Source organism: Bos javanicus, chromosome 7, assembly GCF_032452875.1.
Source record: "Bos javanicus breed banteng chromosome 7, ARS-OSU_banteng_1.0, whole genome shotgun sequence".
In the NCBI taxonomy this organism is placed as follows: domain Eukaryota; kingdom Metazoa; phylum Chordata; class Mammalia; order Artiodactyla; family Bovidae; genus Bos; species Bos javanicus.
Genome location: NC_083874.1, coordinates 25414363 through 25558541, shown reverse-complemented (window position 1 = coordinate 25558541; position 144179 = coordinate 25414363). Strand labels below are relative to the sequence as shown.

General features: G+C 37.4%; 1 protein-coding gene across 2 annotated transcripts; it reads left to right on the top strand.

The window, feature by feature from the left end:
* The first annotated feature begins 49343 nt into the window (after positions 1-49343).
* Positions 49344-143060, top strand: SLC12A2 (solute carrier family 12 member 2). Of its 2 annotated transcripts, XM_061422900.1 has the most exons (27): positions 49344-50259; positions 74987-75106; positions 76360-76435; positions 76788-76883; positions 88990-89129; positions 91000-91110; positions 91681-91789; positions 94675-94802; positions 94899-94983; positions 96870-97021; positions 101269-101376; positions 102411-102534; positions 103510-103611; positions 104942-105097; positions 106403-106502; positions 110999-111110; positions 112622-112762; positions 123615-123721; positions 127228-127307; positions 129534-129659; positions 132336-132383; positions 133806-133928; positions 135411-135522; positions 136730-136816; positions 137141-137276; positions 137581-137648; positions 140208-143060. In XM_061422900.1, the coding sequence occupies exons 1-27, from the start codon at positions 49528-49530 to the stop codon at positions 140341-140343; spliced, it is 3615 nt and encodes a 1204-aa protein (XP_061278884.1). In that variant the 5' UTR covers positions 49344-49527; the 3' UTR covers positions 140344-143060. The 2 variants fall into 2 exon arrangements, with proteins under 2 accessions (XP_061278884.1, XP_061278886.1); XM_061422902.1 differs by lacking the exon at positions 132336-132383 and having other exon boundaries at positions 49345-50259.
* The last annotated feature ends 1119 nt before the right edge of the window (positions 143061-144179 follow it).

Sequence of the window (144179 nt, the reverse complement as noted above, 5' to 3'; positions counted from 1 at the left end):
CAAGGCAAAAAGTCCCAATTCAACTAACATTCTGTAAAATCCAAGGATTTAAGCAACCAGTCAGCTACTCCTTCAAGTGATGTCTAGAACACAGTTTTCGTTATTACTTGAGATTTTTGATGTTTCAGATATCACTTGAAATGAACCTTGTCTGTTGCCTGTAAAATTCCTCAGTTAAATTGGAATAAACCCACTTAGCAATAGAATGAACATTTAGCACATTAATCCCAAATAATGAATTGACTAAAGAATTTGGTGGCAAGTTATTAAATAATTTGTATTCACTGCAGCACTGTGGCTAAAATCTATCTGACTCAAAATAGAGGCATTTACTAACAAAGAGAATGTAATTTAAAAGCAAGACTTGGAATTAGCAGGTTAACACCACATCTTTTCAACATTTTAAATTCTCTTCTTTAAGGATGGATTCAATACCATTTTTAAGAAAAGCCCTCAAAATTTGACTTCTCTTTGGCTTCCTCGCAAAGAACCAATGAGTAACTCTTGACAATATTTCTAACTATGAATGAATGTTACACACAAAATATGGCATTAGCAATGGAAAATATATACTTTTCAGGTACATCTGGGAATTATATAAACAGAAAAAAGCTAGTCAGTGTTGGTTCAGAAGGCATGCTTTTGAGTAATGTTTTGTCTACACTTTCGGCTTTCCTGCTTACCTAACTTTCTTTTCTTGTCTTCATTTCTCAACATCATCAAGATTTTTAGTCTATCCTAGAGTATTCATCATTGCCCAACTTATAATTTCAAGCTAAGCATGACTCAGAACGCCCTTGATTTTTAACATTCCACCTTCTTTGGTTACCAAAAGGTTACCATTTTTCGATGTCCTTATCAGTCAGCTAACATCAGGAAACTGATTCTACATTTTGATAATTTTCTCAGAAAAGAGAAGACAGCTGTTAGACAATCAATCTAAAACACTTCTATTTTGAATATAAACCAGGTGTGTCTTAAATTTCAGTTCTTTCTTATCTGTATTCACTCAGTGGCTGATAACAGTGCTTTCACTTCCAAATTATTTGGCATTTTCTCCACTGCATTGTCAAGTCAATATAAATCAGCTGAGAATTTTTAAAAGTGGCGATGAAATGCTGAGGTAAACTCAGTGAATTATAAGCTTTCTCAGGCATAATTCTTATTTAGGTTTGCTTTTAGACAACTGCTCTTATTTCAAGGTCAAGGAGGAACTGACACTTCCCTTCAGGTGAAATCTGTACTAATTTGAAACTGCAGGTGTTAACCACATTCATTATACAACATAAACAAACATTGACACCTTCCAAAGACAAAGAATGATACTCTGTGGCTAAAACCAACCAAGAGAGACTGCACTGATCCCATGAGCCCCAGGGATTATGCATTCCCTTGAGATGTGTCTGAGCCTGATCCACAGATGCTGGAGGAAAGGTCAAAGTGAGCAGCACCAGTGATCGATAGTATGGAGGCAGAGTAGGTGGCTGAGGAGGGAAGGGGGAAGAAGAGATTTAATAGTGGGAACAAGAGGAGTGGGTACTGAGAATGTAACTCAACAGGTTCAGGATGAGAACACTTGGGACTATAGGAATGGCTGATCTACAAACTTGGAGTTATGATGACATCTGGCTCATCCTTGGAATGGTTTTATTTCTGTAGTTTCTGATAATCTGAATAAAGATTCCTATAATTGCGAATTTCCTCTTCAAAATTTTAAGCATCAGTCAATTCAGAAAATATACATTTAGAGCTTAAAGAAAGAAAATTAAAAAATATGATTTTAGTAATAAATTTGCAGACTCATTATGTAATTTACTCCAAGTATAACTTGTAATTGGAGGTTCTATATTTAAATTCTCATGAAGTATAAAATAATTTTAAATGACCCACTCATTTCAGAGAGAAAACATGGATAGTATTTCTTAAAACAGCAATAAAGATCTACTTTAAATTCCTACTGAAACTGCCCCACAAGTGCAATTATTGCTAAGGTTTATAGTTTTTAAAGCAAGAGCCAGGGAAGTTTACATAAGTTGCGTATACCAAGTAAATGAATAAGTATTTTTAAACATTTGTTCAAATTATGACTTTAGCATATTATAATTTTATATTATAATTATAGCATATTATAATTCAGAGAAAAAACTTAGGGACATTTTAGTCTAATTCCTTTCAGGGTAGAGGTGAAGTAATGATGCCCACGAACACCCTGGGTACTCAAGTTCACACTTGGTACTTCAAGATCCAAGGCAAAAAGTCAATCTAGTTCTAATTCCTAGTCTACCGTCCTTTCCCTTGTATCACACTTTACCAGAAGAAGTAATTTTAAAAAATGAATAAATGTCATAACGCTAAGGTGTTGGCAAAAATACTCCATTGATCATGTTATGTTTCATCTTGGTCATAGTTCAAGATTATAGTCTGCTTATATGCAGACCATCATCAAAGTTAGAAGACAGGAAAGAGGAAGCATATACTGGTATGGTTACCATATCTTGGCAATGTATTTGTAAAACAGAGGAAAATTGTAGATTTAGCTCCCCATAAATCAGCTGTATTTAAAGAAATATGGCTATTCTGAGAGACTTTTTCAAGCAACAACAGAAAAATTAGGATCAAATTTGCTGTTATTGTAAGAGAAGTAGCATAAATTCATTACTTTTTTTTTTTTTTAGGTTAAAAAGATGACCAACAGCCAAGAATTTGCATCAGCATAAGGAAGCACAGATTTTCTCACATTTGTTTCTTTACTCACATCCCAGAGAATGGAGAATTTGTCTAGGCGTATTTGTCCCCCGGGTGTATATGACAGCTAATACAGTGATATTTGCCCTGTGGCTTTCAGACTTGACTGAAATGACTGGTAGAATAAGTGTGTGTTATGGTTGACAGCCTTCTAAATTTAATAAAGAAAACTATAATTATAGCCAATCTTACCTGCTCTAAACAAAATAACAGTACGCAATGAGAACATCTCTGTCCTATTCATGACCTGTAAAATGGCTTAGAAATGATAGTGTAACTGGATGCTTTGATAATTAAATATATATTTACCTGACTACCTAAGATATCCACGACAAAAACAAAAATGTAAGCTAGTAGGTTTTTGTTTGTTTTAGTTTCTCTAAAATTATTCACATCTGTAGTCAAATATAGTTTTTTCACATGATGCCTACTAGACAGAGAAAAAGAATAAAAGATACTATACTTTTTTCTGTAAAGGGCTTCTATAACTTTATTTAGATGAAGTAGAACTCCCTTGGTGGTCCAGTGGTTAAGAATCCATGCTGCCATTACAGAGGTCACAGATTCAATCCCTGGTAGGGGAACTAAGATTCCCACATGCCACATTATGCGGCAAAAGAAAAAAAAGTCAATGCAATATTTAGGGGAACCATATAAGTCTATAGCAGAAAGAGACTAGAAAACAAAATAAAACTGTTTATCCTATTTCAAATATGAACAGAATTAAGATCTTTTACTTGGATTTTTTTTTTCACTCTTTAAGTTCTTCCTTAAAATTTTTTATAGTGTAAATCTCTCTTTCTATGACTTGAGCCCAATTTTCATTTTCCACCTTCAACAGAGGTAGAACTATTTGTGAGGACTATAATACTTGATAATCTCCACTAGAAAGGTAATTACCAGCACAAACAAATGTTTTGTACTGTCAAGGATGGCTTATAAAGACATTGTTTCTGTTGCAGTTGTATGCTGGTGAAGGCTCCAGACTGTTCTTCTGATTACAGACGGAAGCATAGCTCCTTCTTAGGGACTTCCCATGTGGCACTAGTGGTAAAGAACCTGCCTGTCAATGCAGGAGATATGAGCCATGGGTTTGATCCCTGGGTCAGGAAGATCCCCTGTGGGAGGGCAACCCACTCTGGTATTCTTGCTTGAAGAATTCCATGAACAGAGGAGCCTGGCAGGCTGCAATCCATAGGGTCGCACAGAGTTGGACACAACTGAAGTGACTTAGCACAAGGTACTTTTATATCTAATGACAAAGAACTGTCTTAACTGTCACCTCCCACTATCTTTTTATCCAATGAGCGCAAGTGGTGGTAGGATAGGGTAATAGTGGTCTATTCCTCGCTCACATGAAAGTCCATTAGTAGCCACACATAACGGCCTCTTAGGTCTTGTTGTTCGGAACTAGATTCCATGGCCATATCCAGCTGCAAAGGGAGGGTAAGAAATGCAGCCTTGATTTGGGGCAGTCATGTGCCCTAATGGCACATAACCAGAGGCTTTATTAATAGGGAATAAATGAAAAATGGACTTAGGGGAATAACAAATAGTCTCTTTCACACTCCACACCACACATTTTAACTTTGAGTTGTACCTAGTTTCTGTCATAGGAATTTCTTTAATATCAATTGGACTTTCAACCAAACTAACATTATTCATAGTTTTCAAACTCTTCAAGTGTAATTCTGCAGAACAAATTAAAATTGCAATCAAGGATAATAGAGAAGAAAAAAAATCTCTAAACATCATGTTACCTAGAATTTACAATGACATGCTAATTTGTATTTTAGGAGTGAAGAAAATAATTACTTAGTTTTCACTCTAAAGAAATTTCATATAAATCGATTTATTTTATTTAGTAAGAGCTTAGCTCTGATCTTGTGTCTTGCTGCAATTTCTCAAAATAATTTGAAGTATTACTTTAAAGGGACAGGACTCTGTCATAAAATTTAGCTTTGGGAATTCTAAAACACAGCCAGGTCATTGTCATGCCAGAACACTTCAAGGTGCTTCACAAAAGATGTACAATTACTTACAAACTGTAATGCAATCTGTGGTCTCAAGATAAGGGTTGAAAACAGAAGGAAACAAGTGAGTCATTACAACTATTAGCTTCTATTTTTGATAAGATTATAAAAGAGTTGGTTGCTTTCAGTCTTAGCTGCTTCCTATGTGAATATGCACGAAGAATGTAGGTGTGGTAAATAAAACAGAAGCTATTTTCATACATTTTCATAACATCTTACACATACTTTTAAACTGAGTTCATTGCTTGCAATCTAATCTTCAAAAAATTATGTTACACTAAAAATTAAAAGAAAAATAAAGAAATAAAAATTAAAAGAGAAAAACAGCTCTTCCTATTTTTACTGAAATAAGGTTTGGATTTGATGTCTCCTACATTCCTATATACTTGCGCTGTACATAGTATGATTTATATTATCTATATTAAATCTTTCAATATTTAAATGTTTTTCTTTTCCTTTTTGCCTGGGCTATTAGATAGATGAGCACTAACACTTCTAGATTTCTGGGCTCTATGTATGTATTGAGGGAAAATTAGATGAAGATTACTTTTTTTTCTTCAAAACTACTACTTGCTTTTCTGACTTACTATAGCCTCAATCAGAGTCATTGGTGCCCATCCTTCTGATGGGTTCAGAGTTTCATCACTGACATTTTGACCTTTGATTCTGTTAAGTCAAAGAGTTTTGACTTAACTCTCTGTATCTTTGATAAGCAAACACAAAAACCAGAAAGACAGGCTTGAAAAGATGACTGATCATCAGAATGGTAAACACAAATCTGGAATTTCCAGTGAGGATGCCCTGTGATGAATATAAGTTAATTTCAAACTAGGCATCTCTAACAGCACCTAACAAATGCACCTGACACAGAGGGTTAATAGCAATTGCAAGTGCTATACTGCTGAATTTTTATCCTCAATGTTCAATACTTTTTCTTTAGTAGTAATAACAGTGTCAATAGCTAGCATTTATTAAGCATTTACTATGTGTGGACACTGTTGTATGTACAGTATACATTCTCTAATTAAGTTCTTATCATAATTTATAAGGCAGGAACATTTTCTTTCCAGTATAACTTTTAAGATAACTGGATCACAAGAAGGTTAAGAATTTGCCCAATATCGCACAGCCAGGATATGGCAGATGGGAAATATCTACCCAGGCAATCTTACTCTAGAACCCATGCTCTTGATCTCCAAACAAACCTGTCTACCTGTCTTCCTCCTTTGTTCATGACATAAGTCATACCTGCAAAAAGATATTTCTCTTAAAAATAAAACTGAAGACGTATTTGGACCATTTATGTTTTGTGGCTCATTTAAATAATATTTAGGTTGCTGCTTTCTTATATGATAACTACTATCTACTTCCATCCATATGGCCATAGTGGAAGCATCAACTGACTCTGTCTTCTAAACTAAAATTTACTGAACAGTGAGTGAAACCTGACTCAAGATGAGCCACTGTGATCTTTTCCAGGATGTATAGCGTTGATTGAGGTTCCAGTTTTAGCCTGGTTATCTTCTTGAACAGTGAACACAAAACAAGGAAGGTGGTAACAACAGTCATCTACCATATGGACCAGGTAAGAGAAAAAACTGATATGGGAATGAAAAATAAAGTAAACCTTCACAGAAAAGCAGAGATGATTTCCTGGGGTTACTATAGTGGGCTGATTACAAAACCAACTCCAATTCTTACCTCTCCTTCCTGTACGCCACTCCCTTCCCAGTTATGACTTTACAGCTCTTCCCATCAAAAGGCAGAGCCTATTATCTCATCTCTTGAATCTGGGCTGGCCTTGTGACTTGGAGAAAGTAACAGAGTGCTAGTTTCAAGCCTAGATTACAAGAAGCCTTTCATATTTACACTTTTTCTCTTTGATCCATCCACTCCCTGAGAACATGCTTGGCTAGCTTGCTGGAAGGATAAGGAGCCCAGCCATGGTATCCCATCCAAGGTCATTTTAAGAAGCCAGTCCCTATGGGATGCACAAACTGACCAAACAGACATGAAGAAACCCAGCTGGGAGTGTGCAAGCCCAGCCTAAATGAACAGAACAACCCAACCAACCCACAGACTTCAAGAAAAATAAGAAATGAGCATCAGAAACCACTAAGTCTTTGCTTGCTGTGCAACATTAGCTGACTGATAGTTACCTACAATGCTTCCATCCATGGTTTTGGAGGCATAGACACATCTCGGCACTAAGATTCCATGGCTCACATTTACAATAAAATTTCCAATTAATCTTTTTTCCTCAGTGGAGCTCCTGTCATTTACAACCCAGGGAATTTTAAATAACTGGGGTTCGATAGGATCTGAGACTAGCAGGGACAACATCTTACTCTTGCCCAGAGTCCCACAAGAGGTAGCCATACCATGCAATAGGGTGGCTCAAGGATACTCGGTAGGGGAAAGACGGGGCTTCTTAAGAAAATAAAACCCAAGTTAGCTATTCCAGTTAGAGGCAATTTAATCCAATTGGTTATAAAATTAATAAAAGAGAGAAAATAGGGAAGGAGGGAGCTGGAGGATTATGAGCAAGAAGGGTGGTACCCAAAGACTAGCAACTGCCAGCACTCCTGGGTTGGGGCTCAAAGCCTGTACCTGTTGCCATGCTGATAGAGACTGTTGCAGTCAGCTCTGGATCTGCTGCTGACGTGCCACCCCAACCAGGAATGGAAATTTGGCAACACTGTCACTGCTTTAATTGCCATCATCACTGCCTGAGACTCTGTCAGAAACTGGAAATCACAAAATGATTTCCTTTTCCTCACTTTCTGAATCCCAGTATCCTGTCAGTGCCTCCCAATGGCAACCCTGGTCAGAAGACTACTGGCAAGGGACCCTGAGAAGTGTAACCTGCAGACTTTCAGCTCTCTAAAATATTAAAAGAGCAAAGCATAGCAGCAGGAACAGAGCTGATAGCAGACAAGTGACCGGTATACGAGAGACTGTCATAGGAGAGGTGGCAATACATTTTAAGAGAACTATCTCAGAGGGTTGCTAAAGGATCCTTATGGTCAAACTAGGTTAAAAGAAGCTGAGGTGCCTTTTATTCTAGACTTCGTGGAATTGGACAATAAGCATGTTCAAGTGCTTGGTGTCGATGACCAAGGGTTTACCACTAGATGTATGGACTGCACAGTGTTCATGGGACTCAGGCAGAATCCTATAGAAGGGGAAAGGAAATCTAAAAAAAAGAAAAATTGACTTTGAACTTTTCCCTCAACATAGTAAAAGAGAAATCAAAAAGATTAAATTTATTTGGAGAAAGAAAAAAAAGTGACATTTCTTATAACCAGAGCATTTAGGTGTCCTACATGCTCTAGAATGGTGGCGTTCCAGGAGATGTGAGCATTCCATATAACACAGGATGGATAGGAAACCAGGGGATTGAGTGATATGCTCTAGGATCACAGAGGTGTTCAGACTCCTGAGCTAGTCTTTCTGTTGGACCATGCTGCCATTGGATCAACAACAAATGCTGCCGCCATGATTGCATAACAGTGCACTCGAAACAGACACACCATGAGCTCCACTGTGAATTCTTCAATGTATTTGTGGCCAGGTTTCTACTTTGTTAGTGGTGATATTGGCAGTATTTCTTCTAAATTATGTAACCAATATGCTAATATATTCTCATCGCAACAATTTAAAAGTATGCATATGATATGCTCAACGCATGAAAATAACCCCACCACTGCCACCCACACACAGACACCCACCCTCCTCAGAGGAACTGTCATAGGAGCTGAGATCGCTAATCAAGGAACAAGAACCTTGAACTCATGCCTTTATGAAATCTGGCCAACTGAAACCTGGGTGGAGATGAAAACCTTATAAAACTATCAATGAGGTGAGCTGGGTTTTATCACCTGTTTGTTTTACAGTACTGAATCTACTTTTAGGGCAGACTGTTTCTTTGATCTGATAATCCTAAATAGGCCATTTAGCTATGTAAGTGTTAAACTGATCCCACATCAGCATAGGTGTTTGAGACCGTGAGCCCCTCAAGCTTGAATGGTTTGGTCCATAGAGGTTCACACAGGAGGCTGCCTACACAGGAAAGCTAAGTATTAGCTTACATGCTTACAGTGCTAAGTGTATAACAGGTATTACTCTGTTTGAGAGAACTGTTTTATCTATTTGGCTTGAGATCTCATTGTCCTAAAAATGTCACTTGTTCTTACAGATGAGGATAAGTATGTGTAATTGTTTGCAGTCTTGCTGACAGGAGCTTTGGAGCTGAGCTCTGAGAAGCTGAAGGGGCTGTTTCCTCTAGAGTCATGGTGCATGTTAGTGCTGCTTTGAGGTCCATGAGACAGTTGGCAGCCTTCTAAGCACTGTGAGATGGAAGGTTCCTTCACAGAGGCAAGGGTACCATTAGCAATGGTGATGGTGAGGCTCCTTCAGGGCCATTATAGTCAGTGAACATGGACTCAGGGGCGCCAGAGCAGGGCAGGAAAACAGTGGTGGGTTCCTCCTGGAGATCAGAGCAGGCCAAGTGCACAACTACTCGAAATAATCAGAGTATTAGATATTAATTCAAGCCCAGATTGTTAAAGCTGGCAGTTAAAATTCACATAAATATATGTGCCCTAAAATATGTTGTTTTGAAAGAATATACAGCAAAGCAGCACAGGCTATCTCTGGATAATAGCATTAAGGGTGTTTACAAATTCTTTTTGTAAAAAAAAAAAAAAATTCTTTTTGTGCTTTTGCTTATGAGTATTTTCTCTTTTTTTCAGTAACGTACATGTACAAGTTGTAAAATTGTTTTAATAATTATTATTAATTATTAATTTAATAAAGTTATTAAATATAATATAATAATTTAATATAAATTATTAATTTAATAAAAATTATTCCAGAGGAGGGAAACAAAAGATGATATGCTACATTTCAGTTCAGATCAAGACCTACATTGTCTTGTGCTTATGTGACAGTTTTTGAAGAGCATGTGAAAACTTGTCTTACTTTTTGAAATATCATTAGTTAGGACATAATTTCCATTCATTAAGATCAGGTTATCTGGAGCAGTGGCATTTGGGTGTGTGCTGATAATCTGGTAAGCATAGTCTTTTATAGTTACTTGGGACTTGGTTTGTTTACCTGTTCTTCTGCTGAAATGATAGAGCTGCGATTGGAGGCCTTGTCCTGGTAAACAGGTCTTCGGGCCACTGAGGTCACTTGTTTGGTCCTGTTCGCTGCACAGTTAACACCCCTCCACATCTCCAGAGTTCTACAGCACAGTCACAGGAAGAATACATAAGACCTCTGTTCTAACTGTTTGCTCTAGTAGAAGATCATGTGTCCACAGAGTCTTACAGGTGGACCTTCTTGTTTAAGTATGTAGATGGTAGCCAAATATCTTAGACTGCCCAATTTTAGATACTGTCAAGCCATTTGTTCTAAAAAATATAAGTATGTAGATGTTGGCCAAATATCTTAGACTGCCCAAATAGATATTGTCAAGCCACTTGTTCTAAAAAGTATGGTTTAGAAGTAGGGGACTTTGGGGGGTTCCTTGGCGGTCCAGTGGTTAGGACTCTGAGCCCCCACTGCCCCAGGCTTGGGTTCAATCCCTGGTGTGGGAACTACAATCTTGCAAGCTGCTCTGCCAAAAAAAAAAAAAAAAGTAGAGGACTTTATGTTTTAATTGAGTGAATTGGATGATATGTGAAATACATCTCAATAAACTGTTTTAAAAGAGGAAGCAAGAACATAGGGTGACAGAATAATAATAAACTCCAGTGCTCTGACTTCAATAATTATTTGTTGAATTAATAGTCTAATAAATAGCTATTAGAATAATAGCCTAAATAGAGACATTTAATCAACCTGTTTTTTAAAATAAGTATAATATGCATAATTCAGAATTTATATCATTGGTAAAAATGTAAGAAACCAAAGCTCTAAGCTTTAGGACTATTTGAAGAAAGTCTCCATGTACAAACCATAAAATTACAACTAATCAATTTATTTGTACCACTATTGTGAGTACCAAGAAAAAACAGAGGGGAATCAGATCTAGAAATGTAAATATAAGTCAATTTATGAGGGCAGTTTTAAAGATCTGAGAATGGTGTATGTGACAGGCAGCCTACAAGATGATCCTCAGTGATCCCCACTTCCTGGTACTCATATAATCCCACCCCTCCCCCATATTACATTAGAATTGTTCTATATGACCAATAGCATATGGCAGAAGTGATGGTTTGTCATTTCCAAGGCTAAGTCACAAAAGACAGTGTAGCTTCTACGTCTCCCTCCCTACCAATGCTCTTGCTCTCAGGTAATTTGCTTTGAGAACATGAACTGCTGTGTCATGAGCATTCCTTACAGAGAGGGCCTTGTAGTGAGGAAATGAGGCCTTCTGCTAATGGCCACATGAGTGAACTTAGAAGCAGATCCCCCTGTTAAGCCAAGCCTTCAGAAGACTGCAGCCTCTGCTGACAGCTCAACTGCAGCTTTACAAGGGACCCTGAGCCAGAACCACCCAGCTAAGCTCCCCCTAGATTCCTGACTGTCAGGAACTGGATGGGATAATAAGTGCTTGCTGTTTTCAGCCACTAAGCTTTGGGAGTAACGTGTTACTCAGCCATAGATAGAGACTAAAACAACTGACAAAATGTAGAGATCCAAGACATATATATTATTATAGGCCTTTCTAGAAAACATACAACTGGTAAAATTCTGTTTGCCCGGGTCCTTCTATCCTATCATTTCCTTCCTCCCCAAAAGATTTCAATGTGCTCAACTGGAAGATTTCACTCTCCCATGGAAACATGTTTTCTAATTGTATAATGAAAGTCCATAGAAAATTTACATTTACTTTAAGTTGGTCATGGTTTTTCTCTTCAAATTTTAATGTTCTATTCTTAAATACTAGATGTACTTTTCTTATAATATCCACAAAATTCATTATGTAAGAAGCATGATTTAACATTCAGACCTAAAAGAGTTGACAAATTTTAAGAATTTGTTTCCATTGTAGAATTTTTTGATCTTTTTTAAAAAAAATCGAAGTATAGTTGGTTTATAATGTTATGTTAGTCTCAGGTGCACAGCAAAGTGATCCAGTTATCCATATACTACTGAATATACATGTGTGTGCAGCTTATTGGAAGATACTGAATATAGTTCCCTATACTACACAGTAGATCCTTGTTGTTTATCTATTTTATATATAGCAGCATGTATCTATTAATCCCAAACTAGAATTTTCTTATTCTTATTACGATTTTGACAATAGGTAATTTTGCATTTGAGTCAAGCTAGAACGCAGAGGACGCTATCCCTTTTGTAGATGTATAGCTGAAAAGCATGTGGAGGTGTTGCTGTCCAGCGTCAGATAAAATGAGCTCAGACTTAGAGAAAGATATTCTTATTAAAGAAAGAAAAAGAGAATTTACTTTCTTCTCCTGGTCTAACAATGCCACTTTATTACCATGAATATCTCCGAATAAAAAAGTGAGTATGATGAGTGATGAGAATGTGATGGTAATATAGATTGTCTCCCCAGCCCCACTTTTCCTCCCCACTGTTTATATGGCTGTTGGGTGACTCCTGGCAACTGTGTTCAACAAAATACATCCTTTGACCCGAGCTGATAGTGCCGAGGTGAACATCTGCTTATCCTGGAAATCTGGAATGGTGAATAAGGTGGGGAGAATGAGAAAGGGATGGGGTTGATTTAGTTTTATTGAGAATGGCTGAATCTGTGACACATAACCTCGCTGCTGTCTGTGTCGTGTTTTTATCCATGTAGCATGAAGCAGAGGAAGACTGCTGGCTGAGAGGGAGGTAATGAATCTGAAATACAGAGACAAGTATACATAGGAGCCCAGAGAACGTTCCCAATTCTGTTTCCTTGTGCCTAGTTCCTCAAGATACCCCTGATATTCTTCTAATACATTCCTCTTTTTTGTTCAAATGAGGTGGGTTTCCATTACTTGAAAATAAGAGGTCTAATATGGAAATATTGTAGTGATATATTCTAAGGATTAATTAAGGAAATCGGGAAAGATTTAACCTCACAGCTGTTTATCACAGCATAGAAAACGTTAAATATTTAACAGAAGCAGATTAGTACCTCTTGATTAAAGTGAAAGAGGAGAGTGAAAAAGTTGGCTTAAAGCTCAACACTCAGAAAACGAACATCATGGCATCCGGTCCCATCACTTCATGGCAAATAGATGGGGAAACAGTGGAAACAGTGTCAGACTTTATTTTTGGGGGGCTCCAAAATCACTGCACATGGTGACTGCAGCCATGAAATTAAAAGACGCTTACTCCTTGGAAGGAAAGTTATGACCAACATAGACAGCATATTAAAAAGCAGAGACATTACTTTGCCAACAAAGGTTCATCTAGTCAAGGCTATGGTTTTTCCAGTGGTCATGTATGCATGTGAGAGTTGGACTGTGAAGAAAGCTGAGCCCCAAAGAACTGATGCTTTTGAACTGTGGTGTTGAAGAAGACTTTTGAGAGTCCCTTGGACTGCAAGGAGATCCAACCAGTCCATTCTAAAGGAGATCAGTCCTGGGTGTTCACTGGAAGGACTGATGCTAAAGCTGAAACTCCAATACTTTGGCCACCTCATGCGAAGAGTTGACTCATTGGAAAAGACTCTGATGCTGGGAGGGATTGGGGGCAGGAGGAGAAGGGGACGACAGAGGATGAGATGGCTAGATGGCATCACCGACTCAATGGAAATGAGTTTGAGTGAACTCTGGGAGTTGGTGATGGACAGGAAAGCCTGGCGTGCTACAATTCATGGGGTCAAAAGAGTTGGACACGACTGAGTGACTGAACAGAACAGAATGTACCCAATATATAGAAATCATATTTTAGGGTAATATTAAGATAAAATTATGTGTTTATGATACATGCTAATGAAAAATGTAAGTTTGAGGGGGTTATGTCCTAATTAGTCACATTTTTTTATTTATTCATATATAGGCATACAAGAAATTATGGCATTGTATAAACTGTCAGTAGTGGTTCTCTATGGTAGAATTGCAAAATTTTTATCTCCCCTCCTTTTTAAAAATCTCATTATTGGTAAGGAACTTGCATTTCTTGTGCATTAAGAACAAAGAAAATTTTATACCAAAAGAAGAATTAAAATAATACGTGGGAAGTTTGTCAGTCCACAAGTAAAACTAAAAGCTATAAAAGTTTAAAAAGAGTGAGAGCTCAGGAATAGGTTAATATCGGAAATGAGATAACACTATGATCATGAGAATGTGAAACAAGAGAAAAAAAAAAAAGCCTCCTCCAAGTACATTACAGCTTGATTGCTATAATTATAGTGTAAAGATAAGCAAGAGGTTTATAACAACTAGTTGGATAAGCAATATGTGGTTTGTAAGGCTCAGTCATTCTCTGCAGGCAACTAGCCACTGTCTCTAATCTCACCCATACAGTAATAACTTAATTCAGAGTATAAATCCAACAGATACTAAACATACCCTAGAGGGATGAAGTATGCAAAAATCTAAGCATACAGTGATAAACTGTCATTTATATTTAAAGCAGATGGTAGAAAAGGACCAAAAAGAAAAAATTCAGTGGAAAAGGAGAAAATGATCAAATTGCGTATTAAACATATTTTTGCAGAAACAGATTAAACTAAACCATGATTTATTCAAATACAAAACATCACAATCAAACTCTCTCTAAATACCTGCATGGCATCTCACCCTTTCTAACCTGTTTTATACCAAAGAACTTCAATCACAAGACGTGGTTGGCAGTATTTCAGAAATGCTATTCAACAGTACAAAATCCTTTTTTTGGAAACTAGGATTAGCTTAACACAAATATGGGTATGTAAAAGTAGGCAGTGAGTTATGCAATATTTATTCAAGTGGAATTCTTCCAATATTTTCTGGAAGAGAGGTACTTTTCAATAATGCCATTCTGTAGACCAACATCTTAGAGAGAGTGCTTATGAATATGCTTCTTTTCCTCAAATGAGTGTTTCTTAAGACTGAAAAGGCACAAAAGTGTGAGAGCAAGATAAATCTCAGATTTTAATGTAATTAGTGACTAATTTCAATAAAGTTTATATAGAAATAAAATAAGCTCAGATTTTGTATAAGTTCTCTCTACTACCTTTTATCCATTTATTAAATTCTGGAAAAAAATTTACTTGGATCTGCAAGATTCTAGTATTGCTCCTTCAGTTTACCCATAGCAGGCTTGCTGCATATCAGGAATGAACTATCTCTACCTATATTGTCTGTGCAGTAAGCCATGTCCATCACTGTCTCCCTCTCTTAACTGTATGTTACTTATTTTCTTCTTGAGCATCTTCAGTCTGGTCCCTGATCTGATGGTAGAATTGAACTCCATGTTCTCTCCCATCATTTATAACCCTAAACATTGATGTTCCTATGTTTCTATTTTTCATTAATTTTTTCTTTTTCCTCTTGACCCCTGAAATCTGATCATTATCTGAAATTCAGTCTATAGCCATTGGTCATCTCTCCACAGTCTTTTTTTAGAGCATTCTTTCACTCTCAATGGAGAAGGAAATGGCAATCCACTCCAGTGCTATTGCCTGGAAAATCCCATGGACAGAGGAGCTTGGTAGGCTACAGTCCATGGGGTCGCAAAGAGTCGGACATGACTGAGCGACTTCACTTTCACTCTCAAGATTTCAGTTTCTCAATTTTAGTCCCTGCTGCCAGCTGGGTGTTACTATTATGTTATGGCCTCGTCTAGAATAGAACTCATCATCTTGCTGTCTAAGCTGACTATTCTCATTCTTCATTATTTCATTACCGAGATCTAACAGTTCTTTCACAGAGTCTCTGAAATCCATCTCTCCATTTCACTTTGCAGTTACCTTTCTTAGGCTATAGCCTTATGACATTGGTTTCTCCCTACTTGGTATCTCTCAGAAGAAGAGCTAAGATAGGCTTGCATATTGGTAGCTTACATGGGCAGTGATACCAAGAAGCATGATTTAGAGGCTGACGGAGTGGGACAGTAAAGGAGGGAAGGCCGGTTCAAAGATTCCTTACTGAATTGGCCACCACTCTGGGTAACTGATGTCAGGTCTCACCAAGATCTTCTAATGAGCCTTATGAATTGCATCTCTGAAAATCCACCTGGAAGATGAAAGGAAGAAATATTTACTTATAAGATCCTGTCCCCCATTGATTAAAGCTGGCTTTACTGGCAATGCCTCCTCTGCACTTCCTGATTGCATGTGCATGAGACTGCACTTCTACTGGCCTTTGAGAAGCTCTGGGCAGGAAGCAATAAATAAATGTTTTTAGCTTACATGCGTTTTGTCCAGTTGCACCTATAAGACGTGGCACAAAGGGGACTGAGTGGCTTATAAAAGGCATATGATGTATCTTATCATTTAATTTGCTGTGTGTATCACTTGTCTCTTCAACAGAACTCTGTCTCAATGGCATATATCCATTTACCAACAACTACTACCACTCCATCCAGGCTTTAGCCCCAGTATTGATGCCAAAGCACTTTCACACACACATAACACCTGTTTTTAAAGTTAGTATTTTGAATTGTTTTTTTAACAATGTTACTATGTTCCTATTATCTGGTTTTCTTAAGATCATTGCACATTTACGTAGGAAGTCTGGCTAGTTTAGCAATATAGCCACTGGCTAAAGAAGGCTATCTAAAGTTGAAACACTGGACTCATTAACCCTCACAGTCCAGCCAACTAACCTAGTAATTTAAGGTTAGTTTTTGTAACATCTTATTTTTACATCCTACAGCTTAGAGAGAGATTTTTTGCATTCTCTAATCTATTCCATCAAGATGAGTTGGAAGACTTCGGCAGTGGTGTATAAGACCAAGTTATAATAATCTCGAACTATGCCTATTCCCACACATCAATACTGTTGATTCATAAAATGTTCCAGTGAGAAAACAAATTCACCTTCTTTATCCTCTGAGTATAATATAACATCCACAGCATTTATCAATGTCTTTATTTACTTGGTTTTCAAATGTTGAAGATAAAAGTTAGCAGAATACCTCTCCTAGAGGAAGTCTGGGGAGTTCTTTGGACCTGAAATAAAATCCTTAACGTTTTTAAGGGAGAAAAGTTCAAGAATTTGAAAAAGGCATACATTCACTTAACAATATTCACTGAGCACGCTATTGTAAAAAAGCACTACAGCAGTCCCCCTCTTATCCACCACTTTGCTTCTCACAGTTCCAGTGACCTGCAGGCAACCATCGCCTGAAAATAATAAATGGAAAATTCCAGAAATAAATAATGTATACATTTTAAATCATATGCCATTCCAAGCGGCATGATGAAATCTCAAGCTATCCTTCTTCACTGCATCTGGGATGTGGATCATCCCTTTGTGTAGCACATCCCACTCTAAGTGTAGTCACTTACAGACCTTCTGGGTAGCAGTCTCACAGCGTTTGTGTTCTAGTAACTCTCATTTTGGACTTCCCTGGTGGCTCAGACAGTTGTCTGTCTACAATGTGGGAGACCCGGGTTCGATCCCTGGGTCGGGAAGTTCCCTGGAGAAGGAAATGGCAATCCACTCCAGTACTATTGCCTGGAAAATCCCATGGACAGAGGAGCCTGGTAGGCTACAGTCCATGGGGTCGCAAAGAGTCGGACACGACTGAGCGATCTTCACCCTTCACCCTAACTCTCCTTTTACTTAATGATGGTCCCCAAAGAGCAAGACAATGCTGACAATTCAGATACTCTCTCACTTTGCTTAATTTATAAATTAAAGTTTATCACAGGTATGTATGTATAGAAAAGTAGCCTGGTATCTTCCACAGGGGGTCTTGGAACATATTGGCCATGCCTCCCATGGATAAGGGGGAATATTATATAACATCATGTTCATCACTTCAAAAACTAGTGTTTACTGCTCTACTTATAAAAAATTACATATACTCTCTGCAAAATAAACAAACAAAAAACACAGAAACAGTACAGTACCTATAATCATACCACTCAAAGATAAACACTGCTAACCTGTTACGGATATCTCTAGTGCTTCCATGTTAGAGTCCTGTTTAAAATGCTCTCATGGGAACAAAGTGAAGGTTAAAAAAATGCAAATGCAAGAATCTCTGTTCAAGTAGACTCCATGTTTTCTAGTCACCAGGATTATGTCCTACTCTCCATGGTATCTACCCCAAGGGCTGACACATACTATGCACTAATAAAATTGTTTAGGGGGCAGTTCCTGAATCTCATTAAAAACTAAACCAAAACATATTAATAAGCTCATTTCCCCAGAGTGTCTGCTGTTAAGTGAGACATTTAGAAGGCTGAGTCACATTAACTCCTTCTGATCATAAAGGGATATTCAGGAACTTTAAACAGAGTTTCTCTATATTCATGAAAAGATGGTAAGTTTTGGATTTTAATTAGGAATGGAATTTGGCGGCACAGGCAAGAAAAATCTACACTTAGCTAGTTGTTGAAAATCGGAAGAGTGGTATCTATTGAAGAACATGTGGGGATGGTGTCATTGTCTCAACACTCCTTCATATCACCTCAACAGGAGGAATAAGACAAAGATTGATTTATCATATCAGGGACTCATTTTCACATAGGATAAAAGGTGAATATACTGGTAAAATTATCATTTTAATATTTATGCAAGAAGATTGAAAACAAAGCCTATTATTTTCCTTTTGTTTGGGAATTACATAGTACTTGACTTCAGAAAAATTTGCTTTCCAGCAGTTATTCGTAGGCTGGATATGAACAATTAGTCTTTTTTTATATGGAATATTTTCTCTTGTACTCTAGTATTAAAAGGAAGATTCTGATCCATCTATGGAGAAAAGAAATCATCTTTATACCCTCAGGAGAGAAAATAAGTATTTCCAGTCTCTTCCAAAAGGTGGAGATGAGGGACTTGCCTGGTAGTCCAGCGACTGAGAATCTGCCTTGCAGTGCAGGGGGTGCAGATTTGACCCCTGATTGGGGAACTAAGATCCCACAGGCTGCAGAGCAACTAAGCCTGTGCCACAACTACTGAGCTGAGTGCTGTAACGCAGGATCCCTCATGACTTAACAAAGATCCTGTGTGCTGAGGCTAAGACCAGACACAGCCAAATAAATACATAAGTATTTAAAAAATACATATTTTTTAGATAAGCTTTTTTTTTTAAGTGACGATGAATCCCATGTTTGTAAAACCAAATTCTTTTTGACCTTGAGGAAATGAAACTAGCTTGTTTTCTGATAATAGTTTTTCTATACTTTTGCTGAGGTTATTGATATTAGTTTTACTATGCAGTCAAGATTTTGTATGAAAGGATAGAGGATATCCTTTGAGTTGAGACTTCAAAAAAAAAAGTAATAGGTCTGACACAGGAGGCCAGGAGGGGAAGGATAATGGTACCATTAGAATTAGTTCTGTGTGACTCCCTGATGCTTGTGATAACAGAATTCAACATTGGTCCTATGTCCCTGGCACTGGTTTGTTTAGCTGAGATTCTGCCTTGGTCCTGGTTCTCATTCTGCTCCAATACCCCCAAGAGAAATAAGAATCGTGTCCAGCCTGTGCCAGGCGCCTTTACTGAGGTTTGGTACCACCTCTTCCCGTAAAAATGGCAGGTCAAAAAGGAAGCCCATTATTTAGGGACAAACCATGCAGATGGTATTTCTGGTTTGTCTCCCAAGGTCAGCTGGCCGCTTTACCTAGAATCCACGTTGAACAGTTTTTACATCAAATCCTCTGTACCAAGATGGCGGATCATCAGTCACTGGGAAGTCAGGCCTCTTCCTAACTTCTCTGCCTTCTGAATAATCTGTTTTATCCCAGTCCTGAGAGGGCCAAATTGTTCAGTTAACAGGACAGGTTTTCAGACTACCCATTGGTTAGCTGGAGAAAATAATACGATATGGGATGAATGGTCAATAGCATAATATAAGAAACTAAGAGTAATCAATATCTTTAAGATCCCATCAAGAAGGAAAATTATATGCAAAATAGCTCAATCACTAATTAGTAGTTGTTCTCAATTAGAGGCACCTCTGTTTTATGTTGACTTTTTCAAAATATCTTAAAATTAGGGAGTTAGAGTTACCAAGTTATTTGAATTGTATTGTAAATCACTGGGAAAATTCAGTCTAATTCATGTAAAACTCCTCAATTATCTTGGAAATTTAGAAAAATTAGTGCTTCCTATCCTGATTTACCCAAATAAGTATGGTTATTGACCTGAACTATTGTCTTTTTATTGTAAGTAGCATTCTGGTTTGGATTGGCAGTTTTTTAAGTGACATTTTAAGGCTTAACCTCTTTATTAGGAGAAAGAAAACTTAAGAAAGAGAACTTTTTAAATTCCTTGCTTTGTAACAGTTGCTAATAAATGAAAAAAAAAAAAAAAATTCCACAACCACAAAGACTGAGTCTAAAGTTGAGTTTATTCTGACATTTCATAGACAAAATTCTAATTTTCTAGTATCAAAAGATATAATCAAATGCAAACATAGTTGATTTTAAAAGAATTTTAATGATTTATTTAAGTGAAAAGGCCAAAATTATTTGTTTATAATCAAATTTCCCAGCACTGCCAAATTAGCTTTTTACTTACGAATTTTGTCAGGCTGTTTAGTCAACTAAATGGATGTAGGGCTTTCCAGGTAGCACTAGTGGTAAAGAACTTGCCCACCAATGCAGGAAATATAAGAAACACAGGTTTGATCCCTGGGTCAGGAAGATCCCCTAGAGGAGGAAATGGCAACCCAATCCAGTCTTCTTGCCTGGAGAATCCCACACACAGAGGAGCCTGGCAGGTTCAGTGCACAGGGTGCAAAGAGTTGGGCGCGACTGGGTGACTGAGCACACACGCGTAGACTCACTGAGGGGCTCTTAACTCTAGAATTCACTCCCCCTGGTGGTCCAACAAATATTAAACTTACTAGCCTTCAGGGAATGGCATTAAATACTTTCTCCTCGACAACCACGAACACAAAACTAAATAATACTTTCATGTCAAATGACCAACTATAGTTAATTTAAATGTATTTTCATAAATAAGAGACAATATTTATTTTTAGAAACTAGTAAATAATTCTAATTAATATACTTATGAAGTGAAATGAAGTGAAATTTGCTTACTTGTGTCCGACTCTTTGCGATCCCATAGACTATACAGTCCATGGAATTCTCCAGGCCAGAATACTGGAGTGGGTAGCCTATCCCTTCTCCAGGGGATCTTCCCAACCCAGAGATCAAACCCAGGTCTCCCACATTACAGGCAGATTCTTTACCAGCTAAGCCAAAAGGGATTTGTGTATATTCACAAGGGAATTGTGAGCCACAAGGGAATTGTGGTATACTTACACCAACTGTTTAATATAATAATAAATAAAACTTTTATTGACAAATAAAATAGCAATTATCAATTTATAAGTAAGTTAATAAGCCTGTTTATACTTTATTGCATTTGTATAGAGAACACCTAACATATTTCTATAGTCATAATGCTTTCCCAAGCAAAGTGAACCAAATATTTATTTGGTGAATTTAGGTAGCAGAAGAGAACATTTGCAATTTATATGTTTCAAGCCAATTTGAGGAGATATTACATACCTCCTTCAAGCAATACAACCTAATATCCAAATCTTCTAACCTATCCTAAATTTAATGAGAATCTTTGTTCCAGAGACCTTGTGTGAAAGTTCATAACATTATCAAATGGCAAAGAGATGATTCTATACTATGCATTCTAAGATGCATTTTTTCCAGCTAACTCATGGGGAGTTATAAATGCTAAGCATTTATAAACAATCGATGACATTAGAAGATTACAAAAACAAAGATAACATTTTTCTGTTTCTCCTCTGAGGGCCAAAAAGCCAAATGAAATGAGAAAGATAAAGGTCAAAAACAAAACCCTCAAAAAACTCCACCTTGAGTGACATCCCAGAACATTCATGGGAAACCAGGTAGAAGGTAGGAAAGATAGGGACAGATTTTAGCAGATGTTTTTGAATTATCCAATTATTTAGGACAACTGCAATTAATTCCAAGGCAAGTTTAACACTCAAAAAGAAACTGATTTGGAAAAGGTAGGTTGCGAGTTTAATTGAATACAAGCACAAATGAATGAATCCGTAACTAAACATCTATATAAGAAATACTTATACAGGAAGTAAGCAAACTATCTGAGACCTATTCAATGGTTCTGTCTTCCCATAATTTCTCATCTGCTGCTGTCATCAAGACAGAAAGACTAATTTTCAAATGTCAATAGTAACAGCAAATATTTTTGGAGTGCTATGCAAAGAGCTTCAGCAGATTAACCTCAGTTATCCTCACAGCAACCTATTGAGACCTATTCAGACCCCTGGAGTTGGTAAGATGATAATTTTAAACTAAAGACATTTGAGATTTAACAGATACAGAAAGAAGCCTGTTCAGAGCTTCTCTTATTGAAATAAAGGCAGAAGTTTCTGGAAGAGAGGTAGCCATAAATCCCCTGTCCATGGGGAGCTTTACTGCCCAGAAAAAAGATGGCGAAGACCACCTGCACCCACATCAGCAAACTTTATCACAAATTTCCTTACTTTCCATTTGTCCCCCTAAAAGCCCATTTGTTCTTCCCATAAAGCCTCTTCTCCCCCTCCCCATCCTTATTAACTGTTGGGAAAATCTCATTTTTCCTTATGCTCCCATGTACATAGCTGATTAAAAGCTGTCTTTTCCCTTGGTAATCTGACTTTTGTCACTCTAATTCACATGTCCCTAATTATCAAACCCAGGAGGGTAGAGGAAACATTTTCCTCTGACAAATCCTGCAATGTAAGTAATTTCATCCTCACTGTAGACATCAGAAAACTTAAGGCTCAGGGAAATTAGGAAACTTGTTGAAGTTCACTGAACTAAAGGAATCATGATTTTAAATACAAGATTATTGCTTCAGAGAACATATGCTAGTTATCATTTCATTTAATTATTCATATTGGGTCCAAAGCCTCTACCAGCCTAAACAAACTGTCAAAACTTAAAAACAATTCTTCCAAGACCCTACCACTGATGTCTTAATTCTGAATGTTTCAGTATTTACCAGGAGGGACATTATTTGGATGACTGCAAATGTACTCAAATTGTGTGGTAAAAACAAAGTACATAAAGCAATTATCTTAATTTTACTTCCTTCACAAGTTTCTAAAATTGGTATGCTTAATTCACGGGAAGAAATTCCTTACATACAATTGGAAAACTGACTCAAGGTGAAAAAATCTAGCAAGAGCAAGACTCCATTGGTCATACGTTACAAGGAGGGAGTTGAATGGACAATACACAGGACCTAGAGCAGTCAGAGAACAATGTCTGTGAGCCCCTAGACATGCCCCAACTTTGCAAAGATGAGGAATCTGCCCCAGGGTAGTCATTACTAACAGCCACAAAGAAAGGCAGCTAGCCTGATCACAGAGATTAAACAGTGGCTCAGAGAATGAAGATTAAAGGAGGATGTCCTGGGGATGTCCCTGGGTTGGGAAGATCCCCTGGAAAAGGAAATGGCAAGCCACTGCAGTATATTCTTGCCTGGAAAAACCCACACAGAGAGAAACCTGGCAGGCTATAGTCCACAGGGTTGCAAATACTTAGTGACTAAACAATAACAAACCTGGGGATGGGAGTCAAAAGGAAGTAGGAAGCCCTGCATCATACAGCAAATTCCCCTTATCTATTTATTTTACATATGGTAATGTATATGTTTCAATGCTATTATCTCAGAGGTGCAAAGGCAGAAAGTTCCTGCGATGGACACAGATAAGCAAGTAGCCTGCAAAACACTGAAGCAGGTAGCACCACAGAGCTAACTATGTTACAACAAGCCAGAATAAATATTACTGCCTTCCTCCAGTGAAAACAATTGGGATGAACATGGATAGAGTTCCAGGATATTTTTAAGAAAAAAAAATCAAGTAACAAAATACTATGTACAATATAACACTGTTTCTGTTTTTAAAAATCCATAAAGCATCCAAAGAAGACATATAGATGGCCAATAGACACATGAAAAGATGCTCAACAACACTAGTTAGTAGAGAAATGCAAATCAAAACTGCAACTGTACCACCTTGCTGCTGCTGCTGCTAAGTCGCTTCAGTCGTGTCCGACTCTTTGTGACCCCATAGACGGCAGCCCACCAGGCTCCCCCGTCCCTGGGATTCTCCAGGCAAGAACACTGGAGTGGGTTGCCATTTCCTTCTCCAATGCATGAAAGTGAAAAGGGAAAGTGAAAAGGGAAAGTGAAGTCGCTCAGTTGTGTCCGACTCTTCGAGACTCCATGGACTGCAGCCTACCAGGCTCCTCCATCCATGGGATTTTCCAGGCAAGAGTACTGGAGTGGGGTGCCACTGCCTTCTCTGGTACCACCTTACACCAGTCAAAATGTCTTAAAATAGCAAATGTTAAAGATGTGGAGAAAAGGGAACCCTCCTACACTGTTGATTGGAATGTAAGTTGGTGCAGCCACTATGGAAAACAGTATGGGGTTCCTCAGAAAACTAAAAATAGAATTACCATATGATCCAGCAATCCCACTCCTGGGCATGTATCCAGACAAAACTTAAACTTGAAAACACATGCATTCCTATTTTCACAGCAGTGCTATTCACAATAGCCAAAACATGGAAAACTAAAAGCCCATCAACAGATGAATGGATAATGAAAACGTGGCACATACATACAATGGAATATTATTCAGCCATAAAAAGAACAAAATAATGCATGTTCAGCAACATGGATGCAGTTAGAGATTATCATACCAAGTAAAGTAAGTCAGAAAGAGAAAGACAAATGCCATTTGACATCACTTACACGTGGAATCTAAAATATGGTACAATCGAACCTGTCTACAAAACACACTCACAGACACAGAGATCAGACTTGTGGTTGCCAAGCGGGTTGGGAGGAGAGGGAGGGATGGACTGGCAGTTTGGGGTTGGTAGATGCAAACTGTTACATTTAGAATGGATAAACAACAAGGTCCTACTCTTTAACACAGACAACTATATCCAATCTCCTGGGATAAACCATAATGGAAAAGGAATTAAAAAAAATATATATATATATATATATACACATACATATATATATATGTAAATATGTGTGTGTGGGTGTGTGTATAACTGAGTCACTTTGCTGTATGACAGAGATTGACACAATATTGTAAATGAACCATAGTTCAATTTTAAAAATCTATAAAGTGGTATATATTTCCCAAGGATACATATGAATATCCATCTGTAAAGGCATAATAAAAAGACTGGAAAACTACTGTGGAAATAAACAAATGAGAGTAATCTAAGGATATTTATGCAGGGCTTGCTATATTGAGGGAGTCAGGCACCAACACTAATGTTTGGCAGAGGCTGAAAGACAGGCAGGGGAGTGGTAAAAAGAAGTGCTATAATGGGAAACAGGAAGGCTTTGGGTATTCTGTGATTGGAAATTGTTGGCATGGCAAGCTAGAGACTGGCTACCTAGAAGCAGGGGTATCTTAAGTGATTGGTTTAGGGAGCATGTTTTACTCTCTCTGGTTGGTCCTGAGTTGGAAACTGGCAGTCATTGACCAAACTTGCTGAGCTTGTGGTTTGATTTACCAGCCTGGGTGCTAGAGAGAGTGTGTGTCAGTGTTCTGTTGATATACATGGTCTGGCTCTTGTTCATTCGTATATTCAGTCCCTCATTATGCACTAAACTGGTATTTCCGGTGACCATTAGCAAGGTGGGAAGGGGTATGGTCATCAAAGACTAAACTCCTTATCTGTAATTTTTACTTTTTTATTTAAAAAATTACTTATTTTTATCTGTATAATTTTTTAAAATCCTGAAGCAAAATGGAAGAAGGACGTAGTTGTCATTTCTAATGTTTACAACAGCATGGAAGGATTGATGCTTTTGAACTGTGGTGTTGGAGAAGACTCTTGAGAGTCCCTTGGTCTGCAAGGAGATCAAACCAGTCACTACTAAAGGAAATCAGTCCTGAATATTCATTGGAACGACTGATGCTGAAGCTGAAGCTCCAATACTTTGGCCACCTGATGCGAAGAACTGACTTATTGGAAAAGACTGATGCTGGGAAAGATTGAGGGCAAGAGGAGGAAGGGGCAATAGAGGATGAGATGGTTGGATGGCATCACCAACTCAGTGGACATGAACAAACTCCAGGAGATAGTAAAGGACAGAGAATCCTGGCGTGCTGCCATCCACAGGGTCACAAAGAGTCAGAGACTACTGAGAGACTGAACAACAACAGGGCGAGATGGAGCCTATTGTTACTGTACTACTGAGAATACTAAGGCACTAGGAAGTTAACTCGGAGAAGGCAATGGCACCCCACTCCAGTACTCTTGCCTGGAAAATCCCATGGATGGAGGAGCCTGGTAGGCTGCAGTTCATGGGGTCGCTGAGAGTCGGACACGACTGAGTGACTTCACTTTCACTTTTCACTTTCATGCATTGGAGAAGGAAATGGCAACCCACTCCAGTGTTCTTGCCTGGAGAATCCCAGGGACAGGGGAGCCTGGTGGGCTTCCGTCTATGGGGTCGCACAGAGTCAGACACAACTGAAGCGACTTAGCAGCAGCAGCAGCAGCAGCAGGAAGTTAACTTGCCCAAGATCATACAGTTGATAAATAGCAGAATTTAATTCCACATATATCTGATCCTAAAAGCTACTTTCCAATATGCCATGCTGCTGCTTATGATTATGAAAGTATAGTTATTCTATCATTAAAAGAGAGGATGGTTATTTATACTAGCTAGAAAGGGTAAGCGTAAGACATGTTGGATTAACACAATATTAGCATCTATGAGTATATTAGACTCTGTCTACCAATATGGTATTAGAACTCAGAAATTATTGCTATTCTTTTTAAATTGAATTTATAAGCCTATCATATAACAGTCCTGAATGAATTAATACAAGTCTGATCCTTTGTATATCCAGAAAGCTAGCTTTGGCTTTTGAACGAGATAGCATCGAACCAGATGGGATAGTATGGAACCTTTTATATCTTCAGAGAATTCCATTCAGAGCAAAACTTATCACCTCTATTGCTGATAAAATGGCATGAGCCAATTCCTCCTCTAGGAGATGCTAATGATTCTACTTCCTGTAGGTGTAAAGCAGAATGTGAACCAGTTGACTGTTTTTCAGTGCTAATGTAGCTAACCTAACCTCATCAAGTTGATTTAGAGCTTATACTTATAAATGTCTTATATTTACCTCTGGCTGAAGGAGTGCCAAGGGCTTCTTCGGTGGTTCAGCAGGTAAAGAGTCTGCGTGCAGTGCCGGAGACAAAGGAGATGCAGGTTCATTCCCTAGGTTGGGAAGATCCCCTGGAGGAGGAAACAGCAGCACGCTCCAGTGTTCTTTTATGCGACTGGGCACACAAGGAGTGCGAACTAAACTGAACTCTTCTTTCTCTTTAAATCTTATTGGGATCACAGGTTATATAACCTATGAGTTTTTAAAGTAATTTCTATATCAAGTAACTATAGTACTCACATGAGACTACAGATGTGTAAGTATTTTTGTTATTTTTCTGCCTTGAATGTTACCTCAATGACTTACACAATAATCTAGTAGCTTTACACTGAAAAGCACATTACAGTCATCTGAAGAGCTTAAAAAACATCACTGCCTCGCTCCTCTCCATCACCACCTCTTACCCAAGAAATTCTGATTGAATTGGTAGCCTAGCTGGCTACAGTCCTTGGGATCGCAAAGAGTTGGACATGACTGAGCAACTAACACTTCACTTCAGAGTATCTGCATAGCTATTTTTAAAAAATTCAACAAGCAATTCTAACCTGCAGCATGAGTTGAAAAGCACTACTGTAGACTGTGAAAATTAATAAATAGAAAACATAATTAAAATAGTCAGGAGGCCAGAAGAGGGAGCTCTCACGCCCTAGGAAGCCAGCAGAGACCAACTCCTCCTGCCTGGCAGGAGCCCAGCCAATGAGAGACTGTCACAACTCAGCCATTAAAAAGTCACTATACTTTCAACTCTCAGTTCCTCCAGTAGACCCTTTGTTCACAATAACCCTTCCAACTTTCTTTCTTTACTTAAAAGAATTCCCCTCTCCTTGTACTTGTGGACTTACTTAAAGCATACCAAGGTCATAGACCTCAAATTGAAATTCTTTTGTTGATCCCAAATAAAGCCATTCTTGCTGGAGAAGTAACTGGCAGTTCATTTTGGGTCAGTAAGACCAAGACAGTTGTGATGCAAAAGATTTCATGATGCAGTTGTTCAGTGTGTTTGTCAGCATCCATCCCTTTGGGGAATGATAGTCTCCTCTGATATGAGGTCCTAGCAAGTTTGACTTTACCCCTCTCCACCCACAGCAGTCCTAGTGATCTGCATACAACCCAATTCAAAGTGATCCAGACCATGGCGGAGACCTCCCTAAAGAGTTAATGTCAGTAGGTGGGAAATGTCAGTATGTCAAGGCTGTATATTGTCTGTCACCCTGCTTCATTCAGTTCAGTTCAGTTCAGTCGCTCAGTTATGTCTGACTCTTTGCAACCCCATGGACTGCAGCATGCCAGGCCTCCCTGTCCATCACCAACTCCTGGAGTTTACTCAAACTCATGTCCATTGAGTTGGTGATGCCATGCAACCACCTCATCCTCTGTCATCCCTTTCTCTTCCTGCCTTCAATTTTTCCCAGCATCAGGGTCTTTTCCAATGAGTCAGTTTGTCTCATCAGGTGGCCAAAGTATTGGAGCTTCAACGTCAGCATCAGTCCTTCCAATGAATATTTAGGATTGATTTCCTTTAGTATTGACTAGTTTGATATCCTTGCAGTCCAAGGGACTCTCAAGAGTTTTCTCCAGCACCACAGTTCAAAAGCATCAATTCTTCAGCGCTCAGTTTTCTTTATGGTCCAACTCTCACATCCATACATGACTACTGGAAAAACTATGGCTTTGACTAGACAGACCTTTGTTGGCAAAGTAATGTCTCTGCTTTTTAATATGCAGTCTAGGTTTCTCATAGCTTTTCTCTCAAGGAGCAAACATCTTTTAATTTCATGGCTGTAGTCACCATCTGCAGTGATTTTGGAGACCAAGAAAATAAAGTCTCTCACCATTTCCATTGTTTCTCCATCTATCTACCAGGATGTGATGGGACCAGATGCCACAATGTTAGTTTTTTGAATGTTGAGTTCTAAGCCAGCTTCTTCTCTCTCCTCTTTCACTTTCATTAAGAGGCCCTTTAGTTCCTCTTCACTTTCTGCCATAAGAGTGATGTCACCTGCATATCTGAGGTTATTGGTATTTCTCCCGGCAATCTCGATTCCAGCTTGTGCTTCATCCAGCCCGGCATTCTGCATGATGTACTATGCATATAAGTTAGTTAAGTAGGGTGACAATATACAGCCTTGACATATTCCTTTCCCAATCTGGAAGCAGTCTGTTGTTCCATGTCGAGTTCTGTTGCTTCCTGAGCTGCATGCAGATTTCTCAGGAGGCAGGTCAGGTGGTCTGGTATTCCCATCTCTTGAAGAATTTTCCACAGTTTGTTGTTATCCATACAGTCAAAAGCTTTGGCCTAGTCAATAAAGCAGAAGTAGATTTTTTTCTGGAATTCTCTTGTTTTTTCTATGATCCAACAGATGTTGGCAATTTGATCTCTGGTTCCTCTGCCTTTTCTAAGTCACACTGCTTACTTAACTACTATGCAGATTACATCATGCAAAATGCTGGGCTGGATGAATCACAAGCTGGAATCAAGATTGTAAAGAGAAATATTAACAAACTCAGATATGCAGATGACACCACTCAAATGGCAGAAATCGAAGAACTAAAGTGCCTCTTGATGAAGGTGAAAGAGGAGAGTAAAAAAGCTGACTTAAATGGCAGAAAGTGAAGAAGCAGCAAAGAGCATCTTGATGAAAATGAAAGAGAAGTGAAAAACCTGCCTTAAAACTCAACATTCAAAAAACTAAGATTATGGCATCCAATCCCATCAATTCATGGGAAATGGATGGGGAAAAATGGAAACAATGGCAGATTTTATTTTCTTGGGCTCTAAAATCACTGCAGAGGGTGACTGCAGTCATGAAATTAAAACACTTGCTCCTTGGAAGAAAAGCGATGACAAACTGGACATAGTATTAAAAAGCAGAGACATCACTTTCCTTACAAAGGTCCATATAGTCAAAGCTGTGGTTTTTCCTGTAGTCATGTACAGATGTGAGAGGTGAACCACAGAAAAGGCTGAGCACTGAAGAGTTGATGCTTTTGAACTGTGGTGCTGGAGAAGACTCTTGAGAGTCCTTGGACTGCGAGGAAATCAAACCAGTCAATCCTAAAGGAAATCAACCCTGAAACTGAAGCTCCAATACTTTGGCCACCTGATTCGAAGAGCCAGCTGATTGGAAAAGACCCTGATGCTGGGAACGATCGATGGCAGGAAGAGTAAGGGGTGACAGAGGAGAAGGTGGATGGTTTGATGCCATCACCAACTCAATGAACATGAGTTTGAGCAAACTCTCTGGGAGACAGTGAAGGACAGGGAAGCCTGGTGTTCTGCAGTCCATGGGGTCTCAGAGTCAAACACAACCTAGAGACTGAACAACAAAAACAAGGGAAAGGTGTTTTTCCTCTACTCACCTTAGGTGTGATGGCTGGAGTTTAACTGACAAAAGAGAGATTAACAAGAGAAAAACAAACAGAAGTTAACACATGCATTGCACATACTTCCAGGAGAGTTCAGTGATGAAAAAATGACCTCAGAGGGGTGTTTAAAAGTGGGGCTCATATATTTCCTTAATAGAAGAAAAAAATTTTTGTAGAGAAACGACAGGACAAAGGAAAGGGTTTTCAGCTTCTAAAGGGAGCAAACTGTTGAAAGGTAAGTATTAATGTTAGGAGGAAACTAATGCTGCCAAGCAGGGCCCTGTGGGACTCCTGGGTGCAGCAGCATTTTTGTCCCCCATTTCTAAACCTCCATGACCCTCTCTCAGTTCCAAATGGCAGTACAGTTGCTAATCAAAGGAGGAACAGCAACAAAACCAAAAGATTATAGAACCAGAGAGGGTCATCAAAATTAGGAAACTGGACCACCTAAGACCCTGCACACACTCTAATATTGTCAGCAACACCACCCTTACGAAACTTTGCAGAGAGTCTTACTGCCATACTCCTGTCTGTTATAACCTTTCTCTGCTCACCAGGGAGGGGGGCAGAGTTCTTGAGGCCCAAGCCTACTGTGTTTCCCCTTGACTGGCAAAGTAATAAGGCCACTCTTTCCTTCTCCTCCGTAATGGTCTCCCTATTTCAGTTCAACACTGGTGCAGAGAGAACCAAGATTTGGGCAACACTAATGGAAGATACAGGCCAGTTGGTAAGGAATGTTATGTAGGTTCCTCTGGTGCCATCCCAAGGCTGACTGGAGTCTAGAGTTATGTCCCATGTCCAATGACTAAGAATTGTTCTGCCGTTTGTGGTATAGACCAGGAGCCATGTGTCTGTTTCTTCTCAATTGCCTTCAGCTCAAAATAATCCACATGCCAGAGTGGCATATTTTAGGGTGGTACACTCTGAACCCTTTCAGAAATCCTCTTCTGTGACTATAGCTGTAAGGACAACATCAGGAATGACTCATACCATCTTTATTACTGCATGGAAGTAATCATTCACCACTAGAAGAGAAGTGACGCTAACACACAAAGAGAAAAAAACAGAGAGGTGGAGAAAGCACTTTGATTTTCTTTTAGTAAATATTTACTTATTATGCTGTTGGCTGGTTGTGAAAATGAGCAAGGACCCCCAAGGTCCATGTCCTCCATCTGCCTTTTGTCTGTGGACAAACTTTAACCAATGAGTAAGTTTAATCGGAGAAGTGAGAAAATGAAGAGACAAAGGGAAACAGTTCAGGAGGATTCAATTATAATAGTTTAGTTATTAAGCATGGGCTTCCCGGGTAGCTCAGCTAAAGAATCATCCTACAATGCAGGAGTTTCTGGTTCCATTCTTGAGTTGAGAAGTTCCCCTGGACAAGGGATAGGCCACTCACTCCAGTATTTTTGGGTTTCCCTGGTGGGTCAGATGGTAAAGAATATGCTTGCAATGCAGGAGACCTGGGTTTGATCCCTAGACTGGGAAGATCCCCTGGAGGAGGGCCTGGCAACTCACTCCAGTATTCTTGCCTGGAGAATCTCCATGGACAGAGGAGCCTGGTGAGGTACATTCCACGGGGTCACAAAGAGTTGGACACGACTGAGCAACTAAGCATAGCACAGCACAGTCATTAAGCATAGTTAATGATCTTTAGTTCCTTCTCAAGAGCTACAAATATTCTGAGCCATATCCTGTGAGCTGTTTTGTGGATACTAAAACCCTCACCAAGTGGAAGATATTAACTACATGATGACCAGACTAGCCATGACATTAGCTGCCACAATTCCAGGAACTGGCCTCAAGGACATGGGAAAAAACTGACTTTGGAACTAAAGATTAATTGTACTTAAAACAATCAACATGACAGGGGTCAGACCACTGATGACTAATTTTAAGACGAGTGTTAGGGACTTCCCTGGTGGTCCAGTAAAGACTCCACACTCCTAATGCAGAGGGCATGGGTTGGATCCCTGGTCGGGGATCTAAAATCCAGTATGCAGCATGGCATGGCCAAAAGAAAAGATGACCATCAGAGTTGACCATGTTGTTTCTGCAATAGACCCCTCCCTCTGTCTATAAAAGCTCTTGCCTGCTGTTTGTCAGTGGTGAGGAGTCTGCCTTTGGACAGGAGTCTACCCTCCCTGCCAGTTGCTGGATTCCAAAATAAAGAAAACTTTCCTTTCCACCAACCTTGCCTCTTTATTGCCTTTTGAAAAGCAAGCAGCCAGACTCCACTTCTGATTACAGGGGTAGGTGACTGATAATAAGCCCCTGGATTCATCATTAGAGTTTATATTAGATGTTCTATAGAATTAGCTTAAGCTATTTCATGCCAGTTTGAGTTGACAGTCTATTGCTTGAAACCAAAACTGCCCCCCCAAATATAATACGCAGTTAACATTTTTGCAAAATCAGAACCATTTTTTGAAGTCATGGAATAGATGACTCCCCTCTCCAATCATGGTTTTAAAGTCTTTTTGTGTGTGAAATAGAACAGCCTTATTGCTGACTGTAGAAAGTTTTAGTGCTCTGGATAGAAGATCTGATCAGTCATAATAACATTCCCTTGAGCCAAAGCCTAATCCAGAGCTAATCTAATCCTAATCTAACTCTTTTCAAATCCATAAAGGCTGAAAAAGGTGAGCAAGCTGCTGCAGAAAAAAAGTTTGAAGCTAGCAGAGGTTAGTTCATGGGGTTTAAACTTAGAAGCTGTCTCCATAACATCAAAGTGCAAGGTGAAGCAACAAGCGCAAGTGTATTAACAGAAGCTGCAGTAAGTTAACCAGAAGATCTAGCTAAGATGACTACACTTGGCTACACTACACAACAGATTTTCACTGCAGAAGATGCCATCTAGGACTCATAGCTAGAGAGGGGAAGTCAATGCCTGATTTCAAAGTTTCAAAGGATAGGCTGACTGCTGTCAGGGGCTAATACACTTGTGACCTAAGTGGAAGCCAGGGCTCATTGACCATCCTGAAAACCCTAGGGCCTTTAAGAATAGGAAAATATTTGTAATACATAAAAGACAAAAAAGGTAATTTCTTTAACATAATTAGTTTTACAAATCACTAATGAAATCAAGCATGATCATATGGGGACTGCCTAGACACAAAAGCCTTTCCTTGTTCCTCTTTTTCTCATTTGTAGGAAAAAAGATCTGAACTGACTATGGCTCGGATCACGAATTCCTTACTGCAAAATTCAGACTTAAAGAAAGTAGAGAAAACCACTAGGCTGTTCAGATATGACCTAAATCAAATCCCTTACGATTATACATTGGAAGTTACAAATAGATTCAAGGGATTAGATCTGATAGACAGAGAGATTTGTAACATTGCATAGGAGGTGGTGAGCAAAACCACCCCCAAGAAAAATGCACGAAGGCAAAGTGGTTGTCTGAGGAGGCCTTACAATAGCTGAGGGGAGAAGAGAAGTGAAAGGCAAAGGAGAAAAAGAAAGACATACTCATCTGAAAGCAAAGTTCCAAAGAATAGCAAGGAAAGAACAGAAAGCCTTCCTAAGGGAACAGTAACAAAGAAATAGAAGAAAACAATAGAATGAGAAAGACTAGAGATCTCTTCAAGAAAATGAGAGATACCAAGGGAACACTTACTGCAAAGATAGGCTCTATAAAGGACAGAAATGGTATGGACCTAACAGAAGCAGAAGACACTAAGAAGAGGTGGCAAGAATACCGAGAAGAACTATACAGAAAAGATTTTGATGACCCAGATAACCACCTAGAGCCAGACATCCTGGAATGCGAAGTCAAGTGGGCCTCAGGAAGCATCACTATGAACAAACCTAGTGGAGGTGATGGAATTCCAGCTGAGTTACTTCAAATTCTAAGATGATGCTGTGGAAGTGCTGCACTCAATATCCCAGCAAATTTGGAAAACTCAGCAGTGGCCACAGGACTGGAAAAGGTCAGTTTTCATTCCAATCCCAAAGAAAGGCAATGCCAAAGAATGCTCAAACTACCGCACAATTGCACTCATCTCACATGCTAGCAAGGTCATGCTCAAAATCCTTCAAGCTAGGTTTCAATGGAAGCTTCAGTGGCAGCTGTGCAGCGCTGGAGCTGCCGTGAGGAGATACCCCACGTCCAAGGTCAAAGGAGAAGCCCCAGCAAGATGATAGGAGGGGCAAATTCACGTTTAGAATCAGACTCCATTCCCACCAGATATGCTCAGAGGGCTCAAACAAATCTTGTGTACACCAGGACCCAGAGACCCCACAGAGACTGAGACAGAACTGTATTTGAGTGTCTCCTGTGGAGGTACGGGTCAGCAGTGGACTGCCACAGGGCCAGGGGCTCTGGGTGCAGCAGACTTGAGTATGGCATAAGCCCTTTTTGAGGAGGTCGCCATTAACCCCACCACAGAACTGCCAGAACTTACACAGGACTGGGAAATAGACTCTTGGAGGGCACAACAGAACCTCGTGTGCACCAGGACCCAGGAGAAAGGAGCAGCGGCCCCACAAGAGACTGACCCAGACTTGCCTGTGAGTGTCCAGCAGTCTCCAGTGGAGGTGTGGGTCAGTGGTGGCCCGCGGCAGGGCTGGGGGCACTGAATGTAGCAGTACATGCATGGGACCTTTTGAAGGAGGTAGCCATTATCTTCATTACCTCCACCATAGTTTGGCTCCAAGTAAATAACAGGGAGGAAACACAGCCCCACCCATTGACAGAAAATTGGATTAAAGATTTTCTGAGCATGGCCCCCATCAGAACAAGACCCAGTTTCCCCTCAGTCAGTCTCTCCCACCAGGAAGCTTCCTGTAAGCCTCTTATCCTTCTTCATCAGAGGGCAGACAGACTGAAAACCACAATCACAGAAAACTAATCAAATTTATCACATGGACCACAGGCTTGTCTGACTCAATGAAACTACGAGCCATGCCGTGTAGGGTCACCCAAGACAGACGGGTCATGGTGGAGAGTTCTGACAAAATGTGGTCCACTGAAGAAGGGAATGGCAAACCACTTCAGTATTCTTGCCTTGAGAACTCCATGAACTGCATGAAAAGGCAAAAAGATATGGCACTGAAAGATGAACACCCTAGATTGGCAGGTGCCCAATATGCTACTGGAGATCAGTGGAGAAACAACTCCAGAAAGGATGAAAAGACAGAGCCAAAGCAAAAACAACACCCAGTTGTGGATGTGACTGGTGATCGAAACAAAGTCAGATGCTGTAAAGAGCAATATTGCATAGGAACCTGGAATGTCAGGTCCACGAATCAAGGCAAATTGGAAGTGGTCAAACAGGAGATGGCAAGAGTGAATGTCAACATTTTAGGAATCAGTGAACTAAAATGGACTGGAATGGGTGAATTTAACTCAGATGACCATTGTATCTACTACTGTGGGCAAGAATCCATTAGAAGAAATGGAGTAGCCATAATAGTCAGCAAAATAGTCTAAAACCCAGTACTTGGATGCAATCTCAAAAATGACAGAATGATCTCTGTTCATTTCCAAGGCAAACCATTCAATATCACAGTAATCCAAGTCTATGCCCTGACCAGTAACACTGAAGAAGCTAAAGTTGAACGGTTCTATGAAGCTTCTTCACAGAAGAAGGTTCTATGACCTTCTGGAACTAACACCCTAAAAAGATGTCCTTTTCGTTATAGGGGACTGGAATGCAAAAGTAGGAAGTCAAGAAACACCTGGAATAACAGGCAAATTTGGCCCTGGAGTACAGAATGAAGCAAAGATTAGCAAAGGCTAATCAAGTTTTGCCAAGAGAATGCACTGATCATAGCTCATCTCACACACTAGTAAAGTAATGCTCAAAATTCTCCAAGCCAGGCTTCAACAGTACATGAACTATGAACTTCTAGATGTTCAAGCTGGATTTAGAAAAGGTAGAAGGAAATGGCAACCCACTCCAGTATTCTTGCCTGGAGAATCCCAGGGATGGAGGAGCCTGGTGGGCTGCTGTCTATGGGGTCGCACAGAGTCGGACACGACTGAAGCGACTTAGCAGCAGCAGAGGAACCAGAGATCAATTGCCAACATCCATTGGATCATCGAAAAAATGAGAGAGTTCCAGAAAAACATCTACTTCTGCTTTACTGACTATGCCAAAGCCTTTGTGTGGATCACAACAAAGTGTGGAAAATTCTGAAAGAGATGGGAATACCAGACCACCTGACCTGCCTCCTGAGAAATTTGTATGCAGGTCAAGAAGCAACCGTTAGAACTCTGCATGGAACGACAGATTGGTTCCAAATCAGGAAGGGAGTACTTAATAAACCTTTCTCTACTCCAAATGACAACGTTTCTATTTTTTGGCCTCACAGGGCATTGGGCACAGGAACTTGTGCTCAGCAATCCTAGGAGAAAAAAAAAATGCAGCTATCTAATACAAAAACACGCAAAGGATATTAACAGGCAGTTGAAAGAAAAACAAACAGAATCATGTGCTTAACTTCACTCATAATTAAGTAAATGCACACCAAAACAAATTATGCTTTCAATGACCAGAAAAGCAAGCATAAATTATTCTGCTAATGCACAAGGCTGGCAAATAACAGGTGATGGACATGTAAATTGATACAACTTTTGGAAGGCAATTTTGCAACATCTATCAGTATTTATAATGCCTGTACACTGTGAAGTGTAAGTCTACAGCTAGGATTTCATCCAGTGAGCAAACTCTCAAAGATTACAAGGCATATGTTTCCATATGTTTACTGATTCATCACTGGTAATAACAAAAACCTGGGGGCTTCCCTGGTGGTCCCGAGGTTAACACTCTGCGTTCAGCTCAGGGGACTCCAGTTCAATCACTGGTCAGGGAACTAAGATTCCTCATGCCACACCGCATGGCCAAAAGGAAAATAAAAACCCTGCCCATGACCTAAATACCCATCAATTAGTCTGCCTGGTTAAATAAATTATTATATACCCAATCAGTTCAACATTATTTAGCACTGCAAATTAAGAATTATATAATACGTGCTATTAAAAGAATGGAATCATGCATGCTATTAAATAAAGTGAACAAAAACAAAGAATACCATATGCATTATCCTCTATATGTATAAGGGGAAATATATTCAAACATTTTCCCAGGAAGCATACAAAAGAAACTGTTAATTAGGCAGTCAGTTAGGCAGAACTTTAGGGAGAGGAACTGGTAGAGACTTTTTCATTTTATGACTTTTGCTTAATTTAAACTTTTATTTTACCATATATATGAACCTATATTATAAATTTATGCTATATTATATAGTGTATTTGATATTTATTTATACATTATATTATACATTACATGAATTTATCATTGATAAATTATATATTTTGTATATTAATACTAGATAATTTATAATATAATAAATATTTTATATAACATATTATCCATATTGAGATACCTTTCAAAATCATGGCTGAGAAAGGATGGGTTCTAGATGGTATTTTAAAATTTATTTTATAGTAAAATACAATACCATAATCAGCTTGTTTTCGTTGAGCAAACATTTGAAGATATGGTAAAGAATCTTAAAAATAATACCATTCTTTGCACAAGCACTTGGGAAACAGTTTGCCACGTATGATTTGTCACCATCTATTGGAGATGAAGGACACACCCTTTGAATGAGCAATAGTCTCCTAAATACAGACTTTACAGAAATATATACACATATTCACCAAAACACATGGACTAAGATGTTCACTAGAAAAATGTGTCCAATAGCAAACACAGAAACTGACCTAGAAAGCACCAAAATATTCATTACCAGTGGAATGGCTACATCAGTTGTGATACAGTCACTTAAGGCAAAGCTATAATGCTGTGAAAATAAATGCACCACAACCCATCAGCATGGATCAACTGTACAAACAAAGGATGAAAGGGAGCGAGATACAAAAGAAACACGTAGTATGAGTCCATTTATACTATGCTTAGGGTGTATACACAGATAGGAAAACCAAGGCAGTGACTATCACAAACTATCTGGGAGTGGGACAAAAAGGTTGTAAGCTGGAAGGGGCACGCTTGGGGGCTTCTGGAGACCTGACAGTGTTATGTGACCTAGACTGTGATTTGTACAGATATTTGCTTTGTAATCTTTATCAAAACTTACACATATGTTTAAATGCTTCCTTGTATCTATGTTGCTGCTACTGCTAAGTCGCTTCAGTCGTGTCCGACTCTGTGCGACCCCATTGATGGCAGCCCACGAGGCACCCCCGTCCCTGGGATTCTCCAAGCAAGAACACTGGAGTGGGTTGCCATTTCCTTCTCCAATGCATGAAAGTGAAAAGTGAAAGTGAAGTTGCTCAGTTGTGTCCGACTTCGCAACCCCATGGACTGCAGCCTACCAGGCTCCTCCATCTATGGGATTTTCCAGGCAAGAGTACTGGAGTGGGGTGCCATCGCCTTCTCCGGTATCTATGTTACATGTCATAATAAAACCTACAAAAATTAAACAAAGCACCTGATACCATTCTGCGTCTAAATCATAGTTTACACAAACCAATATTCTATCTATGATACCAAAGGGTATTTTATGCTAGTTTCCAAGGAGTCATCTTTTGGGCTTGCAGGATGAAGTCTAAGATTTGGGCATTTATAACTCCAAAATAAAGTACAGAGAAACAGGATATCAAACTGTGTCCAAACCATCATAGTAAAAATCAGCCCCAGTACCGAGTATATTTAAAATAGACGAGAAGATGGAACTTCAGACTATTCTTCATTGTTAGATCTTTAATAGCTATTCCTATCTATACAGACCATTACTTTTCAAGAAGATAGTATTTCTTGAAGAATTTACTACACAAATGTCAAGTCCTCTTAAATAATACTATTAATATATTCTTCCTATTGTCATGGTTCATATCTACCTACCCTGCAAAAAAGGAATCTGACAGCTGAACAAAAGAAGTATATGAGGCATGTCTAGAGGCTTTAAGTCATCTAACTAAAAGAAAATCTCTTGTCTACTTAAGCTCCACATCCAAACACCTGTTGGTGGTGATGGGTGATGGTGAAGTAAGAGGAAGATAAGCTTTGAATTGCTATGCTACACACACACACACACACAGTCTCACATACACCACCATTTTGTATGGGGAACCCACCACAAAATGTTAGTGGTGTATTTCATTTTCACTTAATATTTGTTGGTACATTTTTTAGTTCCATGTTCAACATAATTACTACTCTAATGGGATGTTTTACAAGCATGCAAAATGCAGATTTCTACCCAATGGCAGGACTCATCATCACAGGGAGTTTCAGCTCCATGGGTTTTTAGCTGACTACATCGATTGCCCAGTAAATGGTGACATTTTCTAACCTGCTGTACAGAGGCAAGTGTCTAAATTTTGGCCAATAAGATGCAAGCATGTGAGTATGTGTGTGTTAGAGTGTGTGTGTGTGTTTAAGGAAGTTGCTTGTTTTCCACTTTCTTGTTCCCTCTTCACACTAAATAGAAAACAGCAAGAGAAGAAGTAGCTGCCTCTGACCCAGAGATGACAGTTCCTGATGAGAATGGCAAAACTACCTGATCATCTTGAGACACATTTCTGGAGTGTTGTCTGAGTAAAAGCCAAATGTTTATCTTATTTCTGCACTGTAATTTGAAGATACTGTTAAAGTAGATTTTAAATATAAAAGCCAAAATAAATTATTTGTAGTGGTGCAGGGTAAAGCATTTGCCTACAGTGTAGGAGACAAAGATTCAATCCCTGGGTCGGGAAGATCCCCTGGAGAAGGGCATGGCAACCCACTCCCATATTCTTGCTGGGAGAATTCCACGGACAGAGGAGCCTGGTGGGCTACAGTCCATGGCATTGCGAGAGTCGGACATAACTGAGCCTGCACAGACTAAATGAATATGAGTTTCACTTTAGACACACCTGGCAATGCTAACTGGTAAGAATAACAAAAAATAGGCAGTATAAATTAAATCACGGCCTTATATCAAACAAAAGTAAATGTGATAAGGAGAGCAAACATAAAACTTTAACCTGAAACATATATACATATTAATTTTATGTACATGGTCTGGTAATGGCAAGTTTCTCTCTAAGAATTATAAAAAAGGTAAAAATCACAGAGGGAAAAATTGAGATACTTCACTCCAGCTGATTTTAAAAATAATTGCACGTCAACACTAGGTTGAACAAAACTGCAATGCCACTGATAAACTGAAGAGAACCAATTTAGTTTAAGGAATGTGTCTGTGATATTTAAAAACGCCTAAAATCGGTAAGTAAAAGACATTGGGAAAATGGCAAGGAGCGTTGTATTAATACTGATTCTTGTTTGCAAGCCATGGGAACCAACACTGGTTAACTTAAAAGAGTTAATTACTGGGAGGACATAGGAAAGCTGAAAGGAAAGAGAATTGGATGCAGAAAGGACAAGAGAAGTAGTTCCAGAGGAACTACAATACAGTCTTCTCTGAGGGACATCACTGGAATAAAAGCACAGCTCCCTGGAGATATTTTGAGGTGGAAGATGATGGTTTCCTGGTGACTGCTTTCAGGAGATAACACCTGAAAGAAATGAGGTGAGATTGGGCAGAGGGAGAAGCCAACTCAAGCTGCGAATGCAGCTGGAGCCTCAGCCAACCCCACAGGGTGCTCCCGAGAGTAGCCCCAAGTAGAGGCAAGGGCCTTTGTTTGGTGCTTTTCTCCAGTCCAGCCTTGGGCTGTCCACAGATAAGGCACTTGTCTATAGTTAAGGAGGCAGTGAAGTATGAGCAGCTAATAGACACAGCAGAGGACTTATTTTCTGACTTTGCATCACACCACACAAAATTCAAAACTCTTAGAAAAAACAGACAGGCACACTTGGTCATGTGCTCAGAGTTTGACTGGAGCGGTCCAGGTTCTCTAATATTCTGTCCTTCTAAAACTGCACAGAGAGGCCATACACCCCCCACCAAAAAAAAAAAAAAAAACCCATTTGTATGCTCTTACCAGAACAAGGCAGAGTGGAAGCCAGACTCCCAGGATACAGCCACTGTGTATTATAGGTATCAATGGACAATTCAGGAATAATGATATGTAAATCACTGGTAGGTTTTAAAAAGTTCACTCTCACTAGCAACTGATGATCTGAAAATTAAGCCTTGCAAATGAGAGTGACAGGGCTTTCCAGGTGGCTTTATTGGTAAAGAACCTGCCCGCCAATGCAGAAGACATGAAAGATGCAGGTTCGATTCCTGGCTTGGGAAGATCCACTGGAGGAGGGCATGGCAACCTACTCCAATATTCTTGCCTGGAGAATTCCACAGACAGAGGAGCCTGGCAGGCTACAGTCCATGGGATCACAGAGTTGGACACAACTGAAGCAACTTAGCACAGTGAGAGTGCCAAAGATTAAGAAGGATCTTTCTCAGAATTTCCAAGTGTGGTGGGAGACAGACACTCAAATACAACGCTGCTGCTGCTGCTGCTAAGTCGCTTCAGTCCTGTCCGACTCTGTGCGACCCCATAGACGTCAGCCACCAGGATCCCATAGACGTCAGCCACCAGGATCCCCCGTCCCTGGGATTCTCCAAGCAAGAACACTGGAGTGGGTTGCCATTTCCTTCTCCAATGCATGAAAGTGAAAAGTGAAAGTGAAGTTGCTCAGTCGTGTTCGACTCCTATCGACCCCGCGGACTGCAGCCTACCAGGCTCTTCCGTCCATGGGATTTTCCAGGCAAGACTACTGGAGTGGGTTGCCATTGCCTTCTCCGCAAATACAATGCTAACAAAAGAATAAAACTGTATAACCTTCCTGAAAATCAATTTTGCAATGTATGCCAAAAGTTTTAAAAATACACCTATTCTGCAGTTGCACTTCTAGAAATTTAGCCTAAGGAAATAACCAAGTATAAAAAAAGTTAAATGCACAAAAAGATATTTAATGCAGCATTGTTTGCTATATTTATAAAGGAAGTAAACTAAACATTTAGAAGAGGTTATAGAGTCAGTAATTATGGAAAATCCAAATGATGCAATATGATGAAGCCATTAGGAATCAATTGGTTGGGAGATAATCATATACACAGAGAGATGGTCATGTTACTGTAAGTTTTAAAAATTACAAAACAAAATACATAGTAAATCTTCTTGTAATATCAAAAACCAAAAGGTAAATGCTATTTTAGTGTGATGGCATTACACGTACTATTTCCCAAATCTGTAACAGAAAAAAGACAGCTTACATGTCACTCAAAAATTATTTAAAAGCCTCTTAAAATCAAAACAAAAGCAAAATTTAAAAACTGAAGTAGGACACATCTTCCAAAAAAGGTACAATTGAAAAGTTCAGCCTTGGAACCATTTTTTAAATTTCAATAAAACATTATATGTTTCAAATATTTAATGTTTATATATATTAGGACTTACCATGTATCAGGCACTGTCCTAAAAACCTTCTAGATAGTCATCACATAATCCTCATAACTCTATGCGTTAGGTACCATTATTACCCATATTTTACAGATGAAGAAACTGAGGCACAGACATCCCACTAGCTACAGGACTAGTAACTAGTGAAGATGAGACTCAAATCCAGGTAGTCTGGCTATGGAGACCATTATTGTAATCACTTGGCTATTTTGTAAAGTATTTGAGAAATATTAATATTTGATAACAATCTTGTACTCTTTTGCAAATGTTCACTGCCTGCAGAATTCGAGGTAAATCACTGCAGACAAACAGCTTTTCAACAGAAAATCTGAGTGAAGGTGATATCCTTGATTAGTCTTATGACAAACACATGTGTAGGTGGACGTAAGGAAGGAGAAAAGACAGATTATGTTTATTTTAAATGTATTTATCAGGAATTTACTGTTTGGATAAGAAAAAACATAAAAGATTTCAATTCCAAAAAATCTTGGGCTCCCTTTTTTGAAAGATATAATTTACAAATACTAATTTAAATGTTATTGAGATGAAAAGCACAGTCAGATTTTGATTGATGTTTAATTCTATCACTGCCTTTAAAATCTTAATATATATTTGGACTTCCCTGGTGGTCCAGTGGATGAGGAATCCGCATGCCAGTGCAGGGGAAACAGGTTAGGTCCCTGCTTTGAGAAGGTAGCACATACCTTGAGGCAACTAAGCTTGTGTGCCATAACTACTGAATATACATCCTGCAATTACTGAAGCCCACGTGTCCAGAGCCAGTGCTCCGCAGCAAGACAGGCCACTGAAACCAGAGGCCAGTCACCACAACGAAGAGAAGTCGCCTCTCACGGCAACTAGAGAAAGCCCGCACACAGCAACGAAAACACAGCACAGCCAAAAATAAACACAATTTTAAAAAAAATTCTATATTTTTTAAAAAGAATATGATTGGACTTATATAAGAAAAGAAAATTGTAACACAGCATACACAAGCTTCTCTAGAAAGTCTTTTTCCATAATAAACACTTTATTTCTCAAGAAAAATACCATTGATCTAATCCGTATGTTGATTGCTAGCTAGTAAAAAAGGGAAATCATAACCAGGCAAAATGTGAACACAGCTAACTAAAACTCACTGTAAAAAAAAGAAAAAAGATAAATAAAACGGTGACCTTAAAGGCTCTACATGGTTTTATACCTTACAACTTCTGTTGCTGTAAGATATGAAGAGTTGTAGGTCTAACATAATCTTTATCTCCTTCCAGGACATTTTAGCAGCTGTGAAATAAGAGGCTTGGAACAACATCCTAAGTCCCTTCTAGTCCTAAAATTCTAAGTACATTCAATATATAGTTCTAAAGACATTTATACATATCTTGGCCGGACTGACTTCCTGGTGAAAGGGGAAGATGAGAAAAATGCCTGAGTTACTCCTCCATCATGGCCCTTACAATGAGTCTGTTCTCAAAGTTAGTCTCTAAATTGACAACCAGTATATCTGATAAATGTTTGTGAACAGCAAATTACAGAAGACCTCTCCTGACAACGTCTCTACGTGTTTCACATGCATACTTTGATTCTATCTCCCGGAGCCCTTGCTCCCTCTCTCATTACCCCCTCATCATGTTGGCTAACACGTCACTAAATTCAATGTATATTCACCTTTAACCGTTCTCCACGTCGTGGCCCATTTAACACTTTGATCCTACTTTGAAAATCTGGTTTTCTTCTCATGTCTTAGGCCACTTCTCCTTTAAGTTAGTCATCAAATGTTGGAATCACACAAGTCTGGGCCTTGGGCCTTCTTTTAAACTCTATATGTATGCTGTTTTATACGGAAGGCACTAGGCCATGGGACTATTTAATAAACTAAAGTTAATAAAACAAAAAATTCAATTCTTTAGTTGCCCTAGGCATTTCAAGGGCTCAAAAACCACAAGTGGCTCATTGTATTGGGCAACACTGAAATAGAATATTTCCGACATTCTATTACACAGTGTTGCTCTATACCCTCTCCCTGAGTGACTGTCTTTATGCCCAAGTTGTCAGTTATTATCATCTATTTGCAGAAAAATCTTCACATTTATACTCTTGTAAAAACTTTTTTGAGCAAAAGACCAGTGTGGCCAAACACTGCCTTAATTTTCCACTTGGGTATCCCAAAGCCCAAAATGCCCCAGACCAGATTTCTCAAGTTCATCTCCAAACCTGGCTTTAGAATGTTCTTCCTAATGTCACTGCCATCTAATTCCAGGTGAACTAGTTTGAAAACTCAAGCTACCCTCTATTTTTCCTCATTCCTTCAATCCATTTCCAAGTCCTCTGCATTATTTCTTAAGTACCATATTTTCAAAATTTTCCCCTTCCTCGTTTTTCTGCCACCCCCATAATCCATACTCCTATAGCTTGACTAGTGGAGAAATTTCTCTGAATTTAAATCTTGACTGAGAGACCTCAGACAAATTTCTTAGACTCCTCCTTAACCAAGTTCTTCATCTGTAAAAATAGGGATAATACTATGATATTCTTCATAGTGTTGTTTTAAGGATTGAATAAGATTATAAGTGTAGAGCTTAGCATAGTGTATAGGACATAAATTCTCTAAATATTAGCTACTATGATTACTATCATCTCGTGCCTAGATTACTGAAATTGTATCCTGTCTTTCCATACTTACTCTTGCTCCTCTCGAATCTTCTGCCTGCAATGTAACTAGAGACTTTTAGTAAATATAAACCTGATCATTTGCCCCCTCAATCTCCCTGGAAACCCAGTTTATAGGTTTTATAGGTCTTTTGGAATAGACCTCTTTTATCACACTTGTTCCTTAATCCCTGTGCTTTAACCAAAGTGGTCATATTCTTTCCAAGAAGGCTTTTGCTCATGATATTTCCCTTTTCTGAAACCCCCATGACAGTTAAAATTTTATTCTAATCATCCTTCAGACTTCACTGAACAGTCACTCCTACCTAAGTTTGGTCCCTCTCTTTTGCATTCTCATTATACCATATTCCTCTCTGTCCCAAGCCTCTCAGTTTGCAATCACACGTTTATATGAGTGGCTACTATTTATTATTACTATACATTTCTTTGTTTCCTTCAACAGACATGTTATATTGAACTTCTGATATTCCTCCAACTCAAGTCTGCTACATTCACCATCTTCTTCATCTCAGAAAATTGCAACACCATTTTTCTAGTTGCTCAGGCCAAAAGTCTTGAACTCTCTTCAATATTCCATATCCATCAGCATACTCTATTGCCTCCACACAGTCTGACCACTTTCCTTCCATTTCCACTCTCCACACAGTGGCCAAAACCCACAATATAACTTTCTGGATTGCAGCAATATCTCCTAACATTTGCCTACTGCTCAGTCACTCTGTCGTGTCCAACTCTGCGACCCCTATGGACTGTAACCCACCAGGCTCCTCTGTCCATGGGATTCTCCAAGCAAGAATATTGGAGTGGGTTGCCATTTCCTCCTCCAGGGGATCTTCCTGACCCAGGGATCAAACTCAACTCTCTTACATCTCCTGCATTGGCAGGTGGGTTTTTTAACCACTAGTGCCACCCACATGTGATCATATTGAAGATACTGCGTTAAGGAGGTGATTAATGTTAAAATGCATCATAACAGTGGAGCTCTGATCAGATAGAAATGGTGCCCTATAGAAAAAGCAACACCAGAGTTCTCTTCCTCTTCCTATGTCTTCACTGAAGACATGGTGAAAAGGCAGCCCAAACTAACATTCCATTCCACTCAAAGTAAAAGTCAAAGAGGTGCTATACAATCTGGTCTTCATGTCCCCAATCCCTAAATTCTGATTTAAATCTCCTTTGATTCTCCTTAACCCTTAAACAGCTTCAGTCACATCCACCTACATGCAATTCCATCAACATTTTGGGCAGGCTCTCACCTTCCGACCTTTGCTTCTCCTCTGCCTGGAACACTCTTTTCTCAAATGTTTGCATCATTCATTTCCATAGTCAAATGTCACCTTCTCACTGGGGCCATCCTATGAAATATTTGGTACCTCCATCTTACACGTTACCCCTACTTCAGTTCAGCTCACTCGCTCAGACTCTTTGTGACCCCGTGGACTGCAGCATGCCAGGCTTTCCTGTCCATCACCAACTCCCAGAGCTTGCTCAAACTCACATCCATTGAGTCAATGATGCCATCCAACCATTTCATCCTCTGTCGGTGGTCCCCTTCTCCTCCTGCCTTCAATCTTTCCCAGCATCAGGGTCTTTTCCAGTGGGTCAGTTCTTCACATCAGGTGGCCAAAGTATTGGAATTTCAGCTTCAGCATCATAGTCAGCACATAGTAGGTGCTTACTATTTGCTTAAATCAATGAATGCTGAATTCCCATAGCCACCAAATTAGCTCTGTAGCTAAAAGATACCACAAACACCGGCTACTAAGGCAGCAATCCTGTCGTAGAAACTGTACTGCCACTTGACTGCTCTGGCCTCTTCTAGTTTTCTGGGCTTCCCTTGTGGCTCAGCTGGTAAAGAATCTGCCTGCAATGTGGGAGACCTGGGTTCGATCCCTGGGTTGTGAAGATCCCCTGGAGAAGGGAAAGGGAAAGGCTACCCACTCCAGTATTCTGGCCTGGAGAATTCCATGGACTGTACAGTCCATGGGGTCGCAAAGAGTTGGACACGACTGAGGGATTTTCAGCTTCACTTTCACATAGGTTGACACTAGTGGTAAAGAACCTGCCTGCCAATCCAAGACATGAGGCACGGGTTCGAGCCCTGGGTCAGGAAGATCCCCTGGAGAAGGACATGGCAATCTACTCCAATATTCTTGCCTGGAGAATCCCATGGACAGAAGAGCCTGATGTGTTATAGTCCACAGAGTTACAAAGAGTTGGACCTGCAGTTTTCTGCCAATATAACTAAAGCTCATGATGGACTTAAATTGTGGCTACATGATCCAAGAGTGGTTCCTTCCTCTCTTCCATCTTTACAATAAAGATAATAAACTAAGATGAAAAGTGAATGTCAAATAAAATCATGGATAGGACAATTTTTTGAAAATTGCCTGGTTGCAGCCTTCTTCACAGTATTTCCAAACAGTTTCACAAACTCTGCCTCTCTGATCATGCTTCCAGGATTCAGCAAAGGATGGTTTTCATCTCTATAAATAAAATTTTAAATGACATAAACAACAATACAAAAAGACACGAGGGAAGAAGTCATTCATGGTTATCTGTTTTTATGTAGGGCTGTGGGTAGAATTTGTTAAAAATGGATTCTCTCTACTGCTAAGAAAGTTACAAAGTTCCCCTGCTTTTGACAGAATAAAAAATAGGCCTGGACAGGAGAGAGGTACCTTACTATTTTACTTGAAATAGAATTCTTCATAACCTAAACCACGTGGAAACTTACAGGCGAGTGCTCCACTGTTAGTTTTTGCTCTCAGTATACTCATTAAAGAAAAAAAAAATTCAAGTTAAAAATCGTCTTGAAACAATAAGTTATCACAACTAGGCTCCGTTCTCGTCTTCAAACATCACAGCTTTTAAAAAATGAAGGTGTTACTCTAAGAGTGAACACACCCACTGCATCACTACAGGAATTAGTAACAGATTATGCAAATTAACGCTGCCTGGGGGTAAACGCCTCAAAGACCGTACAGAGGAAATCCTTCCTCCCCATAGGCTCAGGCCTGGAGTGAGTGAAGGGAGTAGCGGCGAGCCAGATCTCCGCGCAGGCCTCGCCCGGGACACATATTGCCTAAAACTCCGGAAGCACCTGCGGGATGGACGAGAAAACCGGCCGCATCACCCGCAGGCGCGCTGGGCGGTCAGCGGCTCCAGCATCGCCTCGGGTACCAAGCGCCGCAGGGAAATCAGCCCAGTAGCCCTGCAGCATCTCGCGAGATCTCGCCTTCGGAGCCCCGTACTGCGAGCTCAGAACCTAAAAAAAAAAAAAAAGGCGAGCGGGCGACAGCCCCCGGAGCCGCCGCCGTGGTGGCAGCTGGCGCCTGAGCATCAGCGATCGGCGTGCGCCGAGGCAGGGCCCGCGCGCCCCTTCTCCAGGCGGCTCGGGCTGGGCCCCGTCCGCAGCTGGTCCGCCGTGGCCTGGGTGCCGGCCCACTGACGCGCGGCCCCAGGGGCGGGGAGAAAGGGAGGAGGCCGGGGGCCAGCTCCTCTCCACCGCAGAGTGGGGCGGGGGAAGGAGGTGGAGGGGTGGGAGGAGGGCGACGGAAGAGGAGGTAGCCGCGCAGAGATCTTCCCGGCGACGACGGCGGGCGGCCGCTCCCCGATCGCGCTGCTCGTGCTGCTGGAGGCCCGGCTCGGACTGGCCGGACGCGATTCCTGCGTGGAGCCGCGCAGAAGCCGGGACCCGCCGGGAACCGAGGGAGCCTCTGCCGCGCGCCTCTGCCGGTCCGCGGGTGGGCGGGCTGAGGGGCGGAGGAGCCGGGGGCCCCGCCTCCCGCGTGCTGCAGCCGGAGCCGCCACCGCCGCGGCCCCGCCGAGGCTTTAAACAGCGGGGCCCGCCCCGCGCCCGCCACACTCGCGCGCAGACTCGGCCGCCGGAGGCATTCGTGCCGGCTCGGGCTAGCGGCGGCGAGCGCGCGGCTGGGAGTGCGACTCCCCCACCTGGCGTTGCGGCCGCTACCACCGCCGGCCGGGGGCGCGGAGGGCGTGCAGCCCGCGAAGTCCGCCAGGTTCTCCGGGTCCGCCGGGGGTCGGGCGGCGATGGAGCCGGGGCCCACGGCGCCCTCCTCCGGCGCCCCGAGGCTGGCCGGGGTTGGGGAGACGCCTCCAGTCGCCCCGCTGGCCGCCGCCGGGATGGACCTGCCCGGCACAGCCGTGCCCTCAGTGCCGGAGGATGCTGCGGCTGTGAGCCGTGGCGGCGGTGGGGTCCGCGGGGAGGGCGCCGCGGCGGCCGGCGACGGACTGGGCAGACCCCTGGGGCCCACCCCGAGTCAGAGCCGCTTCCAGGTGGATCTGGTTTCCGAGAATGCCGGGCGGGCGGCGGCGGCGGCGGCTAGCGCTGGGGCGGGAGGCAAGGAGACCCCCGCGGATGGGAAAGCCAGCGTCGAAAGCGGGCAGGCTAAGGCCAGCGAGGAAGCCAAGGGCCGCTTCCGCGTGAACTTCGTGGACCCGGCTGCCTCTTCGTCGGCGGACGAGAGCGTGTCGGATGCGGCAGGGATCGGAGGCGACGGGCCCAACGTGAGCTTCCAGAACGGCGGGGACACGGTGCTGAGCGAGGGGAGCAGCCTGCACTCGGGCGGCGGCGGCGGCGGCAGTGGGCACCACCAGCACTACTACTATGACACCCACACCAACACCTACTACCTGCGCACCTTCGGCCACAACACTATGGACGCCGTGCCCAGGATCGACCACTATCGGCACACGGCAGCGCAGCTAGGCGAGAAGCTGCTCCGGCCCAGCCTGGCGGAACTACACGATGAGTTGGAAAAGGTGAGCTCTCCTGGCCCTCTCCCTGCAGCCCTCCCCTCCTCCCCAGCCTCTGGTTCGCGCTGACCGCGGGACACAGCCGCCGGCTCTCCACGGGTAAGGCGACGGGAATGGACGTGCACGACTCGCTGGCATCTCTGGATTCAGCTGTCAAGGGTGGAATTGCATAGGAATGTAACTTAATATCTTGAAAGTTTGCAGCGGGTTAGGCTAGTTACGTGATACAGGAGAGGCTGCTTTTAACAATCTCCCCATCCAGTTGTGTATCTAGTTATGCTTTTTTTTTCTCCTTACCCACGCTTAACAATTACCATCCCTCTGAATGACAGTTGTGCTTTTAGGTCCGGAGAAGGGAATGTGAGGGAGGTTTAGTTGAGGACATTTCTCAGGAGAGAGTGGAGAGAACCTGCCATCCGTGTCTTTTTTTAAAGGTTGTATTGTATGCCTTCTGTATACCCATTAGGGCTCCCAAGAGTGGGAACGTTAGTGTTTGAAGGGAAAGCCTTAGCAGCGTGTGTTTGTGGTCTATGAATTATTAAAGCTCTGTTCCTGCAATCTTGAATGTGCAAAGATCATAGAAATCTTAAATCTTGGGACAAGCTGTTCTTGATAATAGCATAAATCCACCTTTTATAATGCAAACCTTTTGGAAGAGGGTCACATCAAAAAGGGGGTGGAGTGGGCAGAGTATAAAAGAGGGAGAGGGAGAGAAAAACAGGAGACTTGGGGAGGATGTCTATCTAGAAAAGACCTTTTGGGGTCTTGCGTAAGTAGTTACACTTCGTGAACGGAAAGCCATCCCTATAAACTATTGATTTTTGTAATTCTATTTTTTATGACCCCATAAGACTTTTTATTTCTTCAGGGTACAAAATCATTCTTTTGAGATAACATTGATGCTTTTGAGATTTGATTAATAATTAACTTTTTTTTATAACTTGGATTACTTGAGGTCTGCCTTTACAAGTGTATAATGACTACATTGATGGAATTTGTGAATGCTGAGTTAGTAGTACCATGTAGATTGATGTGGTCATAGTGTCAAAAAGTTGAAATAGAAATACAGAAAGTGTGTAATTTCTTTTGGATATGATTATTTGATGTCATACAGTCATTTTATACACACCTGTCCCAGTGTTTGAAAATGTGACATATTCATTGAGATAATTACTGAGGTCCCAACCCTTATAGTGTATCGATTGTTTAAAAGCCTGGCATCATTTAACTTTGGGTAATACTATTCCTTTCATTCCGTTATGGTATTTTGTCATTTCAGAAGAAAACATTTTTTTAAAAAATTTTATTCATATTTCTGTTGTTTCTCTTAAATCTATTCTTTTTTTTTCAAAATTCCTTATATAGTCCTTATAAAGTAGATTATGTAGCTGGTTTATGTAGCTGGTAATTCCCCTTTTGTTAGAGCATTTTTATTATTGAAAATACTATATAGATATTTTCAGATTTATTTCATCAAAGCCCTTAGTTGAGTAGTAAAACAGTCTATATTTATGCATAAGTCTTAAAGGCTTTTTTTATGGAAGGATATTATTATATACCTTGATCTTGTATGCTTCCTGGGAAAGTTTTTGTTATTTTAAATTAAATTCTCTAAATAGGAAATCACTTATAGTTGTCCCAGAATTTCAGGGTTTTGTTTGGTGTTTCTGGTCAGCTTACAATGTGTGAGCAAGAACACCTGCGTTGTTTAGAGGTGCAGTAGTTGAAGAAGTCACCTAGGCTATCAACCTCAGCTTCCTCATCTTTCAGAGTTATTTTGAAGATTAGAGAAAAAAATGTACACAAAGGCCCTTGTTCAGTACCAGCAAAATAATGGCTAGTGCAGTCACTATTTCAGTCTTATATTGGCCCTTCATAAAGTAAATAGTTAGGAACTTCCCTGGTGGTCTGGTGATTAGGACTCTGGACTTCCAATGCAGGGGGCAGGACTTCAATCCCTGGTCACGGACCTAAGATCTCATATGTTGTGTGCTGCAGCCAAAAAAAAAAAAAAAAAAATTTAAAGTACATAGTTAAGCTTTAGGATTTCACTTTTAAGATTCGTTTAATCTCTACAATTTTCAATGAATTGTGGTAACTAAGATGTTACGTTCAGAGTTTCATTTGTGCAGCATGTGGTGTAATAAGTTCTTTGTAGTTTTTTACCTTTTACTATTCAGGTCCTTTATGGGCAGTGAAAAGGTTTATTAGGTTAAGTAAGTACAGAACCTCATCTTGAAGATAGTTTTGTTTAGAAATTAGCAAACAGATTAAAGAGACGTGTCGTGTTAAGGAGTACCAATCTGGCCATAGATAAACCGCTATTGAAGGAGGGCAGGGTGAGGCTGATAGTACAGGTTGGCAAGATTCCCAAATGTTGTTCTTCACTTTTTAGATTGACTTTTACTCATTAAAATCTTTTCTACTGCTTGTAGCCTTAGATGAAATCACAGTGCTCAGAATTCTATAGCATTTAATCCTAGCTCTTGATTGACTGGAGTCTGGTCAGGTCACTGGGTTCTTCATTATCTACCATGGATCTAAGTCTGTGCTGGGAACTATGGAAGAATAAAAAGTAAAAGAAAAGCACTCCAGGAACTTGTTGGTGGAGAGGACTACACTGTCTTCCGTTACTTGAGTTCCTTTCTTTGCCTAGCGCTGTAACTTTTTAAAGCATTTTGCCTAAAAATCCAGCTGAGGAGGAATAGTTAAATAATCAAGGTGCATCTTGCTGTATTACACAGCCATTCTAGGGCCAGGACTCATGAGTCCCCCATTTAGCAAATATTTTTTAGGGAGAAGAGTTTCTTAGGTGTAGATCACATGACTGTGGCACTAGGGAACGATGCAGTGATTAGCAAAATAGAGACTGACTAAATGGCACCCCACTCCAGTACTCTTGCCTGGAACATCCCAAGGATGGAGGAACCCAGTAGGCTATAGTCCATGGGGTCACAAAGAGTCGGACACGACTGAGCAACTTCACTTCACTTCACTTCTGTCATACTCTAGTAGGCATACATTAACCAAACAAATAATGTAATTAAATCCCACCCCTGCCGGTGCTGTGAAAGAGGAGTATAAAATGTTGATGAAGATATAATAGGTCCTAATTTTAGTTAAGTTTGGGGAGGCCTTTTTCACAAAGTGTGACACTGAAGCTGAAACTTAAAGGCTAAGCTGATGATAGAGCAGAACAACATGCCGGGTCAAAGGAACAAAATCTGTGAAGATACTGAGAGTGGTGTGTTCAAAGAACTATAAGGAAGCCAATATAAGATTTATTTATAAAGGTTGTGAAAAGTGATTGATTTCGTATGACGTAGCAACGTGAACTGTTTTAACATCTTTTGATTGCCGGATGAAGAAGGGATTGGCAGCGGGGAGAACAGAAGCAGCTTTTGCTGTGGTCTCATTATACACGACAAGGGTTGGGGGCAGAATGAGTGCGATGTACGTGGATTGGATATGGGCATGAAAGAGAAGCTGACTCCTAGATTTTGGACCTGAGCAGCTGAATACGTGGTACTTTGCTTAAGATGGGAAAGACTGGAGAAAGAACATTGATTTGGGGAGGAAAGAGAGAATGCTTTTTGAGTAGCTTGTAAGACGTCTTAGTCCAAGAATCATTTTGAGGGAGAAGGGGCAGAAATATGTATATGAAATACATGTATGTATGTGTATATACATATGTATGTGTATATGTATTGATGGTCTAAAGTCACGCGTGCAGTTACTTGGGAAAGTGGGTAGATAAAAGAACGAAACATGGTCTGGGCTTTGACTTGGGGAATGCCTAGAGGTCTACTGCAGATTGTGGGCACACTGGCAAAGGAAATAAAGAAGGAGCTCCTAGGCTGGTGAGAAATAGCCAGAAGATCAGTGTCAGGGAAACTGAGAGAAAATAATTTTAAAGAGGACAGAAAGTCTTCAAAGCTGATGCCAATAATTGATTTTTTTTTTAAAGAATAAAACTGACGTAGTGATTTCTGCCCCTACAAGAAGCAGTTAAAAAGCAGATGATAAATAAATAAGTATTTGATAGACAATTTCAACATGTATGATAGAAAACATCAGATGTGGAAAAATGTCTCATGTTTCACTAAGCGTGTTGCTTTTTTATTTAATTCCTAAGAAATAAGTCTTAGACACATTTTACTTATGATAAAATGGGCTCATAGAACCTGAAGAAATTCCTTAATACCACTGTCATAGAAAGTGGTACAGATGAAATTCACACCCAGGTTTGTTGTTTTTTTTTTTTTTACTGTTGCCAGGACATAGCTCCTGTTTATTATTGTTTCTTCTTTCTCTGTATTCCCTGGGCCTGCTCTGAGATGGCAGGGATGTTGAGGGGGACATGTTGGGGGTTACAAACATCACTCTTCTATCTTGACCTGAGAGTGGAATGGTTACATAACTGAAAGAAGAGAGGAGGAATTATTAACTAACGTGATTGTCTCTTTCACTAGGACCTGAGCTGGTATCTCATTCATCTCTGGACAGAGAATAGGTAGTTAATAAAGATTTGTTTGTTGAGTATATCAGGGTGATCGGTTCCTCCCACTTAACAAGGACTTTAAACAAGTGTAGCTACCACTCTAAGTGGATTGTGTTGAGTCTTGGACAAGAAATTCCACACACTGCTAATCATATCAGTACAGAGCTTGAGTTTTGGAAGATCACCCAGGAAGAAGAAGAATGGGTCAAATCCCTGGGGATAGGGAGTAGAGTAGGTCCAGGTTGAGTAAAGGTGGGACCTTCATCAGAAATATTTGTGTGTGGCACAAACTTGGACTGTTTCACGATTTTGCCAGGGCCCCCACCCTCTAAGGGCTTCCCTTGTGGCTCAGCTGGTAAAGAATCCGCCTGCAGTGCGGGAGACCTGGGTTAGATGCCTGGGTTGGGAAGATACCCTGAAGAAGGGAAAGGCTACCCATTCCAGTATTCTGGCCTGGAGAATTCAGCTGAGCGACTTTTCAGTTCAGTTCAGTTCAGTCGCTCAGTCGTGTCCAACTCTTTGCAACCCCATGAATTGCAGCACGCCAGGCCTCCCTGTCCGTCACCAACTCCCAGAGTTAACTCAAACTCGTGTCCATTGAGTCGGTGATACCATCCAGCCATCTCATCCTCTGTCGTCCCCTTCTCCTCCTGCCCCCAATCCCTCCCAGCATCAGGGTGTTTTCCAGTGAGTCAACTCTTCGCATAAGGTGGCCAAAGTATTGGAGTTTCAGCTTCTGCATCAGTCCTTCCAGTGAACACCCAGGACTAATCTCCTTTAGGGTGGACTTTTACCACCCTCTAAACCAGAGCCACCAGAGCTGAAGTCTGGTTTGCCCATAAGACTGTACACATTCTCCAACTATACACCAACTGACTACCTGGGAAGAAGGAAAGATAAATTTGAGGTTTAAAATGTGGCAAAAAATCTGTGTACTGCTTTTGTAATCAATGTCTTCATGTGTTTGTGTTCACACTTACATTCCCGATCTTGTTAGACCAGAGTTTAAAGGACCAAAAGAGAGTTTCTTGGTTCTTATGTATTGAGTGTGTTCATTTTCACTAATTTTTTTATTACATGTTTCATATGTGTTTGTAAAGCCTGTGACACTAATCAGATTGGCTCCATGCTGAAGTGAAATGAATATGAGTTTTTTAGTTATTCAAAAAGTCTTGATTGAGCACCAGTAATAGCCCTGTTCTGAGTGCTGAGGATACAGCAGTGAGCACAAAAGAATTGTAGAGCTTTTATCTCAGTGGTAGGAGAAGTAAGCCAGTAAGTCCGCTATAACTGCTGTGAAGAAAATGAAAGGTAGATAGATGCTAATGGCTGGGGTGGTGCTGTTTTAGGCGAGTTAGAGAAGCCCGCTCTGACTCGAGCAGTCACTGCTGCTGCTGCTAAGTCGCTTCAGTCGTGTCTGACTCTGTGCGACCCTAAAGACAGCAGCCTACCAGGCTCCCCCGTCCCTAGGATTCTCCAGGGACACTGGAGTGGGTTGCCATTTCCTTCTCCAATGCATGAAAGTGAAAAGTGAAAGTAAAGTTGCTCAGTCGTGTCCGACTCTTAGTGACCCCGTGAACTGCAGCCTACCAGGCTCCTCTGTCCATGGGATTTTCCAGGCAAGAGCACTGGAGTGGGTTGCCATTGCCTTCTCCACGAGCAGTCACTAGACAGGAGCTAAAGATCAGCTCATGCAAGTACCTTGGGAGAAGAATCAGCAGAGGACTGCAAACACCAGGACCTTGAGATAGGAGTGTGCCTGGGGTGTGCTTGACGTGACTGAGAAACAAGGGGACCAACAAGACTGGGGTGACTAGTAGGAGAGTGATAGGGGAGGCTGGGACAGTAGTGAAGAGCAACAGTGTGAAACCTGGTAGATCAGGATGAAGACTTAGAATTTTACCCTGAGTGATGCAGGGAGTCATGGGAAGCTCTGAGCGCAGACTTGACACGATCTGACTTACAGTTGTAAAACATCACTGTCATTGCTGTGTGGGGAGTATCCCATCAGCACTTAGAGTGGAAGCTGGGAAACCAGGTAGCAGTGTTATGATGATGATGACTTATGAAGGTGATAGTGTTTGATATGATGACAGGTGTTTACATGCTGATTACATTTAAAAGGTGAAATTCTTGAGATTAGCAACTGTTTGAGGAGTTTTCCCTTGTTGAGAATAGAATCAATGTTTATGAAGAGGTGAGAGACTGGGAGGAGCAAGTTTGGTAAGTGGACTCAAGAATTGGGTTTCATCCTACAAGTTAGTTCTGTAATGGGGCAAATAGTTGTAAAATTGCAGCTACTTGTTTGTGAAGTAATAGAACCTAAGAAAATGGGTTTTAATTTCTAGCATAAAAATGTGTTTTTATGAGAACTGGTAGTTTTTCAAAGAGGATAAGGGAGTGGGGAACTAGTGAGTTGACTCCACAAAGTGAAGGAGTGAGGGATGGACAAGGAAATCTACTTAACTTCCGAAGTTAAAAACATATCAATGGTTTCCCATTAAATATTAAATTTATCATCTGCCATTGGCTTTATTATTCTTCCATTTTTCACTAGAACCTGTAATAGTGCTTTCCTAAAGCTATTAAGAAAGATCCGTATAGTCAAAGCTATGGTTTTTCCAGGAGACGTGTATGGATGTGAGAGTTGGACCATAAAGAAGGGTGAACCCAAAGAATTTATTCTTTTTGACCCTTGGTGTTGGAGAAGGCTCTCGAGAGTCCCTTGAACTGCAAGGAGATCAAACCAGTCAATCCTAAAGGAAATCAGTCTTGAATATTCATTGGAAGGACTGATGCTGAAGCTCCAGTACTTTGGCCACCTGATGCAAAGAGCTGACTCATTAGAAAAGAGGCTGATGCTGGGAAAGATTGAAGGCAGGAGGAGAAGGGGGCAACTGACAGAGGATGAAATGGTTGGATGGCATCACTGACTCAATGGACATGAGTTTGAGCAAGTTTCAGGATGAGTTTGAGCAAGTTTCAGGAGATGGTGAAGGACAGCGAAGCCTGGGGTACTGCTGTCCGTGGGGTGGCAAAGAGTCAGACACAACTGAGCGACTGAACAACAACAACAAAGCTATTATGGTAAAGAACCTGCCTGCCAGGGCAGGAGACATGAGACATGGGTTTGATCCCCGGGTCAGGGAGATCCTCTGGAGAAGGGGATGGACAGAGGAAATTACAAAATCCATGGACAGAGGAGCCTGGCGGGCTATAGTCCATACGGTCGCACAGAGTCAGACATGATTGAAGCAACTTAGCACAAAGCTGTTATGAAAAACTTAAAGCCCACAGAAGAGCTTGGGGACTTCTGATTAGAAGAAGAGGGAAGTCTGACAAGCAAATACCGCTGGTGGAATCTCATCTCTGTAGAAGCTGGTTGTGGCTGGTGTAGTCATAGTACCCTTGGACTCAGAAATTTCTCTGTCTGAAATTTTCGCTATGCAGTTCCTGAACACTGACAAACTAGCTATTTATCTAGAGTAAGCATACTAGAAACCTCTGGGTGGTTCTTTGTTGGGTCGGTGTGACTTGGTTCCTTCAGTGACGTAGTTTCTAACAGTTTAGTGTGTGAGTCATTTCGGAGCTGTATTGCAGGTAGGTGGCTTGGAAGACAGGCTTGACTATGCTCCATTAGAGCGAGACTTAAAGGAACTATGAGGATCCTGGCCATCTGCTGTACCATGACTTTTACCCCATCATTTCACCTAAATAGTTTTTGTTAAAAGTCACGGGTAACCTCCTTCATCCTCAATCACTAATTCCAGCAAACCTTTTTTCTCAGTAGCATTCAGCCTTCCAGCAGCATTTGATATTCTTTTGAAGTCTTCTTGACACTTCCTTGGCTTCTATAACACCACTCTCTTAATTTTCCTTCTCCCTCTCTGGCTTTTTCAATCCAGAGTCTTCTGCAGTCTCCTTTGTCTCTAAACTGGCCCTCCTCTAGGCTTGCTTCTGGCTTGCTTTCTTCCTTTGTCGTCTTGTCTCTGTATATCACCTTTTAGTATCACCTGAAGGCTATTTACTCCCTGGATTTTGTCTCTTACTAATTAATACGCGCTTTCTGAGTCCTGGGCATCCAGTGCCTGCTAGACATTTTTGCTTCATGTCTAAAGACACCCCACACTCATAAACTTATTTCTCTCCCTCTGCCCCCCAAAACGAAACTGCCCAGGCCCTCTTCCAGTGTGTCCTGTGTTTCTGAATGGTACTACCATTCATCACATTGCCCAAGTGAGAAGACTGAGTCATCTCTGACACTTTCCCTTCTCTCTGTATATCCAGGTCATCACCAAGTTCTTTGCATCATCTCTATTTTCTAAATATGATTTTCATCCTCGCTGCTGCCATCCTAGACAACTGCAGCATGTCCCTCTCCAGCAAGCTTTTATGGTTTCCTCTTATTCACTGTGCCGTATCATTACTGTGCCCAGACTGATCCTTTTAAAACAAAATTGACCATGTTATTCCTTGGCTTAAAACTAGCCCTGCATTGTCTAGCTCTGGGCTACATCCTCTTAAATGTTTCTGTTCTTAACAGCACAGTATTTTCTTTGGCCATTGGGCCTTTGTAGTATGTAATACGATCCAGGAAATCTTCCTCCTTTCTCCCTCACGCCACACTGATAAAACTTTTCAGTCTTAAAGTTTCACTTCAGTCCTTATTTCCTGGGAGAGGAAGCCTTTAACCTCCAGTCTAGGACAAATCTCTTTTCTCTTGGAGCACTTATTTCAATTAGAGGGAGTGTGTGTGTGTTAAGATGGTTATTTGAGTCAACTTGAGTTGACTTCAAGCTCCATGAGAAGCAGACTTACGTCTATGGCTGTTTATCATTATGTCCCTACTACATAGCAGATCCTGTCAATAAATGTTGAATAATAGAACTGTTTTTTTTTATAAATTAATATTGCAGAAGAATCTTAAACTTTTAATGTTCCTTATATCGTCATCTAGAATTTCTAAAGGACATGTGACAGCCGTGTGGCCCCAGTTGGCACATGAAAGAGCTAAGTGACCTACCTGTCCAAAATCATAAGACCCATAACTGGCAGAGACGAGGCTGGAACTTGCAACAGCCATTTTAACTCCCCGTTAATTCCAGTGTCCCACAGTTTAATCCTATACAAGTTCTTGCTATTTGGTGGATTGTTTCTTGCTATTTGGTGGCAGTTGTTTTTTAGTTCATTGAAAATAAAGTAGAAAAGGTTTGGACTCCTCAGTTTCACAGTGTGGATAGATCTTTTCCCGACAGAAAATTCTTTTCAAAAAATTTTAAGAAAGTTTCTTATAAAAGGACTCAGTAAGTTCCGCCCGCCCCCCCCCCCCCATTTCTTCTGCCTTTCTTATCTGTATCTCTCAAAAGTGGGATGTAATTTTTATGATCTGGGCTTTCACGTTTCAATACTATAACCACTAGTCACATTTGGCTGTTAAACTGAGTTTAAACTAAAGTTAAAAATACGTGTACTTGAGCCATATTTTGAGTGCTCGGTACCCACATGTTGGCTGGTGGCCACCATACTGGACAGTGAAGATACAGAGCGTTTCCCTCATCACAGAGAACCTATTAGCCTGTGCTTCCGTTTAAATAGTCACTGCTAGTTTAAAATTGTTAAAACAGTCACTTTTTCCCCCTAATTTTGCATGATATTCTTCCTTAAATAAAGTTGTCTAAACATATCAGGCCCTCAATGAAATATTTGTTGAGTCAGTGGACTTTATCTCTTTCCTCATCTTTAATATTGGAAAGTCTGTGAAGAATCTGTTAATATCGTATAAAGTGTTACATTTTCAAAGCACTCTTAACTCACATGTCTGCATTTGGTCTTCCAGTCTGTCTTTGGAGGAGGTGGGTTTTCAGGTCTTGGAGTAGCAGTTATATTTTGCAAGGTTGTGGTTTTCCTAAGCACTTAACTAACACTTGGTGAGGCTGCATCTCTTTGAAACTAACTTTCTGTCTTCCTTTCCTTTTGTTTGGACCAATGATTCCCAAATTTTAAAAGACTTAACCTGGAAAAAAATTACTCCTCCCTCCCAAAGAATATGTCTTAGACAGATTTTGGTTATCATTATGACAGTAGTACATTGTTGTGGGTTTTTTTTTTTTTTATTGATATACTGAGTGTCAATTTTGAAACATCCTAATATAGGAATCTAACTATCAAAGGTCTGGATTTAACTCTTAGGTGTATTATTGTTTTTCAGTTGCTTAGTTGTGTCCTTCTCTTTGTGACCCCATAGATTGCAGCACTCCAGGCTTCCCTGACCTTCCCATCTCCTGGAACTTGCTCAAAGTCATGTGCATTGAGTTGGTGATGCCATCCAACCATTTCATTCTCTGTTGCCCCTTTTCCTCCTGCCCTCAATCTTTTCTAGCATCAGGGTCTTCCAGTGAGTCAGCCCTTCGCATCAGGTGGCCAAAGTACTGGAGCTTCAGCATCAGTCCTGCCAATGAATATTCAGGATTGATTTCCTTTAGGATTGACTGGTTTGATATCCTTGCTGTCCAAGGGACTCTGAAGAATCTTTTCCAGCACCACAGTTCAAAAGCATCAGTTCGTCAGTGCTCAGCCTTCTTTATGGTTCCAACTCTCACATCCGTACATGACTACTGGAAAAACCGTAGCTTTGACTGTACGGACCTTTGTAGGCAAAGTGATGTCTCTGCTTTTTAATACGCTATCTAGGTTTGTCATGGCTTTTCTTCCAAGGAGCAAGCATCTTTTAATTCCATGGCTACAGTCACCATCTGCAGTGACTTAGGAGTCCAAGGAAGTAAAGCTTGTCACTGTTTCCATTTTTTCCCCGATCTGTTTGCCATGAAATGATGGGACCGGATGCCATGATCTTAGTTTTTTGAACGTTGAGTCTTAAGCCAGCTTTTTCACTCTGCCCTTTCACCTTCATCAAGATGCTCTTTAGTTCCTCTTCTCTTTCTGTCATCTCATCTTGTTTTCAATTTCTCCTAGTTTTTTTTTTCCGTACGTAGTTAGTTGACTGTCAGTCAGGGGTTTAAGTCTTACCCTTTCCACTTAATACTTGGATGATCTTTAGAAAGAGTACCTGCCACCTCAGGTCCTCAGTTTTCTTCTGTAGAAAATGGGAAAGACGTTAATTCATAGTGAGAAATAGCATATATTCACGTAGGAAACATGTGAACTACTAGGTGCACACTGTGTACCAGGTGAAGTTTTGTTATCACGTGTTTCTCCATGTTTATTGCTTTTCTAATACTACATATTTAGGAAGTCACTAACTTGCATGTTTATATCCTTGACAACTTCTGGTTCTTCTTATTTTAAAAATAAAACAATTTAAAATGTAAATGATACAGTTATATCTTCCAGTATCACTTAATAAGTTTTCTGGTACCTTGAATTAAAATGTTCTTTTAAGCTATAGTTTGTTGACATTAGCAGGTTGTATGGAATTTGAAATGATATATAAATTAAAGTATTCTTAATGCATTTTGTTGTAACTCAGTCTTGAACAAGATGGGCTAGGTAGAGGACTGAATTCTTTGACTGTAATCAGCAGTTCTGACTTGGTTCATTGTAAAGTCACATGGTCACAGCATCCACTTTTATCTGTGGCACTTGAGTTTTGAGCTCTGCATTAATGCCGCTGGATATTAATAGACCATTGTTAGCCAGAGCAGATTGGATTCCTGTAAAACAATACTTTGTTTTGAGAGCATAGTCTGTATGGGGGGCATTACACTGAATACACCAATCACCGACAGCACGGATAGGAAATGTTGGTAGCTTTGGGATGATATAATTGGCTAGTGCTTGATGAAAAAATGCTTAGAATAAGCCCAGCCACTTTCACATCTGTATTTGCATATGTGTGCATTCATTTGTAGATACTGATTTGGCTTTGCTTCATAATATTTTAACACTTTAGCTTACTTTAGTATTAAGTAGATGCTACTGAAGTATATGAGAAATTTTTATCTAAAGTATCTTTATGAATGCCTTAGTTCAAAAGTTTGTTTTTCCAATTTAAATAGTATTTTTTTGTGAATTTTAACTTTCTTGAAGTATAATTTGTTTAAATCAATAGTAAGCTGCTTTTAAAGAAAGTAGTGAATTATCTTACACTAACTGTACCCTGAAATGAAGATTTCCCACTCCTCTTTCTGTCGTTAACAATGATTTAATTTGCCTTAATAAAGCTGGGCCCAGAAGTTTTGTTTCAGTTTTCTTATTGTGCAGTGTAATATTAACCCTTGCTAGCCCTGCTCTAAAGTGCTTATCAGTTGCCACTAAAGCAAACAACACAGGGAGGAAGTGCTCATTTATTAAAGACATTTTAAACACCAGAGACAGTACACAGCATTTCTAGTAGAGGGGTCACTTCAGAGCCAGGTTCTTCACGCTGAATCCTGTTGACGTGCTGATGTAGAGGGTATAATCCTTCAGCACGATTCAGCGTGGAGATGCCATATTTGTACGTATAGTCATGTTTTTGTTTATTCTTCCAAAGGTAATATTAAACTGTCAATATTATAAGAAGCACTGTAGTGGAGTCTAGATTAATAGTGTTTTGCAGTATTTATTTTTATGTATTTGTTCAACATCTAGTTATTTGAACTCACCCATGGGCAGTTGCAATAATACAGCACTTGTTTGTTGTCCATAATAATAGCCAAAATTCACCAACCACTTACTTTTAATGTCAGACAATGTACCAAGTAATTAATACATTTTCTTTTTTAACCTTTTAAAGGTCTTTTTAAAATTGTGAAATATAGCAAAGAAAAAACATAAAGCCTGTGTGTAATTTAATCAAAGAATAGACCATTGCTAACACCCCAGAAACCCTCTGTGTACCCCTCTCGAATCTTCCTGTGCCAAAAGTAACCACTGTCCTAACCTAATGGTGATTATTTCTTTGGGTCTGGGTCTTGGTGTTTTGTTTTTTTTAATGTCTTTGGTCACCTTTATGTATTCCTAAGACCCTTAGTCTAGCTTTGCCTGCTTTAAAACTCTACATGGAATCCTATGGTTGGTTTTTATCTGTCATCTTTTGCTCTCTGTGTGTATTTATGATTCATTCATTTGTACTCCTGATTAGCCTCCATTATATGAAATGCTACTGTTCTGTAGTTGTGGATGTTTGAGATTGTTTCTGGTCCTTGGCACTTGTTACAATGCTGACATGAACATTTTAATATGTATCCTGCTTCATTTAAGTGTTGTTTATCTATAGGGATATTTCTAGGAGTAGATTTGCTGGATGAAAAGGTGTGCAGTTTTTTCAGCTTACAAAGATAATGCCCAAACTGTTTTTCCAAAGTTGTGTGCCACTTTATATTCCCACTAGCAGTATGGGAGAGTTTTTTGGGTTCTGTACAGTCATGTTTTCTCACTTTATCTTCTCAAACATTGTGGGATCGGTAATACAATCTCCATTTTACAGATGTGGAAACTGAGAGCCGGAGGTGTTAACTTGCTGGAGTTTCACATAGCTAGTGAGGAGCAGAGCTGGGTTTTGAACCTGGATCTGACTCAGGACTTAAAATTTTACTTGTTACTATTTCAGGACGTTATTTGGAAAAAAGGGATTGCTCATAAAGGCCCATAGAGGCTCAATATTCATTCTCTGTGTCTTTGATTAAAAATGTCAGGAAAAGCCATTTTAATTTATTTTGAAGGAGTAGAGGTAGATGCTTAGATAACAAGAGCTGAATAAATAAATTACCGAGTGTGATATATGCTATGAAGAAAATAAAAGGGGCACCGCTGAGAAGAAACTGTATATTGGGTGATCTGGGAAGGAGGCTACATTTGAGTGAAGACCTAAAGGTTGAGAAGGAGCCAGCCATTTTCAAAGTGTGTTAAAAACAAAGGGAATAGCAAGCAAAAAGTTCCCCAGGAGGAAATACTTTAAAACCAACATTTCAGCAGCAAAGCAGTGTTATATCTAATTAAATATTTTAGTTAGAAGTCTTTCAGTAATTTCCTAACTTTAAAGGATAGGATTTTGAGGATGTACAAAAAACTTAAAGAAAAATTATTAGGAATAGTGAAGTCTATAATTGTAAAAATACAGAAACTTTACTTCTATTTTTTAAATAAATTTATTTATTTTAATTGGAGGCTAATTACTTTACAATGTTGTATTGGTTTTGCCATACGTGAACATGAATCCGCCATGGGTGTACACATGTTCCCCATCCTGAACCCCCTCCCTTCTCCCTCCCCAGAAACTTTACTTCTAAAACAGACTAATATTTACTTTTTCTTCAGTTATGTCAAATCTTACTGTGTGTGGACACAAACCACTAATAATAAGCCTGAAGAATTCTGTGTGGGTAATTTTATTTTTCAAGCCTTCTAGAAAGGGCATGGATGTGTAGGTGGATTCCCAGGGGTCAAGAGGTTGCAATGATAAATCATATATTGGAGGAAAGAACCTAGAATGACCTTAATTCAGTTCAGTTCAGTCGCTCAGTCATGTCTGATTCTTTGAAACCCCACAGACTTCAGCACGCCAGGCTTCCCTGTCCATCATCAACTCCCCTGGCCTACTCAAACTCATGTCCATCATGTCAGTGATGCCATTCAACCATCTCATCCTCTGTCATCCCCTTCTCCTCCCGGCTTCAGTCTTTCCCAGCATCAGGGTCTTTTCCAGTGAGTCAGTTCCTCACATCTTGTGGCCAAATTATTGGAGTTTCAGCTTTAGCATCAGTCCTTCCAGTGAATATTCAGGACTGATTTCCTCTGGGACTGACAGGTTGGATCTCCTTGCAGTCCAAGGGACTCTTAAGAGTCTTCTCCAACACCACGGTTCAAAAGCATCAGTTTTTCGGCACTCAGCTTTCTTTATAGTCCAACTCTCACATCCATACATGACTACTGGAAAAACCATAGCTTTGACTAGAGGGACCTTTGTTGGTAAAGTAATATCTCTGCTTTTCAATATGTTGTCTAGGTTGGTCATAACTTTTCTTCCAAGGAGTAAGCGTCTTTTAATTTCATGGCTGCAGTCAGCATCTGCAGTGATTTTGGAGCCCCCAAAAATGAAGTCTGTCACCATTTCCATTGCTTCCCCATCTATTTGCCATGAAGTGATGGGACCAGATGCCATAATCTTAGTTTTCTGAATGTTGAGTTTTAAGCCAACTTTTTCACTCTCCTCTTTCACTTTCATCAAGAGGCTCTTTAGATCTTCTTTGCTTCTGCCATAAGGGTGGTGTCATCTGCATATCTGAGGTTATTGATGTTTCTCCCGGCAATCTCGATTCCAGTTTGTGCTTCATCCAGCCTGGCATTTTGCATAATGAACTCTGCATATAAGTTAAATAAGCAGGGTGACAACATACAGCCTTGACGTACTCCTTTCCCGATTTGGAACCAGTTTGTTGTTCCATGTCGAGTTCTAACTGTTGCTTCCTGACCTGCATGCAGATTTCTCAGGAGGCACATCAAGTGATCTGGTATTCCCATCTCTTGAAGAATTTTTCACAGTTTATTGTGATCTACACAGTCAAAGGTTTTGGCATATTCAATAAAGCAAAAGTAGATGTTTTTCTGGAACTCCCTTGCTTTTTCGGTGATCCAGTGGATGTTGGCAGTTTGATCTCTGGTTCCTCTGCCTTTTCTAAATAGCATTTAAAAAAATATTTTGTAATTTTATTTATTTATTTTTGGCTGCTTTGGGTCTTTATTGCTGTGTGCAGGGTTTTCTTTAGTTGCGGTGAGTGGGGCTACTCTCTGTACTAGCAGTGCTCGAGCTACTCACTGCAGTGGCTTCTGTAGTCGTGGAGAACGGGCTCTAGGGTAAGTGGGCTTCAGTAGTTGCGGCTCCCAAGCTCTAGAGCACAGGCTGAACAGTTGTGGTGCACAGGCTTAGCTGTTCCGAGGCAAGAAGGATCTTCCTGGATCAGGGGTTGAACCCATGTCTTCTGCATTGGCGGGTGGATTCTTTACCACTGAGCCTCCAGGGAAGCCCTGACGTAGAGCATTTGATCAAAAGAGGTTGCTAACTTGAGCAGCTAACATGGTTTGTAATTGGAAAAAGAATATCCTAGATAACATAGAAACCAAATGATTGATTGGTCTGTCTTAACTACCCTACCACCACAGCATCCAAAAAAGCTTCCAAAGTTAAATAACTAATGTAACTATCTTGGACAATTTCATATTTAAACATTTTACATGCCTTCCAGGTGGGTTCTGTCTGTACACTAGCAATTCTTTCTCATAGGTGGTCTCATGCAGCTGTCTGTAGCAGTCTCATATACACTGTAGACCCTGGGGGAATTTCTGCAAAGCACAAAGAGATTTTTAAAAAATCCCTTCCACTGTCATGGAGTGCAGAACTACTTCTGTCATTTTTTACGAGGATTATATCAGAGACCCTTAGCTTCTCTAGATTGGGAAGCAGAGGAAGGAAGGATGAAGCAAGGTAAGAGTGAAAATAGCTGAGGAATTGGGAAGTATAAGCAGGACAGTTTCTTAAGTTGGGCAATTTGTCTATTGTCCTCCTACCCAAAATAGACAGCTTAAAATAATTCACTTTGGCTCACTCACTGTAGTATGTGGAATTCTCCCATTTAGAAGATTCTCTGCATTGCCACGTTAACAGCTGCATGGCTTGGGTAAGTTAACCTATCAAAAGACTGTTTCCGTCTTTGTTAGGTGGAGATTATATCTATCTCTCAAAGATATTCCAGTTCAGGGAAAGAGGATGTGTACACGTTTAGGGAAATGTCTGGCACACAGTAGGCTTTCAGTAAATGCTGGCTGTTATGAAAGGAAGCCAGACAGATAATAGGAGTCCAAATATACAAAACCAAATTATTGCCTAACCTACAAATCAATTCATATCCAGAGTCAAACTCTTTAAAAGTCATGGGGGAAAAAAATCATCCTTTTCTCTGTGATATTTTCCATGTGTGTATGTAGTTATAGGAAATAATAAGAGAATTGCTCAGAAACAGATGAAAATACAGTGTATTTAACATCTCAGGCAGATTGTTGCACTGTTAAATAGGCTTTTCCTACTTGTTTTTCATTTAGTACAAATATTAATTTGGAAGAATTTGAAACTTCCGGAATGGATTAATGTTTCAGTTCTACTTATATGTGATCACCCTTCATGCTGGACTTTTGAGCTTTTTGGTGGTTGTAGTTAACAGAAATTTTTAGCATTGTCTGCCACAACCACTGGAGAAGGTAATGGCAACCCACTCTAGTACTCTTGCCTGGAAAATCCTGTGGACGGAGGAGCCTGATAGGCTGCAGTCCCTGGGGTCGCTAAGAGTTGGACACGACTGAGCGACTTCACTTTCACTTTTCACTTTCATGCATTGGAGAAGGAAATGGCAACCCACTCCAGTGTCTTGCCTAGAGAATCCCAGGGACGGGGGAGCCTGGTGGGCTGCCGTCTATGGGGTCGCACAGAGTCGGACACGACTGAAGCGACTTAGCAGCAGCAGCAGCCACAGCCACATCAATGAATAGATAACTTGATAACCTGAATAAGGAAAAGCATTTTTGTATATTTAAAAATTTCTCTGTTCTCTGATAGAGAGCAGCTACCACCCTATGCATAGCATCTTCTAAATAGTGTTAGTCGCTCAGTTGTGTCCGACTCTTTGTGACGGCCATGGACTGTAGCCCGCCAGGCTTCCCTGTCCATGGAATTCTCCAGATAAGAATACTGGAGTGGGTTACCATTTCCTTCTTCAGTCTTCTAAATAAGTAGTTGTTAAATGCATTTGAACTTTTATAGCTTTATATCTGCCCCCAACATTGTATTCCTGTTCATGTTTTTTTTCCCCTGTGGCTTAAGATAATTTGGTAAGGTTGATTTACTGTCTAAAAAGTCACATCAGTTGTGTTTAGAATCCAAATGTTACTTCATAGTTCAAAATGCTGTAATGCAGTATAGTTCCCTAGTCTTCATTTGGCAGGGTAAATGATTCATTAGCCCATATTTTGTGGCAGCCAGAAAGTGATTAGCCAGTACATATAATTTTGTCATGTTGGAAAACTAAAGCTATCTAATATTGTTTCTTGTTTTTCTTCTTTTTGCAATTTTCATCTTCAATAATTTTAACTTTGTGTTTCTATGTAAATAAATACCCTATCTTATACAACCCTCACAGTAACTCTGTAAATTGGTGTGTTAGTTTAATAACTACTTTCTAGTTGCCGAGGTAACACTATCTTTTCCTCTAAATAAGTGGACCTTTACATAGAAGCATGCATTCAGTTCAGTTCAGTCGCTCAGTCATGTCCAACTCTTTGCGACCCCATGAATCGCAGCACGCTAGGCCTCCCTGTCCATCACCAACTCCCGGAGTCCACCCAAACCCATGTCCATTGAGTTGGTGATGCCATCCAACCATCTCGTCCTCTGTTGTCCCCTTGCATTCATGAGACCATAAAGCATGATTGAGGTTTAATGCAACATATATATCAGAGATACAGTGTGAGGACAGAAGGAGAAGGGTCCCTAGTTGTAAGAGGAGTTAAGGAATGCTCAGTGGCATGCGCTTTGGTCCTCCACGTAACATGGTGGGTTTGAGCTTCCCAGCAGGTGCCATGAGAGCAGCATTGTGTGGGCGCTGAGACATGTGCAGCCCCAGGGAAACTGCTGCCTTTACTCTGATGGGGTTAACTGAGTGTGTAATCTTGTCCTCGTTGAGAAGTGGCCAGGCATTGAAAAGCCGGGCCACCTAGGAATAAGTTTTCTGCTAATCCTTTTGAAATGTATTAACTGTGAGTCACACTCTCACATTTCTCACATGGCATTCAAAGTTAAATTGCTGGACTACAATCAAGTCATATCAGCTGACTTGATAGTCAAGCTCTAAGAAGGCCCAACTGGTATATGTGGCTGTAACACATTGATCTTTATTTGTAGTTTTGAGACTCCAAGGAGGTGGTACACGTAGGCAGGGATTATTATACCATTTTACAGATTAGGAAACAAACTTTCATAAAGAGGCTGTGACTTGAAAAGAAGCACCCAACCGTTTCTTTGACTGCTTGAGATTTACTGGTATAGTAGAAAATAAAATGCCCTGAATAAAAGATAGAAAACCTACCTTTCATTTTTAGTCTCTACTATAAAAATATGAATTCTGGGAGGGCTGAAAAGTCCTTAGCATGGTTCTTAATAAAATCAATTAGTAAATATTTGTTTAATGAATGAATGGAAGGATGTGGTTGTAGTTTATGCCAGAAACTGCTTTTTGCAACTGTAGGATCTTCAAATAAAAGAATATCAGGAGTTATTTTAAGGGATTGGAACATTTCCCTCTTCAAAGGGTGTCCATATTTCAGCAGCCTTAAGTCTGTCTGGAAACGATATTTTAGTAGCCGTAGATCTCAAGAGAGAGTTTGATACAGCTTTGCTCAGTTCTTTAAAACATCAGTAAAGCAATAAAAACCCGAACATTTTCCCCTCCTCCCAAATTAAAAAAAAAAGTGTGTAGCTTACTGTCTTTTGCCTACTATGATCTACAATTGCTGAGCTGAGATACTTTTTACCAAGGATTTACCAGTTTAATGGTAAAAACAGAATGAATTTGTATAAAAATGGATAGGGAATAGGCTTTGCCCAAATGTGTTATTAGTATTTTTTAACTGTATTCAGAAGTTGCACTGTCTAGACAGTCTTGATTTTCCTTTACACAATAATAAGCCCCTTTATTCAACTTTGGAAAAAGCATGTGATCATAAATCATTCTGATCCCTGCACGATCATCTTTCGTGGGTATTCACATCCTTGTCTAGTGATGTCACAAACACCATCTATACAACTTTGCACACTTAAGATGAAATTTTTGTGGTCTTAAATAACTGGCATGTCCAAAGAAAGAGAACAACTGTGACATTTTAATGTGATATGTACTTAAAGCATTTGTCAATGAAAAGTGCATTGGTGTGCCCATGGTGAGGATGTACACAGAAGATATTACTGCACTCTAGGTTACAGAGCCAGTGAGACGTTTTTAACTGTAATTAAAAAATCCTTGGAGAAGTATTTTTTCCTAAAGCTTTGTTTTTGTCCATTATTGTAAAAAGAAATCTGGCTTCATCCTAGTTTGTCTCTAAAATGCTCAGGAATCTTATGTTAGGGAAGAAACAACAGGTCAATTTGGCAAGAAATTTTTTTTTTACTGAGGAATCATCATTAAACCAACCCCTTGTATTGAAGTAGTATTCTCTCTTAGGTCACGCAGAATATGAACTATGACTTCTGATATGTAAAAGATAATTTAAACCAGTGAATTAAAAGACAAGTTAACTTTTGGATATTACAAACTGAAAAACTATAAATTCTTAAAGACATGCATTGCAGAATAAATTAATTTATATTATAAACAATGTTAATTATTAAGAACTTACTGTCTTTCTGATCAAATACCTTTTTTGATATTTGTGTTCACCAAAACGTTTAAGAATTAAAAACTAATCCAAAAGAGAGAAACTACCTCCCTTTCCTTTTCATTTAGAAAAAAGTTGTTGTTTGTGATACATTGACAATTTCTTTTTTTCTTATATGGTAAGAGCTAGAGTAGTAAACATAATGAACTGTTCAAGTGACAACATCAGTATTTACATAGCAGGCTGAAATTCAGAGGGGACATCTGATCTGGAAATGTATGGGAGCCATCACTTATTACTCGTCACATATGGATGGTGGTTAAAGCTACAGGTCTGGTGAGATGACCATAGGGAAGAAATAGGGTGAAAAAAAGAGATGGGTCTAAGACCAAGTGTTGAACTGACTTCTGCCATTTAAATGCTGGGGGTAAGAAAAATAAATAAATAAATAAATGCTGGGGGAAAGAGGCTGAGAGAGTATGGTATTTCAAAAAATGTTTGAAGAAAGAGGGGTTTGTCAACAGTATCATGAGCTACTTCAAAAGACCTTTGAGAGAGAGACTAAAAAATGTACATTAGACATTATATTTGGTAGCAGAGAAGACTTTGAATGTCTTGAAACATTTCAGTGTTGTAGCATGGTGAAGCCAGATCGGTGAGCATTGATAAATAGACTGTATAGTATTTCAGCAAGTTTGGCTGGGCATTTGGAGGTGGGATGTGCAGTGTATAGCAAAAAGATAACCATGATTAGAGGAGAAAGAATGATAAAGTTGAGGTCGAAATTTGAATATACAAGGGAGAATATCCATAGTGTAAAAATTCTACTTTTCTCTACTCCCTGCAAAGAAATGATGACCATGGAAATCAGTTCCTTTTCATTCTTATATTTTTTGTAGTCTCAGAAAAATGGTCAGTTACTCAGGTTTTCTCTCCCGAAGTTTCTCTCTTCATTTTTTTCCGGTAGCTTCCCCCACTAGCTCTTTATCCCTGGCCCCTCTCCTAAGTTCCAGTCATGAATTTTTTAATAGCCTGATAGAACTCTTTGTTTCATGGCTCCTCAAATTCAGTATGTCCAATTGAATTAATCATTTTCTTTTCAGACTGACATAATTGATCAGTATCTCTCTCTGTTCCATTGAGAAATCCTTCCAGTCACTGAGGGCCTACCTCTCTGGGTCTTCCATTGTTTCCTTTGCCTCTCTTCCCCACCCCATTCTTGCTCCCAGTCTCAATCCCTGCTTTGTAGGTTCAGGTTCACAGGGCTACATTTTGAAAGATTATGTCCCTAAATATATTTGAATTAATTTGGTCCATCTCATTCAATATGGTATTATCCAAAAAATCATTTCTTTTTGACACTGTATTCATTATATGAAAAACAGTAAAAAAAAAAAAAAAAAAAAAGTTTGTCTAAAAATGGTAGATAAAAGATTTTATTTATGTACCTTCTGTCAGTATAATATATAGTCCATAATTGTACATGTGAAATTCTTCTGGTAGTAAGATTTGTATATAATAGTGTGTGTGTGTGTGTGTATAGATAAAATGCCATACTCAACAGTGTCCCTATTTCTCTGAAACTAATGTATTTATAGAAACAAAATGTGTATTCTATGTTGGTTTCCTATTATTTTGGAAATTAATATAATTATAAACCCAATTTCATTAACTTAAATTTGTTGATTTAAATATAAATGACATAATTGATTTTAACTTTTGAATTGTATTTTAAAGATTAATAACACTTTTTAAAGTAGAGCTATTGTAACATGATAAGGAAGTTAAAAGTTTATTTGGACTCATCTTTGTTTTAAAATACATTATTCATGCAGAAAAACCTTATTTTGTGTCTTAAATAATAGTTCATAGTATAGTGGAAAGTAGTATAATTATTGCTAGATTGTCAACTTTGAGGTTGAATTCTAATAAACACCCACAGCAAAAATTTTGAGATGCCATCTTGCTTCTGAATTATTAAAGACACCCACATTAGTACTTAGCCTTAGAGAAAGTAGCCTGTTAGGTACACACATCTTTAGTTTTCTTTGAATAGAAATGGGAATAGAAAGTCTTTCTTCATTATTATAGGTATTGAATTTTCTTGTAATACTTGCAGGTTATATAATAATTTAAACTGTTATTTTATAACTGAAGAGCATTAAATATCCTAGAGTGAAATCTAAGGAACTTCTGGCTATTTTAAAGGTAATTGAGTTAAAAGGCAGACATTTTTGTTCTTGTTTTATTTGGATAATGGAACAGTTGAGTCATCAGTTCTCTTTTGGGGGCAAGGCTTGGGGAACTCATCAGTGATGTCCTACTGTCTAGAACGTAAACGGCGGTGGAGATAAAGCCAAAGTGGGGTGCTGAGCTACCAGGCCCCTGATTACATTTTTCCTGTTTGTACATGTTTCTAACATGTTTAGCTGTTACTGGTTTATGTCAAATTCTACGTGAGAAAGAGGGCTAAAAATAGGCAGATACATTGACTGAAATGAGGAGTAACAGTCTGCAGTCTGATAGAGAAGAGGTGAGAAAGATGAAAAGATGTAGTCATTGCAACAAGTACTTCATGGTCTAGCAATTCTATATGTATACTCAGGATAAATAAAAAACACATGTAGCTCAGTAGTTAAGAATCTGCCTGCCAATGTAAGAGACGCAGGTTCAATCCCTGGGTTGGGAAGATCCCCTGGAGAAGGAAATGGCAACCCACTCCAGTATCTTTGCCTGGGAAGTCCCATGCACAGAGAAGCCTGGCAGGCTGTAGTCCATGGGGTCGCAAAAGAGTTGGACAGAACTTAGCGACTAAACAACAGCAGGTCTTGGTTGACAGCACTTTGAAAAACCATCAGCAACAATGCATTTTAATCTACTTGGCTAGCAGAAGTCAAAGGAAAAAAGGAAGTTTGTATTATTACATACATTTCACTCTGTTGTAACACAAAACTTGCTTCAGTTCATTTTTGTGAGAAAAATTATATTCAGAATTCAGTAGAGTGTGCAACCACTGAAAATGATTCTTTAAAAGGAACTATGGAAAAAAAAAGAAAAAAAAAAGGAACTATGGACAGGGAAAGAGAATGTAAAGAACAGAAACTAAGAATTATAGAATCAGACGTGAAACATAAAAGCCTTAGAGGGAAACACTTGTGAAAATGCACTGTGTCAACCAGTTCATGTCTGAATCTGAGAAAAGTCAGGCAAGAGTGAAGAGCACTGAATGAAGTACTGAGTAAAGACAGCAGTTAGGAGTGAACCTTGGGGTCAACAGAGTCCCACTATCAGCAACTGTACAGAGAAAAGCGTTCATTGGTTCCAAAGAGGAGTTTGACAGTGTTAACACTGAAATTTCAGATATGGGTTGGATGCATCCGGGCAATATGAAGTTGAGACTAGAGAGACAAGGTCTGAATTGACCCACCTGGCTAGCCTATACTTAGCAAATAGTATTCTTTGTGTTCTCGGGATACCACCAAAATGTAATTAAAATTAGAAATTATTAAAATGGATTTGATGTCACAATAAGATTTACAGATTTAAAACTCAATGATTAAGGTTTTCTTCCACTTTATTGATTTACATTTTCGATCCCTGGGTTGGGAAGATCCCCTGGAGAAGGGAAAGGCTACCCACTCCAGTATTCTGGCCTGGAGAATTCATGGACTGTATAGTCCATGGGGTCGCAAAGAGTCGGTCACAACTGAGTGACTTTCACTTTCAGGTAAAATATTTAGAAACTCTTGGTTCTTGGAATTCTGTACTGTGCCCTCCTTAAACATGGTTAAGTGTGTTTAGTGATGATTGTTTTATCAAGTGGTTTTAAATGTTAAATAACTCTTAAGCATAATTCACATTTCCTCTTATGACCAGGAACCTTTTGAGGATGGCTTTGCAAATGGAGAAGAAAGCACGCCAACCAGAGAGGCTGTGGTCACATACACTGCGGAAAGTAAAGGAGTCGTGAAGTTTGGCTGGATTAAGGGTGTACTAGTATGTACCTATAGACCTAATTTTAGAGTCACATATTTCTGTTTATTAGAAAGTCTTCCTAGTATTATCATTAATTCTCAAATAATGTTTTCTCTTCCTAAAACAGTTTTATCTGGTTTTTAAGGAGAACCAAATTAATAACTTATACCTCCTTTTCTTCTGGGTATTAAATTGGGTAAAGGAAATATGCTTATTCATTTAGTTGAATTATACTTGGTTACCTCTGAATTATATTATATTACCTCTTATGAATCTCACATATTGTCACTTCTCAGAAATTAAGTATGAAGCTGTTACATTGATGGGAGCAGCAGGATCAAGGAAGCTGGGCAGGCAGCATAGCTGAAATGTGCCTGCTTCCTTTCCTGCTACCAGATTGTCTTTTGAAGAGAAATGTGTAGAAGTTAAGCAGCAGAATATAGGAGAAATATTTATGTTGAGATCACATCAGTAGACAGGTTTAGGTAACTAAGGTTCAGATTTACTTTTTTTTTTTTTCCCCCTGTGTTTGAATAGGCTCTAAGGATCTAACTAGAGTAGACAGTCTGATTGAGACTCTGGAAGCGCTAAATTAGAGTTGTGTTGACATTTAGGGGAGTAGAGGGAAAGTTCCAGTTCTAGCCATAGTTTTATTGTCTAATTGGTAGAATACATTTTATGCTCTGGGTTGTATTGTTTGCCTAGTCTTAGATTTTAGCGTTTCAGAAGACTATACTGTGTATGAGCATAATAAATAAAAGTAAAAATAAGTTGGGGATACTGTCTTACGAAGAGTTTTGGTTTCTGAAACGTGTCAATAGTTAGCATTTGAGTTGACAAATATTACAGAATTATTTAAGGCTACTTAGAAATTATGAAATGAGGATGTTATTAAGGAGTAAGTTAAAAATTAAACTTACTTGGTTTGAAAAGGCGGAACATACACTGCTCTTCTTTAGGGCTGAAGTCTTGAAATATTCCTTGTATCTTTCTTGTTCATTTGCTTCTGCTGCTTCAGATAATTTGTGTGTGTGTGTGTGTATGTAAAATATATACACACTCATATATTACATCATACTTATACTTTAGTTAGCTCACATTGAAGCTCTCACTAAAGTTCTTTTTAAAAATATCTGTTAAAATCTTCGGATAAGAGATTTAAAATGACTTCCTGTAGTTTTAAAAGTATGTTATCCAGCTTTTGGCTAGTTGAGCATTTACTGTGTATTGTATTTAATTACTTTTCATCTGTGACTTGGCTCTTCCTCTTCTAGGTACGTTGTATGTTAAACATTTGGGGAGTGATGCTCTTTATTAGATTGTCATGGATTGTGGGTCAAGCTGGAATAGGTGAGTGAAATTACATACTGTTGATTCATTTGAGAATGAGTAGGGGAAGTAACTGAGTTCATAAAATTCAATAAAGTTCATAAAATTCATAAAATTCAACTGAGTTCATAAAATTCTAAAGTTCATAAAATTCAATCAGTTGGAATCATTCTAAGCTACATTCTCCTTTGTGTCAGACAGTTGTCTTAATGTCCCTTTTTCTAATTCTGGATTTGATCTAAAATGGGTTAAAAGTAAGATAATTTGTAAGTTATAATGTTAATTCAATATACTTAGACTCATCAGTTCTAGATGTGGCAGATTTAAATGAGACTACAAGTATTCTAAAGTTCTCTTTTCTCTTTCCCTGAAGGTCTGTCAGTCATTGTAATAGCAATGGCCACTGTCGTGACAACTATCACAGGATTGTCTACATCAGCAATAGCTACTAATGGGTTTGTACGAGGAGGTAAATTCAGTCTTTTCACATCATCGTCATTGGATTACTGACACTAAATAAACAGATTTAAAAATATTTCTATTTTTTACCTTAAAAACAACATTTTGGGTTCTATATAGGCAAGAAAATTGCTGCTGAGCACTTCTGAAGTAGATTTTGAATATAAAATTTTAAATTGATCCATACACAAACATGTATGCTTCAAATTGTTCAGGTGTTCAGGTGTCTGGTAGCAAGAATGGAGCTTCTAACTGGGTTTCTTCTCCATTGAGGCACCAATTGTTACCTCCTCCCAGGATTTCGCCCTTGGATTAGTGTTGTGCAGCCTGCATTTGGTCAGTATTATACAGGTGTCACCTTGTTCCTCCCCACTGAAGGAAATGTAGGCAGAAGTCTTTCCTCATGGTCTTAACAGCTTGTGTAAGTTAAACCTGAATCCATACCCTCAAATCCAGCTCTCTTCTGAGGGTACCCTGAGGCCTGTTGTATTGGAGCCCACAAGATCTGCCTTGTAAGGTTTTACTCTTGCCAGGAAGAATACCCAAGACAGCAGGAGAATGGTTTGGGACCCCTGAGAACAAGAAGAAAAGAAATCCATTTTCCAAAGCAGAACTCATCATTCATCTGGAGGGGAAGATGGTGAGAGAAAGAAGAGAAGATGTGTACCAGCTCCTATAAATTCATCATAGCAGATCAACTGAGGAGGGCATCTGCCTGTTCCATCTGCCTCAACTATTTTGCAGATCTGTATTTAACGTTACATACGTACAACTTCTGCTTTATCTGTATTAGTACTTGGAGAAAGAACCAGATTCAGCTTTTCATTTTTCCCCAATCTCTTCATATTATCTTATGTACAAGAGGATTCAGATCACTGTGGCCCTAGCGGAAGCTGGTAGCTCATATCAGTACAGTTATGACTGTGTGTTGGCTGTTTTATGTGTACATGAAGTTGGGGTCTAAGATGTGGGTATGCCCGAGAGTTAATCAGGCAATGCTGAGAGGTTCTTGGTTGCTTGTGAACTAGGTGCCCCATGCTTCATTTCATTCTGCTACTATTACGGAATGGAAGTAGAAGGAGAAATGGATGCAGTATTAGTTATTTGAGAGGATCAGCAAATCATCATCGACTTTCTCCTTGTCTTCAGCCCTTCAAATCTAGGTTGTGAGCCTCAAGGGGATTGGGGCACAGACCCACTGTCAGCACAAACCCCAGACTGTTCTCTATGGGAGTTCAAACTTCTGGAAAGTATAGATTTTCCTGCATTGTGACTAAAAAACCACTTCATGCAGTACTACCAGTAGTTTTTATATATTTTTACAAATACTTCAGAGACTTGTATCTAATCTTCTGTCCTGGGACATGGACAAAGTATGAGAATGTGGAATGCATGAAGCTGTGTCCCAAAAAAGTACCATGTTGCAGTTTTGTCTGACTTCCCTCAAAATGATAAGTCAGTTTACAGAGTAAACTAAAACTATAGGGAAAAACACACACATATAAATATATATATATAAACATAATATATATATATAAAACATATATATATGGAATTATATAATTTGAAATTCTTATGTTACCACTTATTCTTAAATGACAAAGTAAATATGTTTGCTGAGATAATGAAACCTATAGGAAAAGAGAAGCTGTTAATTTAAAGAAATGACCAAATACTTTGAAGCTTTACTAGAAGGCATTGATTTTTCATTTAGATCAGTCAATGATGTTAGAAACCTAGTTGATCTTTTATAGAATATAAGTGAGCTGCATTATCTGCAGTTAAAGTTCCTGTAGATTCTTGCAATGAATGTAAACTCCTGTCTCCTCTATATATGCTTCATAGACTTTGAGATCCCTAACAGAATTTATTTTGGTTTCTTGGTAAAACAGTATTACCACATGGGAAAAAGTGGATATAGGTATAAAACTGGTGAGATTACATTTTATTCTGTATTCATGATTCTAAATTAAAAATACCAGTATGAATCATACAGTTTATCCCCAAAGAGTGTATTTCTTAGCTCTCTCCACAAAAATCACCTGTCAAGACGGTCAGCCCAGTACCAGTGAGCACCCCTAGTGCCCACATTGTGTATTTTCATTCCAAGGAACCAGGGGACCTTGGAGAAATTACTGATTCCATATCCGGGTAGGAAATGTACTAGACAAGTCTAGACATCTTTTCTCATCAGTAAGTAAAGAAGATAACAAAGGCTATTGTTTCATGTTAAAAGGACTGAGGAGCCAACTTGAAAAAGCTAATACTTTGGATAGTTTGAACAGGAGTACTACTAATTATAACTGATTTAAATGAAAGCATAATATAAGATAAAATCCCTAGCTTCACAGACATCACACAAACATACAAAATCTCATTTTTACCTTTGTAGAATGCTAGAGAACTAATTTATTTTGAAAATTGATAAAGAATCTAGTATGAATCAGGTTTTCTGAATGAAAATTTCCTTACCTCAACTCAGTATAAGAAAGAAATGAATAAGAGATTTATCCTTTAGGAAATTATTCTACAAAATAAGTGAAGAAGAAAAAGAAATTGGTTCTTACAATTCTGTAAATGCTTTACTTAATAAGAGCACCTGTGAAGTACTGAATGTGATGTGCCTATAGCTCCAGGAAGCATAGAATAGGCAGGGAAAAGAGGACTTACAAATGAGACTATAGGATGACAGCAGCAAATGCCAGACTGGGAATCTCTCTGCAACAAGGAATCCTTGTTCAATAAAATTTTGCAGGGAGCAAAAAGATAGAGAGGGGGTTATGGTTTAAAACAAACTTTCAGACTTGGTTCATGTATAGATGGGGTTATCTTTCAGTATTGTGGGGCCAGGGGTGCCTACACTGAATGCCCTCTATCCCAATCACTGAGGACTTCTTCCTTGAAAGGGCTGCATAATGGGAGATCAGGGGAACTGGAACTATCTAGAAGGTCAGGGTGCAAAGAGTTAGGTAGAGATGCAATGGGAATAGCAATATCTGCATTGGATGCCCTCTAGCCCAATCACTGAGGATTGAAAGTTGACTATTAAGGGAATTAACAAGAAAATATTTTACTCAAAATATTGCTGATTGTGGTTGCTCTGTTTAATAATTTCATTTTCAGGAGCCCTCTTTTAAACTTGAGCATGTAGTAATTAATATAAACTACTTTGAGGTAGTGTTTGACAGTTTAATTTATTTTATCTTGGTTCTTAATTATAATATGTATTTTTCTATATTAATACTGAATAATATTTTATTCTCATTTTATAAGGTGTGTGCTTCCAACTCCACGGAAGTGTGTGAAATGTGTTTTGTTCTTTATGCCATAGGAGAGATTTAATGTTACTAAGTAAGATCATGGCATCTGGTCCCATCACTTCATGGCAAATAGATAGGGAAACAGTGGAAACAGTGTCAGACTTTATTTTTCTGGGCTCCAAAATCACTGCAGATGGTGACTGCAGCCATGAAGTTAAAAGACGCTTACTCCTTGGAAGAAAAGTTATGACCAACCTAGATAGCATATTCAAAAGCAGAGACATTACTTTGCCAACAAAGGTCCGTCTAGTCAAGGCTATGGTTTTTCCAGTAGTCATGTATGGATGTGAGAGTTGGACGTGAAGAAAGCTGAGTGCCGAAGAATTGATGCTTTTGAACTGTGGTGTTGGAGAAGACTCTTGAGAGTTCCTTGGACCGCAAGGAGATCTAACCAGTCCATTCTGAAGGAGATCAGCCCTGGGATTTCTTTGGAAGGAATGATGCTAAAGCTGAAACTCCAGTACTTTGGCCACCTCATGCGAAGAGTTGACTCATTGGAAAAGACTCTGATGCTGGGAGGGATTGGGGGCAGGAGGAGAAGGGGACGACAGAGGATGAGATGGCTGGATGGCATCACTGACTCGATGGACGTGAGTCTGAGTGAACTCCGGGAGTTGGTGATGGACAGGGAGGCCTGGTGCTCTGCAATTCACGGGGTCGCAAAGAGTCGGACACGACTGAGTGACTGAACTGAAGTAGCCTGTACACTGACTTTAACAGTACCTTTTAGAGATTTAAACAGGTAGAATCTAGAGAAGTGTAGTTTTTTAAAAAATAGAAATTAACTGTCAACTTGTAAAGAAATGTGCTGTTCTGTGCTTAGTCGCTCAGTCGTGTTCAACTCTTTGTGACCCCATGGACTGCAGACAGCCAGCCTCCTCTTGTCCATGGGAATTCTCCAGGCAAGAATACTGGAGTGGGTTGCCATGCCTTCCACCAGGGGATCTTCTCAACCCAGGGATCGAACCCAGGTCTCCCGCATTACAGGCAGATTCTTTACCGAGTGAGCCACCAGGGAAGCCCAAGGATACTGGTGTGGGTAGCCTATCCCTTCTCTAGGGGATCTTCTCGAACCAGGAATTGAACTGGGGTCTCCTGCATTGCAGGTGGATTCTTTACCAGCTGAGCTACCAGGGAAGCCCTGTAAAGAAGTATAATGGTGTCCGATTATGAAGTCTAGGATAAAAATAATACGGAAACATTCAGGGGAAGAAAAAGAGTTAAAACTTAGAAAATGCAAGGTTTTTAGTTTCAGTCTTGATTGGATTATAGTAATAATGGGAGGAGGGTACTATTTGAAGCTATTAGTGGCAAGTTAGAGAACCATCTCCTCAGTCCTCTATTTCCACGGAGTAGAACTAGCACCGCCAACTAGCTGATGGAGTCCCCTCTTTCCTTCTCCTCTGGCATACTCCCTGCCCTAGCCATATACACATGCAGCCCAGAACTCTTTCCCATCCTGCAAATCCTGCCAGTGTTCTTGAAAGCTCCTGTTTTACAGAATTTACAGGTTCTGCAACTCAGATGGTGCTGGCCAGCTTCTACTGTCACTCAGATCTGCGTTTCCTAGATTTCACAGGCCAGAGTTTCTTCTGTCCACAGACAATCTCTGAATATCAACTCATTATGAAATAGAGGACAACCACAGGCAGCCTTTTATAATATGGAGATGTGAATTCTGGATTTTGATTTATAGTGTATTATATGAACTGAGCAATAGAAGGGAACAGTTCTTCAACCACTGTGTGGTTTGGAGCATAAAAACAGAGGTCAGTACACTTTCAAATAAAAGCCCAGACTACATCAAATTTCTGAGAGGTAGTTCTGAGAATCTAAAATCAGTAGAAACCTACCTATGTGACTAAGATCAAATTTTTATATTCCTTGTATTTCAGTTCATCAACAGATAATTGTTGAGTATGGGTTTTAGATTTTTAACTATGAACAGGCTCACATGTGAGACAGAGATTATGTTTCTCCCCACTGCTGTCACTCCCCTCCACCCCCGCTTAGATAGCCACTTGTCTAGCTCCATTTGTCAACAAACTATCTACTCCATACTGAATTAGTTTTGGTGCTGTTGTTGAAAACCGAATTTTCTGTGTATTGTCTTTATTGTATCCTGTTCCATTGATTCGTTTATTCTTATACCAGTTATTCCAAGACTACCCTGTTTTGATTGCTTAGCTTTATAAGTTCTAAGTCTTAAAACTTTGTTCTTTTTCAAAATTGTTTTGACTCTTCTAGGTTCTTTGTATTGCCATGTAAAATTTTTGAATAGGCAGTATCAATTTCTCTGAAGACAGAAAACCTTGCTGGGACTTTGGGATTTCACTCTTAACATTTTTGCCGGGAAAGAATGGTCATGTTAACAATATTGACTCTTCCAGTCTCTAAACATGGTGTATCTTTCTATTTATTTAGATCTTTGTTTCTGTCAGCAGTGTTGTATATTTTTGAGTATAGAGATCTTGCATGTTTTGTTCAATGTATCCCTCAGTCATGTTTTTCATCTGGTAGATGGTAATTGTAAATTTCATTTTCCAAATTTTTTAATGACTGTGTGTAGAAACGCAGTAGACTTACGTGTCTTGGTTCTGTGACTTTGCTAAAGGTAAAGTCGTCATCTGTGAACAGACATGGTTTATACTCTTTCTTTTCAATCTTTAATGTTTTCTTCTCTCCCTCTCTTTTTCCCTCTCCTTCTATTTTGTCAGCCTGTTGAAATAGATAGGACCTTCAGTACCATGGTAAAGAAGCCATGAGGATAAACATCCTTGTGGTGTTGCCAGTTTTAGGGGGACTGAGTTGAATATATCACTATTAAGATGTTAACTGTGGAGTTCTAGAAGATGTAATTTGTCAGATTGAGACAGTTCTATTTCTAGATTGCTGGTAGTAGTTATCATGAATGAATGTTGGATTTTGTTACACTTTTTCTACATCTGTTGAAATGGTTATGTGGTTTTTTTCTCTTATTCTGTTATTATCAAAATTATATGGTATTTTGAATCTCAGTAACCTCGCATTCGTGGCATAAACTCCACAAAGATCAAAGATATATTTGGTCAAAAAAATATTATGGTTTCTGCTACTTTTTACTTGCTAACATTTTGTTAACGACTTTTGAATCTATGATCATGAGAAATATTTGTCTAAAATTTTCTTTTTTTGTCATAATCTGTGTCAGGTTTTGGTATTAGGATTAAGTTCAACTCATAAGGGGTGTTGGCTAGTACTGGTTCTTCCTCAATTTTCTGAAAGAGTTTTTGTAAAACTGATCTTATTTCTTCCTCACTGCTGAAGCTCCCTGGGCCTGTGGTTCTGTGTGTGTGTGTGTGTGTGTGTGTGTGTGTGTGTGTATTTCAAATTTAATTTCTTAGGAGTATTTCAATTTACTGTTCTTGTCATAGTTCTGACAACTTTTTCAAAGAATTTGTCCATTTTCACCTTAATTGATTTTTCTTTATAGTTTTCTGCAACTGTGGTCTTAACTTTTTTTTTTTTCCCCCTACATTGGGCTTTCCTTTTTTTTCTGTTTTCTTAAGGTAGAAGCTTAGGTAATTGATTTCATATTATTTATTTACTTTTAATAGAAGTGTCTTTTTTTTTTTAATATTAGTACTTAAAGCTGTAATTCCTGCTTTAGGTTTATCCCACTAATTTTGATAGGTTCTCTTTTCATTATTGTTCAGTTCAAAATACTTTTTAATTTCCCTTGTGATTTGTTCTTTTACTAGTGGGTTACTTAAAAATATGTTGCATAATTTAAAACATATTCAGGTGAAGTCCATACATTTAATTCAGCACTGTTATCAGTAATGCTATGCCATTTCAGTTCTTTGAAATATATAGTGACTTGTTTTATGGCCAGTAATCATATAGCTGTTGATTAACCTAGTCAGAGTTTTGGTTATTGATTTGAAATCTACTGAGAGCTGCAGGGACATGTATCCCCAAATCAATATGTAGTAATAATGGAACCCAGTGTATAGTATTGTATTACTTAGCATCTCTGGTGTCTGTTTCATTGGTGTTTTCTACACTTAGAAGACAGGGCATTTTACAGCCAAATTTTGAGAGTTCATGAGGATATCTTTTCCATATCGACTTTCTGTGTTTGCTTGAACAACAGATTTTTTTTGTAAATAAAATAGTTTTTCTATTGTTGCCTTTTAATTCATCATAATTTTTTTATACTCTTCAGCTTGTTCAATGATAATAAAATGTCTTATTTAATTTTACATACTGTACTGAATAAGCACTCAGAGAGACTTGAGTTTAAGCCCATTTCTTCCCTTACTATATGTGTGACTGTGGTCAAGTTACTTAACCTCTGTAAGCCTGAATTTTCACATATGTAAAATGGGAATGATAATCGTACAGTTGTCCCTTGAATAACACATAGGTTAGAGATGCTGATGACCCCTACGCAGTTGAAAATCCTTGTATAACTTTTGAGTTCCCCAAAACTTAACTGTAGATTACTATTGACCAGAAGCCTTGTAGGTAACATAAACCATTGATTAACAGATATTTGTGTATATGTATTATATACTGTATTCTTACAGTAAAGTAAACCAGAGAGAATAAAATGTTATTAAGAAAATTCTAGTGAGGAAAAAGTACATTTACAGTACTATACTGATGCCATACGTTTTACATCATCTTTTTACAAGATTAATCATTTGTTAATACCTGCATTAATATTGTCTTATATGTTACAAAACACTATTTGTGTTACATGTATTACTAACACTAGAGATAAAACGAAAAGATGCACTTTGCTGTACACCTGAAAGTAAGACATCATGCAAATCAACTATATTCCAACAGAAGTTTTTTTAAAATGTGAGAAATTATAAACATTTAACAAATGGAAAGATAATGTGAAAAGTGAAATTTATATTTATTTACTGGTATACCAATTCACACATTGAAAACAAAGAGGCAGAAATATGATTGCTTTATTGTAGCCTAGTATAATGATAGGAGAAGGCAATGGCACCCCACTCCAGTACGATTGCCTGGAAAATCCCATGGACGGAGGAGCCTGGTAGGCTGCCGTCCATGGGGTCGCTAGGAGTCTGGCATGACTGAACGACTTCAGTTTCACTTTTCACTTTCATGCATTGGAGAAGGAAATGGCAACCCACTCCAGTGTTCTTGCCTGGAGAATCCCAGGGACGGGGGAGCCTGGTGGGCTGCCATCTATGGGGCCGCACAGAGTCGGACACAACTCAAGCGACTTAGCAGCAGCAGTAGCAGTATAATGATATGATTGTATCATGGTAGCCTAGCCTCTGCACTAATGAGTGAATCCTTGTACAATTTTTATGGCATACAGTATTATAGTCATATTCATAGTATAGTATTATAAACACTGTTACATTTTTAAAAAACCACTTATCTGCAATGATGTGCAGTTTCTCTAATTACCAGAGAGGGAGGGACAGAGCACAGCTTGTTTTGTATGTTAATTCTCTGAGCAGTTAATGTATTAGAAAGAAAATTAACATATTAATTTCATATTAGGTATCATTTACCTTAAACCTATGTAAAGATAGACTAGTGTCCACATACATTTTATGTATTAATGACATACCTAACTTGTTCTTAATTTTTTCTGTATTTCTATACCATGTGATTCATGTGTGAGTTTTTTCAAATTATCACAGATCTCCAAAAAAATTTTCAGTATATTTATTGAAAAAATCCACATATAAGTGGACCTGCGCATTTCACACCTGTGTTCTTCAAGAGTCAATTGTACTTGCTAGAATTAAGTAAAATGTGTAATTTTACTTAATTACAAAATAAACATTTTATTTTAAGGTGTGTATCACTCTGTGTTGATTAGTAAATAGACCAGCCTTTCAGAGCAGTAGATCTTTTATACTATTTTGTTGCTAAGGAAAAAAAGGGAGGGGGAGAAAGTTCTTAAAACTGGTTGCCTCAAGGACACAGGAATAGAAATGAGAATAGGGCAGAGTACTGTTGCTTTTCATCAGGAATTTATAGGAAGATGAGCAGATGCTTTTAAAATATTCTTCATGTGTAACTTTTTATTTTCATTAAAAAAAATAAAATATTTTAAGAAGTAATGAAACTAGGTCCTAGGTTTTAAGTTTAGGTATCCCGATTAGTAGAAGATTTTTAAATAGTTCTGAAATGTCAGAATTTGTTACTTATATTCATTATTTCCCTTCCATTTATCTTTACCAATGTTAAATACATCTGAAGATATATATTTTTTCTTATTAGTAATAGACTTGAAATTTCAGAAAATCAAAACTTTAAACACATAACAACTGAATTCTGTGCTTTTATAGATTCTCTTGGTGTATTTGTCTGTCTAAAGAATATTATCAACTATTGAAATACATGAGTGGCTGACTGATTTCAGTTAACCTTTTATTGTGACTTAATTGTCCTATCAATTAAGTCAGGATAAATAATACTTGTCTTAATTCATTATTGATATTGAGATTAAATGACATGTTCATTAACTATAGGCTGTGATAATTATGATATTCTAGGGATTTTCTGTGTGATTAATTATGTGATTTAATACCTTTAACTTTAGCTCTTTGACATAAAAATTGTCATTATATGTAAGTCCATTAGAATTTTTAGTGTTCAAAAGTATTTGGGGAAATTTTTTTTCATTTTATCTCATTTTAAAAAATGAGACTAATACTAAATGAATCTTCAGAATTTTAAAGACGGTAAAAATTATTAATTGGTAAAGTGAATTACTAAGAAAGTTTTTTTTTAATTGGCCTGTAGTTATTTTACAGTGTTGTATCTGTGCCTGCTGTACTGTAATGAGGAAGTTTTTGTGGATAGGTTTAAAGTGTAGAATATTTTGAGAAACTTGATCAAATTAACCCCAAAACCTATTACAGGTATTTTCAAAATAAAGTTTGCATATTTAGCAATTTATTAAATTGTAGAATCTGTTGTTGCATTTGTCTTCATTATATGGTTTTAAGACTTTCTTAAGGCAGAAAGTGAAGAGAAACTAAAGACCCTCTTTATTGAAAGTGAGAGAGTGAAAAAGCTGGCTTAAACTCAACATTCAGAAAACGAAGATCATGGCATCTGGTCCCATCACTTCATGGCAAATAGATGGGGAAACAATGGAAACAATGACAGACTTTATTTTCTTGGGTTCCAAAATCACTGCAGATGGTGACTGCAGCCATGAAATTAAAAGATGGCTTGCTCCTTGGAAGAAAAGCTATGACAAAGCTAGACAGCATATTAAAGAGCAGAGACTTTACTTTGCCAGCAAAGGTCCATCTAGTCAAAGCTATGGTTTTTCCAGTAGTCACGTATGGATGTGAGAGTTGGACCATAAAGAAGGCTAAGCGCCAAAGAATAGATGCTTTTGAACTGTGGCATTGGAGAAGACTCTTGAGAGTCCCTTGGAGAGCAAGGAGATCAAACCAGTCAATCCTAAAGGAAGTCGATCTTGAATATTCATTAGAAGGACTATGCTGAAGCTCCAGTACTTTGACCACCTGATGTGAAGAGCTGACTCATTAGAAAAGACCCTGATGCTGGGAAAGATTGAAGGCAGAAGAAGAAGGGGACAACAGAGAATGAGATGGGGTTGGATGGCCTCACCGACTCAGTGGACATGAGTTTGAGCAAGCTCCGGGAGATGGTAAAGGACAGGGAAGCCTGATGTGCTGCAGTCCATGGGGTCGCAAAGAGTCAGACACAACTGAGCGACTGATCAATAAAAAGAATAGAATGTTTCATCAGTGTCTAGAAAAATGTACATAACTTAATGTAACTTCAGTACTATCAAAACTAAGTTTTGATTATGACCTAGAAACCAAAAATAAATTAGAAATTTAGGGGAGCTTTTAGAGACTTTAGATAAGTATACACTGACTCAGAATCAAAATACTGATTTAAGTTAGAAAAATACTTGCTTCATGATGATAGCTTGTTTAATGGCTTTGTCTACTCTGCCATTTAGGCAGGATTTATAATATAAATTAATATAAACATATAATATGAATTATATTAAATGCAATATGAATTTATTAATAAATTAATATAAATTAAGTTTTATTACAATAAAACTGGGCTTCCCTTGTGGCTCAGCTGGTAAAGAATCCACTTGCAATGTGGGAGACCTGGGTTCAATTCCTGGGTTGGGAAGATCCCTTGAAGAAGGGAAAGGCTACCCACTCCAGTATTCTGGCCTGGAGATTCCATGGACTGTATAGTACATGGGGTTGCAAAGAGTGGGACACAACTGAGTGACTTTCACTCACTCATGTAATAAAACTATGTCTCTTCAGGATGTCAGTATGTGCTGTTCATTTTCTTGTGATACCTTCATTTTTCTTTAGTATTCACATTCAGCAAATTACCACACTAAGTAACTGAAATCATGTCAATTATCATTTTAAGTGTTATTTAAGATTAACATATTCCTTAGAAAATCATTGGGAAATGATGTCTCTGAATATGAGGAGGAGGCTGTTGCCATTTTAATCTAAGCTTTAGAAAAGAAAGAAGGGATTTAAATAGCAGGATGATTTTTATATTTAATGTGAGAAAAGTTTTCTGGATGTTCAGAACTGTTATGAATGAAGTGGGTTGTAAAAAATTCTTTCTGGATGTTTCTTCCTAAAAATATGCTCACCCACTTGCCTTTTACTTTAACTGCTATGTTCACTGGTGGCGTGTGTTTGTGAACTCTTGTGTAATTGAAAGGATTCTTTGACATTTAAAATTCTAACATTAGTACTTGTGTTTGTTTCTTTTCTTTAGGAGGAGCGTATTATTTAATATCTAGAAGTCTAGGGCCAGAATTTGGTGGTGCAATTGGCCTGATCTTCGCTTTTGCCAATGCCGTCGCAGTTGCTATGTACGTGGTTGGATTTGCAGAAACTGTGGTGGAGTTGCTTAAGGTAATTCACCTTTTTCCAGTCATTCGTTTCCTGGATCTTTACTGAGGATTTACGTGCCATTCACCATGTAAGATGCCAGGAAAGCAGCAAGGAACATAAAACTCATCCTTCAAGAAGTTTAGTGTGGGAGATAGACCAACACATGTCAGAAGTGGGTAACTGCAGGAGGTCTTGACAAACTAGGAGGATCACTTAATTTACCATCCAGGAGTAGGGTGGCAGAGAAGTGTCAAGACAGCATTTTCAGAGGAAGGGAGTCAAGACATTAGCACCCAGGTAGGAGAGGTGAGATATGGTATGAGGGAAATAGGAAAGAAAAGAAAAGAAAGACCTAGAAGGGGTAGAGTATGGTGTGTTATTAAAAAAACAACAACACAGAACTGGCAATATTTCAGTATGGCTGAAGCCCAAAGTGGCACGAGGTTTAAGATAAGAGGGAAGAAAGAAAGGATCAAGTCAGAAAGGGTCTTGTTTGCTGTTAAACCTGGATTGTATCTTAACTGGAGTTGAGATCCATGATGATCAGATTAGGTGCCTCAAGAAATATGTGATTATAGTGTAGAGAATTGTGAGGGGTCACCATTGGACATGGAGACAATTTAAAAGCTTGTAGCTATCCTGGGAGAAGAGATGTTGGTGAATATTAAATCAGTGACGAGTGGTTTTTAATCAGTTGAGTAAGTAGGGTTGATTGATGGGATGTGGGAAATTAGAGAGCAAGAAAGGAGGACTGATTTAGATGGATGGTAATGCCATTTACCATGAGATAGAGAACACAGAACATTTCAGTTTGGGATGTCTGATTTGGTATATGTAAGTCAAGCTGGCCAGGAAGTGGTTGATGATACTGCCCTGGAGTTGAGAAGAGAACTTAGTTGAAAAGAGTAACTAGTATGCGTGTAGTTAAAGCAGTAGGTAGGATTCAGTTTTATTAACTGAGAAGAATCTTGAATGACACCTGTAGTTGTTCATGTTAGATTGTAGTGTATGGTATATTAGGAAGTGTAACATCTGAAAAGGACTGATACTTGCATTGGCATGGACCTTAGCTGCCTAGGCCAAAGGGACAGAGAAAAGGAAGTAAGCAAACAGTATAATCATTAAGAATTCATAGTCTTTCATTGTTTAATTTAGTATATGTTTTTTAATGTCATTATTTGAGCCACAAATAATTTTGTTCTTAGAATGGAACAGTGTCACTTTGGACAGCTGCATGAAAGTGTGTTCATCTCTTTTCCTTATGCAACGGAAGAGACTGTTGAAAGCTGAATTCACTAACCACAATGAATACAAAATATATTTCTGCTTTGTAACTTAAAAAAAATCCTATTAATACTACTTAGTCATATTATTATTATAGGACTTCCCTGTAGCTCAAACGGTAAAGAGTCTGCCTGCCATGCAGGAAACCAGATTCGATTCCTGGGTTGGGAAGTTCCTCTGGAGAAGGGAATGGCAATCCACTCCAGTATTCTTGCCTGTAGAATTCCATGGACAGAGAAGCCTGGTGGACTATAGTCCATGGGGTCGCAAAGAGTCGGACACAACTGAGCGACTAATGTACATACACATAGTCATATTATAATTTTTTTTGCTTGTTAGCAATCCATTTTTAAAATTTGAGTCTTTATAAATATAGCAGTATTAATATTTGATCATATTTTTGATGTCTTCAGATGTTTGAGTGACATCTTAATAGTAAACAGTAATTCATTCTTTTTTTGCTAGATCTCCCTATTCATCCCTTAAATAGGAATTTATTCAACTTCAATCTGTGAAGAACTGTGGTATCTCTAAAATGTTTCAAAAAGAATGGAAGAATTAGGCTGAAGTAAATAATATTCTTCATTCTATTATTTTCTTTTTGTAGGAACATTCCATACTTATGATAGATGAAATCAATGATATCCGAATTATTGGAGCCATTACAGTGGTGATCCTTTTGGGTATCTCAGTAGCCGGAATGGAGTGGGAGGCAAAAGTAAGTAATGGTATCATTGGGACCTCTGTAAATGGTGAATGTACAAACTTTTAGAGCTTATGTTTTAGGTATGTTCTAAGGTGTGGTAATACCTTTAGATTTTGAAGGTTCCTAAGTGGCCATTTTCAAAGACAAATAAGGTCATTTCTGTTTGGCAAGGTGGGGAGTATTTGGAAATAATAGTCATTTAAAGAGGTAATCAAAGAGTATGTAAGAAAAAATGAATTATGGGGTATGTCAGAGGGAGTTACTAAAGGTAATATCAGTACTATAATTTTTTTCTGTATTTTAACGTTTGTGGTGTTAGTGCATCTAACACGCACATCTTTAACTCACTTTGGAAATAGTTGGCATGACCCTACTTTTGCTCTGCATTTTCCCCCAGTGTATTGAATATTCTGAGATTGTTCCTTTAACAAAAATGTATTAAGTACCTGCTTAGCACTGTGTGAGGCTCTGGAAAAACAAGACAGAAGTCTTTTCCCTTAACGGGAGTTATATTCCAGTGGCACTGAATTGGTGTATTGACACAATATGTTTGATTTTGATTTTTAACGTTTAAAATTTCAGGCTCAGATTGTTCTTTTGGTGATTCTACTACTTGCTATAGCTGATTTCGTCATAGGAACATTTATCCCATTGGAGAGCAAGAAGCCCAAAGGTTTCTTTGGTTATAAGTGTAAGTAAGAAAGAATTTTTTTTTTTTTTAAGGTGCACATTATAGCATTCTAGTGTTAAATAAATTTAGTACATTTTTCATATTTTGCAATGTAATTGAATTTGGTGTAATGACTAACACTAATTCACAGTCCAGTTTAGTTTGGTTTCTTTATGTTTATTGTATAATTGGAGTAAAAAAAAATCACTTTTATTTATATCTTTCATTTTTCATCATTAGCAAAATGAAAAGTGATAAAACATAGAGAAATCAGTGCTACTGAGGAAAAGTGCTTTTGTTCTCATTTGGGGAATTTGTTACTGAAATTGTAGCTTCTGTTCTAATGTTGCTTTTCCATTCTTTCAGTTGTATTTAAACATAATAGTCTAAAAGTGCCTGAGACTGTGAAAGCAACTAGAAATAGTTTCTTGATATAATTCTACAGTTTACATTATTAATTGTGTGAGAATTTTCCAGTTTTCGTCTTCCATAACCCTTTTCATTCTGCCTCTTAACTTTCACTACAGGTGTAATTTCCGTGTCATTTATTATTTTATAAAGTGTCTTTCTGTATCTCCGCCCCACTCCCTCCACTGAGCTGCCGTTCTGAACCTGTCTCTTCAAGGCAGAATGAAAGCCAGAAAGAAGAGTTGGAATAGCATCAGAGTTGCTTTTCCCTTAGAGTAAAGGATCTGCCTGTGTTAAATTGACAAAAACTCCTTGTTTTTTTAGTCTCCTGACTCTCAGCAACATTCTGTTTAGCTGTCCCATTCTCCTTTGATGTCAGACACTGTTTTCTAGTGAGTTCTTTCCTACCTAATTCTCTGGTCGCTATGTCTTTTACTCCTGTTACCCCTTCTCTTCTTTCTTCCTCTAAATGTCGAGTCATACAGCGTTGTCCTGGGCCTTCTAACTGTATTCTTTCCTTTGGCAATATCTATTCTCATGGCTCAAAATGCTTTCAAGAGACTGACATGTTTCTATTCCTGGGTCTCTCCTTTAAACTCCAGATATAAGTATATATTCAACTGCTTATTTGATGTCCCTCCTAACTAACCCTTCTTGAACTTCTCCATCCTGATACCTGAAAGAAATCAGGATCTCAGTGTTTTCTACTTGCTGTCTTTCTAATCCTTCTCTCATCAGTACATTATTCTCCTATCACTAAATTGAACCACTACAGTAACCTTCTAATTGGTTCCCTGCATCAGATGCTGATCCTTCAGTCCATTGTCTCTGCAGCATCCACATAAGCATTTATCATAGCATGTCATTTCCATGACTCTGTGCCCACCTTGGCTTTTCATTATATTGAGGACAAAATCTAAACTCTTATAAAATAAAATTTTGCATGATCTCACCCCTGCTGATATCTTCCATTTCATTTCATCTCCCCTGTACTGTGAGAGCTTTGCCTTCTTTCAGTTCTTCAAAAGAGCTAAACCTTCTTCCTGCCTCAGGGCCTTTCTATATGTTGCTGGTTATTCCTGCTGTACTCTTTCCCTGGAACATCACATGGCTGATTCCTGCTCCGTAAAGCCTCAACTTAAGTGTTAACTCCTTAGTTGCATCACTTTAGCTTTGTGTAATAAACACATTGAATTAGATCATCTCTCTCTGATTATTTGTCACAACACCCTGTTTCCATTGAGTACTTTTACTGCCTTTGGAGAAGGCAATGGTACCCCACTTCAGTACTCTTGCCTGGAAAATCCCATGGATGGAGGAGCCTGGTAGGCTGCAGTCCATGGGGTCGCTAAGACTCAGACACGACTTCACTTTCACTTTCATGCATTGGAGAAGGAAATGGCAACCCACTCCAGTGTTCTTGCCTGGAGAATCCCAGGGATGGGGGAGCCTGGTGGGAGGCCGTCAATGGGGTCGCACAGATTCGGACACAACTGAAGCGACTTAGCAGCGGCGGCGGCAGCAGTGGCTTTTTGTTTTTTTTTTTTTACTTATTTGGTAGCTCCCTATTGATACTACGAGGGCTTCCCTTGTAGGTCAGTTGGTAAAGAATCTACCTGCGATGCAGGAGATTTGGGTTTGATTCCTGGGTCAGAAATATCCCCTGGAGAAGGAAATGGCAACCCACTCCAGTATTCTTGCCTGGAGAATCCCATGGACAGATTCATGGCAGGCTATGGGGTCGCAAGAGTTGGACACAATTTAGTGACTAAACTACAACTACTACTACTATTGATACTTTTAAGTTCCATGAAGGTAGCTTGTTGCTACTGGACTTCCTCAGTACCTTGAGATACCAGATGGCTCCACTATTGGCACATGGTGTATACTCAGATACGGGATGGATGGATGAATGGATGGATGGATGACAGTTTATTGTTTGTTTCAATTTGAGGACCTATTAGAATAGATGGAAATAGTAGGAACTAGTTGACACTTTCATTATTATTGAAATGGAAAGGACCTTTACCTAGTTTGTCTTAGCTAAAATTGTCTAGATGCCTGATGGATGGATGCATCAAAATTCAAACAGTTCACCCCTAAGAAGTAGAGAAGACAGTACAGATAAGTTGTATGTAAGGGGAAAAAACAGTTCCAGGTTACTGTGATGTCCTTTTTGTTCTTCTATCTGCTTTCTTGTTTCTTTGACCTCTTGGCCTGTCTTAAGAATCAAGTTAGAGGTATTTCAAACATAATTAGTAAGGTATACAAAAAAAACAGTGCATGAACCAGATCACACCACCATTTTGGCTGTAAACTGTTTTCCTCATACAAGAAAAGAGGAACACCAATACTTGAATTTGAAAATATTCAAGAATTTACCAGGTACTGGAACTGAAGAAATGTTAGGGATCATAGATCACCACTTACTCTTAACCTGAAATTTTATGGCCTAATCTGCTGTCCATTAATTGCCAAAAATCTTTTATTCTCTATAGATGAAATATTTAGTGAGAACTTTGGGCCAGATTTTCGAGAAGAAGAGACCTTTTTTTCTGTATTTGCCATCTTTTTTCCTGCTGCAACTGGCATTCTGGCCGGAGCAAATATCTCAGGTGATCTTGCAGTAAGTATTATAAAGTACTTTACTGATTTCATATAAAAGTGATATACATATATTTATTTTTAACAGTAGACTTTAAAAAATGTTTTTGTCTTCTAGGATCCTCAGTCAGCCATACCCAAAGGAACACTCTTAGCCATTTTAATCACTACGCTGGTTTACATAGGAATTGCAGTATCTGTAGGTAAATAACCTTACATTTCTCTATGTGTCTCAGTTATTTAATGATGTATATACTATAAGTATTCATTTTCATGATATTATATTTCTAACTTTTAAATTAAGAACTATTTCAATAAAAAGACATGGAGTTTTGTATTTTACTTCAAAAGTACTTAAGTAAACTAGTGGTGACTTAATACATGTTGTCTAAGCCACCAAATCCTCTATTGTTTCTTGTCTGGGATTTTTATTTAATTATATAGTAAGTTAGAAAGTTATGTGAAGTCTCATCTGCAGATTCTTAAATTTCACTGAGACATATTTACAGAAAATATAATTCATGTGTAGAAGTAAATGAATTTTACTTTCTGATCTTCACAAATTTTAGCATATTTTTGTGTATGATGATTATTTTTTATATTTTTATATAATCTTACTCTATTAAGATTGTTTCAAGGCCATTATGCAGAACCTGACATTTTTTACCATAAAAATTTGATTTCAATTAATAGGAGATACTACATTGAATGAAAAGTATTACTAAATTAATGAAAATGATTTTAAGCTATTTTAATACATTGATGGAATCATATTATAGTACTTGAAGAAAGAACTTAAGAGGTCAGTCAGTCTCTAAATCTTTTATGTGTTAGGAAGCCAGTTTTGCTGCCAAAAATAAGATAATAGCACTGCCTCATGACAAAGAGGGTTTTGGTGTTTTTATTTATAAGTAAGTAAGTAAATAATTTTGAAAGTCTAAGATAGGTTCTTTAACTGAAACATTCTAGTCTAGAAAAAAATTTAATAACTACTGATTTTATATATAATTTGCATACAGTGACTATAGATGCTGTCTTGTCTTGAATTTATTGTACATTCATGAAATTAAATACTTTATTCAGAAATCATATTCCTAAAGTACAAGCACTTATGTTTAATGTCTAAATTCTAAAATTCAGGTTTTACAGTTAAAAATTTTAAGCATACTAGAGGAATAAGTCATAGTCTAGTACTAATCAAAAGAATCACAAATTCCAAATTCATTAACTATAGAATATATATTTTTCATAGTATTTGATTATTCAGTCTGCTGCAAATCTCATACTGTATGTTTTCTTTTTTTAATTTTTTCATTTATTTTTTATTGCAGTAGAGTTGATTTACAATGTTGTGTTAATTCTTGCTTTACAGCAAAGTGACTCAGTTATATATGGATGTACATTATTTTTACTAATCTTTTCCATTATAGTTTTACTAGGATATTGAATATAGTTCCCTGTGCTATATAGTAGACTTCGTTTTTTTATTCATTCTGTGTGTAATAGCTTACATCTGCTTACCCCAGAGTCCCAGACTATCCCTCCCCGACTCCTCCCACCTTATATTTTCGTATTATCAGGGTGGACTTAGTTGATACAAAGGTTTAAATAGAATTATATAATTCATTCATGTTTAAATTACTTTTCCTCACAGAAGATTGATGTTACCTCAAGTCTGATCTTTGGCACATTTTAAATATAAAGTATTCGGAGTATGTGAAACTGTTTCTGCCGTTTGGAACTCTTTCAACATAGTGTTTCTATATTTGCTTTAGGACATTTTAATCAAGTAGTACAGGAAATGATTTTGCTAATATATCATTTTCACAGTGAGGATTACAAGATTTTTAAGTATATACATATACATACTTTATAAGGTTTCATTTCCCTGACTCAATACTGGGGACCATGATGCTTTCCACATTCTGTTCCAGGTAAAGCTTCCTTAATTGTAATACACTGTATTCGATTACTATTATAAGCAAGTACATACCGTCAGTACCATAAATTTCTTTGTGGGTGTATATAATTTTGAAATGAAGGTAAATGTTAGCTTGATGATTTGTCCTCATTGTCACTCGTGCTTCAGGTTCGTGTGTTGTTCGGGACGCTACTGGGAACGTTAATGACACCATTGTAACAGAGCTGACAAACTGCACTTCTGCAGCCTGCAAGTTAAACTTTGATTTTTCATCCTGTGAAACCAACCCTTGTTCCTATGGCCTAATGAACAACTTCCAGGTGAGCATAAATTTGTATTATACAAGCGTTCTGTGTTCTTCTGGAGGTCAAACTGCTGTCAGTTCTACCATTCAGAGTATAGCAGAAAGTTTTTGCTATTGCTTTATACTCATACATCAGTGAAGACGGCATGCAGCTCATAGTGCTTGCTCAGTCGCTCAGGCATGTCCAACTCTACACAACCCCAGGGATTTCAGCCCGCCACATTCGCCTGTCCATGGCATTTTCCAGGCAAGAAATACTTGAGTGGGTTGCCATTGCCTCCTCCAGGAGACCTTCCCCACCCAGGGATTGAACCAGGGTCTGCTGCATTGATAGGTGGATTCTTTACTACTGTGCCATCTGGGAAGCCCCATGTAAATAATTGGGCAAACAGAAAAATATAAAAGAATGAAACCTGAGCCTGTTCAGGGGCAAAAGGCCCCCAGAGGGCAACACTTCTGTAATAAGGTATAATAAATAGTAATTGTATATAGTATACTGTTTGAGAAAGTAAGAAAGCGTCTCACACATAGTCATATGTGCTGGGCCTACTTCTGGCTTCTCTGTTGTGTCCCATTGATCTTTGTGTCTGTCCTCCCAACAATGCCATACTTTCTTGAGTACTGTAATTAGATTGTCAGTCTTAAAATCAGGGAGCATTTTGATTCCTCCCGCTTTATTCTTTTTTCAAAATTATTATAGCTATTTTAGTTCTTTTGCTTTTTTAGATACATTTTAGAATAATCTATGTTTATCTACAAAAAAGTCTTGCTGGAATTTTGGTAGGAAATGCATTAAACTTGTACATCAATTTGGGGAGAACTGATAGCTTTACACTGTTCCAGTCCATGAACACATATATTCTACTCTTTATTTAGATCTTCTTTGACTTCCTTCATCATTATTATGTAGTTTTCAGAATATCAGTCCTGTATATTTTTTGTTAGATTTACACCTAAGTATTTTGTTTTTATTTTTGACCGACTTAAATCCGTACTAACTGAAATGAATTCAGCTTTCTGATTTGAGATTTCTCCCTAATTCCTCTATATATAAATGCCCTTTTAAGTATTGATCAGTATCAGCAGTCTTATTTAATTAAATATGGCTAATATAGTGATGCTGTGTTAAACCACCATTGAACAGCAGAATTAAATTATTAATGCGTGCTTAAAAGTTTGTGAACTAGTAAACATATGAACTCTGTAAAGATTAGTAGTAGTAGTAGTAGTAGTAGTAGTAGTAGTAGTAGTTTAGTCGCTAAGTCATGTCTGACTCTTGTGACGCCATAGACTGTAGCCTGCTAGGCTTCTCTGTCCATGGGATTCTCCAGGCAAGAATACTGGAGTAGGGTAGCCACTTCCTTCTCCAGGGGATCTTCCTGACCCAGGAATCGAACCTGAGTTTCCTGCATTCAGGCAGATTCTTTGCCAACTGATCTACAAAGGAAGCCCCAATAAAGATTAGTACTACTGCTCAAGTATTTGCAGGCTATCAGTCCTGCTTTTTATTTATTCTATTTTTGTAAAATTTATGAGTTTTAGATAAGATTTATAAGATGAAAAGGAACTACTAAAATTTGGAGGATATTTTGAGAGTTGCTTGATAATTCTCAGGATGCTAGAAAGAAAAAACTCAAAGGTATAGATAGATTCAGGAGATTAAAACAAGATATTTTGTGGTAAAGTTGTAGAATAGATCTACAAATTCAAAGTGGAAAATAAAAATTCTGCTTCCTCGTGTTTTTCTAGTAATACTTAAACCTAATAAACAGAATAGTTGTGGATTTAATGTATTTCAGAACATTATGTAGAAATATTATGTAGACATTTTATGTAGAATCTGTGTGGTTTACATGAAAATTTTTAATGGCATTATGTATATTTTCTTTTGTTTAGTTTCAAACAATGGGCTGCACTTTCAGTGGTTAAAAATATTGAACTCAATTATGTAACGATGTTTGTTTTTTTCTAGTCACAAGACTAGGCAAAATCGTAGAATGAAAGAAAGTATTCATGTCCAGCTAATTATTCAGGCCAATTCTGACATTGATATTGTGTATGAAAGACACAAATGTTGGTCTCTGCCCAGTGACTGAAAACGCCAATCAGATTTCTGTGTTGTTGCCTTAAACTACAAAAGTATGTTGTCTTTATTAAGTCTAAGTATGGAAAGTATGGACTTAATCAAAGTATAGGAGTTTGGTATATGTAAATATGCTTTTCTAATTTAAGTAAATTTTTTAAAAGTACTTTGTGAAGTGATAAGAGAATGGAAAGAAAATTCTGTCAAATTATTAATTGCCTGTCACTTGGAGAATGAAGAATGGTGACTAGAACATTACTGAGGAGCATATAAATGGAGACTCCATCATGAAATCTATACAAAGGCACACTATATAATGCTATTTTGCATTTAATCGATAAATATATGTACATATAATTGAGTCACCTTATCTTAAATGTTCAATTTTATTTAGTTTTATGTTTCTTATTATATTTCTCTATTTTAATGTCCTCAGAAACCTTTGACTCACCATTGTTTAATAAACAAAGTGTGATGATCGTTCACTACTAGTAAAATTTATAATGGATAGATCAAATTAACAGTACCTAAATCCATTAAACAGTTCTTGCAAATTGACTTTATATTTTGACAGATTTTAAAGGCACACAAGGAACAGTGCTATGAAAACCTACCCTACCTACTTATCTTCATTTGTATTTATTAGTTGTTTTTCTTTATAGGTATAGTATTTTTCTCAAACCAATGAGAATAAATTATAGACATCACAACATGACAGTCAGATTGAAGTATTTAGAACATTCTTCACAAGTGTGGTTGAATTATCCCACCCAAGTAATCCCAGTGTTGATGAAATACTGTTGTCTAAATATATATTCCATATTCATAGTTCCTCACTTGTTCCACTAATGCCCCAGGTCATGTTTTCCTGATCCAGGATTCAGTCTATTGTAACATGTGGCCTTTAGTTGTGTTATTTTAAAATGCTTTAACCTAGAGGAGTTCACAGCTTTCTTGTTTTTAACCTTTCAAGATGCTGACATTTTGAAGGGTTCAGGCAAATTACTTGGCATTATGCTCCTCAGTTTGGGGTTTATTTTATTGCCTTCTCATCATCTAAGTTAGTGATCTATTTTTTTAAGTTTAAGTTCCTTATAGGGAAATGCTTGAACGTGTTCAAAGAGAGAAAAAGCAATCTAATGTACCTGACATACCCGTTTTCTAGCTTCATCAGTTACTAAAGCATGGCTAGTGGTGTTTTGTTTATGACCCCCAATTCACAGATTACTTAGAGGCAATTCCTAGACTTACATCTTTTTGACTGGATATTTCAACTTTTAGCTTAAAAAAAATGAGGATTCTTTAAAAACAAGCAAAAGACATAACCATGATACCAATCTACTATCTTAACGTAAAAAAAAAAAAAAAGAAACAACCTTCCTGACAGAAGTGTCTCATACCAGTTTGGAGTATTACTGTGCACCTTCGTCTGATTAACTGGCTACGTCTACCTACCAGTTGACTAGAAATAGAGGTGAGAGGAACAGATTAAACAAGGCCATGGAGATTGTCAGCAAAATCCAGAGATAGGGTTTCTCTAGGAGAAATAACATAAAAATAAGAAAATTTAAAGGAAGGATGACTCTATGGATTGAAAAAGACTTAAGACAAAACCACCAAATATAAAGTGTAATCCTTTTGTGGATCCTTATTTGAACGAACTATTTTAAAAAGCAAGAAAAGAGAAAGAATTTGGGAGTTGTGGATGCGGTTGAGTATTTGATGCTGTTAAAGAATTAAGCAGTTTTTAAGATGTGACAGTGACTGTGGTTACAGTTTTTCAAAGTTCTTACCCATTAGAGGTACGCACTGAAACGTTTATGCATGAAATAATATCTGGAACATTTATGTGTAAAACGGTTTATAATAACGCAAAGATTGGCCTGTTGAAACTGATGCATATTTTATAGTTTGGCATGCTCTTCTCGTTGCCATTGTGTTTGCCTTTGATGTTGTACGAAATAAAAGGTCTTTTCCTACATTAATTAAGGGATGGTGATACATCATTTTCAGAAGTTTGTAATGCATGTAAGAACCATTATTGCTGTGGACTATTGCTTTTGTTATCGTATTCTCCCCAGTATTGCTATCAGTGTTCTTCATAGGAATAGTAAAGATGTATAGTGTTGTGGATTTTTTTGAATTGTGTATGACTGACTTTTCCATTGTCACTTTTTAAGGTAATGAGCATGGTGTCAGGCTTTGCACCATTAATTTCTGCAGGTATCTTCTCAGCCACTCTTTCTTCTGCATTAGCATCTCTTGTGAGTGCACCCAAAATATTTCAGGTGAGTATTTCACATTGCAAATTTTATTATAGAGGTAGACAAGGTAATATATTTCAAATGGGATTTTTAATATTTTTAAATGATTTACTTCTGTCAACCCTGTGTATTTATATGATACATGCCAACACATATATCAAGGATGGCATATTTAATTTTATGCACAGGAATGTGGATATGTATATTTATATAAACTGTTGTGCATTTATCCACTGACAGGGTATAGTTTTTGAGTTGTCTTTCTGGAAGTGGTAATGAATTTTTGCTTTTTTGACATGCTCTATTAGCATAAATTTTCATGTCTTACCAAAGATAAAAAGTACCATAAATCAAAAGAAGATACTTTATCTTGTTCCTGTTAGCATAATGCCAAAATAAGTGTTTTATTTTTATGAATATTTGAATGTCTAGGATGTGCCATACATTATGTTAGGTGCTCAGGATATAATGATAAATAAAACATTATCTCCCTTTAGTGAGCATCAAATAAACAAACAACTGATACTGCATAGAAAGTACTTTTTATTACTAAAACAAGTGAAGTATTGATTCTGCAGCTTGGTTCTTAATTTCTTGTTATAATTAATACAGTAGAGGTGTAGAATATATCCTAAAACTATTTTCAGTATTGTTTTAAGAAAAGTGATTAAGTTTTATATTAGGATTTTTATTTGCTTTAAGTCTTAGATTTTGACTTGGTTTTCTTGAAATAGGTCACACATCTATCATACTTCTCAAGCTTCCACACTTCTATATATATGCCTGCTTCTTTGACTCTTTATTTGTGTAAGACTGTCAACCTGGTGTGGGGTAAAATAGATAAACACTACAGTGTATTCTAAATCTCCAGCCTTTCTGATACTGGAAATGTTTGACTCTTCTTTACAATTTGTTGGTAAAGCAGTATGAGAGGGAAAAAAAGAGGACCAAGAATTAGAAACTTGGGTTCATTTCCTGATTTACCTGTTGTAACTGTAAGCAGATCTGTATGTCTTATTTTGAGGTATTCCATTTTAATGTTTACATTTCTTTATTAGGCTCTATGTAAGGACAACATCTACCCAGCTTTCCAGATGTTTGCTAAAGGTTATGGGAAAAATAATGAACCTCTTCGTGGCTACATCTTAACATTTTTAATTGCACTTGGATTCATCTTAATTGGTTAGTCTATACATGTGTGCTGATGTAGATTTTGGTGCATTTATAGTATTAACTGTCAACATTGAGTCATTAAGTCATAAAATGTTACTTTGCCTGCTATACTAAGTTTCTTTTTGATCAAAGGAAAAGAGTTTAGAAAATACTGCAGATAATAGCATTCCTTAAATATTTGCTCAAACTCATACCCTCACTAACTCCCTATTAGGCTAAAGGGAGCTCCTAGGTTCTTATCCCTAAAACAAGTATGATAGTAGCATAGGGTAAAGGATTATGGTGTCTTCCATGAAGGTAAAACCTCTGCTGATCTTTTTGGTTCCTTTCCCTCTGATTGGGTCTTAAAGAACGTTTGGACTTTGGATTATACCATGGAAACTAACTTTCTCATCTGATGCTTAAAAATGTATCTGGTATAGCTACTTTTTGAGAACAGGTTGGCAATATTTAATAAAGTTTCCTATGATCCACCAGTTCTTAGAGCTTTGTACCCTGCAGAAACTTTTATATAAAAGAATATTTTTAGTGTCATTAATTATAATAGTGAAAAATGGAAACAACCTGAGTGAAATATTCAGCAGTAAAAATGTGAATACACTTGGTTTTCATATGTTAATATGGATGAATCTCAAAAATAATGAATGTAAAAAAATTTGAATTACTGAATGATAATATTGTATGATGTAATTTATGTAACTTTTAAAACATCCAAAACAGTGCTCCATAATCGTTGTGAGCCATATATGTATGTAGGAAAACAGTATAACATCACTGGAAAGAATATTTCAACTTTGAGAGAGAGAGTCATAAAGGAGGTTTCTACTGTGTACGTAGGATATGATTTAAAGTATATGAAGTATGTATAGCAGAGTTCATTAAATCTGGGTTATGGATTTAGGAGTATTATGTATTATCTAAAGGTTTGAAATGATTCATAGTTTTGAAAAGTTAAATGTCTAATATGTCGTATTTCTTTTGCAGCTGAATTGAATGTTATTGCTCCAATTATCTCTAACTTCTTCCTTGCATCATATGCACTGATCAATTTTTCAGTATTTCATGCATCACTTGCAAAATCTCCAGGTGATTTTACATTTTCTTTAGAAGTTTCGTAAATGTGGCAATGTTTGATTTTAGAGAAAATAAAACTTTAATACATTTTAAAAGATGGCATGTGTGGAATTAGTTCACTAATGCTTCATTCTGCCTTTATAGTTGAGTCAAATTGAGTCTTCAGAGATCTTCTGTCATGCAGTTTATTGGTAAACAATGTCTGTTTCTTGCTTCAAATAATTTAAAATAGCATTAATCTCAAATTCTGGCTAACTGTGAAAGAATTATTTTGTTTTTTTTTTTCCTGTGTTTATCAGTTCTAAGAACACTGTTATGATATAGTACCCTATCCAGGAATATTTTTAACACAATGAGTTCTGTGGAATTCTAATATAAGGGGTCTTTATCAACTGAAAAATTACTCCATATACAGTTTTTATGGGTATTTTGTTATAAACCATGACAACAGTTGGGCATCAGAGAAGGAAATGAAATAACAAAAACACTATTGCTTCTATGGGCCTAGAAGTTTCTCAGAACAAGAAAGATAAAACATGGGAACTTAGGAGACAAACATCTTAGCTTCAGTTTTTAAGAATATAAAGTTTAGAGATGGATGTGGGTGTAGCTCTAAAAGGGCAACACAAGGGATTCTTGTGTTGAATTTTTCTTTATCTTGACTATTTTAATACCAATATTTTAGCTGTGATACTTTGGTATCATTTTGCAAGATGTTATCACTGGGAGAAATTAGGTAAAGCACCCCCAGAATCTCTATATTATTTCTTAAAACTGTGTGTGAATCTGCAGTTGTCTCAAAATTAAAAGCTTAATTTTTAAAAATATAAATTTTATTGAGATGAAATACTTCCCCAAATGATGATAAGTTTTTTAGCAAGTAGGTGAGGTTTTTTAACAGTTCCAAAGAACAATTTATTTGAATTGTTTTCTATATTCATTAACATATGGATGTGTCTTATGCTAAAAACCAGAAAATAAAATCTCACTCTTAAGAACACAATTTGAAACCTAATTTTTTCATCTTCTCTTATTTTTAGCATTCACTGAGTTTAGGTTGATTTGTATTTTTTTAGTAAGGACTTTTTGAATAGGGAACTAGTAAGATAGGATAATGTTGATATAAATAGATGTGCCCACTTCATGGCTATCAAGAATCATGACATTATGATCAGTGATGGTCTATGACTTTACTGTTTAATTAGCTTTACAGTTCACATTTAAAGACTTCTCAGTGTAGCAGCCACAGAGAAATTTATTTTGTGCATGCATATGTACCACTGTCTAAAGCAGATGAGGTAGCTGAGTGACTTTATTTATCTATATTATTTGTTTCTGTTAGGGTGGCGTCCTGCATTCAAATACTACAATATGTGGATATCACTTCTTGGAGCAATTCTCTGTTGCATAGTGATGTTTGTCATTAACTGGTGGGCTGCATTGCTAACATATGTGATAGTTCTTGGACTTTACATTTATGTTACCTACAAAAAACCAGGTCAGTAGTCTTCTCTCTTAATATTTAGTATTTCAAGCTAAAAAATGTTTAGATGTTCTTTGTACCTTTCATATCTAAACATCCATCTTTTGTATTTTGGAAAGGCCTTTTGCATAAAACCTAAAATGCTTTATTTCTAAATATATGTAGTTTTAGTGAAAAAGTTACTCTAAGACTTTTTATTCTGTGGAATTTCATTCTTAGCCATGAGTTAAATTTAATTAATCCTATTTGTAGAAAAATAACAAATTCATGTAATAAACATTCTGTTTCACTCAATATGTTTTAAAATTAATCTTTGAAAGGATTTTATTATAGTACAGAAGTTTCTGTTAGCCTGATAAGCATTATATGTATTACCTAATGTGGTTTAGTACCTACTATAATTTGTACCACAGAATCACAAAATAATAGAACACATAGTATCTTCCCACCAGCTTACTGTATAGCAAGGACAATTAGACAGATATACTTAACTGGGAATAAAGAGGGAAATAGTTGAAGATTATCTAGAATGTGTAGCGTTGATAACTGCTGGGTATATCTCCACATAAGCAGATGCTGGGATAGGTTAGGATGAGTCCAGTTATTTAGTGTGATAACATGTAACAAGAAAATCTATTGAAAAAACTTGAGAAGTTGTGGCCCAATAGTGTAGATTAGAAAGAGACGACAGAGTAGTTGCAGTGTAGTTATTTTACACAGTGAGGAAACATTTTGTGATCCAAGTACGAGAGAATGAGGTTTTGGATTAGAACAGTGGCTTTAGAAATGAAGTGGACAAAGAAGATATTGTTTTAAATATCTTAGAAACAATTATTTCTCTAATATGCCTGTTAAGTCTCTAAAGTAACAAATGTCTAAAATCATCATTTGTGTTTAGACTGTTTATTCAATAAGAAGTAAAATTTGCCTTGATGTTCAAATAACTTAAACGGTGAAGTACTATAAATAGTATTTTATAACAATCATAGATCTGCCTTTTTCCTTTTTGACCTTTGGCTGTATAAACAATAATTTTTAAATGTTTTTTTTTTCTTTGTTTGCAAGACTCATTTTGAGCTGAATGCACAGCATGTCTGCAGCCCTTTCATCTCAGTCTTTTCCAAGTTGTACACTTTCTTTAAATGTTAATAATAGCTCAGATTAGCATTGCCTTAATTTCATGCTGTAGATGTAAACTATTGAAATTCCTGATGAGTACAACAGTTTATTTTAGCAGCTGACTTTTTAAATGTGCAAGCATTGGTTATTGATGATTTGTGATCACCAGTATTATGGTGCATGAACACTGTCCTCTTACAGATGTGAACTGGGGATCCTCCACACAAGCTCTGACCTACCTGAATGCACTGCAGCATTCGATTCGTCTTTCTGGAGTGGAAGACCACGTGAAAAACTTCAGGTAAGTGATCAGGTAACACAGAAACATTTTGTTTTAGATGGCAATCAGGACTTATTGTTTAGTAATATTTTCACTTGGTGATATTTCATGAAAAATTATCTAAAAGCATAGAATATTGTTTCTTGTTTGGTTTGATTTGAGCAGTTTATTCAAAAACAAGGTTGAGGCTTCTTGTTCTCAAAAATTTACAGAGAGAAAAATTATCATCTACCTTATAAAAATGTTACGGAAGTTTTGGAGGTTTCTCTTTGAAGGCTTTTAGATAGGTATCGTTAAAGTAAACTTTTTTCCCCCCTCTGTGGCCATTCAAGTTTATAACTATTAAGGATGAAATTCATAAAAATACTTGTTTTATAATTTTACTCAGGCGGTAAATATTTTCATGTTAGTGGCTTTGTTCTCACTGTGGAACTGGCAATCAGTTTTTGTGATAAAGAATCAATGTCAGAGTAAAGAGCATTTCTTACTATTTCCTTCCTTTTTATTTTATCTTAAAATTTAGTTTATCAGTCATCAATTTAAATGCTATTCCTTAATTTAACATTTCTAATAGTTGAGATTCAGTTATTAAAGCACTGTTGGAAATCAAAAGTATTAATTTATTTATATAGATTCTTAGAAATTATAGATTATTGTTAAGTGTAGCTAAAAGTAGGCTTGTCATTTTTTTAAAAATAGACCATTAGACAGTCATTCTCATACTGTTCATGTAAGCCTGGCTCTGAACAGGCAACTCTTTAGTCATGAGTAATTGCTTCTGATTGGCTTCTGAACAGTAATCCCAGGAATAAATTCGTTTTCAGTAAAACAAAAGACAGAATCTTTTTAAAAGAAAATTTCAAGATGGATAAGTGCTCTACCAAATTTCTCTCAAGAAGAAACACCTTTGTATTAATATATTCTTTTTGTTACTCTTTGAATATCCTCCCCCCACCCCCGCACCAACCACCACTACCACCAATTTGTTTTGTCAAATGAAAGATTCCCATAGACCACAGATCTTCAGTTTTGGAGTAGAAAGAAATAGGGAAAAGAAGTGAGAGCCCTGGGAGGAAAACTTTAATTTCAGCACATTTTTAATGTTTTCATAGTTAATGCAAAGTATGGCAGAAAATAGAAATCCTTCCTTTGTGCAAAAAGCTGTGTCCCGGAACTGAGAGTATGATCAAGAATCAGAATTAACTTGCCGTCAATAAAAAACTGTTATTTGCCTTATTAATAGAAATGGGAATTTTTTAAAACCTTTAAAAACTTAAAAAAAAAAGTTTACTCTAACAAGTGTTTTAAAATTATCAGAATTATACATGAACATATTTAAAAGAGGAAAAGCTTACATTTGTTGTGAAAATTAGTAGTTGTCTTGCTTCTCAAATCCCTATTTCTTTTATGCCACTAGCAACCAATTTCAGTTCTTAGCTGAATTGTGTAGTATTTACTTAATAGTCCCCAAAAGCATGTTTGTCTTATTGTATTGTTTGATTTAAAATTTTAGGCATTCTCTCTTGATTTCTTTCATCCATGCATGCCCATTACACACACACACACCCTTCTCTTTACCCTATCCTCCCAGTATATTTTTATGTCACTATTTTGATTAGGTTAGACTTGATGTTTATATTTTTATGACTTTTAAAGCATAATTCAGAGCTTAGCCTTGTAAATTATGATTGCTTTCTTTTCCTGTACAGGTTTTATGTTTTCTATGTAGCCAATAAATTGTTTTTCCTATTTCAGTTTCTATTTATCACTATCTCAGCCTTCACCAAATTTGCCAAAAGATTTTGTTTTCTTCACTTTATAGTTTCTATTTCCTTGAAGTGTCTTTCTCATCATTTCCTGCCTCTTTAATTTGGGTTCTTAGATTTAGCCTTGTCTGAAATGTCTGTGATCTGGGGCTAGGGAAGTTCTGCATTAGGGGTAGGGCTCTCAGTCAAGCCCTTAATGGAGATTAATGTGACCGTGATGGTTCTTTGAGAAGTTTAAGTCATCTTAAAAGTTTTCTTTTTTAATTTGATTAGATTTTTCAGAAAACAATCTTTTAATCTTTGCTTACTGATAAAGTTCTGGCTGCCACAGTTCTGAGAGCTAAGTGACAAAGCAGCTTGGAGATTTCAGTTTCCAGCATATGATGAATGTTCTAACTCCCTGCTTAAGGTAGCTGCTTATGCCCTCAGCTATTGCTCCCAGACCACAGGCCTCTCTAGCAAATAAGCTCTAGCCTAATAGGGTTGGAGAAAGGCAAGGACAGTTGCCCATCATAGTGATGGAAATGACTTGGGTTCATCTAGATGCTTCTTATGCAAACTTTTTAAATTAGTTCTCCTTATTTTTGTTTTTTTAACGCATTGCCCCTGCCACTTACAGAGGCATCTACTGCCTGTCAGTCCTAGGCATTTTGATGATTCTTAGGTGTAAAATCCGGATAAGGCAATGGCACCCCACTCTAGTACTCTTGCCTGGAAAATCCCATGGGCAGAGGAGCCTGGTAGGCTGCAGTCCATGGGGTCGCTAAGAGTTGGACACGACTGAGTGACTTCACTTTCACTTTTCACTTTCCTGCATTGGAGAAGGAAATGGCAACCCACTCCAGTGTTCTTGCCTGGAGAATCCCAGAGATGCGGGAGTCTGGTGGGCTGCCATCTCTGGGGTCGCACAGAGCGGACATGACTGAAGTGACTTAGCAGCAGTAGCAGCAGGTATAAAATCAGGTGGCTTCACAGTTTTCTCTTAATGCTCATTTATAATTTAGCCTTTTCCTGATTTGTCAAATCCTTTATTGTTCTTGCATCTGCTTTCTGGCTTTCAAAATTTCAGTGCAATTGTGTCCTATCCTCTTCTCTATATTTTGGTGCCTTAAAAAAAAATCCTATCATACTATGGAGATTTTAAAAGAGGGAGTAAAGATGAAGGCAGATATTCACACTCTCGTTACTAGACGACATCCCTAATATATTTTGTTCTATGCCTTTTTTTGGTATACTTTTATACTCAAGTTATGCCTTTGTGGTATGTTTACTAACATGTTTACTATTTAGTAAAGATGGGGACTACAGGTTCATTTCCCACAGTACTAGGTTATATTAGTAATGGGTTAAACTACCATAACAAAAAGCTGAAAAAACAAAGTGGCTAAACAAGATAGATATCAGCGTTCTGTGATAGTCCAAAGGTAGATGGACAGTATATGGCTGCTACATAGATTGGCTGCACTTGGTCACTCAAGTCCCCCATTTCTTCCTTTTACCTCATCAGCCTGCCATTCCCTAGGATATGTTTTTATGTCCATGTGGCCAAAGACATCACCAACTCCACAGTCTAGATTACGGAAAAGGTAAAGAAAGTATGGAGGGTGACCCAGGTTCCTTTTAAAGGGTAGGATGAGGAATTAGGAACATCATATGGGCTGGAAATCAGTCATAGGGCCACTTTGAGGAAAGCTAAGAAAGGCAGTGTTTAGCTGGGGAGCCATGTAACCTGCTAACACTCAGATGGAGAGACGGGACTACTAGCAGTCTCTGGGCTGCTAAAGATGACTTCATGTTTGGTTGCCTCAAATCTATTCCTCCAGACAGAACTGGATTTTCAGATGGCTTGCTAAAATTCTGAATCAGTTTGTAGTCTTTATTCAGCTTTTCCTGCTTATTTTATGAGAATAGTTAGGAGCTACTAACTAATTTAGTAGGTAAGTCAGAATTCTCAGCCTATTTGCTTTTTGTTAAAGTTCAACTATACACACTGTTGTTTTAATGAGTTTTTGTGAATCTGTTTGAATTTATGAAATGGATTTGTGAATATTTTTTCCTCAAACAATATTGACTTTTATTTCTAGTCAGTGAAAATCAAGAGTTAAAAATACATGAAAAATCATGTGAGTGTCTTATTTTTTGAAAGGCAGTTGAATTAATTTTGGCTTTCATTGTAACGAATTAGAATTAAAACTTTTAGTTCAAATAGAAACCTTTTCTTCACCATAGGTGATTTTACTCATAGAACAACATTCACTAAAATTAAGCTAGATTAGGGAAGACTGATATTATTAAGCAGAAATGAGTATGATTTGATCAGGCTAAGAAGGAAAGGGACCTGTTCTGTACATGAAGACATGGCCGTGTTCTCATGAAGTTTTGTGAACTCTGTTGAAAGAATTGTAATATTTATTACTTTTAGAAGATGAAAAGTTGTTACATGTTTTTAATTGGTTATGGATATTTCTTTCTGTAGTATCTCCCAGAATCTTGATGTATATTACCTATTAATTTAGGATATTTGGTATGATGTTTGCTCAAAGAAGATTTTGTTTCTGCATTTCTTATGCACCAAGGAACCCTGGTTATGTCATCTTCTATGAGAATCGTGTAGCCTGTGTCTTGAGGACAGTTGTGTAAAGGAGAGTCTAGTGTAACAATGTAGTGTTAGAGAAGCAACTTGAAATCATGTCCATGTTATCAAAGCCTTAAATTTCTCTAATTACATTTCTCCTTTTAATCTTAAATTAGGCCTCAGTGTCTTGTTATGACAGGTGCGCCAAACTCACGCCCAGCTTTACTTCATCTTGTTCACGATTTCACAAAAAATGTTGGCTTGATGATCTGTGGTCATGTGCATATGGTAAGTCCTAGTTTTATCTTCCATATTAAAACATTTTACACTCTGTGTATATCATTTGTAATTTGTGAATCTTTCTAGATTTGAAATAATTTGAGTAGCTTTTAGGAAGCAATATTGCTTTAGCTAAGAAAAATAGCCTACTAAGGAGCTAAAAAAAAACTAAGGAAGCTGAATGGAATTCGGTATGTGTTTTTTTCTTACTGATAAATCTAGTAAAGTCCTGAGAACGCCAGGAACATTTACTTGTCAGATATGGTACTGATAAATATTTAGTATCTGGTATGTAAAGAGTAGGGTGAAAGCTGAATTCTTGCCCATTCATTTTAGTTTTATTCATGAGTAAGGAAATTACTAAAAATAGGGGTAAATGTTCATCTAAAAGTAGTTTTATTTTTGGCCTCTTGGCTAAAATCACTAGATGATGGATCTTTTCTGCATAGGAAATTGGAGTATTTATTTACCAGATTAACTTACCTCCCAGGCTCTATTGCGTATTTTATTTTGGTGCTAGAAATGCATGTTATATGCCCTATGTCCCAGCCGCTGCTAGAGTTAATCTTCTGCTTGTAGAGTAGTAAAATGTGTGTGTAGGGTAGTGAAGAACACACTGAGACACTGACTCCACTTGGGACCTGCGGAGTTTCAGTTTGTCTCCAAGTAGATCAGTTCAGGTTGGAGTCTTGAGCGTAAGAAATTGCACAGAGGCAATTTTTCTACTAATAATGATAAATTGTACCATTCCTTGTCTTATTTAATTGCTAAGTCATGTCTGACTCTATACGACCCCGTGGACTGTAGCCCACCAGGCTCCTCTGTCCATGGGATTTTCTAGGCAAGAATACTGGAGTGGGTTGCCAGTTCCTTCTCCAGTTCCTTATTCATGTATAATTAAGGTGAACTTTTAATCTTATTTTTAGATTTTTTTTTCTTAATACACTTTAGGTAAAACATATAATACATTTTATGTGTTGCTTACAAGGATCAAAATAGAATTGCAAGTTGAAAAAACTCATTTCCTTTCATATGTTATGTCATTGTTCAACAGAAGGACAAAGGAAAAAATGAATTTATATAGCTAACTTTGACTTTTAATGATACTTCTATGTTTCTGAGATTTAATAACTCAGACATTTGAGACAAATGAAAAACAAGATGGGAAACTTTCCATAGAAAAATAGAAGGCTCTTATTTTTCTCTGTAATATCGTCTCCATTTTCAGTAATTTATAATTTCTCTCATTTACTACTACCAATACTTATTTATTTTTCAAAGTCTGTTTCCTTTTCTCTTCTTTCTGTGCCTCTGTTCCATCAACACTGTCTTTTCATAGTCTTTATTGGATATAATTCACCGATTTGAGAGTAAAACGCTAGCATTATATTGTACTTCCCTTCTCCCCCCACTGCTATGTTCAGATGCCTTGTTTAAGCCAAGATAACAGGAAGCTTTTTTTATGAAAATGGAATAGATTACCTTTCAGTTAAAGACTTATTAATATTTTTACCTTAAAGGGCCCTCGAAGACAAGCTATGAAAGAGATGTCCATTGATCAAGCCAAATATCAGCGGTGGCTTATTAAAAACAAAATGAAGGCTTTTTATGCTCCAGTACATGCAGATGATTTGAGAGAGGGTGCACAATATTTGATGCAGGTAAATTTCTTACCTCTTTTAAATGATAACATTTTAATTCTGTGTAAGTGTTCAAAATGTTTTTTATTCCAGGTTTCATTATTCACATTAATAAAAATTGTAAACTTTCAACATATGTTTATTACCGTATACCACTACAGTTTGTGTAATTTGAGAGTTAAAAGGACTATAGAAATACTGTGCTGTTAGCTGACAGCAAAGAACCTCTTTGTGAATTATCTTAGCCTATTTCTGTCCTTTTCCTAAGGTATTTCCCATTCACTCCCTGCTGCGACTCACTGGGTTTTTTGGAGAGAGTGTTAAGTAATGGCAGTCCTTATTTAATTTTTTAAGAAATTTTAATTCCTTATTTTATTTCTATTATTTTACTAGTTCTAAACTTAGACTTATTGTGGGTTTTGTTTTGGCATAGTAACCAGAATATGGGATTTGGAATCAATCCTAGGTTTAAATGCTAGCTAGCACTGCAACTTCCTTATTATAGATTTTGGACCAAACAAAAAAATTATTTAACTTCTCTGAAACTCAGTTTCCTCAACTCTTATGGTTGTAGGAAGACAGTGTTGGCCAACTTATTTTTATAGGAACCTCTTTCTTCAAAAGAAAACTTCAAGCAAAAGCCCCTTGTTTTGCTTTGCTTTGTTTGAGCTGCTTTGTTAAAATAGAGTGGGAGATTCAGAGTACTGTCACTGGCCTTTTTCTATTTTGTGTCTTTTAAAACTTGACAAGCATGTGGTTAAGAATACCCTAGGCAGTCCTCTGGAATAATAAGAGGTAGAAGTAGGATTGCTTTGACAGACATAAAGCCTTATCATAAAACTATAGTGATTAAGAAATCGTGGTGTTGAAGTAGGGACAGACATTTCAACTGAGTAGAAACTGAGTCTTTGATATAGGAAATTAAATACATGACAGAGGTGACATTGAAAGGATGAACTGGGAAAACTGATTATGTGAAAAAAATAACAGGTCTTTATAAAGATGAACAAAAAATATTTCCAGGTTGAGTTGAAAGACCTACACAAGAACAGAAAATTTTTTAAGCTTTTAAAAGAAAACAGAAAATAAATTTTTGATCTTGGACTAAGGAAGAAGTTTTTAAATGAGACACAAAAAGTTGAACTATGAAGAAGAAACCAATTTTTTTTTTAGTTAACATGTAAAACTGCTTCTTAAAGAAAGCATGAAATGAAAAATGAAGCCATAGACCTAAAGGGAGAAAACATGTTATCAGCAAAAGAATATGGGCCACAATATATAAAGAAATACTGTAAATCAATACGAGATTTTTTTTTAAAGGAGTAAAAGACATGAAAAGAAGAGGAAACCTAAATGACAGAAGTTAAAACTAAAACCATAGTACAGTCTTTAGTGCCTTTTCTAGTGGTGGTAGATTTGAAGCGCTTTAACAGACCAGACCCTGGGAAGAGGAGACTGGACTGGTGCAAAGAATTTAAGAAGGCCTGCACAAGTTATTTAGAAGATAAAAGATAATCAGGAGCAAAATGATTGGATTAGTTTGTCCTTGATTTTTCCCTATTTAAAGTGTGTTCACCTGAAACTGTATTTTACTCAGAGATCAAAGTATTGACACCATGGGAATAAAGGTTCAGCATCCTAGATGTTTCTTTGACATCTCCACTAATAACCTGCTGGAAGAGCTGTCTTTGAATTATTTTCTGATATGTGCCCCAAAACATGCAAGAACTTTCGTTGTCTTTGTACAGGTGAAAAGGGGACTGGGAAATCAACTCAGAAGCCATTATATTATAAAAGTTGTCTCTTTCACCGAGTTGTCAAAGATTTTATGGTTCAAGGTGGTGACTTCAGTGAAGGAAGGAAATGGACAAGGAGGGGGTATCCATTTAAGGAGCATTTTTTGAAGATGAGCGTTTTGCTGTTAAACACAATAAAGAATTTCCCTTCAGTGTATCCACGGGAAGGATACAAATGTCTCACAGTTCTTCATAACAACAAAATAAACTCCTCATTTAGATGGGTCTCATGTTGTTTTTAGGCAAGTGATTGATGGTTAAGTTGTGAGAGAGATAGAAAACCAGAGAACAGATGCAGCTAGTAAACCGTTTTATGAAATGCAGATACATAGTTGTGGGAAGCTAGTTCCCAAATCTAAAGAAAACAGAAGGACTTCTGAAGAAATCTGACTGTCTGGGCCTATCTGTTTGTGGTCTTGCTCAGTTCCGTTCAGTTGCTCAGTCGTGTCCAACTCTGCGACCCCATGGATTGCAGCACACCAGGCCTCCCTGTCCATCACCATCTCCCAGAGTTTACTCAAACTCATGTACATTGAGTTGGTGATGCCATCCAACCGTCTCATCCTCTGTCATCACCTTCTCCTCCCACCTTCAATCTTTTCCCACCATCAGGGTCTTTTCAGATGAGTCAGTTCTCATCAGGTGGCCAAAGTATTGGAGTTTCAGCTTCAGCATCAGTCCTTCCAGTGAATATTCAGGACTGATTTCCTTTAGGATGGACTGGTTGGATCTCCTTGCAGTCCAAGGGACTCTCAAGAGTCTTCTCCAACACCACAGTTCAAAAGCATCAATTCTTTGGTGCTCAGCTTCCTTCATAGTCCAACTATCACATCCATACATGACCACTGGAAAAACCATAGCCTTGACTAGAGAGACCTTTGTTGGCAAAGTAATGTCTCTGCTTTTGAATATGCTGTTTAGGTTGGTAATAACTTTTCTTCCAAGGAGTAAGCGTTTTTTAATTTCATGGCTGCAGTCACCATCTGAAGTGATTTTGGAGCCCAAGAAAATAAAGTCTGCCACTGTTTCCACTGTTTCCCCATCTATTTGCCATGAAGTGATGGGACCAGATGCCATGATCTTCATTTTCTGAATGTTGAGCTTTAAGCCAACTTGTTCACTATCCTCTGTCACTTTCATCAAGAGGCTTTTTAGTTCTTCTTTGCTTTCTGCCGTAAGGGTGGTGTCATATGTGTATCTGAGGTTATTGATATTTCTCCCAGCAATCTTGATTCCAGCTTGTGCTTCCTCCAGCCCAGCATTTCTCATGATGTACTCTGCATAGAAATTAAATAAGCAGGGTGACAATATACAGCCTTGACGTACTCCTTTTCCTATTTGGAACCAGTCTGTTGTTCCATGTCCAGTTCTAACTGTTGCTTCTTGACCTGCCTACAGATTTCTCAAGAGGCAGGTCAGGTGGTCTGGTATTCCCGTCTCTTTCAGAATTTTCTACAGTTTGTTGTGATCCACACAGTCAAAGGCTTTGGCATAGTCAATAAAGCAGAAATAGATGTTTTTTCTGGAACTCTCTTATTCCGTGATCTATCAGATGTTGACAATTTGGTCTCTGGGTCCTCTTCCTTTTCCAAATCCAGCTTGAACATCTGCAAGTTCATGGTTCACGTACTGTTGAAGCCTGGCTTGGAGAATTTTGAGCATTACTTTACTAGTGTGTGAGATGAGTGCAATTGTGCGGTAGTTTGAGCATTCTTTGGCATTGCCTTTCTTTGGGATTGGAATAAAACTGACCTTTTCAGTCCTGTGGCCACTGCTGAGTTTTCCAAATTTGCTGGCGTATTGAGTGCAGCACTTTCACAGCATCATCTTTTAGTATTTAAAATAGATCAACTGGAATCCCATCACCTCCACTAGCTTTGTTCATAGTGATGCTTCCTAAGGCCCACTTGACTTCACATTCCAGGATGTCTGGCTCTTGGTGAGTGATCATACCATCTGCGTTATAAATTTTTAAAAATATGTAACTTAACACTTCAAACTTATATATGCCTAGATAATGGAATATACAGTAAAAATATAAGGAGATCTTGAAAAGGATTCATAGTGTGCTTATATGTATTCATCAAGCTTTTAAAGTGAGTGGTGATTATTACTTTATTCACTTTTTGTATGTAAAATATGTAAATATTTCAAACGGAATGCTACCCCTCGTCATAAGGTTGTTTCTAGTGCTTAAATCTTGCTTACTTTTGTATAATTTATAGGAACACTTTGATAATTACTTTATATATTTAATAAGTGTTATAAAGGAAATGAAGGAAAATACTTACTTAGAGCAATGTTTCTTAACTTTAGCCTGCATCAGAATCACCTATTGGACTTCCTAAAACACAGCCTTCTGGGCCCTGTCTTTATAGTGATTCAGTAGGTCTAGGGTGAGGCCCAAGAATTTGCATTTCTAACAACTTTTCAGGTGATGCTGCTGCCATTCCAGTCCAGGTACTGCACTTTGAGAACCATACCCTCAGGGGTTTTTGTAGTATATATGACAGTATTGTAAATTTGCCAAGAGTGAGGAACTATATTGCTTAGCATTCTCTTCCACCTAACATGCTCATCCCCACATGTCATGACAGTTTCACCAGTGTGGGCAAAGGGAGCATCAATATCATTCTGAGACTGCCTTATAAACCTGACAAATGCTGTTCCTCTTACAAAGATGCTCAGGAGATGGTTTATTGCAGTGGCAGAGTGTCTGAGGAACACTGTTTTAAAATACCCTTACAAATTGCCTCTTTAGAACTAAACACTGAAATATGAGTAGAGTTGAGTATGAGTTGCAACTGAGAGTATTTCTCTTTCGTTCATACCTTCTCAAAACCCATTACATAAAATGGCAAATGCCTTCATGTCTGTTGGAGGTTTATAATCTTTGTCAAAGTAGTTTGTGCATTGATTTCTTTATACAGTAACTTATAGTACTAGAGATGCTGTTTTATATGGGTTTCTTTTATTATACATTCTGATTTTTTAAATTTCTTTGTCACTTCATTTATCAGGTTACCAATTATAATCATAAGCATTTATTTAGAGACTCCCTGTTTTAAGAGGTTGAGTTCAGTTCAGATGCTCAGTCATGTCCGACTCTTTGTGACCCCATGAATCGCAGCACGCCAGGCCTCCCTGTCCATCACCAACTCCCGGAGTTCACTCAAACTCACGTCCATCGAGTCGGTGATGCCATCCAGCCATCTCATCCTCTGTCGTCCCCTTCTCCTCCTGCCCCCAATCCCTCCCAGCATCAGAGTCTTTTCCAGTGAGTCAACTCTTCACATGAGGTGGCCAAAGTACTGGAGTTTCAGCTTTAGCATCATTCCTTCCAAAGAAATCCCAGGGCTGATCTCCTTTAGAATAGACTGGTTGGATCTCCTTGCAGTCCAAGGGACTCTCAAGAGTCTTCTCCAACACCACAGTTCAATAGCATCAATTCTTCGGCGCTCAGCCTTCTTCACAGTCCAACTCTCACATCCATACATACCCACAGGAAAAACCATAGCCTTGACTAGAGAGACCTATGTTGGCAAAGTAAGGTCTTTGCTTTTCAATAGGCTATCTAGGTTGGTCATAACTTTTCTTCCAAGGAGTAAGTGTCTTTTAATTTCATGGCTGCAGTCACCATCTGAAGTGATTTTGGAGCCCCAAAAGATAAAGTCTGACACTGTTTCCACTGTTTCCCCATTTATTTCCCATGAAGTGATGGGACCGGATGCCATGATCTTCGTTTTCTGAATGTTGAGCTTTAAGCAAACTTTTTCACTCTCTTCTTTCATTTTCATCAAGAGGCTTTTTAGTTCCTCTTCACTTTCTGCCATAAGGGTGGTGTCATCTGCATATCTGAGGTTATTGATATTTCTCCCGGCAATCTTGATTCCAGCTTGTACTTCTTCCAGCCCAGCGTTTCTCATGATGTACTCTGCATATAAGTTAAATAAACAGGGTGACAATATACAGCCTTGACAGACTCCTTTTCCTATTTGGAACCAGTCTGTTGTTCCATGTCCAGTTCTAACTGTTGCTTCCTGACCTGCATATAGGTTTCTCAAGAGGCAGGTCAGGTGGTCTGGTATTCCCATCTCTTTCAGAATTTTCCACAGTTTATTGTGGTCCACACAGTCAAAGGCTTTGGCATAGTCAATAAAGCATAAATAGATGTTTTTCTGGAACTTTCTTAGTTTTTCCATGAAAAGAAATGCAAAAAAGCAAAATGGCTGTCTGGGAAGGCCTTACAAATAGCTGTGAAAAGAAGAGAAGTGAAAAGCAAAGGAGAAAAGGAATGATATAAGCATCTGAATGCAGAGTTCCAAAGAATAGCAAGAAGAGATACCAATGCAAAGAAATAGAGGAAAACAACAGAATGGGGAAGACTAGAGATCTCTTCAAGAAAATGAAAGATACCAAGGGAACATTTCATGAAAAGATGGGCTCAATAAAGGACAAAAATGGTATGGACCTAACAGAAGCAGAAGATATTAAGAAGAGGTGGCAAGAATACACAGAATAACTGTACAAAAAAGATCTTCACGACCAAGATAATCACGATGGTATGATCACTCACCTAGAGCCAGACATCCTGGAATGTGAAGTCAAGTGGACCTTAGAAAGCATCACTATGAACAAAGCTAGTGGAGGTGATGGAATACCAGTTGAGCTATTTCAAATCCTGAAAGATGATGCTGTGAAAGCGCTGCACTCAATATGCCAGCAAATTTGGAAAACTCAGCAGTGGCCACAGGACTGGAAAAGGTCAGTTTTCATTCTAATCCCAAAGAAAGGCAATGCCAAAGAATGCTCAAACTACCACACAATTGCACTCATCTCACACACTAGTAAAGTAATGCTCAAAATTCTCCAAGCCACGCTTCAGCAATACGTGAACCGTGAACTTCCAGATGTTCAAGCTAGTTTTAGAAAAGGCAGAGGACCCAGAGATCAAATTGCCAACATCCGCTGGATCATTTTAAGAGGTAGTCTTGCCAATAGCTTGCTTATGGAGCCCTTTGGCAGTAAGGCCAAAGGCTAACTTCTTTATTTCCCACCACCCCGCCCCCTTTTTTTTTAAAGGCAGGAGCCACTTGATTGTGAACTGAATTTTAAACAGTCGTTTTAAATTAGTAGAAAATTCTTGTTTTTACTGAAAATTCATATTATATCATGATGATCCTTAAACCACATGGATCTCATCCAGTCTTAGTGTAGCTATAATTACCTTTTTTCCTGGGCAGAACTAGCCTAGAATTATCCTATAATATATACTGAATGTTTCTGAAACCTTTTCTTTTCTTCATCAGCTTCATTTTGAGGTAAGAAGCAATTTTTTAAAAAATTTTCTAAAGTAAGGTCAAAATCACTTAATATTGCCAATAAGAATATTTAAAACTAAATTATACCCATATCCTGTAGCTCCTTTCCATATATATAAAATGCCATAATATTAAATTAATTAAATAATAATTTGAAACCATCACTATTAACTAAACCTTTTAAAAACAAACCATCCAAAACATGAAGCCAAAGCTATAATTTTTATCAGTGATTCTTAAAGTAATAGAAATCTTACTATAGTATTTAACTGGATAACCATGATATTTGGAAATGTTTTCACTTAATAGCCAAAGACATAATATTGAGGAAACAGCTGTTCTTTCTGCCACACTAAAAACAGTTACCAAAAAATAAATAAACAAATAAAAAGTTACAAAATAAAATGATACAAAGAAAATTATTATAAAAAACTAAATGCATTTTTTGTCAGCAAATTCTGGTGGAAGATATGCAAAAAACATTGCTAACAATTCAAAGAAATGACAGAGGGAGAATGTCTTGATTGAAACTAGAGATATTTGTAACAATCTTCAGATGATTGCACTTTGCTAAATCAGTTTCAATTATGGAAATTCACGAAGAACTTATTTTCTCTGAGCCAAAAGAAATACGTTCTAGAAAAGACATATTTTCAGTAATGGTATTTCTTTAAAATACTGGATGTTTTATAGAAACATAAAATATTACTCCTAACTAAATAGCTACTTTGATTGTAATTTACAAAGGATTTAGGATGACTGATGTGAAATTTCTTTACTCAGTCATTCAAGAGAAAGTTATTACGATAATGAAGTTGTAAGCAGAAGTGCACAGAATACCTCAGGATGTTTAATGTTATACAAATAAAACCTTTTAATTATAATAAGATTGTGCAAAAGTTTGTGATGAGAAAAGGAATAACTCTGACATTATTTTGTATTATGAATAAGTTACCAGTTGTCTTGTAGCTTAGTTCTTTAAAAAAAAATATATATATATATATGTAAAATTGAAGATATTTCTTGGTTTTCACTTACCAGAAAAGTGAAACAAAATTATGCTCTGTAGTTAGTAGCCACCTTGCTACCTAACACTTAGTTTTAAAAAACAAAAATAAGTATTTTTTATCTGTTTCCTAAAGGTAAATGGTTGTTTATAATTCTGAGTTTAAAAAAATCTTTTTTGAAATTTGCGCATGAATAGAACATTTTGGAAATGACTGTGAACTTCACATGGGTAGGCTTATTGCTTTTGTTCCCAAGTTATCCAGTCTTTAGGACAGTGGCACATGGTCAGCTCTTGAAAAGTACTTGAATTAATCTTTAACCAAAAATGATTTAGGTATATCATGTATAAAAACTTAAGTGCGACCTCAGAGCACATAAAAACTTAATTCAAAATGGATCTAAGATCCACAGATAAGGGTAAAACCATAAAGCTCTCTGAAAAAAACATAGAGGTAAATCTTCATGATCTTGAATTTGACAACATATTCTTAGATATGGCACCAAACGCACAAGCAGCAAAACCAAAGATAGACAAGTTTGACCTCATCACAGCTAAAAACTTTTGTACATCCAAGGACATTATCAAGAAAGTAGAAAGACAACCTACAGGATGGAAGACAACCTTTTCACATCATATATGTGATAGTCCTAATATCCAAAATGTATATAAAATTCCAAAGAAACAAAAAAAACTCTATTTAAAAAGGGGCAAAGTACTTGAATACACATTTCTCCAAAGATATAAAGATAACTAATGAGCACATTAAAAAATGCTCAGTATCATTAGTCATTCAGTTCAGTTCAGTCACTTAGTCCTGTCCAACTCTTTGTGACCCCATGGACTGCAGCACACCAGGGCTCCCTGTCCATCACCAACTCCTAGAGTTTACCCAAACTCATGTTCATTGAGTTGGTGATGCCATCCGACCATCTCATCCTCTGTCGTCCCCTTCTCCTCCTGCCCTCAATCTTTTTCCAGCTTCAGGGTCTTTTCAAATGAGTCAGTTCTTTGCATCAGGGAGCCAAAGTATTGAAGTTTCAGCTTCAACATCAGTCCTTCCAATGAACACTCAGGACTGATCTCCTTTAAGATGGACTGGTTGGATCTCCTTGCAGTCCAAGGGACTCTCAAGAGTCTTCTCCAACACCACAGTTCAAAAGCATCAATTTTTTGGCACTCAGCTTTCTTTATAGTCCAACTCTCACATCCATACATGACTACTGGAAAAACCATAACCTTGACTAGACAGACCTTTGTTGGCAAAGTAATGTCTCTGCTTTTTAATATGCTGTCTAGGTTGGTCATAACTTTTCTTCCAAGAAGTAAGCGTCTTTTAATTTCATGGTTGCAGTCACCATCCGCAGTGATTTTGGAGCCCAAGAAAATAAAGTCTGCCACTGTTTCCATTGTTGCCCTATGTATTTGCCATGAAGTGATGGACTGGATGCCATGATCTTAGTTTTCTGAATGTTGAGCTTTAAGCCAACTTTTTCACTCTCCTCTTTCACTTTCAAGAGGCTCTTTAGTTCTTCTTCACTTGGGCAATGCAAAATCAAAGCTATAGTGTGAGATACCATTTTATACTACTAGCTTGTATATAATTAGGTAAACAAACAAGAAATAACAAGTGTTGCTGAGGATGTAGAGAAACTGGAGTGTTTGCATTGCTGGTGAGAGAGTGAAATGATACAGCTGCTGTGGGAAACAGTTTGGTGGTTACTCAAATGTTTAAACAAGGAATTACTGTATATCCAGTAATTTATTACTCTTAGTCATATACCCAAAGAAATTAAAAGCCGGGAGTCAAAGAGATGTTTTTAGGCCAGGGATTGTTTCAGCATTACAGTAGCCAAAAGGTAGAAACAACCTAATTATGTATCAGCAGATGAATGGATAAACAAAATACTGTAAATACATAGAATGGAATATTATTCAGCCATAAAAAGGAGAGTAGTTCTAATAGATGCTGTAACGTGGATGAACCTAGAAGACAGTATGCTAAATGAAATAAGCCAGGGCCTGGAGGGAGGAAAGAATTAGTGTTTAGAGAATTTCTGTTTAGGGTGATGGGAAAGTTTTTTGGAAATAAATAGTGGGGTTGGTTGTACAACACTGTGAATGTGATTAATGCCATTGAATTGTGCATTTTAAAATGGCTAAAATGGCAAACTACTTTATCTTTTATGTGTACTCAGCCTTGAGAATAGGATTTTCAGTGTGTTTTAAAAATATTATAAAAGAAGAAATTAATTGGATTTGGGGGCATATTTGTTAAGCACATTGAATTGCAACTCTGCACGAAGTTGTGAGAACAGTTGATGGAATTCTAAACTGTAGCCAGCAATGCATGTCTTCAATTTGGACTTCTGATCAGGTTTTAATGGCTGTTATCAAAATATATATAATTGAGAGTATCACTGTATTGTTACGATTTTTACAAAGGGTTAAGTATATTCCATCATCTTTCTCTTACTAAAATCAAAAATTTTGATAAGTCATGAAAGTACAAAAATTTAGAACTTTTCATCTGTTTAATTTTATCTTCTATTTTTATATGTTTAATCATAAGTAATATGATTTATATAGTATATGTAATTTATTATAAGTATGCACGTATTGCTCAAGAATTTTTACTGATAAGAGTGCACAATTTTGAAATGTTTAGAGTCTGTCCATTAGGATATTGTCATTTAAAAACCATTTTGTGAATAGCGTATCTTTAAAGTTGTATTTTTTCTGTGTTTTAGGCTGCTGGTCTTGGGCGTATGAAACCAAACACACTTGTCCTTGGATTTAAGAAAGACTGGTTGCAAGCAGATATGAGGGATGTAGATATGTATATAAACTTATTTCAGTAAGTATCCTTTTAATTCAGTAATTTAGTTGATTGAGAAAGTACTGATTTTGAAAGCTTGCACTGGTTTTTGAAGTCCGTTCTTACATAGTCTTTTCTAGTAAAAGGATAAGAATGAAAATAATCACTTGGAAATTATTTCCATTTCCTTTTTAAAATGCACTTAATATGTTTGCTTTTCCGCACCTTTGAGTTTACTATTCACTTTTCAGTGGTATTGTCAATGAAGTTTATAAGATAGCTTAGTTTTGATTTACATCAGTTTACAGGTTGTCTCAGAGAAGGCAATGGCACCCCACTCCAGTACTCTTGCCGGGAAAATCCCATGGACAGAGGAGCCTAGTCGGCTGCAGTCCATGGGGTCGCTAAGAGTCGGACACAACTGAGCGACTTCACTTTCTCTTTTCACTTTTCATGCATTGGAGAAGGAAATGGCAACTCACTCCAGTGTTCTTGCCTGGAGAATCCCAGGGACGGGGAAGCCTGGTGGGCTGCCGTCTATGGGGTCACACGGAGTCGGACACGACTGAAGTGACTTAGCATAGCATAGCATACAGGTTGTCTAATGAGTTCTTATCCTTTTGTTACTTTGTCTTTCTGATATTACTATATCCATGTTGTTATTAATTTTTGCATATGTATTTTAATATATTACAAATATGTTTTGGAACTGAATTTTTTAATAAAAAATAAAATTTCTTTTTATTTTGTTAGATTTTGTTTTTAAGCTTGAAAAGTACTTTCTTTTTCTATAATAGTATTCCTGGTATTTATTTAGCAAATCTCTTTGTCTCGTCCACATGAGCATAAGGATTCCCTCTCCCTACATCATAGTTGATTGAAGAGTAGCTTCTTCTTGTCATAGCTGCTGATGAAATAGAACAGTTCACTCTTTATAAAGTAATTTCTTAATAAAAATTTTCATTTTAAAGAAAAATTTATATCTAGCAAAATAACTCTTAAGACCAGATTCACATCCTATTTCTCTTTGAATTTTTGTCTGTTTATCCTTAACTAACTGGAGCTGCTTCCCTTCCCAGAGCTCCTATTGTGTCTATTGATAGAACCATATAATTATTTGCCTGTGTCACATATAATATTTTTGTTTTTGTAGCTGCCTTGAAACATTTTTGTGGAAGTACCCAGGTCTTATACTTTATTTTTATAAATCTCCTTGTATTGATTAGTAAAATATGCCATACATAAGATTTCCCAAGGAATTGTTAAGTGGTTTTAGTAAAACTCAAGCTCTGCTGGTTTGTCAGAGGTTGTGACTGTTCTTCGGGCTTGTTACTTGTTTATAAACAGCATTTCATTCTCCCTTTCTTATTCTGTGGTCTGTACTTTGTATACATGGGGATCAGGGAAAAAAGGACAGTATGAAAGAAAGAATCCATCATGTGGGCCTTGAGCCAGGGAGTATGCTTTTTTCCTTTGCAGATATAAGAGCAGTGAGATGGAATAGTTATCCTAGAAGAGAGAAAAAGGGACATTTTTGCAAATAAACATTCGTTTTTTGCTGTGTCTGTAATAATGGGAGCACTGAAAGAAGGGAGTCTTATCTGACACTGATCTTGCAGGAACTGAAGTGAATGTTTGCTCTGAAAGTCCGGTATTATGTGTCAGGCAGCAGTTTTAAATAGGTCAAATATTGCTCTCTGGTTTCTTAAACTATAAGAGTTGGTGGCTGTTTGAAAGCAGTGATATGGCTTACTCTTTTATCTTGTGACACGTTTTGGCTGTGATTTGAAATACCTGGAACAGTTGAGGTATACTTTATTTACTATATATGTATTAACAGTATGGAGGGTCTAAAACTGCAAATCAATTTCTATAGCTTAAAGAAATTATATAGATTATAGGAATTTCTATATGTTATAGCAAAATATTTAGCTTAGAGCTATATTCTCTGAATTTTCTTAAAGGAAATTGATTTTGGTTCAGTTACTTTATTAACTATTTAAAAAAATACTTGTAGTTATTTCTTTTCTAAGAGTTAATTAGACTTCTGACAGTAGAGCTGAGAATGTCTATTCATTTTTTCTCCAGTGAATCTCTTTTGACCATGTTTAAAATTCAACCAAGGAGAAATGAGGTTGTCTCCCTGTGATTTAAAACAACAATGATAACAGACCTTTTACAATGACATATTTATCAATAGGAGCAAAAATTTGATCATTTTATTAGTTTTCTTTTTGTTATGTCTAGCTATAGGTTACCATATCATTTTTATATGCATATTATAAACATTGATTACTTGTGTAAGTAAAGATAATAACTAGAGAAAAGCCTGCTGCCATTGGGCTTCCCTCATAGTTCAGTTGGTAAAGAATCCACCTGCAATGCAGGAGACCCTGGTTCTATTCCTGGGTTGGGAAGATGCCCTGGAGAATGGATAGACTACCCACTCCAGTATTCTGGCCTGGAGAATTCCATGGACTGTATAGTCCATGGGGTCGCAAAGAGTCAGACACGACTGAGTGACTTTCACTTTCACTCCAGGGAACAAAAAGTTTTTTAAGTGCCTTTAACAGCTTAGGTCTACATGATTTATGATGTTAACAAAGTTTTCAGAATTTAAGTCTGGTTTTAGAGTTGTCTTCGAGGTTTTAATGTATTTTACCTATATATAAGACACTCCTGTTTTTGTTTTTAAAATAATTAAAAGGGCATATCAATACATGTCTGCAAATGCATATATAATCTTAGGACCACTTTTTAAACCAGTTTTGTAAAAATTTTTTTTTTTGTATTTTATTTTATTTTTTTACATATTTACTATTTTTTTAAATTTTATTTTATTTTTAAACTTTACATAATTGTATTAGTTTTGCCAAATATCAAAATGAATCCATTACAGGTATACATGTGCTCCCCATCCTGAACCCTCCTCCCTTCTCCCTCCCCATACCATCCCTCTGGGTCGTCCCAGTGCACTAGCCCCAAGCATCCAGTATCGTGCATTGAACCTGGACTGGCATCTCGTTTCATACATGATATTTTACATGTTTCAATGCCATTCTCAAATTACTTGAAAAATACCCTTCTCCTTTCATAAGTGATAAGGGATCCCTTCATACTATACAACCTGGTCTCATTCTCAGAACCTGTCTTCTTTGCCTTCACATATTTCTCTTGGCTTTAAATGTATAAGCCTAAATTATATATGATGGGATTACTGAAAGTTTTGTTTTTTCCTGTAATTTTAGTCTGTTTCTGATAGATAAGCTATAGTTACTGCTTTAAACCACTACTGTAGGTAAAATGTCAATACTATAAAGAACTATACTTAAGTAGATTTTAGAGGTGTTACAGAAAAAGGGGATGGGAAATGGTATAGGTTTTGAAAGTAACATATGATATCACCATAATTTTCAAAGCATATTTGAACAAATCAGATATTTAAACCTGAAAGTAATTTTAGAGATTGTCAACTATTGCCTTTATAGAGAAGGAGACTGAAATTTTTGTGATTTAAAAAAATTGCTGTTTTTTTCATGTTACAGTGATGCTTTTGATATACAATATGGAGTAGTAGTTATCCGCCTACAAGAAGGTCTGGATATATCTCATCTTCAAGGACAAGGTAAATCTTGTTTGAGATAAGATATATGTATATCTTAATATATTCTTAAGTATATCTTAAGAATAGTAATTACTTTTTTAGAAAAATGTCCTTCAATACTTTTAATATTTACCATCTAATCTGTGTCATATACTTACTGTATGTCATTTAAAGATCTGTTTGGCACCACCAGAGTTTGTATTTTCTCTTTGTACCAATCTGGATAAAAGCTAGTAATTACTAATATAATACAATTCAAATTGTAAGTTTAAGAGAAACAAATGTTAGCTATGATTGTAGTTTGGCCAGATTTATAAAAATACATGACAAGTAAAATAATCAGAGGAAAACATTTTAGATATTTTCATGTTTATGAAAAGTGTACTTTGTACATAGAGGCATATTATTAATGAAAGATTCTTTCTTCAGAGAAGACCCTATAAATATTTTTAAAATTTTCTCATTTTGAAATAATTATAGATTCACAAAAATGTGTGTACCCTTCATCCACTTTCCCCTAATGGTAACATCTTCTATTCCATTTTTTCTTCAGTTCAACATCAAAACCAGGATATTGACATTGGGACAATTTGCATACCTTACTCAGATTTCACCACTTTTATATACACGCGTGTGCACACAAGCACATGTGTAGTTCTGGTTTCACTTGTCACATTTGTTTCATGTAAGATACAGAGCTGTTCCATCACCACAAAGATCTCTCTTGTACAACTGTTTCATACCTTCTATCATATTCTTTCCCTAGTCTTTAACCCCTGACACCCTAATCTCCTCTCAAGCTGTATAATTTTTCAAGCATTAAAAATTTTTTTCCTTAAATTTAAAACCTGTTAAAGTATACTTAGCATTTTTACCAACTTTATAAAAACTATGGAAAATTCCGTACCCTCTAATGCTTTCCTGGGTAGTTTAAAAAATACTATAAGCTTGAGAAAATTTGCATACCTAATATTTACCCTTATCAATTAATTAACGAGATCATCAAAATTAGCTAAGCCTAAATAGCTGAGAGCCATGTAATGAACTTGTGTCATCTGTTTATGTATTTAAACTGTTTTAATCCTCCCACTCCCCCCACCATTTTAAGGGCATTGTGCAGTTCTGAAAGGAATGCTTTGAGATCTTTATCCATGTAACACAAAAGTATGGCCTGCTGAAAATGCATTTTCTTACTCTGGAGTAGGCTTTGCAAAATACTATTTTCATTCTCTCTTGCTCTCACAGTAATTTTGGTTTAGGATACCTGTTAACTCTGCATAATTATTACTAGTGTTCCCTTTCACTCTCAAAAATATCAGTTTAGCTAATAAATTATATATTCAAGTGTTAATAATCATTATGAGGATTGTTTTGAAACCCTTGTTATTCATCATTAAGATCTGAAACAGGAATATGCTTTAGCACATGGCTTAAGAGCACAAGCTGTGGAGTCAGATATGCTTTAATAATTTCCAGCCTTTTCTCTTAGTAGTTTTGTAGCCAGGCCAAATTTGCTGCCTTCTGAGCCCAGTTTTCTCATCTATATTCAGAGGATTATTGTGAAGATTTAATAGGGGATACTGACTGACACCATCTTAGCAAAGTGCTGGCACCTAGGCTTATATACTTCCTATTTTTATTTCTCCTAATGTATGCATATCAGTGATGAGGACTATGGATAGAGGATCAATTTCATATCATGTTTCTCTTTATGATAAATGCTTTTATCGTGGAAGCTAAATGTTTGCTAACCCCTTCCTACAAAGCAGAAAATGAAGAAAGTACTTTAAAAATAAAGAGATAACACGTTTACCATGAGCTAAGGAAAAAACTCTATCCCTTAGTTTTAGTTCTACAGTCATGGGTATAATTTTTCACTGTTGTCTATCATCTTATATGTATATCAACATTTGTCACATTCTCCATTTTTTTACATGTGTAAATGACTTTGAAATTAGAGTTGATTCACATTTTATACCATATTATGTTCTGTAAAACCAACTCATTACTGATTTCTCTCTCATCACCTAATTAAAATGTCTGACAGTTGTGGCCGAATATAATTTAGTTGAATGGTCATTTCAAAATGGATTATCACATTCCTTTATATAAGAAATAATTTATTATGAACTCACTATTAACTCATAATAAACTGCGCTTAAAATTGTCATTAAATTGATGTTACACCGTGATGCCCTCTTTGATTGAAAGATTTAGAAAACATTTTGAATACTTTTATGTCTACAGAAGAATTACTATCATCGCAAGAGAAATCTCCTGGTGTAAAGGATGTGGTACTGAGTGTGGAGTATAGTAAAAAATCAGATTTAGATACTTCTAAACCATCCAGTGAGAAATCCATTACACATAAAGGTAATTTTTATTAAACAAGAAATTTTATTAATGGTTTTTATTATATGGCATGTCTCACAAAGTAACTAGTTTTCAAATATGTACTCTTCATTTCTACTTGCTCAGGTGAAAGTTATGCCTTTCAAAAATGGCTCCAAATAATTAATTATTTTTAAGGTATTGAATAGCTCATAGAATAGAAACCATGCTAGTTAATTAAATACTAATATGCTCTTGTATGTTTTTGTTTATACTTAATTTTAATTTGAAGCATAGGTTAAAGCTGAGTTTGCAATGAAACTTGGTAGTTTTGGAGTAATGTGTATATAGCATATGATAACACTGAAAGGAATGAGGCTTATAAGATTAGTTTATCTGATTTTTTTGGTTAATCAAGATATTTTAATACCAGAGGTTTTGTTTATGTACTGAAATACCCTGAATATTTATATATCTACTGTACCTAGTATTGTTCAGGTAGAACAGTTTAATAAAAAATCAGTTTAATCTCCTCCCAAGAAACAAGCTCTTTATGTTTAGCTGCTGAACTCTTGGAGTCATAACTATAGACATAAATACCCCTGGTGGCTAAGTCAGGGTTTAAGCCAACAAAAAAACCTTCCAAGTCTCCTGAGACTTCAGGATAATTTCATCCATAAATCTCTGTCATGTCTATGAGAAGGAAAAAGGAATGACTTCCAAATCTTACTCTCCCACCCTCACTCTCCTACCTCTGTTCAGTCTAGTATCTCCATCTGTCCTACTCCCAGCTGACATGCAACAAGAAAAATCTGCACTGTAAATCATCAAACCATATCATACTTTTGATTCCTATAATTCTGAAATTGATTACCATGGAAATTTGATAACCTAACTCTGAATCTCTTCTAGATCGTTTAGAAGCATTAATGCTGCTTTTTCTTTCCTCCTTATTTGTTTGCTTAGAGTAGTGATAGTTGAAAGTTCAGTTGCGACCCATTTTCCATATCAGTTCTTTGCTGGCTTGTTTTTTTTTTTTCTATTTCACATCAAAATTCTATAAACTGATTCTGCTAACTCTTAAACGTTTCTGCATTTATTTTTAGTTTATGGTATACATTCTTTCATTTTCTCTTACTTTTTTTGTTGTTGTTCCCCTTTTCTCTTGCCTCAAAACAGATCTTTTCTTTATGGGAATATGTTAGGAATTAATAGGTAAAGCTATGACAGGAGAAGTAATATTTATCAGTCATCTACTGTTCCTCTCACACTGTAGTAGATGTTATCCTTACATGAGCTTATTAATGTTTGTCACAATCTTATGAAGTCATCATTTTTAAAGAGTAGGGGACTAGGTCAGTACATTTCTGCTCATCTTTTTCTTTTAAAAATGTAAACGCCTTTAAAATTAGTTTAAATCACTTTTAAGTGTATTTTCTTCACATTTCTGAGCTCTTTGAAATGAATACAGAATGTCCAACAGTCTTTTATTACTGTTAAAGATAGATAATATCAAACGTCTGCTTTATAAGAACAGTTTATTTAATACTATAAAATTAGATTTAATAATTGAAATGTTTCTTATTCCATAACATGCATAAAAATTAGCATTCAAAAATAGCATACATTTTATTTTGTTAGCTTTCTATTTAGCTATTTTCAGAATTACATGGAAAATGTAGAAAAGTTTATATAAAAAGCCTGCAGAATGATAAATATTCCGTTATTGTTTTTATATTTCGTATGTCTGTCTTATTGAGGCCTGCAGTATGCAGAGGGACAAAAAGAGTCCCCTTTGAATACACGTTTTATGATAGGCACTGAGCTCAGTGCATTAATGCTTGCAACATAAAAACTTTAAGAGGTAGGTATTGTTCAACCTTTTAACAAATGAGGAAAGTGAGGCCTTAAGTAATTAGCTCAAGGTCACACCACTAGAAAAAGGTTTAGAGGTACTCTTGAAATGCTGGGAGTCTGACTCAAGAGCCCGTCACTGTAGTGTACTCTTTCCTGTCCAAGCTGGGAGTTTTATGTGCCTTAAACAAATAGTATAGCTTATTTTAAGAAAAAAAAATTTAAGTTAAGAAAAATATTAATTCTGGGAAATATTTATAGATATATAAATATAAATGGACTGGTATATGCTACATATATGCATATACTCACACACACATACACATATATGTATGTATATACAAATTTATATATTTGAAAAATCACTCCTGTATAACCTGGCGTTTTATATAAACCATAAGACTCTTGTCTTTGATCAAATGCCTTAATATTTCAAGTGGTAATTAATTTTTACAAAAACCAAATATCTGTGCTTCTAAAATTACTTGGCAGCCATTTGCAAATGATACAGTGGCATGTTTGACTGCAACATCAATTTTTTGATATCATGTTTCTACTCTGTAAGCCATAGCAACTGATTTCAAGTTTGCCAGTTTAAAAGTTCAAAAAAAATTCTAGTTTTTGCCAGTTTTACCGGAATAAAATTTAGGGGCGGGTGTTACTCAGTAGCCCTGTTGGAGGAATCTAACATGTTTGCTTTTTCAATCCTGAACACTCAGTCTAGAAATATCTTCAGTCTTAATTATTTTTCACACTGTTTCTTCATACTATGTTTGCTTATAAATGTGTTCTAGTTACATTTTCATTATTTTATTAATAAAAAGGCAATTAACTTATATTTTGTGTTTCTTAAACATAATCTAGATGAGGAAGAGGATGGCAAGACTCCAACTCAACCACTGTTGAAAAAAGGCAGGCATTTTTCATCATTTTATTTTAATCTCCTTTCTCATACTGTTAATTCTTTAACTCCAATTTTATTATTTTCTTTCTTTACCTTGGTTTTTATTTTCATGGTGAGGTGATGTTACAGTTATTTATTAAATGCAGATTAGAAAAATAACGACTGGTCCAAATAAAGCATTAAATCATCCCAGGAAAAGGTGATATGTCAAAAACAAATTCTTTTAAATCATAGTAGCATTTCAGGAATATTCAAATCCTGAAAGTCAGTATTTTAATTTTATAATTTAAACTGCATGGTTTAGATGATAAGTAGAGACACTGAAATAGGTTTATGTACAGTGTCACTTGCATTCTTTACCATCAGTTGTACCCAGCCAAGTCCTTAATTTTGATACTAATATATTTCTCATTTCAAAAATTACAATATTTCTCACAGTCCTGCTGCGTTTGGGAGATACAGTCATGTCAACGTACATGAATTTTATGAGAAGGAGATAGAGGTGAGAGTTATGGAGCAGTGTGGTTTGGTAGCCATATTATTTCATCATGCAAAGTCATTCGTCATGTTTGCATACATCATGGCAGCATGAAACGTGAATGATAAGACATTCTTCAGAAGTGATCAGATTTCTTTCTGTGGATTTATGCTTTTAAATTTTGGTATAGGGATTTCATTATAGTCATTTGCTTGCTCACAGTCAGTGCTGATTTTTTTCTTCCTTTTTAATTCCTAGTGATGTAAATGAGAATTCCCTTGACAAATTGTTCTTTAAACCTGCAGCAAATGGGTGCTCTTCCTGGGAGTTCCCACATTCTTTTTGTGGTTCACAGAAAGATTTGGTGCTTATATGGCTTTAAAATTGGGCCTCACATATTGAGGGGACAGAGTTAGGTAAAGATGAGGGAGTTTTTCCTTCTTTAGTGAAACAGTGAGAGGTTTTACTGTGATAACTGCATGATTGTATTGATATGTCTCCCACTCCCTTCTGTCTTTTATATTACAGATAAAAACATTTATTTTAAATATTTTTGAGCTTTAAATTATTGAGAAACCAAATTACAAAAGAAATATCTTCATGGAACAGGGATAAACTTACTTTGCCCAGTCAGCCTAAAACAGCTTTTCAAAAGTCAAAATCTAGCAGTTATAATTTTATTTACTGGTTTTTGTGATTCTCTTTCATTCAGAATGCTTCAAAATATTAGAAATTAGGCAAGGTAGTTTGGATGAGTATAGATATATTTATCTATAATCATTTAAAAGTATGTTCAAATTACAAGCAATTGTGTCGTGAAGAATGCCATGTATATAATTGTCTTTCATTATAAACATCTGAATATACAAAAGTTAGGGAACTATACGAATTTAGCAAGATATACTTTAAGATTTACCTCTCTTACATCTTATTTTTCTGCTTAATCCTTCAGAATCCAAAGGCCCTGCTGTGCCTTTAAACGTAGCTGACCAAAAGCTTCTTGAAGCTAGTACACAATTTCAGAAAAAACAGGGAAAGAATACTATTGACGTCTGGTGGCTTTTTGATGATGGAGGTAAGGTTGCTAACCTATTTGTTTTTAATAAGTTTAAATTTTTTGGAGTTGTGGGGGTGGTATTAGGAAATAGCATGTACTCTTTACTCACTGACCCATTCCCATTAGGCCAACATTCCCCAAAGCATTAGGATTAGTTCCAGAATCAGGCATCACACTTAGTTGTCATCTCTCTTCAGTATCCTTTGGTTTGAAAGTTGCTCAGCCCTTCCTTGAGCTTTATGACTTGAAAATTTTTTTTAAAAATTAGACCGTTTTGTAGAATGTCACTTGATTTGAGGTGCTGTTTAATGATTCATAATCATTAGTTTCAAGTTATGTATTTTGGGTAGGAATATCACAAGAGTGATGCCGTGCCTTCTGTCTGCATCTCATCAGGTGGCTCTTGATGTTGATTCGTCTCATCACTGGTGAAAGTAGCTTTGACCTTTGAGTAAGGTGGCTTTCACTGTGTTTATATACTGAAAAGCTATTATTGCCACCTTTTATAATTACGGGTATTTGGGGCATGGGCAATTTCTTTGAGACCATGTAATATTCTATTGTTGCTGTGATTTTTGCCACCATCTTGAGCACACATTGATATTTCCACCTGAATTTATTTTTGCTGTTATTGTTATGGTGTATATGTGGTTTCCAAATGATTTTTCCAATCCCATCATTTCTTCCTTATTTATTAGTTTTATCTGGTGTTTAACTGTAAAGAAGAGCTTTCTCTTTACTTCTATTTGTGTGGACTTAACAGTCTCCAATTATATTCAGTGGGTTAGCATTTTTCATTTTTATAATTTATTTTGATGTCCCAGATTTGACCAGCAGTATCCTCTTTAGGCTGACTTCTGTGTCCATTTGTCATGTCCCGATCATTCTTTATTTTATGATAAAATATGATGTTCCAGGCTCAGTTTTGTACTTCACCTGCATCAGCACTTGAATGACCCTTTAATCCAAAGAGCCTTGATTCCTTTCAGTGAAGAACGGTATTTAGAAACATCGGTCAGAGCATTAGATACGCCCGTTTCTACTAGGGTGTCACTGCTTCCATGCCCTCTCAGTGGACAGATGTAGGAAACACACACAGCACTTATTTGTATGTACATGTGTAGATTGAAACCACTTCCATTGCCAACACTGCAGGCTTTGCTCCAGCTTCTCCCTTTTCATGTTTTGAAACATGACTCCCATTAGCTTCAGTGAACTTTCTTTTTCTCAGTCCTGATATAACAAATCTCCCTACCCTTCAAGGTCAGTACCTCATTTTTTGCTTTCATGACATGGGCCTTGTCTTCACTGGACCTCCCTCCTTATTCAGGTCTGCCAAGTGGATTTTTGACTGAATCATTACAGGCAGGACAGAAAAAAAAATGTTTGTTATATATTGAGGTGTGGTAAAGAAGTTTTTAGCAGCTAACTTGAATTAAAAGTTTTTAATTGAGAAATCAATGTTAAATATAGATGATCTGTTATATTTTTATGACTTAGGTTTGACTTTATTGATACCTTATCTTCTGACTACCAAGAAAAAGTGGAAAGATTGTAAGATCAGAGTATTCATTGGTGGAAAAATAAATAGAATAGACCATGACCGAAGAGCGTAAGTCTGTTTTAAACTGATGAGCTTTTATCTAATAGTATTTCATTATCTCAATATTGGTTTGGTAGGGTAACAATTAGACAGTACAGAAAATGTCAGTAATGTTGCTCTGTTCTGTAGCGAAGCTGAAGAGTCTAAAATAAAACCTCATTCTCTTTAATTTAGTCTTAATGTTCAAGTTTAGATTCTTGGTTTTACTCACATGTAATATTTTTAATATGTTGACATTTTAGAACATCTTTAAATACTTGTAGCATAGAAGCATTAATCAGCCTTTTATGAAGAAAAATTAGCAGGGTAAAAAGTGCACAAAAGTTATATATCCATATATGTATTATACTTTTCAGACTTCTAGACAACAGAAATGCATGATGGCCTTGTCCATTCTCTCATTTCTGTCTGTCCTGTCACACAATTCTAGTTCTGGTTTCAGTGCTTCTCTAAGTACCCTCTGTCTCATTTCTGACTATTTCATAATATATTGTACATATGCTCCTAATTTCATGTTTGGAAAGAAAAGCTTTGATCATGTGACGCCTCTGCCCCAAGGAATTTTAACTTCTTCTCTGTTACATACCATAGAAAGCCTGTGTGACAATCAGGGCCCTTTATAGTCTGTCTTGTTTCCTTTCTGTCTTTATCTCCTGTTTGCCCAAATATGCCTTATACTTCAGTTTACATTTCTGCACCCACCCTAAACATACATATGATTTCAGACTTTTACTTCTTTGCCTGCTCTCATCTCTCTACTACAAATAGTTCTTCACTAGCCTCCCTTCTGTGTTAAAATAACTCCATTCTTTAAAACCCAGTACTTATTGACACCTTCCTCATAAACGTTCCCTGTTTCTATTTGTTACAAATAACTGTTTACCAGTTTTTATTGAAATTCATGTACATATACAAACTGACTAAAATTAAAAAACTAGGTGCCATTCAAATTTAATTATTGTCTTCCTCTGTCCATTGGATACTAAGGAAAAATTCAGAGAATGTAAGAGAATACAATGCAAGTTTCTAGATAATTTAGACGTCTACTTTGTGAATGAGTAGTATAAATTAATTCGATGGATTTTGCTCAGCACCTGACATACTTTTCCTGTAAATCATTCTTTCCTATAAATCATATGGAGTCAGCCCTAAATAGAATAAAAATATTTCTGTATACAGCCTTCATGTATATCAGTGCTGTTCACTTTTGTTCTAGGATGGCTACTTTGCTTAGCAAGTTCCGGATAGACTTCTCTGATATCATGGTCTTAGGAGATATTAATACTAAACCAAAGAAAGAAAAGTAAGTTATTAGATAAATTGTTTTGTATAAATTTCTGATTGTTTTATGGATGACCTACTCAGACACTGTAATAGGTCATTTAACTTAATTACCTGGGGGTTTTGCCTGCTTTTAGTTACATGTGAAGTCAACTTTTTCTTAAGCTAGCAGATAACTGACTGACATTGCAGATATTGAAGTAAGTCCAAAGGGCCCTTTATAGTCTGTCTTGTTTCCTTTCTGTCTTTATCTCCTGTTCCCCCAAATATGCCTTATACTTCAGTTTACATTTCTGCACCCATCCCAAACATACATATTAACTGTCTGTATTCCTTTTTTTTTAAGTATTGTAGCTTTTGATGAAATGATTGAGCCATACAGACTTCATGAAGATGATAAAGAACAAGATATTGCAGATAAAATGAAAGAAGATGAACCATGGCGAATAACAGATAATGAGCTTGAACTTTATAAGACCAAGGTATTCTTTCTCTCCTGCTTCCTTTTCATTAATCTTCCTTGTGGTTTTTTTAGAAAATACTTAAGAAATAAATATCAAGAACTACAGTTGGTTATGAAAAGAACTAGTTGTGTAAACTAAATCTACTTTAAGTTGTACTTATATTTGGATAGTGCAAAGCACTGATTTTTTTTTTTTAAGTTTGGGAATGGATATTTTTATTATACCAAAATTGATTTTGGTTTCTTTTTATCTATAGTTTTATGTACCAGGGAAAATTTCAGTTTTCGAAAGGACTAAGAATGACTGTTATGTTTCATTTCAGACATACCGGCAGATCAGGTTAAATGAATTATTAAAGGAACATTCAAACACAGCTAATATCATTGTCATGTAAGTAATAACCTATACTAAGATTTTCTTGGCTATTCATTTTATGATAATTCAATTAGGATTCATTTCTTCTACCAAAAATATATCTATAACCATAATAACTTAGTGGTTATGAGAGAAAAACAAACTTTTTTTAATACATTTTGCTTTAAGCATATGAAGAAATCATATAAGATAAGAAAGATAAACAAAAATATTTACCTTAAGCTTATATAAATCTAAATAATTCCTTATCATCGTAGCATATTCTGGGATTTTTTTCCTTTATGCTTTTTCCCACTTTTAAAAAATTCCTTAGCTTTGGAAATACCACAGCATAACCTGGAAATACCACAGCATAACCATCAACATTTGTCGGGTAATGGGGCTGCAAGTTGAAATTTGGTTCCTAGACAGTTTCTTCATAGAAATAATTCCATCAAGTTAGGCTAAGGATTAAATTTAAAACATGGTTCATATCTGAATTCCCACTCCCAAGTTCCCACATACAAAATGTCATATAGACACAATGTCTTTGCATTGAATTTAGATACTTGTGCTCACTCTGGCTTTTCTTTCACTAAACCAGGTTGCCTAGATCTTTCTTGAACCCAAATTTTCTAAGTCCTGGAGCCTGGTCCTTATATAGGTAAAAAAGGCTCAGATCTCTGGAAACATGTCAAATTATGAAACTAAGTAATACCAAAAGATTGCTATTTTGACTAACAACCAGGAAATTTGACTACACCAGGAAATTTGCAATTTTGCTGATGGTAACCAAATATCTGTAATGGAAGTCACTAAAACATAGAAATCTAGAGAAAAACACTCTATGGAGCAACTGGACATACATCCACTACCTACAAATGAAAATGAAAGCTCAGAGATAGGTACAAGAAATTGAACATTAATATATAGAATTAATTATGTTTGAATTTCATTCATCCGTATGTAGTTACCACTATCAAAATTCAGATAGAAATATCCCTTTCTCCTAAAACAATTATAAGGGGAGATTTGAGGTTTAATTTTAGATACTAACTCATCAGTGGCCACAGGACTGGAAAAGGTCAGTTTTCATTCCAATCCCAAAGAAAGGCAGTGCCAAAGAATGTTCAAACTACCACACAATTGCATTCATTTCACATGCTAGCAAAGTAATGCTCAAAATTCTCCAAGCTAGGCTTCGACAGTATGTAAACCAAGAACTTCTAGGTGTTCAAGCTGGATTTAGAAAAGGCAGAGGAACCAGAGATCAAATTGCCAACATCCACTGGATCATAAAAAAAGCAAGAAAATTCCAGAGAAACACCTGCTTCATGGACTATGCTAAAGCATTTGACTGTGTGTATCACAACAAACTGTGGAAAATTCTTGAAGAGATGGGAATACCAGACCACCTTACCTATCTTCTGAGAAACCTGTATGCAGGTTGAGTATCAACAGTTAGAACCAGACATGGAACAACAGACTGGTCCCAAATTGGGAAAGGAGAGGATCAAGGCTGTATATTGTTACCTTGCTTTTTTAACTTATATGCAGAGTACATCATGCGAAATGCCAGGCTGGATGAAGCACAAGCTGGAATCAAGATTGTCGGGAGAAATATCAATAACCTCAGATACGCAGATGACACCACCCTTATGGCAGAAAGTGAAGAGGAACTAAGAGCCTCTTGAGGAAGGTGAAAGAGGAGAGTGAAAAAGTTGGCTTAAAACTCAACATTTAGAAAACTAAGATCATGACATCCAGTCCCATCACTTCATGACAAATAGATGGAGAAACAATGGTAACCGTGACAGATTTCATTTTCTTGGGCTCCAAAACCACTGCAGATGGTGACTGCAGTCATGAAATTAAAATACACTTGCTCTTTGGAAGAAAAGCTATGACTAACCTACACAGCATATTAAAAAGCAGAGACATTACTTTGCCGACCAAGGTCCGTATAGTCAAAGCTATGGTTTTTCCCGTAGTCATGTGTGGATGTGAGAGTTGGACCATAAAGAAGGCTGAGTACTGAAGAATTGATGCTTTTGAACTATGGTGTTGGAGAAGACTCTTGAGAGTCCTTTGGACTGCAAGGAGATCAAATCAGTCCATCCTAAAAGAAATCAATCCAGAATATTCATTTCAAGGCCTGATGGTGAAGCTGAAACTCCAGTACTTTGGCTACCTGATGCAAAGAACTGACTCATTAGAAAAGACCCTGGTACTGGGAAAGATTGAAGGTGGGAGGAGAAGGGGATGACAGAGGATGAGATGGTTGGATGGCATCCCTGACTCAATGGATACAAGTTTGAGCAAGCTCTGGGAGTTGGTGAAGGACAAGGAAGCAGTACATGGGGTCACAAAGAGTCAGACACGACTGAGCGACTGAACAACAAAAATTTGCTATTCTTAAGATATTTTGTAAGAAATACTTTGTTCAAACTTGAAAAAAAAAAGGAATATATGGTATAGTAGTTGTTACAGCATATATTGTAATTATAGTAATTTTTAGTTACTATTACTGTGACTTATAGTTTTTATTATTTTATTCTTAGCTTAGTTTAATTTCTTGTTGTTTTTTGATACCAGGAGTCTCCCAGTTGCACGAAAAGGTGCTGTGTCTAGTGCTCTCTACATGGCATGGTTAGAAGCTCTATCCAAGGACCTGCCACCAATTCTCCTAGTCCGTGGGAATCATCAGAGTGTCCTTACCTTCTATTCTTAAGTGTTTTATCTGCACAGTGGACAGCCCTCCAGACGGTACTTCAGTGCCTAGTGAAGTAACTATCACTGAAATCTTCAACATCACAATGGTGAACTGTGACTTTTTTTCACTATTTCATTAATTTGAAAGCACACAGGGAAGTTGCTCCATTGATATATGTATGGAGACTTCAGTTTTAGTCAATTCCGTATTTCAGTCTTAGTGAATGATGATTCCTTGTTGGACTGAAGCTTGTGAGAGTAAAGTTTTTCCTTTGCTACTTGAATAGCAATAAAAGTGTGTTATTTTTTGATTGATGAAAGGAGTACAAAAAGCCTTTAGCCTTGAGGTGCCTTCTGAAATTAACCAAATTTCATCCATATATCCTCTTTTATAAATTTGTAGAATGTCGAACTTTGCCTTCAGCTATTTTTATTTCTAATCTTTCCCACCTTAAAATGGACACTGCTTTTCTTTTTCCATTGACCAATTAGTGTTGAGTACTGTATGTTTTCTATTACTTTTGTAAATGTGTTTGTTAGGCGAGAATTAGGGCTAGTTAATGAAAATGCAAGGGAAAAAATATGAGAACCGAAAAGTGACCCTAAGGTTAGGTTTGCGTTAGGATGTATAAATGTAGATCTAGGGAGAAAAAAGCCCAATAAACCTTTTTTTTAAAACCTCTAATTGGCTGTTATTTATATCTTTTTTGATTATTATTATTTGAATCCTTAGGGGAGGTTGAAGATTTATCCAGTACTTCTATATACCATCCTGAAAAATCACATATTGTCATTCTCTAAAGAAAATCTTTTAAAATCATTTATATTTATTAGAAGAAAGATCTGTCCTAATTTAGAATTTTCCTCAAATCTGAGGGACTTTTACAAAGTGCTAAAAGACTTTCCTGGTTAAAATTAGACAAAGCATTGTCATTTAATAGAATATTTCAATAAATATATGGAATATCACTATATCATCCTTTTTATAAATCATTAAAATATTTATTGTTTCATCAAATGGTTAAATGGACCACTGGTTTCTTAGTGAAATGTTCTTAGGCTTAATTCATTCAACTGTCAAGTACATAGTCTTAATTAATATACTCAGGTTTGAACAGATTATTCTGGACATTTAAATTTAATCCATTCTTAATACTTTAAAACTTTTGTGTTAAGAAAAACTGCCAGTTTGTGCTTTTGAAAAGTCTGTTTTGACATCATAGTCTACTAGTACAATTTGGACAGTGCATATGTACTGTTACTAAAAGCTTTATATGCAATTATTAATGTGAATTTTTTGTTTTTATTCAAGGAAGGATTTCCCAGAAACATTTCAAGGGATTGTATGTCTACATATCTGTATGTGTGTGTGTATATATGCATACACATATGCATATGTGTATTTATGACGACACAATGGTTGTTTGCATTTTAAAGTGTTAAGATTTATCATATTAAATTTTTTGTTTATGAGTTCACAGATTGAAAGACAGGTTTCATGGAGAACAAATGTGATCACTGGAAGGGCATGTAACTTCACACAGTTATCATTCGATTAGGAAATGGAGAATGTTTCATCTAAAGTACTCTTCAGTGTGTTCACTGGTATAAGTTTCACTGGTGAAGAATTTATGTAGGTGTTCATGAATCTCGAAAATATAAAATTACTACTGTTGTTCAGTAGTGCAATATCTTTGCTGCATGAGTATGAACTAAGTTAATATCATAACAGAGATCTGATAGTAATTTTAAATTCAGAATGTTAAGAGAATGAGGTAATTGTTTTCCTAAAAACTTTTTCCTATGTTATAACTCACACCATTGTACCATTTTTTGGAGGTTTTGTAGTGTTTAAGAGGAAAGACAGTAAAAATGTCATATTCAATAAACAATATCATGTCTCAACTTTTTAAATGGTTAATAGGGCATAACTGAGTGCTGCTATCTTGAAATGTGCACAGGTACACTTACTTTTTCTTTTTTTAAGTTTTTCCCATTCAGGAAAACCTTGTTGTGATCTGTACTGCAGGAACCAAATGTCATGCATCATACATATGTGTATAAAGTACATAAAATATATCTAAATATACATAATGGGGGAGGGTAATATTGTCTGTGAAATAATGTAAGAAACTTTTCACTTAAAAAGAAATGCATTACTTTTACTTAACACTAGATACCAGGTCAGATTTTTCAAGGTTGTTTTTGTGCTATCTCTGATAAATTTCAACAATTAATTCTTAGAAATGTTAGCCAGTGTTGAAGCTATTCTACTCTATTTTATTTATGCTGAATTTGATTGTTTTAATGCCAAAAATCTTAAGTTCTAATCATTGCTGATAACTTGGAAATAAACAGTTATACAATGGCATATGACCGTTCATTATTTCTCTAGGTAAAAATTCAGTGGGTTTAAAGAATGATGGTGTTAAGCTGATTATTAACAGTTAATTAAATCACATATTTATTTGTCACATTATTTCATTTGTATTTTTAGGTTTCCTTTTACATTCTTTTTTTATGCTTTCTGACATTACATATTTTTAAAGACTATGGAAAAATAATTTAAAGATTTGAGCTCTGGTGAATGTTTACTAAGTTTGAAAATGTAATATTTTGATAATACTGTACTATAACTGTCACACAAATGCTTTTCTAATGTTTTAACGTTGAGTATTGCAGTTGCTGCTTTGTACAGAAGTTACTGCAATAAAGGAAGTGGATTCATTAAAACAATTTAATGTCTATTCATTTTATCCATTTTATAAATCCCTGTCAACTCTGTGATTTTTATCTCATTTATACAACTTATTTCATGGATGTCTTGAGTTTTTTAAAATGGCTTTTACCCTAATATTCATTGTTTGGAAAAGTTGTTTGAAGTTGTTCACTATCCTTAAACCTTTGGAGTAATCACTAATTTTCTTGACAGATTGAGCTATATCAGACACAGCTCATTTTGATATTTTATAAATCATTTAACTTTTCTAATTCTGCTTTATTTGTCTTTTGGTTAAATCATGTGTTTATGAGTGAAGAAAGTAGAATATTAAAATGGATTCACAGTCCCTGAGTATAATCTGATTCATTTCTTGCTAAGATTTTTGGCAAAGCTAATTTACAGTTTTACAAAGCATTTTCAGTTTACCATTTGAACATTACAGTAGGTGTATTATATGTGCGGGACAGCTGTTTCTCTCTCTTCTACTCTTGAGAAAGTAGCTTGGAGAATTGTAGCGAGTTTCCCAAGATCATGTGATAAATCAACAAAGGATACTGGTCTAGAGCACAGATCTTTCATCTTCACGCATATCACCATTATTCAGTCACTGCTGCCTGATCCATAACTTAATTACTGGTTTAGAATGGTCATTTCCAAACTACTCATACTTACCTGCCCAGGAAGTTTGTGCTCAGGTAATACAAATTACAGTTACAAGTATATACTGGGCACAGGCTATCTAATAGATCTGAAACAAATATAAGTGTCCATTGTATGATCTTTGCTTTTTGCTTATTCCTCAAAAAGCTGCTATTCAGGTTTACTCACTTCTTTGTGGAATAGGAGGGGGGGTTAAGAGAGAATTCAAAGGCAGCTATGATTGTGACATTTACTATCAGAGCATCCAGTGGTTTTCAAAACAGGAATGTAATTAAGTCTTTGAGCCAGCAGAGTTTTTTGTTTTGTTTTTATTTGGGGAATAAAAGATAAATGCTTTGATATGTGTCAACAGGATGCATATGTATGTATCAACAGGATGTTTATAGGATTAGAGGAAATAGATGATAGTTTGATGTTTAACTATTTGGGTAAACAAGTAGTTAAAACATCAAAATAATGGTTAAAACAGCACA

Bases quoted from the DNA above. Each gene is read 5' to 3' on its own strand.
- SLC12A2 (XM_061422900.1), top strand. From the start codon at position 49,528: ATGGAGCCGGGGCCCACGGCGCCCTCCTCCGGCGCCCCGAGGCTGGCC. The intron at 91,111-91,680 runs GTAAGTAATGGT...TTAAAATTTCAG, and splicing joins GAATGGAGTGGGAGGCAAAA to GCTCAGATTGTTCTTTTGGT. The intron at 106,503-110,998 runs GTAAGTGATCAG...ATCTTAAATTAG, and splicing joins GACCACGTGAAAAACTTCAG to GCCTCAGTGTCTTGTTATGA.